Source organism: Panicum virgatum, chromosome 2K, assembly GCF_016808335.1.
Source record: "Panicum virgatum strain AP13 chromosome 2K, P.virgatum_v5, whole genome shotgun sequence".
NCBI lineage: Eukaryota > Viridiplantae > Streptophyta > Magnoliopsida > Poales > Poaceae > Panicum > Panicum virgatum.
The window spans coordinates 42,472,940-42,611,731 of record NC_053137.1 but is presented as its reverse complement, the minus strand read 5'-3'; the positions used below and the strand labels follow the sequence as shown (position 1 = coordinate 42,611,731).

Genomic DNA, 138,792 nt, shown 5'->3' with positions numbered 1-138,792 from the left:
CTCATGGATAAACAGAGGTAAGATAATAACCTAGTAGGAGGTAGTGTGACACACACACAATCTAACCTCTTGGATAAATAAAAGAAAGATAAAAGATGCTCTAGGCCGGGAGTAAGGCAGAAGTCATAGTTCGAGTCAACTGTGCTAGGCTAGCTATATCTATACTTTCTCATTGGTTAGCTCGTCAGAGATTAAACTACACAACAGGGAGATCGCTATCGAAGCAACGGGAGGAGCCCGTACACCACGGCGACTTTATGTACCTCCTACCCCCCATACCGAACGTGGAGGATTACTCGGACTCGGACAAGGCTGACACCACCTGCCGACTACCTCTACAAACCGTGGGTATAGTTGACATCCATCAACTCTTAGCTAATCTAGACACCATGTCTATACTAATAAGGGATACTCTAGTGTCCCGCGCGGAGCCCCCACCCTCCGGATGGACAGACATCACACTAGAGCAATCATACGAATACTGGAGTAGTTGATAGGGTTCTAAGAACAAAAGACTAACCATCTCCAGCACAGGGTGATCATGCAATGCAAGTATTGAATAATAACGCAATCATGACAAGAAGCATATGCCCGATAACTCAGAACATACTTCGAGCAGATATCGGTAACCATAGTCTAATTCTATTACAAACGACTGAATATTATAAGAAAGAGCTAGAGATGAACCCATACCAGACTCTCGAGCAACTCCGGTGACTCGATGACTCTTAGACTTCTCCTAAACTCCACTAAGGCTAAAGACTATGCAAGATGAGCAAGAGAGGAGAGGTGTGAGGTGTGTGTGTGTGTGTCATTCTCTACCCCCCTTGTATTTATAGTAGGGAGCCACGGGTGAGAACCTTCACAACCGACGTAAGGGTCTAATGGGGAGGCGCCACATGCCCTGGTTGAGGTGGTGGGGCCCACAGACCAGGGCGGCCGACCTGTAGGTCGGTCAGCCTGCCCGGGCCACCAACCGCCCCCAACTTCTTCTGGCAGGCTGTCCTGGACCTCCTTGTCTGATCTACGCTGGGGTTGGCCAGTCTTGACTTCATTTGGATTGGTTCTTGGGCTACATTTGGTCCACTTGAGCCTGAATCATCGCTCTGATATTTTCTGTGATTTTATGTCGGACTAAAGTGTGCTTGCAACATGCATATTAGCTCCAAAATACAACTTGCATTTTCTAAAAGGTAAAGTATAATTTAGGGACTTTATTGAATAAGAATGCGTGTAAAAAATGCAAACTCTCATGATTTTCTGATCAAGCCTGGAAATGATCGTTAGTGAGCGTCAACAATCGTACTTCAATTTTGGACAGCGGCACTTCCTTGTCGATTTTTGGCCCTTTGAATTTACTTTGTTCAGATTTGACACTAGGAATATCAACACTCAATTTTCCCTTTCCTTTGTCACTAATAGCTGAAGTCTTTGACACATTAATCGGCTTTTCGTCAATTATATTCAGATCTGAACTTGTATCTTTGCGACCATCTCTTTTCACCACAAAAATTTGCTTGACAACCTTTTTTTCTCATGAACTCTAGACCGATCCTTTGGTTTAAGTCGGTCATTCTTAACACACAGCTGCCTTGCACATGATGTTTCTCTTGGCGCTGCATACTCCACATAATATGGTCTAAAATATGAAGGAGTATGTGCCCATGGATCATCCCACCCCCGTGATGAATAACGATCAAGAATAGTGGGATGTGGAGCTTGTGAAATTGGCATTGATGGTCCCAAAGGAGAATATGATGCTGCTGCATGTAAATTTTTCTTTTGCCAATTCCAACTCCTAGATTTAGGTTTAGGAGACAATCTTGATGATTTAACATCGTTCGACCGATTAGCACGCTTGGCCTCATTCTTTTTAGAAATTTAGCCAGAAATTCATCAAAACTGAGCTTCGGCTTTCTGCCCTTGTGTCTATTGCAGTCTTCACTTCTATTTGTATTAGGACCCTCTGATTTTAATTTTTCTGGGCGTCATTGATCAGAACCGATCTGCCCGGTTGGAGTAACCGGTCTAACCTGTCCAGTACCGATCTGACCGGTTGACCCAACCGGTCTGACCTGTGTCTCCAAGACAGTGGGGGTAACCGGCTGTTGTTCCGATTGGGCAACACTTGCTTGCTCCCCCAGCGTCTCTCGAAGAATTGCTAAGCTCATCGTCTTGCAATTCATGGAAGATGTCTTTCTCATTATTCAATGAGTTAGATTCCTCCTTTTTACCAATATTTTCATTGTTACATGAATTGGCCGATGTTGGCCAATTTTGTAACCTTTTATCACCAAGACCAATTGATTTCAATTGGTCATTCTCTTGTCCATGAGCAAATCTCAATCATCCGGAGTTAATGGCCGATTGTACAATTTGGCGAAACATATTGCAATTTTGGAGTACTATGATCAAATTAATTATGTAATTTGCAATAATCTTGCTCCTTTGCATCAAGAGATGGCATCAAGACTTTGTGATCTAAAGATTTAATAAAATTCTTCTCTTGCAATATATCAAATAACTCATCACACAAAGTTAAATTGAAAGTATATTTTATTTTCTCCAACCGATGCTTTTGTGGAGAAGATTTTAAGTCTGAGCAAACGAACGGTTCAGATTTGCCATCCATCCATTCGGCTATACCTTTCCTTGTACTTCTCATATCCGATGTTTTAGAGCTTTTCACTATATCATCATCGGATTTCACAATGCTTTTCGGTTTTGGTTTCTTGTTTTTAATTCTAGAATGACCACAAGTAAATCATGTAGAGAAAATTTTTGGCAATGATGATGGAGTAAGTTTAAATGCCAAAATATTACTATTATCGACCTTTCTAATTTTTACAATGCATTGGCCAATACTATCTGAAATTATTTTTTTGCTAGCAAGTAAATTACCTTCCTCAATCGATCTTCTAGGATTACTCACAATCATGTCACAAGTAGATGTATCGACTGAAACTATACGATCTGATTTGGAATTGGGTAAATTACTTGCAAAGCGTACCTTGCTGAAAATATATGAGAGGCGAGGAACCTTGATGTGGATAATATCATGCTTCTCCTCTTGATGGCAGCCCACAATCACATTCTTTATGGACTGGTCAGACCGGTTTACAGATCCGGTTAGACCGGTGCTCCCAAAGCCACTGGAAATCACCTTGTGTTGACATGCCAGTGTTCCTTCCACGCCTCCATTGCCATGTTGTTCGACAATTTGACGTTCTCCATTGCTCAAACTTTTCTCAGCCATAACATGTTGTTCAATAGCAAAATAATTACTATTAAAGCGTATAACACCTTCGGCTTTAGAAAAATCAAGTATAGCTATTTTATTAGATTTGCTATAATTTTGTACAGCTGGATTTGTTTCTTGTGATACGATAAATTCGAAACAACCTTTATTTGATTCGTTTCTCAACATAACCGAATTGTTATCCATATCCGAATTATTCTCTTCTTTCTCATTGTCCGATGTGTTGGATTCACAATCAACATGCGTTTTGGACTGATGAGTTTCACAACTTTGTTTGGCCTTCTTAAACATGTACTCTTCGCTCCAAGCTCCAAATAATTGTTCAATGCGTGGACGAAGTTCAGAAAAAAAATATTTACTGCACTAGCATATAAAGGTGCATGTGAGATTGCTGAATTTTCATTAATTCGGCTTGAGTTAGAAATAACACTTGGAGCTGAATTATAAGAATTCAAATCTGCATGTGTTGCTGAAATTGGAGATGCAACCTCCGCTCTAGTAACATGTTGTGCAGCATATGAAGTTTGAAAATAATTGGTCGGATAGCTAAAATCAGCATGGCCAATTTTTTCATTCATCGGCATGCTCTGAGATGGAGACATCTTGCTGAATAGTACTAAAACTATTAGCACATGGTGTCTCATAAATATTGGTCGAACTTGCAATGTTAGTTTGGCCTTGATAATTGTTCATCGGCATGTGAACTTGTTCCACTGCCGATGTATGAGAAGGTGTTTGTTGTATATTGCTAGTAGCATGAAAATTCAAAGTATGCAATCAGTTTAAAGACCAGATGCAATATTGATGGCGAATCAAGATAATAAATCAATGATCACAGGGTTAGGGTAGAAAAATTCGGCTGCTTCAATAACCAGAATTATCGTCCCCAGCGGAGTCGCCAAAAATGTGCTGACACAGATTTCGGTCAACACACGAGAGCACTCGAGCATGCGAGTCGCAAACAGACCGAAGGGCAGCTAGGCCGCGCAGACCGGTCAGACCGCTAGAGCCGATCGGTCGGACCGGTTTCTAGGGTTTCGCTGGAATCGATCGTCTTGAGGGATAACTATCACACTTACGTAGTGAAAGACGACGAAGTTTACAAGCAAACCAGCAAAGAATAACCAATGCGCTTACGTGACGAAGAACGACTAGTTTACGAGCAAACTAGCAAAGGCCGTCGAAGCGCTCGTCCGGGAGGGACCCCGTCGGGGCGTGAACGTCGCCAGACATGCCCTAGGTTGACCAGCAAGCCTTAGGACGCCATCTCTGGTCGTGGAGATCAGTAGACGAACAACAACATGTTGAGGTTGGAAGAGATTTAGGGTTTGGAGAGGTAGAGAGTTGATTTGTTCAACTGGATGTGTCTCAATCGGCTGTAACCCTTTATATTTATAGGATGGGGTGGTCTGTACCCATTAGGAGTCGAAACCCTTACAAATCTCGTGTCAAAATACAACTCATAACTCTAATTGGGCATTTCGGACCGGTCTGACCGGTCTCCGAACCGGTCTGATCACCCCTGGACCGGTCTGACTGGTCAGACCAGGGTGCTGGTCTTCCGGTAGGCATAACTTTTTCATCCGGAGTCCAAATTGGACGTTCTATATTTGCATTTCGATCGTCTCGACGAGATCTACGCAATGGTGAAGCTCAATTTACAATATGACAAACTTGTCTTGACCGGTTTCCACGATAGGTCTGACCGGTCTGCCTAGATTGTCCAGCAAACCTGATGTGTGCCAATTTTAGGTGTCAACAGGTGTCTTCAGGCCTGACTGTATGTATCGATGTAACCATTTGCTCCATCGTCGTCACAGATCATCGCCGCATGCATGCGGCGCATAGGCCGCCTCCAATGGGCAGCTCTAGCTCATGAAGTTTTTTAAGCCATGAACAGGATGCCGTAGCTCTTCTTGAAGAGCTAGCTCACACGCTCGCCGAGGCGGCGCCCTCTCGCAGGCACGCTCACCCAGGCAGTGGCCGGCACTGTGCCGAGCGGGTGGCTCATACCGCTCGAGAAGGCCTTACCCCCGACTGCGGTACTGCCCTCTGCAGTTGAGTCACTGACCTGTGGGTCCGGCTCCACACGTCAGTGAGGGAGCAGTACTATAGAGGAGTTGCTTCCTACCCCCGGCCCCGCTGCTACAAATGCTGTCAAGGCAGCAGGCAAGCCGACGTCTGGCGGTCTGCCTGCCACTGGCAGCGAGCGCCGTCGCCGTCGTCATCGTGACGGCCACACCCACACGGCGGCGACGGCGAGCGGAAGCGTAGTCTTGTGCGGCTCGCCGTATTTCCGGCCGAGCAGAACGCGTCACCAAGCGACCTGGCCTCGCTTGTGTCAGACAAGTAAGTGCGGGAATTGAAGCTCCTCTCCCGGCCGGCCGCTCGCACGGACCGCAGACATATCTGTACGTCGAGCATCATCATCGATCAGCTCACGGCACGCGAGTGGGACTCGGACTCTCACCAGCTTCAGCTTCAATTCATGGCTGGCTGACCGGAGTACTAGAAGTAGAAGAGAATGATGCTGCCTGGGGGCTCAGATCCGCACGGCGTGCAAGGATGTTACTGCTGGATCAGATCGATCGAGCTTACGTACACGGACCACATCCCCGCTGCACGGCGCAAAGCTAGCTAGCGCGGGGGCACGGGATTTGGGGCCAAGGAATATGAGCAGACACTATCATCACCCATCCGCTCTGCCGGCCCCGGTTCGCGTCGCGCGCTCACATGCCCTGCCCGCCGCGACGCCGACGCCGCCCATCATCGACGACGTGCAAGCCCACGCCGCGCATGGAGAGCCGGAGAGGAGGGGCCGAGCCGCCGAGGGGGCCGCTAGATCACCAGATACCGGCCGGGACGCCGGTGCTAATGCGCGCGGGCCGTCTAGCTCTGCCGCCGCCCTCCAACGCATGCAGGCCGCGCAGCAGTAGGCGACCGGACCGGCCGGCGCCGGCCTCTCATCCCGTACGTCCATCCGGTCACAAGTCATCGTCCAGATCAGCACGCCGCCCTCGACTTGCATTGACTCGGCGGTCGATCCAGTCCCAGGCTCTCGCGCGTATTTAATTTAATTTAATTTAATGGCGCGGCCGCCGCGGCGCGCGCCAGCGGCCGCCGGCCGCTGCAGCTGCAGCTTCAGCCGGCAGCGCCGTACGTAGGGGAGCTGGCCGGCGCAGCGCGTCCCGGACCACAGCGACGGCGACGGCGACGGCGCCCGGCGACAATGCCCGCCGGCCGCCATTACCAAGACGACGCGCGTATTATATCATCATCATCGCCGGAAACCAAACAGCCACTGAGTCACTGACTGCATCGTGGCCGTCCCACAAAACCAGGCGGCCCAGCCATGTCGTCGTCACCGCATCAGAGCAACTATTATCAGATGGGTTATAAGCAGACTGAATGATGAGGTGAAAGAAAAAGAAAAGAAGAAATAGAAAGTGGATTGTAAACTTACAGCCACCTTTCACACAAGAATCAAGAATTTTGTGAGATAGACAAATGGACCATGTATTAATGGTGGAGAGTTAAACTACTATACAAATGAGCTGAGAGATGAGCTGCAAAGAGTTTTGCAGCCAGTAATGAGCTAAATTATTAGCCTTGCTCTTAGTGCGATCATATCATGGCTAGTGGGTAGCAGACAGCTCTGACTGGCTGCGATCTTGATCCTGCGTCAGAGCAAGGCTAATGATTTAGCCCGCTGTTGGCTGTAAAAATTTCTGCAGCTTATTTCTCAGTCTACTTGTATATTAGTAGTCATAAAAAATACTTATATATTAGTGGTTTAGCTTTCTTCATCATTAATACATGATCCACTTGTCTCTTTCACAAAATTTTTTTATTCTTGTGTCAGGCTATAAGCTTACAGCCTCCTTTCTTTCTCACTTCTGTTCTCTCTTTCACCTTAACATTTAGGCTCCGTTTAGTTCGCGAAAAATGTTTGGGTTTTGACACTATAGCATTTTCGTTGTTATTTAGTAGTTAATATCCAATTATAGACTAACTAGGCTTAAAAGATTCATCTCATGCTAATTAGTTAGACTTTGTCATTAGTTATTTTTTTCAACTACATTTAATATTCTATATATGTGTATAAAAATTTGATGTGACCGGTAGTGTAGAAATTTTTTTGAACTAAACCGGCTCTGAGATGCTGCCGCAGGTCAAGTCTACATGATTAACGCAACATTGATTGAGGTGATGTGAGCTGCCGCGGTCCCGGGAAAATAGGGGACGGCAGGGTAAAAAGAAATTGCGAGCCAGCTTCTGCAAAATACGTTTGGAAAGGGTCCAATTATGATGTGATGCTTGTAGGGTCAGTTGAGCCGTTGGGGGTTGAATGTCACCATACCTGGGGCCATCAGTACGACAGAAATTCGCTGGAGGATCGACGACAACACGGCAGCGCTTTATTTTTAGTTTCTGTCTCTGTGATTAGATTTCTTGTACAGTTGAGGAAATACTGTCACTAAATATAATTAAAGCTCTTAACTCGTCTATGAGGGGGCATTTTGTGGTAGCGACAAGACAAGCGCATATGACATATTGTCCTCCAAATATAATGGACTGATTGTGTCACCTTCAAGTGCAGTGGTCTCGGGAACGATGGCATCCTGATATGATCAAGGCAAAGATAAAAATGAGCAAGACAAAACCAATTGTCATCGACCGGGCTGCCAAAGTGCAGAAGGACCTGGCTATCCGCCGCGTGATCTTCGACTGCGTGTCGGTTTCTTTTCTAGAAAGTTTTTTCTTCACAAAATTCTATATTAGGGAAGTTATAACTACAAACATGATTTTACACATAAATTTTCTTTCAAAGAAAAAAGATTTTACACGTGACTTTTAAAAGGGCAAATTCTCGCTGGTTTTATGATGCATAGAAATTTTACGTATAACTTTTTTCTAACATCTCTTTAAGGGATAATTTTTTTGGTACAACTTTTAAACACATAAAAATTTAATGTATTATTTTTCCAAAAAATTATAGAGGATACTTTTTTTAGCACAACTTCTATGAAGATGTTACCGGGAAGACTTTCAGGACAACTTTGTATACACAAGTTTATATATCATATAACTTCTAGGCACAATCCTTGATATAACTTTTTAGCATAAATTTTCTAATATGGTTGTCTAGAGGACTTCTCCGTAGAAAATATAGTAGAAGATAAAGGGAAAACCTGAAAAATAAAAAAATGATAAAAGTTGTTATTACGGAACATAAAAGGAAAGAAATAGGAAGAAAAAGATAGAGCAAATTAATACATGGCATGTTACGTCACATGGGGTGGTGGCCTGGTGGCTCAGGCAGCTGTGTTGCCTGTTGTAGCTGCGAGTTGTATTGTCGCGCGCCACGAAGGGCAGCTGCGCGTGATCGTACATCGTAGTATTGGATCCTGAGCGTACGTAGAACCCGCATTATCCACCGCACACCGCGGACCAGGCATGCCAGACCAGACAGCTCGTGGGCTCCCGGGCGCACGGCTCCGATCCGCTGTGCCGACGGTCGAGGCCGCTCTGGGGTGGTGGCGTGGCGCCGCCCCACGCGCGCGCAGCCGGACCGGATCTATCTCACCTGAGCGCGCCGCCGGTCCCACCCCGATGCCCCGGCAGCGGACATCGCACCAGCGCACCGCCCGTCAGTGGCCAACTCGACCAGAGTGCACTGGCGCCGCCGAGCGGGCTCTCCCCGTCGCACCGCGCGCTGCGTCGCTGTGTCCTGGCAGCCCAGCCGCCGTCCCTATCGACAGTTCCGCCCAGCAGCACACGCTGTCCTCGACTCCTGGGACAGAACAGACCACACCTGCCGTGTCCTCGACTACTGGAACGACCTGCTCGATCGTCCAGCTACATAATACACTGTGCTGTGGTCGTCGATCCGTCACTTGCACGGCAGCTCCAAGCCCCGATCGAAATGCATGCATGGTCCCTCTCGCTCCACACCTGTGTTGCTACTTGCTAGCAGCGTCGTACGTTTGGTTGGAGCACTCGAGCAGTGTCGTCCTCCCACCACAAGCAGGATCGGAGCGGCCAAATGAAGAAACACGGAAATCTTGGACTCGTCGCCAAACAGAGGTTCATTGCCGTCATTAACGTGGCCATACCCGGGCCATGATCAGGACGACGAGGTACAGCAGCACGTGTTAACCAAGCAACAACCTCCATTCCAAATTAATTTCCACCACAGAATCAAGCCGCACCCACGGCATCATGGCACGGCATCACCCAATGCTACATCTAACATTCACAATTCGCACCACACGTTCTACGCACGCTAGCTAGCTGCATGCTCGCACCACACGTTCAACACAGCACATATACAGTTGGCTCCACGTACTGGATCGATCGGATCGGACGGCAAGCGACCACAATGATCAGACGCTGGGGCGCCGCCGGCGGAGCTCCCCGGCGTAGGGCGTGTCGACGGAGCCGACCCAGAGCGCGCCGCGGCGCTCGGCCACCTCGCTCACGGACACGAAGCTGAACCCCTCCAGCGCCTCCGTCACGTTGCCCTCGGGGGACACCCGCACGGCGACCGTGGGCGCCGCGCCCGCGCCGCCGCCGCCGGCGCCCTTGCTCAGCGCCACCCAGTACCCGCCGCGGCCGTCGGCGCGCACGTTGTCCGGGTACCCCGGCAGCTCCGTGAAGGTCTCGGACGCGCCCGCCCGGGGCCCGCGGACCCAGTGCCGCCGCAGCTCGCACAGCGCCGTGTGCGCCACCACCACGTGCTCGCCGCCGCCGCCCACCGCCACGCCGTTCGGGTAGGAGAGCCCCGACCGGAGCACCTCCACGCGCCGCGCGCGCCGGCTGTACCGAAGCAGACGCCCCGTCTCGTCGCCCAAGGCCACCACCAGCAGGTAGTCGCTGCATTACATAATTTGCATTAGTGCGATGCACCTTATCATTAACAGTCCTGAACTCCTGATATATATGATAGTGAGATAGGTCCAGCGGATATATATAGTACTATACCGTACTAAGTGGATTGTGGAGCCCCAAACAAAATTCCAAATAGTTTTCAAAAACAAAATTCGGAATTCTTAAAAATAACAAAATACTAAACAAAGTTTTTTGGGGGAATATAAACGATATACATACTTTGGTGGTTTTGGAACAGTGACCCGTTCAAATTTTAGGGAATAATGTTCGTAAAAGGGATCATCAGTTCTAGCGGGGAAACAAAAACATTATTAGGTCTGAATAATGATGTGATGCGATGTCCATACGGTTGGGGGTCACTTTAAGCAGTGTTATCATTAATTAAAACTCGCTGGAGGAGAGAGGAGCTACGGCACAACAGTTCTTTTGCTGTTTCTGTGGTTACTACGTTTATCGCTATCAGTTGGTGAAATACTGACACCAACGTCTCCTAATTCTGAAAAATGTGTGGTCATTTCTGGTAGGAACAAGACTACACTTCACTAACAATTTCAGCGTATATTTTCGCCCATATGAACTGCTGCTTCTGTCTTCGGTGGGACCCATGACACGATCCTCTCAATGCAACCTCGGGGCACATTGATGATGGAAACATCATTCTTTCCTTTGGACAAATATTAGCAAGACAAAACGAAATTAATGATCCAGTGTAATACGATGTGCCGTCCAAAGTTCAAAGTTCTTTTCAGTTTGAATGTTAGCCCACCTGATTTGAAACACAGTGACAACTATAACTAATAACTGGTTTAACACACGGATGTTTCTCTTCGATTGAAAATCGAGTTAAAAACAAACAAATCGAGTAGTATATAGTATGCTCGTACCTCCTCTGGTACGTGGTGCTGCTGTCAGTGAAGTAGACGTCGCCGGTCCGCTGGTCGACGTCCAGCCCGTTGAGGAAGTTGAACGGCTCGCCGCCTGCCTCCGCCGCCACGACCTCCGCCAGCCCGCCGCGCGGCGGCACCCTGAGTAGCCCCAGGTACGCGTCGGCGACGTACAGCTCGCCGGACCGCCGGTGGAACTGCAGCCCCAGCGGGCGCCCGCACACGCTCTCCGGCACCACCAGCTTCTTCTCCGGCGAGCATAGCGCCACGCTCCTACGACGCGCACGCGTGTGCTCCGGTTAGCATCGTGTCAATGCAAACCTGTGTGTTGTTGAAGACGAACGGATCGGAAAGCTCTAACTAGGTTGGCTCGCTTACTTACTTGTGCTTGGAGTTGTAGGCGTACTCGGTCCATCCCCGGAGGCCGCCGTCCCACCGGAGGACGCGGCCGTCGGAGACGCCGGAGTAGGGCCCACCGCCGCGTCCGTCGAAGGCGAGGCTCTCCGGCCCGGACACCGGCTCCGGCAGCGTAATCACGACGAGCCCAGGGTCCATGGACTTGGTCTCGTACGACACCGCCGACGCAGGCAGCACCACGAGAGGCAGCAGGAGAAAGAGGACGGGGAAGGAACGCGATGACGAACGAGCGGCGGCCACCATTTGTCAACTCGCTCGCCGTGCGTGGCCTTCAGCTTAATTCGTCTCTGCTATAATCTCTACGGCGCGAGCTGCCGACAGTACCCCAGCTCGTGCTCGCTGGTTCGAAAAAAAGTGCAGAAGATCATGGACAGTTCCAGCACTGCACGCGGCCAGCCCTCGATCAGGCGTGCATTTTTATAGGCGTTTTCAGGGGGTGTGGGGCACACTGTTGTGCAGGCTGCAGGGTACACAGGATACTGTTGGCAGCTGATGGTATTAAATTGGTAGAAATTAAGTAGCGATCAGAATTAAGTTAGCGATCAATTACACTCTATTAGCTACACTCTATTCGCTGGGCTGGAGCTGGAGCTGGTGGTTGGAGTGCTGTGAGAGAAAAATACTATTGACTGGCTAGTGGCTGGAAGCTGGCCCTAGAGTGTAACATCCCAAAATCCACCGAAATAATTCACGCAATAAAATGGGTTAAAAAGTTTTTCGTCGTTGACCTCGAACCTTTTTCCCGTCCGATCCCCCGATCCCCGAAAGACCCAACCCCGACATCCGAATCCATCACCCTGTTCACCCTTGACCCGCGCACGCACCCGACCGAGCACGCGTGATCGGCGCTGCGCGTGGCCGACCGCGCGCCGCGGATCCGGCGCGAATCTCTCTCCCTCCCTCTTCTTTCTCTCTCTCCCCTCCTTTTCTTTTTTTCTTTTTCCTATTTCTCTTCCTTTTCTTTCTTTTCCTTCCTTCTCTCTCCCTCTGCCGCACGCACCCGGGGCCGACTCCCCTCTCTCCTTCCCCGCGTGCTGAGCAGCTCACCCCGCCGCCCCGTGCCCGCGCCCCCGCTGCACCCGAGCCCTGGCCCACTCCCGCGCATTCCGCCCACGCCGCCCACGCGCGCGCGCACACCCGCCTGCTCAGCCCGCTCGCTCGCGTGCACGCCGCGGCACTCGGCGCGCCACGCCGCGACGACGCTCGGGCCGCCACCGGCCGCCCCCACGCACGCCACCCGACCAGCCCGCGCGCGCGAGCGCACGCGCATGCAGCGCTCGGAGCACCGAGCCGCGACTCGGCCGCCCGCACGCAGCCGTATCGAGCCGACCGCGCGCGCACGCGCACGCCACCGCCGCTCGCCATTGACGCCCGCACAACGCCGCCTGCGCCGAGGCGTCGCGTCACCAGTGCACGCCTTGCCAACCACACCGCCGTCCGCCGTTGACGCCCGCACAGCACCGCGCAGCGCTGCCCGAAACATCCCATCCCGCCTCGCCGCTAGCGCCGCCCCGAGCGCCATTAATGGCCGTCCTCGGAGCTTCCCCGCCGGCCACCTACCCCGGCGTCGCCACCGCCTTCCTCGCCCTATAAAAAGGCCACCCACGCCGCCCCTCCACTCCACAACTGCCTACCGCCACCTCCCGCCCTTCTCTCCCATTCCGCAGCACCGCTGCCGCACACTCTGCAGGCCGCCGCCGCCGCTTCCATCGCCCCGCCTCCTCGCGTCGCCTCGGCCCAAGGTAGGGGTGCGCGGAGTTCCTCCCTTTCCCCTCTTCCTCTACCCCTGCCAACCCGTCCCGAGCCGCCCTGCTCGCGCCGCCCAGGGCCGAAAATATTACTCCGTACTCCATATCTTATGTGTTCCCGATTCGAGCTCAACGGTAGATATTTATTTTCTGTGTATTGATTGGGTGCTTGTTTGTGTACGCTGTAGACCACGGAGTGAACGAAGGAGAGCCCGTCAACGAGCAGTACTGTGAGCAGGTGAACGAGGACCCGTTCCGCGACCCCGAGCCCGAAGGACAGGACATCCCAGAAGGCTTTGAAGACGGCAAGTTCAATCCCGCCCTTTGATGCATGTTTCAGTCCTAGTTTTTATAAACACAACCTATTGGCCTGCTTTATAAAATTGCATATGTTTTGCCTGCATGAAAACATGGTTGGATAGCCACCCCTAGATTTGTTATAACCATTCCTTGACCATCTAGATTAATGTCTGATTTTGCTTGGACGTTAATCAATATTAGAACGCTTAGGACTTTACTCATAATACGATTTATTTTATAAAGAAAATGTGTGCATATGTGGGATGGGATAAATGTGGTGTTTTTGTAAAGAAAGTTTAGATGGGATGGATGGCATTTCTACGGATTTGCCTTTTGGTGTGCTCGTGCCGTTGTGGCAGGGCAAGGAAGGGAGATATCCATCTTGTCACCCCTAAGGACCGAGTTGGTGTTACATCTCACCTAACTCCACTATCGTGCAAACCACTCGACCGTTGAATGGGCAACGGCTTAGCATAAACCCCACTAGTTGATGTGATAGCCATCAGAAGGGCTGAGAGCGACGGGTGACTAAGGAAAAGAGATATGTTCAGTGTGACTTATACCCCGGTCATACCTCAGAGATAGGTTGATGACCCTTTGGTGAATCCCGTGATGGCGAATCAGGTCTAGCTAAGGTGGGTAATGGCTATGTCGGGATCTACACCGACACTTCGGTGCTCGTGTTGTGGTACCCGCTTGTGGGTAAAGTTGCACACCTCTGCAGAGTTAAGAATCTATTCGAATAGTACGTGCCCACGGTATTGGGCGAGTTACGGTGTGGTCTCACTACTAGTGTTTACCTTGGGATGTGCTAGCGTGAGTTGTTTTGAAAATGTGTCCGGCAGTTGTGCCGTGTGCTACGACGGACGGGGAGTCCGGTAGCAGTTTAAAACTTGAACTCCGTATTACTCAATACAAAAATTGGTTTCTGAAATGTTTTTCTGCTAAATAAACCCCTGCATAAAAGTTAGCTTTCTGCAAATTAAACCGTAACCTTACCCTTGATTTACCTATGCATATTATTCTGATATAACCCCCTCCGTGGGTGTGGCTGGACTTGCTGAGTATATTTGTACTCACCTCATTCTTACTTTTTACAGAGGAGGACCCAGACTTCGTACCAGACGACGCCGAGTAGGGTTATCGTTCTACACCCAACCTTGCCTGTGGACCGGCCCTTTTCGAGATGTTTTCACTGACGCAGTACTCTGAGCCCGAGCTAGACCCCATGTGGGTTGCGGTCTGGTGTTATGTCGTAGCTTGGTTACTTATTATTATTATCTGTATCGAGTGTCCTCCTCGGAGGTTTGTACGGTAACGAACTATCTGATGTAATAAATGTGGCATCAGCCTCCTGGGACTGGTGTTTGTATCACATTTAAGTCTTCTCTTATGAGGGAACACTTCAAGTGGTATCAGAGCCGTAGGTTGGCTGTAGGACGTGGCCCTAGGTGCGAAACCCTGTTTTAAGCCCTTTCACATTATGATTATTCCTTCCTTAACCCTTTCTCACACAAACACTCACCACTGGTTCTTGCCCTGTTCCAGATGGCTGACAATGGATGGATCGGCAGAATCTGTCACGCAGAGCCCGGCCTTCCTAAGTTGTTGATACTCAGCCTGGAACGCATCGGTGTTGTGGACCCACCAGAGTTTCTCTATCGGGAGTACGACTCCAAGGGCACTCTTCGGTGCGACCTGATGATCTTCGTGGCAAGGAGCACCCGCTACCCAGATGTGGATCCCTAGTTCATCTCTACCACTGGTTTTCGCTTCCCGGACACTTATCGAAAGGCCGGCCGCAAAGCCCTGCGACATCTACGCACAATCTACAGGCATCACCTTCGGCGGACTCCTATGGGATTTTTCCCGCTGACTGAAGGAAGAGGCCGCACATGGATTGCCCGGATGAGAGGACTTGGAAGAGAAGAAGAAGACCTAGAAGATACAGTCTCTCACCTATCTATCTATCTCACCGGCCTGGATGAGCTCTACCGCGAAAAAGCGACACAACTGAAGCAACAAGTCCACAGAGCAGAAAAGGCAACCCAAGAGCTGGACGAACAACGGACAAGAACCGTACACGCCGAGTATTCCCTAGCCGCTCTTCAAGTACAAATGCAAGAGAAAGAGGCGGAACTGGAAGAACAACAGGCAAGAGTCACACGCGCCGAGAATTCCCTAGCCGCCCTCCAAGCCCGAATGCGAGAGTAGGAGGCTCACAGAGGAATAGGAGGATGGATAGAGGAAGAAGAAGAAGAAGAACCGATGGAAACCCATTGGGATGTAGGTACTCAGACAGAAGAAGAAGAACCCGAAGAAACCCACTGGGATAAAGGTACTCAGACCGAAGATGACGCGATGGATCAGTATCTTCCATTGAAGAAGCGCCCTCTTAGGATCGAGGAAGAGTCTCCATGATAGGAGTAGCACCCAAGCTAGAGCCTTTGCCCTAATAATCGTGTAACCATGAAGTTTTTACCCCACCATGTTGTATTAATAAATATCACCCACTCCCTTTATGTACCCCAAATAATTGTGCAAGATTTTCACCATATCTTTGTTTTCAGATGGCTGAGGAAGGATGGACCCAGGGCGACTGCCAAGCTGCACCTGGCTTCCCCAGCCTCTTGATCAATGCCCTGGAAAGCCTTGGCGTCACGGAACGCCTAAGGTACTACAGCAGAGAGTACGAGCATCATGGCACTCTTCGCTGCAGGGTGATCCTAGTCATCGCCAGAAGTGACCGCTACCCCGACATCCAGTCTTGGCTAGTGACTGCTACAGGGTTTAGGCACCAGGACACCTATCCCTTAGCCATCAGGAAAGCACTCCGTTACCTGTGCCGGATTTTCGAAAGACACCTCGCCCCCACACCAATGATATTCTTTCCGCCAGCCATCAGAACCCCAGTTTGGGAAGCCCGAATGAGAAGCCTAGAACGGCGCCGCCATGAAGAAGGCCTCCTGTACCAAGTGGCTACCTACCTAGCTTCCTTGGATCAGCTCTTTGACGAGCAACCCAACTTGCTAAGGGAACAGACCCATCGAGCTGAGCAAGCAGAGCTCGCGGTAAGACTGCAACAGATCCTAGCAGTCCAAGCCGAGGCAAGAGCCGCAGCCGCGGTCAGCAGTGAAGCAGTTGCTCAGAAGAGCCTCAGGCAAGCCCGGGACCAGCGTATGCAGGAATGGGCTAGAAGTGGAACCCCAGTCCCGGCAATAGGAGAAGACCATGTTCTGCTCGGAACACCCGTCATAGGATGGGGACCACTCTTTGGACACCCACAAGCCCCACCCGAGAACCCTGGGAGGTCTACGGCCGCCGCCGCAAGAGAAGCCACTACGCAACCCCGGGAAAACGGAGATCTAGAGGACGGCGAGCAAGGACCGCTCATTCCCCTAGAAGCCGTGAGTTCCCTTCCAAGGGAAGAACCCATTCAAGCCGATGAGTTTGCCTAAAGTGCTAGCGACCGTCGAGGGATGAAGCCGTGTGGTCCGAAGAAGATTTGTGCCCCCTTTCTTTTGATGTTGTGTACCCAGACATGTAGTACACGTTTGGCCTTGCCCGTGTTGTACCCTCCCTTGCAGTAATAAAGTTGTTTGTGCTTGTTGTTTGCTATGTGTGTGTGCTTGTTGTTTGTGTGCTTATCGGAAGAAGGTAGATGCCGCCTTTTCAAAAATACGATTTAAATAACTTAAACATCACTTAATCCTAAACCTCACAAAAACTCTACCCAATTTACAGATGGCTTCCCGAAGCATTACGAGGGCCTCCCGCATTCGGAACCCTCCAGTCGCTGATATGGGAGTGCAGCCGGATGGACAGAACCCTCCCCAGGATGAGCAAGAAGTGAGCCAGGGCAGAGGAGAAAATGATAATGTGCCACTACCGCCACCACCACCCTTCACGGACCTGGCACAAATAATCCACAATCAGACCCTCATCTTAGAAACACTGGCCAATGCCCTTGTCAATAGGCAGCCATGAGGACAAACCATGAATGACAAGCTGACAGCTTTCCTGAGGACCAAGCCGCCCACCTATGCTGGATCCAGCAACCCTTTGGATGCAGATGACTGGCTGCGTGTGATCCAGAGGAAACTTGAGCCGTTCGAGTGCCAGGATCGAGATAAAGTTCTGCTGGCAGCACATCAACTCACCGGGTCTGCCTTAGCCTGGTGGGAGAATTACTGCGCTGCTGCCAGAGATGCCTCCACCATCACTTGGAATGAATTCGTAAAGGAGTTCCGCCGTTATCACATTCCCTCAGCCACCATGAAGCGCAAGGCAGATGAATTCCGCACACTTCAGCAGGGGAGTATGTCGGTGGAAGAGTATACTCACCAATTTATGGAGCTGGCTCGCTATGCACCAGAAGAAGTGAACGACGATGAGAAGAAGCAGGATATGTTCAAGAAGGGACTAAACCCAGAACTCAAGACCCTGCTCACCCCTCAGATCTATCCTAACTTCAACACCTTGATGAACAAGGCAATCCTCACAGAGAAGGCCAAGATTGATGAAAGAAAGGATAACAAGCACAAGTTCCTGGAGAGCAAGTCACACCAGCAGGATCGTTTCCAGAAGCCCAGAAGTTTCAGCTACAACGCACCAAGGTCCCAAGCCTCAATGCAGTACAGAACTCAGTCTCAAGTGACAGGACCACGGTCCCCTAACACCCAGCCCAGAAGCCAGAACACCATGAGGGCCCCGCAGAGTAATGCAAGCCAGGTCACCACCAACAACAGCAATGTGAGGGCCTGCTTCAACTGCCGAGAGACGGGACATTTCATCGCCGATTGTCCCTATGCCAAGAACAAGCCCGCTACGTCAGCCTTCTCCAACATGGTGAACGGACCAAAGCCAGTCCTGACCGGTGCCAACCGAGTGCCCATCCGCAACAACAGCAACGCCAACAACAACAGTCAACAGATGAGGCAGCCTCAGCAGTCGTTGGGACGAGCCCGCGTCAATCACATCGACGCATAGGAAGCTCAGGGCGTAGTACTCGGTGAGTACCTAGTTAGCTCAACCCTCGCAACAGTACTATTTGATTCTGGAGCATCACACTCGTTCATATCCTCAAGTTTTGTGGAGAAACATAAAATACCTACAGTACTACTAAAAATGCCCCTATTAACCCGAACACCAGGAGGTGACATCAGGTGTCAACTGGGTCGTCTACGGGTAAGGATCAATTTAAGTGGGGCAGAATTTCTAGCAGACCTAGTGGTACTTAAGTCAGAAGGGATAGACGTGATCCTTGGAATAGATTGGTTAAGCCGACATAATGGTCTCATAGGCTGTACTGACAAAGTGGTACACCTAACAAATCCAGAAGGAGTACGAGTGACCTGCCATACCCGGGAAAGTGGATCAAACCCAATGGTATTTAGCATGGAAGCCAAGTCCTTGGAAGAAGTCCCAGTAGTGAACGAGTACCCAGATGTCTTCCCTGAAGAACTTCCTGGTATGCCACCGAATAGGGATGTAGAGTTTGTTATCGACCTTGTCCCTGGAACCGCCCCTATAGACAAGAGACCCTATAGGATGGCAGCGTCGGAGTTAGCTGAATTGAAGAAACAACTGGAAGAACTACAACGAATTGGCTTCATCAGGCCAAGTTCGTCTCCTTGGGGAGCCCTCGTTCTATTTGTCAAGAAGAAGGATGGAAGTATGAGGTTGTGTGTAGATTACCGGGCACTAAACGAGGTCACTATCAAGAACAAGTACCCCCTTCCTAGGATCGATGACCTTTTTGATCAGTTAAAAGGGGCCAAGTACTTCTCCAAGATCGATCTGAGGTCCGGATATTTTCAGCTCAAGATTAGGGAGAGCGATATCCCGAAGACAGCCTTTGTCACCCGATACGGGCAGTTTGAGTTCACAGTAATGTCTTTTGGTCTGACAAATGCACCTGCTTATTTCATGAACCTCATGAACAAGGTGTTCATGGACGAGTTAGATAAGTTTGTCGTAGTCTTCATCGACGACATACTTATTTACTCGAAGAGCATTCAGGAGCACGAGCAGCACCTGAGGGTAGTTTTGGAAAAGCTGAGAGTGCATAGGCTATACGCCAAATTCAGCAAGTGTGAGTTCTAGCTGGAGAAAGCAGCCTTCATTGGTCATATTCTGACCGCAGAAGGAGTAGCAGTGGATCCCGAGAAAGTCGAAGCAGTCTCCAACTGGCAGCAACCGACCAACGTCAGTGAGATCAGAAGTTTTCTTGGGTTAGCTGGGTATTATCGGAGATTCATTGAAGGATTTTCCAAGATAGCCCGACCCATGACAGAGCTACTCAAGAAGGAGAAGAAATTCACCTGGACAGAGTCATGTGAAAGGAGTTTTCAGGAACTGAAGCGAAGATTGACTACCGCTCCAGTACTGACCCTACCAGATATTCATCGGGATTTTGTCATCTACTGTGATGCGTCCCGACAAGGATTGGGTTGTGTGCTGATGCAAGACGGGAATGTTGTTGCATATGCTTCCCGCCAGCTCAGGTCTCATGAGAAAAACTATCCGACCCATGATTTGGAACTTGCAGCCGTAGTGCACGCCCTTAAAATTTGGAGGCATTATCTGATTGGAAATAAGTGTGAGATCTATACCGACCATAAGAGCCTAAAATACATCTTCACCCAGCCAGATTTGAATTTAAGGCAAAGAAGATGGTTGGAGTTGGTTAAGGACTATAATTTGAAAATCCATTACCACCCCGGAAAAGCAAACGTAGTAGCCGATGCCCTAAGCCGAAAATCATATGGACCCAAGGATGACCATCTGCGCGAGGAGATGGCACGATTAAATGTGCACATTGTCCCTCGAGGCTCCAGCCAAATGCTGAATATCCAATCCACACTAGGGGACAGAATCAGAAAGGCACAAAGATCGGACAAGAGGCTGATGGAGATACGGAGGCAGACCGGAGAAAATAAGGCACCAGACTTTAGAGTGGATAATAAGGGGACGTTATGGTATAAAGATAGGATTTGTGTGCCCCAGAAGGGAGACTTCAGACATATAATCATGGACGAAGTCCATAACTCGGCATACTCCATCCACCCAGGATCCACCAAAATGTATATGGACCTAAGACAAAAATATTGGTGGGATGGAATGAAGGCGGACATTGCACGATTTGTCGCCCGTTGTGATACTTGCCAAAGGATCAAAGCTGAACACCAGAAGTCGGCAGGTTTGTTGCAACCCTTACCCATTCCGGTTTGGAAATGGGACGAGATAGGGATGGATTTTGTAGTGGGTTTGCCCAGGACCCAGAAAGGACATGACTCCATATGGGTAATAGTGGACCGACTCACTAAAGCGGCTCACTTCATACCCGTACGAACCAACTACGGCGGAGAGAAGCTGGCCAAGCTCTACGTAGAAAACATAGTGAAATTGCATGGTGTACCCAGTCGAATTGTTTCAGATAGAGGAACCCAGTTCACCTCTAGGTTTTGGAAGAGTTTGCATAAAGCCATGGGCACAAAATTAGATTTCAGCTCCGCTTATCACCCACAGACGGATGGCCAGACAGAAAGAGTGAATCAGATTATGGAGGATATGTTGAGAGCATGTGTTCTCACCTATGGCAAGGACTGGGAACAAAGTTTACCTTATGCAGAATTTTCATATAACAACGGTTACCAAGCAAGTTTAGGCATGTCACCGTTCGAAGCCCTCTATGGAAGGAAATGCAGAACACCGCTGATGTGGTCAGAAGTTGGAGAACGTGCCCTAGTCGGGCCCGCACTCATAAAAGAAGCAGAAGAAAGAGTTGCCGAGATTAGAGAAAAGCTAAAAGCAGCCCAGTCCCGACAAAAGATCTACGCCGACAAGAAAAGACGGGAAATAAATTTCAACCCAGGGGATTTCATGTATCTCAAGGTGTCGCCCATTCGAGGAACCCGAAGATTCCAGGTACAAGGGAAATTGGCCCCCCGGTACATTGGACCGTACCGAGTTCTGAAGAAAGTTGGAGCAGTAGCATACCGCCTAAAGCTACCAGAAGAAATGTCGGATATACACCCGGTGTTCCACATCTCACAATTAAGAAGGTGTTTAAGGGTACCCGAAGCAGAACACGTGCCAGTGGAAACGATAGATCTACAGCTAGACCTGCGATACCAGGAAATACCAGTCAAGATTCTAGACACTGTCACCAGGAGGACCAGAAACTCCGAAGTGCGGATCTGCAGAGTCCAGTGGAGCAGACACGGAGTAGAAGAAGCTACGTGGGAACGCGAAGACGCTCTGAAGAAGGAGTTTCCTCACCTCTTTAGGAACCAGCTGAATCTCGAGGACGAGATTCATTTTAAGTGGGGCAGGTTTGTAACATCCCAAAATCCACCGAAATAATTCACGCGATAAAATGGGTTAAAAAGTTTTTCGTCGTTGAGCTCGAACTTTTTTCCCGCCCGATCCCCCGATCCCCGAAAGACCCGACCCCGACATCCGAATCCATCACCCTGTTCACCCTTGACCCGCGCACGCACCCGACCGAACACGCGTGATCGGCGCTGCGCGTGGCCGACCGCGCGCCGCGAATCCGTCGCGAATCTCTCTCCCTCTCTCTTCTTTCTCTCTCTCTCCCCTCCTTTTCTTTTTTTCTTTTTCCTATATCTCTTCCTTTTCTTTCTTTTCCTTCCTTCTCTCTCTCCCTCTGCCGCGCGCACCCGGGGCCGACTCCCCTCTCTCCTTCCCCGCGTGCTGAGCAGCTCGCCCCGCCGCCCCGTGCCCGCGCCCCCGCTGCACCCGAGCCCTGGCCCGCTCCCGCGCATTCCGCCCACGCCGCCCACGCGCGCGCGCACACCCCGCCTGCCCAGCCCGATCGCTCGCGTGCACGCCGCGGCCCTCGGCGCGCCACGCCGCGACGACGCTCGGGCCGCCACCGGCGGCCCCCACGCATGCCGCCCGACCAGCCCGTGCGCCCGCGCGCGCACGCGCCCGCAGCGCTCGGCGCACCGAGCCGCGACATCGGCCGCCCGCACACAGACGTACCGAGCCGACCACGCGCGCACGCGCACGCCACCGCCGCTCGCCATTGACGCCCGCACAGTGCCGCCTGCGCCGAGGCGTCGCGTCACCAGTGCACGCCTTGCCAACCACACCGCCATCCGCCGTTGACGCCCGCACAGCACCGCGCAGCACAGCCCGAAACATCCCATCCCGCCTCGCCGCTAGCGCCGCCCCGAGCGCCATTAATGGCCGTCCTCGGAGCTTCCCCGCCGCCCACCTACCCCGGCGTCGCCACCGCCTTTCTCGCCCTATAAAAAGGCCACCCACGCCGCCCCTCCACTCCACAACTGCCTACCGCCACCTCCCGCCCTTCTCTCCCATTCTGCAGCACCGCTACCGCACACTCTGCAGGCCGCCGCCGCCGCTTCCGTCGCCCCGCCTCCTCGCGTCGCCTCGGCCCAAAGTAGGGGGCGCGCGGAGTTCCTCCCTTTCCCCTCTTGCTCTACCCCCGCCAACCCGTCCCGAGCCGCCCTGCTCGCGCCGCCCAGGGCCGCAGAGCGCCCGCCGCGGCCATGGCCGCTGCTCCCACCCCTGCAGGCCCCTTCTCCGAAATTGGAAAAGGGAATCGAGCCTCCAGGGCCCAATTACCCTTTCCCCCATGGTCCCGGCCGCCCTCGAGCCCCCGGACCGCCGGCCCAGGGCCGCCGCCGGCGTACCCCCGCCTCCCCTGCTTTCCAGCGCGAGGGGGGGGGGATGAAGACAGGGCGGTTTTGCCCTTAACCCCCTCCATTCCTTTCTATTTATTTAAGAGCCCTCCCACCCTTGGTTTTCTTTCAAATAAAACCCTGTCCTTTATGGTAATCACAAACAAAGCCTCCACTACATAAATTTGATTAGAAATAAGACCCTATCCTTTTCCCAAATAACCCAAACCTTTCCGAAAATTCTAATTAAGCTCTTTCATTAATTACAACTAAGTCCCTGGACCCCTGTTTAACCCTTAACCCTTTATGTAACCCATCATTTCATGCACCAAATGAACTCTGGTCAACCCGAAACTCAACCACGCCTCTAAAACATAGTTTTGACCATGCCATTGGGAAACCGCTCGAAAATATTACTCCGTACTCCATATCTTATGTGTTCCCGATTCGAGCTCAACGGTAGATCTTTATTTTCTGTGTATTGATTGTGTGCTTGTTTGTGTATGCTGTAGACCACGGAGTGAACGAAGGAGAGCCCGTCAACGAGCAGTACTGTGAGCAGGTGAACGAGGACCCGTTCCGCGACCCCGAGCCCGAAGGATAGAACATCCCAGAAGGCTTTGAAGACGGCAAGTTCAATCCCGCCCTTTGATGCATGTTTCAGTCCTAGTTTTTATAAACACAACCTATTGGCCTGCTTTATAAAATTGCATATGTTTTGCCTGCATGAAAACATGGTTGGATAGCCACCCCTAGATTTGTTATAACCATTCCTTGACCACCTAGATTAATGTCTGATTTTGCTTGGACGTTAATCAATATTAGAACGCTTAGGACTTTACTCATAATACGGTTTATTTTATAAAGAAAATGTGTGCGTATGTGGGATGGGATAAATGTGGTGTTTTTGTAAAGAAAGTTTAGACGGGATGGATGGCATTTCTACGGATTTGCCTTTTGGTGTGCTCGTGCCGTTGTGGCAGGGCAAGGAAGGGAGATATCCATCTTGTCACCCCTAAGGACCGAGTTGGTGTTACATCTCACCTAACTCCACTATCGTGCAAACCACTCGACCGTTGAATGGGCAACGGCTTAGCATAAACCCCACTAGTTGATGTGATAGCCATCAGAAGGGCTGAGAGCGACGGGTGACCAAGGAAAAGGGATATGTTCAGTGTGACTTATACCCCGGTCATACCTCAGAGATAGGTTGATGACCCTTTGGTGAATCCCGTGATAGCGAATCAGGTCTAGCTAAGGTGGGTAATGGCTATGTCGGGATCTACACCGACACTTCGGTGCTCGTGTTGTGGTACCCGCTTGTGGGTAAAGTTGCACACCTCTGCAGAGTTAATAATCTATTCGAATAGTCCGTGCCCATGGTATTGGGCGAGTTACGGTGTGGTCTCACTACTAGTGTTTACCTTGGGATGGGCTAGCGTGAGTTGTTTTGAAAATGTGTCCGGCAGTTGTGCCGTGTGCTACGACGGACGGGGAGTCCGGTAGCAGTTTAAAACTTGAACTCCGTATTACTCAATACAAAAATTGGTTTCTGAAATGTTTTTCTGCTAAATAAACCCCTGCATAAAAGTTAGTTTTCTGCAAATTAAACCGTAACCTTACCCTTGATTTACCTATGCATATTATTCTGATATAACCCCCTCCGTGGGTGTGGCTGGACTTGCTGAGTACGTTTGTACTCACCCCATTCTTACTTTTTATAGAGGAGGACCCAGACTTCGTACCAGACGACGCCGAGTAGGGTTATCGTTCTACACCCAACCTTGCCTGTGGACCGGCCCTGTTCGAGATGTTTTCGCTGACGCAGTACTCTGAGCCCGAGCTAGACCCCATGTGGTTTGCGGTCTGGTGTTATGTCGTAGCTTGGTTACTTATTATTATTATCTGTATCGAGTGTCCTCCTCGGAGGTTTGTACGGTAACGAACCATCTGATGTAATAAATGTGGCATCAGCCTCCTGGGACTGGTGTTTGTATCACATTTAAGTCTTCTCTTATGAGGAGACGCTTCATAGAGTTAGGTGAGAGGAAAATACCGTTGGGCTGGAGGCTGCTGGAGCTGCCGAACAGAGTGTTAGTCTGCAACACTTCATAGGAAAACACCCAGATAGATAGAACCTTTCGCGAAGCGGCCCGGGTCTGAATCTGAAGGGATGTATTCTTTGAACACATACCTTTTCATCATATATTAACTTGTGCGGTGATATCACTTTAGTCCAACAAATTGTAAAACACACGAATAGATACATGAACTTGTCAAAAGTGTGCATCTACCGTCACACGTACACCACAAAGCGTATTTAGGTCACAAGCTTTAATGTGGAGAACAGGGAGGGCCCTAATGCAAATATCTCTTGCCTGGCGTTGGTCACTGCCATGTGATGATGCTCGCGCTATCCAGTTCGATCCGTTGATAGCTCGTTACACATGATCATATATCAGTTGTTTGCTTTTGTGGCCACTCTTGATAGTGTGACATCAAAATTTAATGTTCTAAAATCTCGAGGCCTAAAATATTATAAGCCAATGCACAACGAGTTGAAAAAAATAAACAAGAATATTGTGGTCCGAAAAAACTCTAGTGACAGTACTAGAGATTCATGCCTGATTCATAACAATCACATGATTAAAAAAGGAGATTGTTTCAAAAAAATAAAAAAGACTCTCGTAATGGCCTGAGTGCTTGCCTTGAGTTGGCATGTAACATATCCTGTAGCAGAAAAAAATAAAAAAGACTCTCGTAATGGCCTGGGTGCGCTACTGGCATTCACTTTTGCACTATTAAAAATTTGCTCTCCAGTTATTTTACTCGGATCATTTGAAGGCCACCGATTAAAGGGGAACACATATTTGCATTATGGCCCTTCTTCTTCTCCACATTAAAGTTTGTGACCTAAATACGCTATGTCGCTATGTGGTATATGTGTACCATAGATGCATACTTTTGACAAGTTTATGGTGCGTTTTATAATTTGTTGGACTAAAGTGATACAACCACACAAATTGATGTATCATGGGTGCAATTTACTCATATATAATTACATTGTTCATTCAATTAATCAACCAATGAATCATTTTCACTCTTTACTTTCTAGTTTTAATACATTATCAGCACGCTCCCTGAGCGCAAAAGAGAAGAATCGGTGATCCAGCGTCATGTCTTCCGACGACGCGCGCTGCCGGTTGCAATCGTTTTTTGTTTGTTTACATTTCTCTTGCATCTCTAATCAACCAAATGCAGGAACATCCTCGTTATCCAGTTTTGTAGTAGGTTGTAGCAACCTCCAACTGATCCCGATCGATCAGCCTCATCATCATCTTTCATGTCCCAGCTGGCAGCTGAATCAACATTATCAGTTGAGCGTGTTCACTGACGGACACGGGAATATACTTCACTGTAGACTAGTCCATTCACTGGTACTTATACAGGAGTGGTACTCTACAGACGCAAAATGTTTTAGTTATTAGAAGACGATATAAAGTTGTGATTTTAGTTCTGACTTTGTTTCGTCACACATGGTGTTCTAGGGGAGTGATTTTGACGTGTCGGTGACCGGTTTCACAGTGGAACGCTGGAAATAGAACTTCCATGCAGTGCTAGTGGAAATAGAATTGTATCATCTCTAGTATATAAAAAAAATTGTGTCATCTCTAGTATAAAAAAATTGTATCATCTCTGATTAAAAAATTGTATTATCTCTAAAAGTATTTTTGTGGTCACGTTTCCCTTGATCTCCACACCGCTGAATCATTTGAGTCCATTATTTTCATGGCATTTTCTTGATCTGGAAATATTTGGAGTCACACGCATGACTAGCCGTCAAACTATCACTGTAATATTTTTTATATATTATTGCTGGAATAAATGTTCCAGCTTCAGAAAAATTATTCCACGTGCAAAAAGTGTTCCACAAATAATTATACAAATGTTCCACAAAAAGTTGCCCAGTCGGATTTTGATTTGAATATATGGTTTTGAAAAATATAATTGTATTTTATGTTAGACTAAACGTTAAACGGCGAACGATCGACCACCCATCGTTTAGCAAAAAGTCGGTATACATGGCTGTTTGAATGGGCTTTTAAATAGTTGAAACTGTTTTGCATGGCTTTGCACGGCTAATCGGACTACACGGCTACTCATCGAGTAGCATTTACACGTCGTGTAAATGGTGTAAACGACCGTGTAAGCGAACGGTGATTGTATGACATCTTAACTGTCAGTCACACGTGTGACTCCTTATAGGACTCTTGATCCATTACTTCTTCTTTTTAGATACCCCTTTGATTGATCAGTTTTTTTAGATCCCCTTGATTGATCAGTGGATCCATTACCTAAAAAGTCAAAAAGAAAAGAAAAAGAAAAAGAAAAAGAAACTTGTAGGCCGAGGCACTGAAAAGCCCAGCCCATATACCTCCATTTGTTCCCCGGAATAATCCCAACAACAACCACTCCAGATTTCCCCATCTTCACGCTCGTCCCGTCTTCTTCAACACCTCGCCGCCGCCAGACGTCGACGAGACGACGACGACGACAGGCGACGAGGTACCCCTCGCTTTCCACCCGTGCTTCCCAATCTCCTAGCGTGTGTTGGCATTCCGTTTTCTATCTGTCTCAGTGGGTGGGTCTCGACGGACGCGAGCGCTAATCTTGGACCTAATTTGTTCTTGCGGGAGCGGGTTGCCTGCCTCTAGGGAACGGGTTGGTTGATTAGGGTTCTTCCTGGATTGGCTGAGTTTTACTTTATCTTTGCACTTATTAGGTTATGTTAAAGCTAGCGCTCTAGTTTCTTTCTTGCAGCTCTCCGTTAATTGTTGAGCAGGAGGGCATGGGAGGTGATTGTATTTTATTTAGTGCTGTTATTGTCAATTGATTGTAATAAAGATAAATTGATGGAGATGCCGTGTGATCAGGTGTGGTGAATCCTTGGAGAAATCGTTCGCCATGTCGACGGCGCTCAAGGCCTTCCTCAACAGTCCGGTCGGCCCCAAGACCACCCACTTCTGGGGTCCCGTCGCAAACTGGGGTTTCGTGCTTGCGGTATGCATCTTCATTTCATTTCTTTCATACTCTGAACATGCCGTGTTTGTGCATTGTAGCTGCAATTCTGGTGCAACATCATTTTAATTTCTCAGTGTGCATCAGAGTATTGCTTTAGTGTTGCGGCAGATTATCCAAGCTAAGGTTTTATTCACTTAATGAAAATTAATGATAAATGTCAATAGTTTCTTGTTTGGCAGTCAGGTGTCATTGGGATAGCCTGAAACCGCTGATTTTGATACCCTCTGCCTTCTAGAACATGTAGCTTTGATCCCACTGTATTTGTATGAGAATATGATATTGCTGTTAGCCACTTGAGAGTTGGATTTCAAACAGTCTGCCACTTTAAACAATGATGTCCACTAAACGGAGCAATTTTGTCTGATCACAAGATGCACAAGGCCGAATATATTAGGTCTCTGCTAAACTGGTACCTGGATTGAACCACTGAGGCACGAGATCTTCTCTTTTTAACTAGAGCAATATCTGATTTAAAGACATTCTTGTTAATTGTTTAGTTTGTTTCTGATATTGTCCCATGGTTGCTGCCTGCTGGGAACAAAATGGATACAGTCCTTGTATTCAGAGAACATATTATAGTGAAATGACGTGTTCCACTGCAAAAATATCTGGTGCTTACTCCAGTGGGTACTATACTTAATTGCATCTATGCTCTAGTGGCATACTTCTCTAGGGAAGTTCACGTTATGGGGCTATTCACTGATATACTGTTGCTAAGGATTTTTTCAGTCATTGGTAATCATTTTGCACCAATGGTGGTAGAATCATCATGCTGAACTGTACAATGGCTTGTCAGTAATCTGTGTATTATTCAGATACCACTTTGTAGATATGACATGAGCAGTCTAGGACCATAGCACTGTGCGCACTCTAGATGGAGCAGAACTACATGGACATTGGCCAAGATCGATCATTTGTCAGAATGCTCATGAGAGTTTTCTTTACTCAATAAAATACAGTGTTTTCCTGCCCGTTTGCATCCTTGTAGACATAAGTAGTAACAGTACGCACACAATGAATGTGGGGGCCAAACAGATGCTTTAGCTTTCATTTTGCCTGGTGATGATCTGTTAATCCTCTAAGCCTCGAAGGACTCTACTTGCTGAAGTATATAAGGTTATCAAGCAAGTGGACATATGCTCATTTTATTAGGAAAACTTTTTCATGATGTGGCTTGAAGGAAATACACGGATACATAGTTCAAAATTCAAATACATGTTTGGAGTTATCTAAGGACACTACTTGGTGAAGTATATAAGGTTATCAAGCAAGTGGACATATGCTCATTTTGCATGGTGTGGCTTGAAGGAAGTACACGGATACATAGTTCAAATACTTATTGGCAGAAATAAAATGCTGTTTGGAGTTATCTTAATACGAGAAAGAAGTATTGAACACATCTTGGACAAACTGCTGTTGCTTGATCTTTTGTCTTTTAGGCCTAACCAGTAACTGTGTACATAGTGCATATGGGGCGAAATAAATTTCCTTATGTTGTATTTTCAGAAGGAAAATAACGAGGGAGCACTTTAATCGAAGTTATGTAAATTTTTGTTACATGACAGTACTCAGTACTAGATAAATTTGCTTGGAATAATTTTGTGGTATAGAGCTGACAGTGTCTTGCATATCAGCATGTCTTTGAGTTGTACCCCCCATGCCTTTATTTGTTCTGGCATTCACAAGCCTCCTTAAAGTTTCTTGCTGTACGCCTGCACCAATACCTATCTAATGTTTATCTTCAATACCCTGCCTGAGTTCAATGCAGTTTTACCTGTTTTTTTTACACACGGATCACCCAATGCTCTGACAGGCTATATTTGTTGCAGGGTTTGGTTGACATGAACAAACCTCCTGAAATGATATCTGGCAATATGACAGCAGGTAAATGGAATAAAAATACTTGAAACATTTTTAACTGCAGCGATCATCTGTCTATTCGATGGGTACTGATCAAACAGTTCCATTTGGTGCAGCCATGTGCGTCTATTCAGCACTCTTTATGAGGTTCGCATGGATGGTGCAGCCGCGGAACTACTTGCTTCTGGCATGCCATGCATCCAATGAGTCAGTCCAGCTCTACCAGTTGTCTCGGTGGGCTAGGGCCCAGGGGTAAGCTTACAGCAGCGCTGAGTTAATCTTTCTTCTTCAGCCATCCGCATTGCAACATCATGTTCGGTGAAGTTGCCTATATAATGAGGGATCCTTATGCTTCTTGGGCCATACTGGCCGAATAATGCAACTTAAATGGTCAGTTAACGCAAAAGCGCCACTTTCCATTTGACAGGTATCTGGAGAAGAAAGAACCGGAGACTCAGCAGTAAAAGAAGTGTGTAAACCTGCATTTACCTTCCCAAATAAGAGTGACCTGCAGCAGCAGTTTGAAATGCTGAATCTGGTTGACAAATCCCAGAAAACAAATTCTATGCCGTTTATGTAGTGTTACAAGTGTCGTATTTTTGTCTCATTTTGTTTCGGATCTGATCTGATGGCTGTAAAATACACTTGACGTGGTTTGAAAATGATGATCCCAATCCCTTCTTCCTCCATGGCTGTTTGACAATCGCTGTTCGCTGCAGCCCAAAAGGCCAAAACACACATGCATGTGGTCCGCCCCCAGGCACTCCATAGTCTCCACAGGTGATAGGTTTCGCCTACATCTGGTCGACACCTTGCCATATATATTATATAATCACGCATTTCTGGAAAGAAAAGTCACGATGCCAGGCCTCCATTTTGCCCCCAAATTCTGGTGGTGGAGGTGGTGCCCACTGCCCAGCCAAGTTGCGCGCCACTGGCGTTGCTTCTTGGGGTGTCGGCGTTTGGTGCTGGTGGTGGGCTTGGGCTAGCTGGAGATTAGAGGATGCATCACATGGACGTCGTTGTCGCTTGCAAAGTTGCAGCACGAGCTACTGGGAGTTGGGAGGTGACAGTTGGGACGCCGGCATGTTTTTCCTCTGTCCCCAGCTGTTGCTCATCGTACCTGTCAACGTACTACTCCGTAGCTCTTGCGCCAGTGTGCTCGGTTGTTAAGCTGATTTTTTTTGAGGGGTCGTTAAGCTGAATTTGTTTCTTTCTGTTTGTGTGTGTGTGGAAAGGGAGCAACTAATGGGCGTTTCAAATGTTTATTCAGGCCGACCTATAGGATCAGCAGGTCCAGTGACCCATCTGCTCCCAATCTCATCCTACGCTTTGCCACAACACCTGCTGCCCTATGTATGATTGAGAGTTTGAGAAGATTATGGCAAGACGGTAATCTGAATGCAAATGACTGAATTTCCTATCTTAAAAAAGAGTCGCTTGCTTGCATATATATAGTAACATTTCCCCAGTTGAAAAAGGCATTAGTTCTGCTAAAAATGGTGATGGGAGTTTGAGTAACTGTTGTAGAGTAGGCCAGCGAGCGAGCAGCACGGCGCCGGACGGTGACAGCACGCCGAAATACGCGCGGGAATATATCCCCGGTCCCACTCTACGAGGAAAGACACGCGTGGGCCCCGCCCCACCATCGTCCCAGCTCCCTGGTCAGCCGCCGCCCCGGGCGGAGCACGTCGGCATCGCCGCCCCCGATCGCGACGCCGCCCTCCCTACGGCGACGACAGCGGCGCACTGGGCCCCGCCGCGACACGACCCCCCGCGGCCGCCCAAGCGCGCGCGCATATCCCAACCCCCATCGCGTCCGCCCGCCCCGCATCCGACGGCCCCGCCGACGCCTCGCGATTCGTGTCCTCCCCCGCGGCGTCGACACGGCGATGCCCCCCGCGTCGCGCCGTCACCCTCCCCCAACCCCGAAAAAATTGCAATATTAGGCCTATCTCGTCTCCACCGTTTCTTGTTCTCCTCACCCCCCACCCGACCCGACCCCGTCCGAAACAAGCCGACGAACGCGACCGAGGAAGCGGAAGCGGGAGGGAGGGAAAAGGGCGAAATCGCCGCCGCCGTCAGCAACGATTGATCGGTGAGGCCGATGCGCCGCCCCCCGCTCGGCCGGCACCGTATCCCGCCGCGTTAATCTCCGCCGCCCTCGCCGAGGCCCCGAGTCGAGGACCGCCGCTTCGGTTTGGCCGCGGCCGGTAGGTTGGTTGGCTCTCATCTCCTCTTTTCTTTTGTTTTCAAGGACTGGACACCGAGTCGCCTTCACCTACCATGTGCTGCTGGTGAGTTCGTTGGGGGTCCGTGCGGAGGGAGCCGCTCCTCATTTCGCTGGTCCTGGCAGGCTCCGTGGGGGATTCCGGACGCGGGGGGAGGGGGAGTCCTTGTCTCCTTGAGGCCGCATTGCAGCACGGACTTGCATCTAGCGCCGCGGTTTCGGCGGTTCGATTCGTCTGATCCCCCGTTTTGTTGTGCTCAAAGCCTGAAACTGTGCGGCTGTATGATAGGTAGGTACATGATGCTTTTGATTGCTTAATTCCTTATACAGATTGCAACTGCTTCCGTATGAAAAAACAAAATTTTGTTTTGTTATGCTGAAGTGCTGCTATTGTTTCGTGGGTGCCTGAACCAGGGAGCGGTGGCGCTAGCTCGATTGGCCGGGGAATTCAGGGGGCTTGTCTCAGCCTAGCCTGGAATTGATGGAGCAGAAGAGAGCAAGGGCAGCGGAGGAGCCTGCCCGGTTGATGTGTGATGATGCGCTAACGGAGGTCTTCCGCAGGCTGCCTGCCCGTGCGCTCGCCGCTTGCAGGCTGGTGTGCAAGTCCTGGATGACGGTGCTCACGGATCCACACTTCATCCACGAGCACCTTAGCCGCGGCCGGCAGAAGCTGCTGCTCTTTGCGAGCGACCGGGTGAGCGATAGGTCGCTCGCCATGGTGCTTGCGGATGACAACAAGTCCATGTACCAGTTGTCGAGGCCTGCTGCGTCTCGGAGCGTGTTTGTCCACAATTCATGCAATGGGCTGCTGTGCCTGGGTGACAGTACAGGAGCCGTGGAGGTGCTGAACCCGACAACCGGTGAATCTCTAATGTTGCCAACTCCGACGTACACAGCAGGGAGCAGCCAGTTCTCATCCTGTAATTGGCACTGCTTGGGGTTTTGTCCAAAGACGAGGGAGCACAAGGTTGTGCATTTCTATCCTGGAACACATATTGATTCGTTCAAGGTGCGCTGTGAGATATACACACTTGGAGCTGGTGTCTGGAGACAAGTTGGGAGCTTCCGTGGTGCTCCGATAGATAGAGGGGTGCATGTGAATGGAGCAGTGTACTATCTGACAAAGTTTCGCTACATTGCTTCATCTCGAATCAATTGCTTGAATCTTGAGAGCGAAAAAATTGATGCGATGATGCTTCCTCCACGCAAGTCTTATGGAGGGCATTGCTCTTTGACGGAGCTTGAAGGAAGGGTATGCTTGTTAGTTGTGGATGGTGTGCTTGAAGGTCCGCCTCGTACGATGGACATATTGATGCTCAATAGTGATGAGCAGAGCTGGACTCCCAGATACCACTTCTCTTTGCCTTGGTTGATTCCTTCCTGTTATTTTACTCCGAAGCACACACTCTTCCATGACGGGAAAATTTGGGTGCAATTGTTGGCTAGGAATCTCTACTGTTTTGATCCAAGATCAAATTCTGAAGAATTGACAATAGCGTGGCCAGAGCTTGACTTTCCGTTTAGCACACATACTTTCATTGAGAGCATAGTTCCTTTGCGGAAAGACTACTTCATCAAGCACATACAGTGACTGGTGTTCTGCCCCTTGTTTTCCAAGGTGGTTTTCAGTTTACAGCATTACAGTGTCTTAGTTGTTTCTTTTTTCTTTTTCTTTTATGAACCAAGCTGTTAGTCATCTTAAGGTGATGTGCTACTCTGAATTCTAATTAGTGATGACAGATGCAATCTCAATACATTTCTGAGCACTCATGCTCTTCTGGCTTCTAATCGAACTGTTCATTCCTCTTTGTGCTAAGAAGTGGATAAGAGAGAGGAGCTCTCCAGGAGCTCTTATTTTACTCAATATGATGATGAAGATGAAAATTGTTTAGGCATTTGCCTTGGTTTGCCCATCTCTGGGACTCTGTATGGAACTTCTAATTGTAGAGCTACCTGTGCTGTGGACATTCCTGGTTTCTTTAAGCTTGCTTACAAACAGAAATTTCTCACCTCTATAAACAGAGAATATAACCTGTGAATTTGGTTGAAAATGAGTTTACTTAATTTTTCTGCTATTTGCTAATATTAATACTTGATTTCTGGTAAACAGTTTTGAGTCATTTGCTCGGTTGTGGGTATGCAGCAGAAGTTTCTGCTTTCCGAATGCAATCGAAGTGTAAGGATGGCCTGGAAGAACATTTCCTGATGCCCAATGATGAGGAACTGATGTGTTTTTATGTCTCTAGGAGAGATGGGCACTTCAGATAGTTCGTGAAATTTTTGCATATGGTTGAGGGGCACTGCCATCAGTCTATGGCAACAGTTTTAGAGAGATTCGATACGCTTAGACTGTACAGTGTATGTGTGCTTTCTTTTTTTTACCCCCCCTCCTATTTTTAAACGAGTATTAGACGAAAAATCCTCTTAGATAATCTTCTTCCCCCCGTTTATTTCTTTTTTGCAACCACACAGGTGACTTTGACGCCGATGCTGAAATTTTCTTACCCGTCGCCGTCAGCAACGTGTGTGCTTGAACGTAAAGATTTGTCCGGTCAACTTGCATCCCACTTTAATGCGTTTTTTTATTTCTGGCAACATTGACTCTGGATTACTCACCAAATGTTATGCCAAAATACTTCTAGGATTGCGCTTTACCGTTGCTGCATTTACAAGGACTGTATTGCCAAAACAAGGTTAGGTAGTGTGCCTAAGTTTGACTCATTGTGATCGTCTTCTATGTTGTTGCTAGTGCTAGCCGTAAGAGCGAACTCCAACCAAAATTTCGAAAAATTAATGAATCACCTTTAATTTAATTCTGTATAGTTTTTTTAGGCCTTGTTCGATTATATGGGATTATTTGGGATCAAAAATAATATGTACAACAAGAGGATCATGATAAGTATAACAAGAGAGCGGAACTTATTCCGGACCAGAAACTAATTAAAACATAATAGACTCCTAATAGGTGCAATAAGAGATCAGTATTGATTCATACCTCTCATGGATTACAACAAGAGATCGGTATTGATTCATACCTCTCATGGATTGATTCCCGGTCTCTTACCGTACCTATCATGAGTTTATTTTATTATAATGAGTTTCCGTTGGAATAAATTCCAGTCTCTTGTTGTGCGTATCATGAGTTTTTAGTTATACATATCATTTCCGACCCGTAACAAATGATATGTGACCAACAAAGCCTTAAGCGGAATGGTGTCATGGCAATGTCAGCTGGTGACAACGTCTTCAATTGCATCTCTACTCTCTTCATATAGGAAATAGATGACGTTTAGGACAGCAACACGGTCTTTAAAGTATAACTTTGACTGCTCATTTTTATAAAAATATTTGTTGAAAAGTGATATATGTATATTTTTATGAAAGTGTTTTTAAGACAAATCTATTCATATAATTTTCACCTTTTCAAACTCAATAACTTAAAAGTTATTCATGATTTATATTCTCAACGTTTGATTCAAACTTTGTCCAAAAGGACATCTAAATCCTATACGGAGGGAGTATGTTTTGGAAGTAATGAATCATGTACATGCTTAGGCTTGAAGCAATATAATCTCTCGTGATTCGCATAAATGGCCCACTTGCAAGCTTGGACATAGCGTTTTATCCCAAAGATGTTGGGAAGGGAGGGGTTGAAATACATGCTGTTTTAGGACATTAACACGTTGGTAAAAAAATTTAAGCAATAGTTCCTACAAAAGTCGAACATTTTAAAAATATAATTATAAAAATCATTACATTTCAAAGTACATTTTCATAAATAATCTAGTAAAGATATGAGAGTCTGTTTGGATCCAAGAACTAAATTTAGCTGCTAGGGATCCAAATGCCCCAGCTTAAAAGACCGGTTAAAGTTTATCTGTTTCAACATAGCTAGAGCCAGCTAAATTTTAGCTAGGATTGTTAGCTAGAGGATCCAAACACCCTAGCATTGAAATTTGAGCGAAATGGCACTAGAGAATGGTCAAGCAAAGGCACAACGAACTAAATTGCGATGAAGAAGTCCGATCAGCTTGCGACCTCTTTCGTCACCCCTTTCAGCTCGTTTTGCTATGAGGTTTAGTTGGAAGAACTTTTAGCTCGCTAAAGTTTGGCTTTGAAATTTTAGATAGCTAAGTTTTCGTTGTTTGGATCCAAACAGGCCGAATTATGTTGTCAATGTATGTAACTTCCTTTATATCATTAGTGGCCAAATAAAATACGATTATCTATAAGTTCACATAAAAAGATGTGGAGCTTACATCTATGTTTCTTTACTTCAACTAATTTTGAGTTACTTTACGTACTTCAATCGAAAAAAATCTTTTGCCCATCGGGTTTCTTAAAGACAGGTTGCTCCTCCTTGCTCCAGAGTGATTCACGCTACGGCAGATTCCCTTTCCTAGCTCGGGAGCGATTCACGCTACGGCCTCCGAGCGGACCAGCAGGTCGTCTTGCAGCATGCTGAAAAGGCTGGCTTCCGAGCGGACCAGCAGGTCGTGTTGCAGCATGCCGAAAAGGCTGCCTCATCTCGTCAGGTCCTGAATTCTCATCTGCTCAGCTCCTGAATTCACGCTTCCAGTCAGCCATGAGAGCGGTGGAGGGGGAAAAGAGCCTCGTCCACTCTGTATACGCTAGAACGAGCTGCTGGCTGGTGGACCTCACGTTACTATTACCCCACTGTCAGCTGCTATGACTCAAGTAACATATACCAGGCGCTGGGTTTGTAGAAGGGCGGCTGCTATTCCTCGGCGCGCCAGCCTGTATCCTTTTCGCGTCTCGCTGGAGGGTAGGCCCACCATGACCATGGCCCCACAAACAGGGAGAGGATGGTGGTCGCAGATGTGTAACTGAGGAGTAAAAAAGAGCTGCCTCGTTGACCTCTCCGCCTCCTAGCCGGTCGATCTGTCGTCTCCATCCCGTCCGAGCAGACCGCACGGCGTGCGGCGCCGCTCCGCTGCATCAGGCGCGTGCGCTCCCTCCTCTGTGTGGCGACGCCCCGCTCCTGTACAGGCGTGCCCTCCCTCCCTCTCCGTCAGCGCCATGATGTCAAGGCTATCTCATCGGAGCAGTTGGCGGAGCTCGTGCCATCCCGTCGGCGCCTACCGTCCTCATCCCAGTCCTGCGATGGTCGCCGAGATAAGTACCTCCCCTCCCTCCACTTCCTCGTCCATCTCGTCTCAGCCCCAAACCCTAGCAGCAGCTTTGATTTGCTCTCTTCTTCCCTCTGCTTCCTCCGCCTCCCGAGATCAGAACGTGGGGATTTGTGGGTTCCGTATCTTTTTTGTGCTTTCTCCTTTCTCGTACGGTCCTAACCTGTGTTGTTTTTTTCCCAATTTTGCCTTAACCTAATATGCAACTTCTTCGATTCTTGCCTTGGCCTGATCTGCAACTTTTCGATGTAGGCTGAATGTAGGCACCGCGATGGCCTCAGGTCACCTGGGAGGGTAAGGGTTAGATAGCAGCAGCTGGATTGAAGCCTTTTGAGGTGGGTTCATCTCATCTTCTTTGATCCATTTTTTTCCTGTCCGGGTGCTGCAGCCCTTTACTGAGCGTGACTATTGTGTATTTCCCTTTGCTTGCAGGTTCAGCTAGCCGTGCAGAAAAAAGGATGAGCCCTTACTGAATCAGGTTCTTTTTTCCCTTAAATGAGTTCGGGTCAGGTTGATATGCTTGAGTAATTTTTAGTTGCAGCCTGCAAGGCAGTTGTTTATAGTTCATAAATAAATTAAGATTTGGCTACCTTACTTATATTGCCTCATGTTTTAGGATAGCGGTAGATTTGGAAAATTTGCTCTTTAATAAAAAACAAGTTGAGTTTGCCATGAAAGCTCTGCTTGATTTACCATCACACATATGGTATTATAAAGTTATAGTAACCATATTCTTGAAAAAAGGTTTATTTGCATCAAAAGGGACAGTGACCATAATTATATGAAAGATAGCTTGGTTAGCTTGAAAAGGAATGCTGCTTCACATTGACCTGTCTGGAACATGTGTTCTTAGAATTTGGCATGTCTGAAATAAGTCCCTTTGCTTTAACTCGATATGCTTATTTGCTCTAGCTGAACTGCACTTATATATTATCTTTATTCCTGTTGCAAGGTGAAGAGTTTATGTCTGCTGTTGCCTGAATCTTCGTGTTGTTGTTGTCTTGGCATTGCAAAGGTGAATTCTTGCTGCTTAGAATAGAGTGGTGACCAAATATTCTATTTTTTAGTTATTGGCATAAAGAGTAATCATCCAGTCAAACTGTGCAGACTCTTAGAAAAATAATAGTGCCATATGGCTGGCACTTTTTCTATGTTTTACCTATGATTTCTTCAAACATTTCCTTTAATTCTGCACTTAGCATTTGGTTTAAAGTGTCCTTTGTTGAGATAGTAACCATGAAAATTCCTTTCTTGAGATTTTTAAAGTGACAGTTTCAGTTTAGAACTTAGCATTTGGTTTCAGTTTAGTTTCAGAAATCTATTATTGTGAAGTGTCACTTTAAAGTGTCCTAAAAACTCTAATTTCTAAAAATGCTAAAGCTATGGTCACTAAGCAATGTAGGTAGCTCCTGAAAATGCATAACCACTCTGATGGTTTTTTTTCCTCTGAATTTGTCTCTTTGTATTTAAATCTGCTATAGTAGTGTCTGAATATGCTATCCATTATAGTGAATTTCAGTTTAACGGATTTGTGCTTCTAGACCGGTTGATAACTCATCATTCCACAAAATTGATAATTAGACACTTGTTTTGTGTTGCTCAGGTCATTTCCTTCTCAATCAAGAAAAGCACATTGCTGTTAAATTGCTATTGATTTCTGCTGTGGTTTTGCAACAATTTGCAAAGGTTAGTTTACTCTTGATACTTTGATACAATCTTCAGTGCTTAAGTTTAGTGCCTTCCATTTAATGTTTGAAATTGATGTGATGAGCTTAATGTGTTGTTTTTGTATATGCACCAAAAAGGCCCTACATAGAATTTTTTCTTCCCTTATCTTGCTAGGTGCCTCTCTCCTTTTCTATTCTTGTCCTTACTCACATCTGCAAATCTTCTCTAATCTTGCTTTATACTACTCGATGCATGGTGGTGGTATATTCTTTTCTTACACCTAGGCTTACCTTATCTATAAATTATTGTTCTTTTCTATATAATAGTTACCATAAATATTGCCTGTACATTCTGTCTACCTTTATCTAGGACTATCCTTTGTTCCTATTCTGTTATCTGCTATAAGCAGTGAAAGGATCATTGTTTCTTTATTATCCTCCTGCTACATGTCTATTCTTCTCCTTAGTATTCTGATATTAATTGTAGGTAACCTTAGTGTCTTTTCTTAGTAATATCTTCATTAGGGTCTATTGTGCTATATACATATGTTTGTTCAAAAGGTTTTCATCCTGCTTACTTTCCTGTCTATTAGATTTGCCGGAATTATGGTGGTTTTTTTCACATTCTGCTACAACAATTTATATTTATATAGTGGTTGCCAATTATCTTCTAGGTATTGTGTGAGAAGGTCAGTTTAAATGGCTGATAGGTCATGTGAGAGAGTTGCACGGTGTCGTAAAAAAAGAAAAAAATGACATCTTGCAATCGCACAAGGTCTGCCCTACTGCTAACTAAACATTTAACATTCAAAACATATTACAATGGTTAGGTTTCTTCAGACGACCATTTTTCCCTACCACCATTCAGGCCTCATGCATTTCTGACCAGCCAGGCTGTTCTGGACAGCGGTCTGAACAGCCATCCATAGCTAATGAGCCATCATTTGCACGAAAAAGAACAAGTGAGTAAAAAGCAGTGAAAATAAATTTCTGCAGCAAAACCTAAGTAACTTAATACTTACTGATTGATTAAATTTCACAAAAAAATAGGTGGTAAGTCCTTGATGGACTTTCCTGCAGAAGCTGCAACCTCCAACAGACAACATCGACTTGATAGGATACGCTCTAAAAAAACCTGCAGGCACTAACTGGTGCTAACATTGGTGAGGAAGTTTTAGTACCAAGGATTGCGCTTAATACAACAGATGTAAAGTGGCTATTCACACTGCAAAGAAGACAATTTCCAGTACGAATATTGTAACACCTCCGGTGTTTAGCACGGTTTAAACATGCCATTAACGTCAATTGACACAGTTAACCCTAGTTGGGTAATTACTTAAAAGACGAGTTCCGTTTAAATACACCAAAAAGTCAACTCTCGCACCCTTGATCAAATGAACTTTTGCCCAACACGAAAGTTATAGAGTTTGACAAGATAAACAACTTTCGTGTTCAAAGTTTTTCAAGTCACAACATGAAATTTTGAGTTAACCCCGAAAAACGAGCGGGATCATTAAACTTGATTTCAAATTTTAAACTTTCAAACCAACGCTCAAATGAATTTTTGCCAAAAAGGAAAGTTGTAGGAAATTTAATTTTGAACAACTTTCGTGTTCAAAATTTTTCGAGTTTCAATTTAAAATATTAAGTTTGAACCAAGTCAAACTGCTGACTTTTTCTTCCTCTCTCCACTCTCTTTCTCTCTCCCCTCTCTCTCTTCCCCGCTGACTCTCCCCTCTCTGCTCTGCGCGCGCGCAGGCACTTGAGCGCGCGTGCGCTCGCTGCCTCGCTGCGCCGCTGCCGCGGCCTCGCTGCCTCGCTGCCGCGGCGCTGCCTCGCCGCGCCGCTGACGCCCCTCCACTTGAGCGCGCACGCTGTCCTCGCCGCGCCCTGCCGTTGACGCTCACGCCACGACAAGAGCACGGCGACGCGCCGCCTCGCCGCCGTGGCGCCCAAACGGGCCGGTCGTATCCTGCCGAGCCGCGGACCGCGGCCGGACTTCATTACCGTGCGCTACTGACACCACCAAACCGCTCGCTGCGCCCTGACCCGCCTTCAAGGCCGCCGGGCGAGCACGCCACCGCCAGACCGCGCGCACGCCGCCGCTGCCCTTCTTCTACGCCCTCCCCTCCCTGCCGAGCTCTCCCTCCCCTCTTTGCTTCGCCCAAGGGCGTTCCACCCTCGCACTCAGCTCCCCTCCCCTTCCCAAGCCGAGCCAAGCCGCCCCAGTGCCAGAACACGCCGCCGCCCACGCCATTGCCGCCGCCGCTCGAGCTCACCGTGGAGCCCCTACCCCCGGTGCCCCTCGGTCCAAATTGAACCCCGGAACAGGACCTCCTCGACTCCGTGAAGCTCCACGGCCAAGCATCGTCCACCCCCATCGCCGCCGAGCGCCGCCGTCGCGAGCAGTGCCGCCGCCGGCCGCCGGCCGCCGCGGAACTCCTTGCTCCGCCCTTCCCCGACTCCAATCGACCCCCGAGCTAGTTTCCTCATGGCGCCGTGAAGCTCCCCGGCATGCCCTTGCCCCTCCTCCCGCACCGGAGCGCCGCCGCCCGCTGCAGCCGCCGCCCGCTGCAGCCGCCGCCGCCGCTCCCTGGGCGCCGCCGCCACCCCTGCTCCGGCCATCCCCGTCGACCGCATCACCCATACCTAGGTAGAGCTCGGTGAGCTCTCTTCCCTGGGCACCACCCCCACCGCCGGCGAGCCCCTCCTCGCCGGGAAACGGGCCGCCGCCGCCTCCCCTGTCTCCTACCTCCGGCCAGGGACCCCGGCGCAAATTGTTTTAGGTTTCCAGGGGGTTAAGTGAAAGATCCAGGGGCCCCTTTGCAATCTGGGTTTTTGTATTTTCTAGATTTTCCAGTGAACTTGTAAATTCATTTAAAAATCGTAGACAAATCAGAAAAATGCAAACTCAACTGTTCTGGACTCCTTGAAAATAGATCTACAACTTTTGTTACATACACTTTTTATTTTGCTCAATAGTTTTTACTTCATTTAAAATGCAAAGGAAATGTGCTTTATATTAGATCTCAAGTTACAAGCATGTGTTGTTAGCCATTTTTGGTCAGTGGGTTACATGTTAGATGTATAAGCTTGTGTAAAAATTTCGTGGACAGTTTACATGCCTAGCTATCATTTTATTTAACTCTTGTTGTATGCCTAGGAGGGATAGTTTTATTTACCCAAGTTGTTATGATATGTTTCATGGTTTCAAACTTTTAAAGTACTTGTATTTTAGTTCCAAGAGTCAACAGAAAAAGTTTGAGAATTTTTAGTTAAGTCAATCTGGACCAAATGATTTTTGGTGAGGATAGCTACATTAAATCATTAAAAATAGTTTCTGTGCATGAAAAATTCTAATAATTATTCTAGGAGTTAACCTTGAGTATATAGCCGTGCTGGTAAAAGATTAGGCTCTGTAACTTGCTAGAATATTCTGTAGAAATTAGTTTTTATCCATGCAGCTATACTTTGCTCTATTTTTCGTGCCCTGTAAAATGCTGGTTTAATTGTGAAAAATTTATGGCAGGCTCATATTTAGGTAGACAAACCTCAGTTAAAATTTCATTACCAGTACTTGTATAGTTTGACCTGTAAAATTCATTTTTGTTTCTAGCAGTAGCTGTTTGATTTATTTTTCATGGTTAATAGGCTGCATGAAATGGGCTGAAAATTTCACAGTAGGCCAGTTATTTAGATATGTATCATACATAAAAATTTCAAACCCAGAATCTCTGTGTAACTTTATTTATGATAAGGACATGCTTGACCTAGCAAGAAATAAGAAAAATCTTTCTTTTGCTGCATAGGGATAAAAGAGAAAACCCATCCTAGTTACTTTGTGAAGTCAGAATAATAATTATTACTCTATAAATGGTTGCCCAAATAATGTAACAGAATATTTTATAAATCATCTTGAGTTGCGTTGAATTACGACTCTTTAGTGAAGAATTGATTAAATCGTATCAATAAAATAACTCACGCAGATGCATTTCATATAGATTCGACTACTCTCCCTGACGGTACGTACGAGTTGGTACCGGAGTCCGAGAGTGAGCAGCGTGAAGCTCAAGTGAATCTAACTGAAGCTACTGAAGACCCGAACCCAGTTTCGGAAGAGCCCACAGCTAGTTACGCTCAGGAAGGCAAGCCCCGGAGCATGTTCTACCTATTTGAAATTATGCAACTATGTATATTCCTGTTTATCTGTGCATTTAAGTTGCAGGAATTGTTTGGAACCTTAGTTGCATGATCCTAGGTACCTATGCTTGAACACTAGTATGTGTAGGTCGCTAGTTGGCTATGCTAATAGTTCGGTAGAAGTCGAGTAATTGCCTGTCACTCGCGAGCTCATAGGAGTTGAATGCTTACTACACACTGCAATATAAGGTTTACGGGCGGGGTTGTTGTACTTGCGATACCCCGTCTGTTTAGTCAAAATGGATAAGGCCGCGGTGTGTGGTAGTGGTGGTTAAGCGTTTGAACGTACTAACCACATGCCGAGAATATGGTAATCGGTAAGCTTAAGTACCTGATGGAACCGGCCGTGGAACATACTCCCCACTGTCTGGTCTATGGTCACGCACGGGTGCAGGGCACCCTAGGACGGTGGGCCTGTTTCATGCCCGGGGAAAAAGGGGAAAAGTCGCGTGGGTGACTGCATTCCCCATGCGTGTGTTTAGGTCTGCCTGGCCAGGTTAATAAATTCGATTCGAATCGTCCGTCTCTCACGGATATTGAGACTGCTTAACCCTTTTGCCACATAGAGTAAGAAGTGGAACAATGATGATGAGAGATTTGGTTGATTGATGAAAAATAATTGCTTTCCACCATGTATGCTTTAGGATAGATGCTAATGTAGAATGGTTAATCATAATAGAACTTGAAAGCAAAAATCGGAAAATAAGGACTCACTGCTTTTCGGCAAAGACAAACCCCTCAAGCCAAAAGCCTTGCATGTCTAGTTAGAGGGTTAGTTATATCCTAGTCGGGTAAGCCTTGCGGAGTATTAGTATACTCAGCCTTGCTTGTGGCTCAATTTTTGTTTCAGGTAATACTTTTGAGGACATGATTGCTAGTTTGACTTGGCCGTGTACTCTGCCTCCTGGTTGGTCGGTGGAGTGGGATACGACTCCGGCCAGCGATGGCAATGCCGAGTGATGTCATGTACGGGCTTCATCATGACATCATGTATCGTCGTTTAGAACTCGTTTTATTTTCGCTGCATTAAACTCTGATCTACTTTCAATTTGAACTTCAAAGTACCTTTCGGAGATTTCGAACTTGGTTTGTAATAATTAAGTTAAGACTCTGTAATGTAATATAACTGTGAAATGTTGTACTCTCTGGGCTCACCTTCGTGTGGGTTTCATGTAAGCTTTGGGTTCAATCGATGCTAAGGTGGATTCTTCGGGACTTTACCCGACAGCGCTGCCAAATTACTCCGTTTGAAGTGCGTGTTAGCCGGGATTATCCTTAAGATGATGGTTAGCGCACTTGAGCCGGATTAATTAGGGTGGTACTGCCACAAATATGTTATGCAATGACAATAAATAAAAGTCAGGGACAGACCTTATCAAAGGTTGGCCTTTACCTAAAAGAGCCTGTGTTTACCCATGGCCAACTTTATGTTGCTGTTTCAAGGTGTACATCTAGAAGTGGCCTTAAAGTCCTAATCGAAAATGATGATGGCACATGTGGCTCAGAAACTCGAAACGTGGTCTATAAAGAAGTCCTTATGCTGCTAATGCAGCATCAGCTTAGGACTTATGGATGATATCTTTTGAAATGTACATAATTTTGTTCTACTCGTACATATGCAAGTTATTAGTTATTCAATTTCATCAATTTCTCGGGGCTATATCTATTGATCAGTCTTGCTGCTTATGATGTCTTTTGGCCTAAGGTGTTCCTTTTCTTAGTCTAATCAACTTTACAAGCGATGATATATTTTTAGCTTCTTTTTGAAAATTGAGTTAAAATTGTAGCCTTTTACTTTACTTGCAGATGGGAGATGTGCTGATTCCAAGTCTCATGACTGGTGATTGCAATGATACCATATGCGTACGTGCTTCTAGGTTTTGGGAATTTTATGATCTGAATGATGAGACAAAGCTGTTGCATGCTGATCTTGTGCTCCTTGATGAGGAGGTGTCGATCATATTTTCTTTATCTGCACTCCTTCAATAGTGTATAATTTGCCTTATCTAATGTGGTTGAAAACTTTTTATTATAGGGTAACAGCATACATGCGCAGATCTACCCCAACGCATTTCAGCGGTTCAAGACATTGATAAAAGAGGGCAATGTCTACAATCTTGCTTGCTTTTGGGTCAAGAAATCAAATGACAAGTACAAACCAGTAACTAATGAAAACATGATCAGCTTATCAACATGGACTACAATAGAAGTGGTGGTTGAAATTCCACATGCTTTTCCTATGTTCACCTACTCCCTGACTCCAATAGAGCAACTTCCATCTCGTGTGGACTACACAGAATACTTCACGGGTAATGTTGTACACTCTCACTATTTAAAGTTTAGATGACCCAGATCATGAGCTAATATATTTTTTAACCTTCAAATCAGATGTCATTGGAATAGTCACAGCAATCTCAAATGTCATAACACTAAGAGCAAGAGGAAGACAAAATGATAGTTTGAAGAGGGTTGTCACCATATGCAGTGAAAGGTTAGTTTGTAGATTATGCTGATTTCTTTTATAACACAACAGTGTGATTCTCCTGTGCATATTCTGGTATGCTAATTACTTATATAATACAACAGCAATGCTTCAATGGATGTCGTGCTATGGGGTGAGCGTGCCTCTTCCTTCCCAGCTGAACAAATGCAAAAAGAAGGAGAAGCATTCCCACAAGTTATCATATTTGTTGGTACCCTTGTCAAAAAATACGCATGTATGTTTCTAAATGCAGGGCATTCCAATCTATGAAATTAATACTATTCGAAATACATCCTGAGGCATCCAGATTTTTGTGCATCCATATTTCTTTTTCCCTTGCTGTGTTTGTAGTTCTCTTAATTCGCATTCTTAAGTATATAGTTTGTGCTAATCTTATATGTTCTCTCAAATATCAGCAACTTGACATACATGAGATGCATGTTCTTTATCTAACCTGTATAACTGCTTCTATATAACTTATCAGCATCTGGAGCAGTCACCTTAGCCGGCAATTCACCATGCAAGTGGTACATAAATCTAGATGTTCCTGAGGCGAGAGCTCTTCTATCCAGGTAATATATTTTTCTAATTTGCCTAATTGCATATTCTCGCCTCCTAAATTTATTGTAAACACATTCTTTTTATGTTTTTATTCAGCATTGGAAACACAAATCAGCCAATTAGGTGGGATCAGCAAATGACACCAACTAAAGCTACACCTGCTGTTGAACACAAAAATATTTCTGAAATCAAAGATCTTAATCCCTTCAAATACAAGGTAATACTTGTCTTAATATTTCTGCTGATACATTTCATCAATCCTACCCAACTATAGTATTCTCTATTACTAAATTTTCCTATTTGACTATTTCTCTTGCAGAAAATGGACTTCTTGGTTACTATGACAATAAGAAATATTGATAGTTCCTGGTGGTACAACTCTTGCTACAAGTGCGTGAAAACCGCTAAACCTTACGGTGACTTATACAAGTGCACTGACAGTGAATGTAATTATATTGGCAAACCAGTCCAGAGGTAAAATCATATACATGCCCCTTGCCAACTTAATTCTTTCCACGTGATCCTCTACTATTATACTACCTCACATAATCTGCCACTGCCACAGGAACAAGCTAAGCATGATTGCTGGAGATGAGACGGGTGACACAGATTTTATTATGTTTGGAAGGTGGGTTCAGCGCTTGACAAAGAAAACTGCTGATACACTTATCGCTGAGAATCCACAGGGTTTCATTCCAAATGAGATCACAAGGCTCTTAGAAAAAAAATCGAATTCAATGTCAGCTTCACAGAAAACACAACAAGCTCCAACAAAGTTTGCTTCCAGGTCCATGCAGTAGTTGGAGAAGTAAACGACACCAATGCTCTCCCACCAACAGGATCTCAGTCATCATCACTTCTGATATCACAGAGTGCTAGCGGTGCTATCCAGCGCACCCCACAGAAAAGCGCTGCCTTCACTTTAACCTCACAATCTTCAGGGGCCAGCCATGCTTCAAGCACCACACCAACAAAAATAGCTACCGACATCAATGAGTCATAGCTTACTCCACAGAGTCATGGATACAATGATGGGAGTCAGGTCAAAAACTTCCCTTCATTATGCAAATAAGCTACAACAAAGTTCCTAATATTCTAAAATTTTGTAATCTTGTCTAACTAATATCTACATCTGCAGATCACTCCAACCAAGGAATCAAATATTGTTATAGTACCAACAGAGGAGCAACATACAAAGTCTGTCAATGCTCCAGCTATCCATATTCAAAGTGCAGTTGTAGCACCAACAAATACACAACACAAGAATGATGACACCATTTTGGCTAAGGTAAACTATAATCGCTTAATCTGATTTCTCTCCTTCACTTATCACACTGCAAAGAGTATTGACCTGATAAAATAACAGTACTTCCCATTTTCAATAAAGCAATTTAATCATGTCCAACTATATTCCATCTATGTGATATTTTGCATCATCTTTCTGCTCCATCCTACAGTCTACTGCTAATCCAAAAGAGTCTAAGGATGCAGTTGGTAATTCTACAACTAAGACAAGAAAAAGGTCTGTATTGTCAACATAGATTTGTTTTTTAATATCATGTCAAATAATAATCTCATATCTAACATGTCTAATTTTTAGGTCCCGCCCCTCACCTAGGCAAAAAATTGCTAAAAAACTGCTGCTTGATGAACACGCTGAAAATGAAGATGATGACTGTGGCCCATAGTCACATAGTTCCCGGGTCGACCGGGTCGTGGGTCGGGGTCGAGGGTCGAGGGTCGAAGGTGTATAAAAATGCGGGTCGAAGGTAGTAGTTTGGAACGAATGACCCCGATTAATCCAGGTCGACCCTCCGGGTCGATGACACAGGTCACGTAGATCTCATATGTCATACAGTTAGAGATGTGAGGTAATATGCATATACAATACAAAAGAAATGAAAGCAAAATTCAAAAAGAAAGAAAGAAAATATCAACTGGGCTCCGGAATGCTGGCCTGGCAAAGATATAAAAGCAAAATGGAGAGAAAAGAATACTTGGGCTGCCCATGTTGGCCCAAATAGCCCATCACTCATCTAACATAACCCTATCTTTGAGTCACTGGCCGCTGCAGTCGCATGCTGCAGCCACAGCCGTCATATCTTTCCTCCCCGTTCTCCCTCTGCTCTGTGCCGCCGGCACCAATATGGTAGCTGTCTGCAGCACCTGGCCGTGTGCGCTGCAGCACCTGGCCGTGTGCACTGCAGCACCTGGCCGTGTGCGCTCTGGTGATGAATCGGGACGTGAACCTGCTGGAATTGGGTCGACGACCCTGGTCGTCCCCGACCCTCAATTCGGGACGGCATTCCCGGGTCGAGGAACGTGAGGTCGACCTTGAATCTGGTGACTATGCTGTGGCCATGACACAGCCAAGCCTAGGTATGCTCTTGCTACAAACTTCAAATGAGACATAGATCAGCTGCAGATAGCTATACTTGATCAAAAAGTAATATCTTTATTAGTCTTCACCAATTTATGCGTTTGCTACATCACAATATTTATTAAGTTAAATCTGAATATAAATTTTCTTATTAATCAAAGAATCTTTCTGTGCTTGACCTTGCAAAAACATTTTTGGTTTAGGTACTTCTGCCATGTCTACAATATTGAATTGTTGTTTCATGTTATCTTCAACTATTTTATAACTAACAACTGTTCTTGATAACTATATTTGCAGTTCCAGCACCGATGATTAGAATGAAGATGCAGATCAGCTCATTTTGTGTTTTCCCAGCTGCAGCCATGTCTAGAACTACATCTAATGAAGTGCTATTACGTGCAATGTTCTGTCTTTTGGATACTTTTATGGCTGCAAACTGTGCTATTTCTAAGTCCTCTCTAGTTTATTAGTACTCACTTTTATTTGGATTAGTATTCTCAGCTACCTACAAAAATGTTTGGTAGCTACTAATGCTGATCCTCAATTGTAATATATGGCTTGACATAACCCATCGGCTGCTCATGCCATTCAATCAGTAATACTACTGCTGGTGTTAGGATTTATATTTGGCTGAGCAATTGCTATTACTTTGTTTGTCGATCAAAGCATTGTTGTACTATACTCCTAATATCTGAATAGCTAGATCTTATTATCAATTATGCAAAGCTACTATGTACAGTTCCAATATTTTTATTTTTCCATTTGTTGATTTATGCTATGTTTATTCGTATACATAGATGTGTTATATTTCTATTGAAGAAACTGGTGCTAGAGCGCGCAAATGCGCGCATTATGTTCTAGTTTTTGAAAGAACTGAGGGGCACGCTCCATCTGTCATCAAGTAACATAGGCAGCCGGAACCTTAAGTGTGAAGTCGCTGTCCGCGTGGACGCGGCTGACCTGCAAAACCACCGGACCAAGCGGCAACCGCATCAGGAGTTAAGGGGACGCGCGGCGTTGGAGTTCGCCGGCGGCGAGGAGCTGAGGAGAAGGCCGGATCCGTCCGGAGGATGGGCTGCTCCATCTCCGGGCTCAACGCCCTCTACGAGACCGCCACGGGCGGCGGCGACGTCTGGATCAACGAGCGTCGCTTCCGCGTCCTCCGCCAGATCGGCGAGGGCGGCTTCGCCTTCGTCTACCTCGTCAGGGAGCTGCAGCCCGCCTCCGACGCGGAGCCCGCAAGGCGCCACGCCGCCCACGTCTCAGGTCCCCCCGCGAGTCCATAATTTCGTCTCAGAGAGCGTCCTAGGTGTGCTGGATCAGTTCGGCCCAAAATGAATAGTACTAGGATTCGTGCTTGGTTTTAGTTTGTGATCTTCTCCAGTTTAATTTCACTAACGTGTCTTGGTTCTTCTCCCACTGCGATTACGAGATGCTGTGATCAAACGAGTGGAGGTTGTTCAATTCCACTTGTTGCAGTACACAAACACAGCTAATTTTTTTTGCTTCGTGTATCAATCTCAGAGGATGGAACATATGCCATGAAGAAGGTGCTGATACAGAGCAAGGAGCAGTTGGATCTGGTGAGGGAGGAGATCCGTGTGTCGTCATTGTTCAATCACCCCAACCTGTTGCCGCTTCTTGATCATGCTATAATAGCCGTCAAGGTAATCTGTTTTTATTTGTATGTGACTAGTGATGGAGAGAATAATGGCTTGTATTCCTCCAAACCCTAGAAGAGTGGGTATATATATTTCATATACATGGGCCTCTAGATGGGCTTCTATACACGGGCTCACATATACACCAACACCCCCCGCAGTCTGAACTACCGGCGTAGCGGTATTAGAGACTGGACAATAAGAAAGCCGTCCCGCAGTCTGAACAACCAGCGCAGCGGTGTTCAAGACTGGACAAGAAGAGAGTACAAAGAGATGACAAAGGGCAAATACCCCCCGCAGCCACAACTAGCCACCTGCTACGTTGAGACTGGAGCGAAACTCCGAGAAGGTCGAGGAGGGTAGTCCCTTGGTGAAGATGTCGGCAAACTGGTAGGTAGTCGGGACATGGAGTATCCGAACATCGCCGATGGCGACCCTGTCGCGCACGAAGTGTAGGTCGATCTCCACATGCTTCGTCCGCTGATGCTGGACGGGGTTGGTGGAGAGATACATGGCGCTGACATTGTCGCAGTAGACGAGCGTGCTCTTGGCGAGCGGGCTGTAGAGCTCCGCCAAGAGCTGTCGGAGCCAGGACGCCTCCGCCACGCCGTTAGCAATAGCCCGGTACTCCGCCTCAGCACTGGAGCGGGAGACAACCGGCTGCTGCTTGGACGACCAGGAGACATGGTTGCCACCCAGAAAGACGGCGTAGCCGGAAGTGGAGCGTCGAGTGTCCGGGCAGCCAGCCCAGTCAGCGTCGGTGTAGACCACCAGCTCAGCAGAGGACGAGCGGTGAAACACCAGGCCGAGATCCACAGTGCCACGGACGTAGCGGAGGAGAGGCTTTAGCGCATCAAAGTGTGACTCCAGGGGATCATGCATATGTAGACAGATCTGTTGAACAGCATAGGTGAGGTCCGGCCTGGTGAAGGTGAGGTACTGCAACGCGCCAGCCAGACTCCGGTAGGCAGTAGGATAAGCCACCGGATCACCCAGATCAGCAGACAGCTTCGCTTGAGTGTCGACTGGAGTGGAGCAGGACTTGCAATCAGTCATCCCAGCCCGCTCCAGAATATCAAGTGCGTACTGCCGCTGGTGAAGGAGAAAACTAGACGGGCGAGGCTCAACAGTGACGCCCAAGAAGTGGTGGAGCTGACCCAGATCCTTCATAGCAAACTCCTGCTACAAAGAGGAGATGACACTCTGAAGCAACTGCTGACTGGAGGCTGTGAGCACAATGTCATCGACATAGAGCAGCAGATATGCAATCTCATCCCCACGACGGTAGATGAAGAGAGACGTGTCAGACTTCGCCTCGGTGAACCCCAATGTCAGCAAGAACGTGGCGAACCGAGAGTACCAAGCCCGAGGAGCCTGCTTCAGACCATAGAGAGACTTGTTGAGCCGGCAGACCATATTCGGACGACTCGAGTCCACAAATCCCGCTGGCTGAGAGCAGTAGACAGTCTCTGACAGAGTGCCGTGAAGAAAAGCATTCTTCACATTCAGCTGGTGCACAGACCAAGAGCGCGAGAGCGCAAGTGAGAGGACCGTGCGCACAGTAGTAGGTTTCACCACTGGATTGAAGGTCTCATCATAGTCCACACCAGACCGCTGAGTGAAACCCCGGAGAACCCAGCGAGCCTTGTAGCACTCCAGTGTGCCATCAGCCCGACGCTTATGCGTCCAGATCCACTTGCCAGTCACCACATTGCAACCAGACGGACGTGGCACGAGGTCCCACGTCTGGTTGGCAAGAAGAGCCGCGTACTCCTCTTCCATCGCGCGACGCCAGTGAGGATCCGCCAAGGCGTCGCGGACAGAGGAGGGTACCGGAGAGACCTGCGGCTCTCCCTCGGTGGCGGAGAGAGTCGCGGCCTGAGACGCCATCCGCCGAGTCACCATGGGATGAGTATGCCGAGGATCCCGATGGATGACTGGCGGGTGGTACACCTCCGGCTCGGCTCGAGAGCAAGTCGGCGGCGGCGACGGCTCCGGTGTTGGCGCCGCAGGAGCCTCCGGAGCCGGTGTCAGCGCCGAATGACGCCGGTACACCTGCATCGGCTGAGCGTACCGCGCAGATGCAGGGGAAGGCACCGGGGCCGCGCGTGGCGCAGCGGGAGACACCGGGTCCGCGCGCGGCACGACCGGAGGTCCGGGGGCCGCGCGTGGCGCCACCGCGGGTACCGGGGCCACGATCGGCGCAGCAGGGATCACCGGAAGAGGTGCCGGTGCGCAAGGAAAACCTGCAGGGAAAGGACAGACAAGTAACGGTGGCTGAACCACCGGGTCAGTCGGAAACAGAGACTCCAGCTCGGGGTCAGGAGAAGGAGTGGAGGAGGTGGAGTAGGGGAAATCCGACTCGTCAAAGACGTCGTGTCGGGAGATCAGGACACGGCGAGAGGTGAGGTCAAAGCATCGATACCCCTTGTGGTCAGGGGAGTAACCGAGGAACACACAACGAGTCGAGCAGGGCACCAGCTTGTGAGAAGCGGTGGCGGAGGTGTTAGGGTAACACGCACACCCGAAGACCCGAAGGTGGTCGTAGCGAGGAGGGGTTCCGAAGAGAGCGTGGTGTGGAGTGGGAGCAGGAGAAGCAGTGGACGGAAGACGGTTGAGCAGGTAGGTGGCGGTGTGGAGGCTCTCAGCCCAGAAGCGCGGGGGCAGGGAGGCCTGGATCATAAGGGTGCGCACGTCGTCGTTCGTCATGCGAATCATCCGCTCAGCCTTGCCGTTCTGAGGAGAGGTATACGGACAAGACATACGCAGCTGAATAACCCGAGAGAGAAAGAAGGAACGGGAGGTGGAGTTATCGAACTCCCGCCCGTTGTCGCACTGGATGGCCTTAACGGTGAGGCCGAACTGAGTGGACACCCAGGCAAAGAAGTGGAGGAGGGTGGGAAAAGTCTCAGACTTGGCACGCAAAGGGAAAGTCCAAGAGTAATGAGAGAAATTATCCACCACGACCAGATAATATTTATAAGCCAGACATGCTGAGTACAGGAGATGTCCACAGATCACAGTGAATAAGATCAAAAACATGCTGAGTACTACGCCAGAGCGGCTTGGTCCCACCCCTCAGGCCAGGTCGACTGCTGGCTGGGCTGAACGGGCGGGGTCCAGTACGGCGCGGAGAGGGGAGCAGCACCGGTGAACATGGCCGCCGGCTGAAACTGAGGACGAGGCCCCCTCCCGGACCCTGGAACGGCCACATCGAGATGCGTCCTGACCATGGGTTGCTTAAGGATGGCCAGGGCGTACCTCCAGGGGCAGGGGCAAAAGCGGGAGTCGGAGCCGGAGCCGGCGGAGTCGGCGCGCCCCGATGTCCCCACCGGTACCGGTACCCCCAGAAGCAGGGCCACCAGTGCCACCACCACCACCACGTCCCCCCCCCCCCCCCCCCCGCCGACGACGTCCACGGCCTCCCCCACCTCCGGTTTGCCCGGCGGGAGCAGCACCAAGGAGAGAGGTGGCAGGGGCGGCGGAGGAAGCCGGTGGAGCAGCGACGAGCGCGGTGGAAGTGGGCGAGGACGATCCGGGCGCGAGACCCCTGGTGATCTCGAGGGCGAGGTCGTCCTGGACCTGCAGGAAGGAGGGGAAGGGCCTCTGGCGGGCGATCCAGCTCTTCAGGTGGTCATAGGTGATGCTCAGGCCCCGCAGGACATTGAGCACCAAGACCCGATCGGACACCGGATCCCCGAGGTCGTGAAGAGCATCGACCGTGCCCTTCATCCACCGGCAGTACTCACCGACGGAGAGGTCCCCTGCACGAAGGTGCGGAAGGTGGCGTCGAGCTGGAGGGTGCGGTACTCGGCGTTGCCGAGGAACTGCCCCTCAAGCGCCACCTAGGCCTGGCGCGCAGTGCCTCCGTGGGTCCTGACGAGGTCCTGAAGATCTAGGGAGATGGTCCCGAAGATCCAGGACAGGGCGACGCTGTCGAGGCACAGCAACGCCACGTCCCGCGTCTCGATCGGCGAGTCGACGAGGACGTGGTCGTCGAGGGCATAGCGGCGGAGGGCGAGCAGGACCTGGTCCCGCCAGCGTCCTTAGGAGGAGGACGTCGGGTCGAGGAGGACGGTGACCAGGGCCCTAATGTTCTGGACGCCGGCTGCCTGGAGGTGGAGCTGGGCGACCGTGGGGTCGGTCGGGTCGTACCGGGCTCCAGATCCAGCGGGCGGGGCCTGGTGGGAGGAAGAAGCGCCGGGCTCGGGGACGACGGGCTGGTCGGAGGAGACGCGAAGGGAGCGCTCCGCCTCGGCGACCCGGAGGGCGTCGGCCGCGACGCGCTCGCGCTCCCAGGCGAGTGCAGCCACGCGGACCCGCTCCTGGGCCGCCGAAGCCTCCGACTTGGTGGCGAGGAGGGCCGTGGCGAGAGTGGCGTCGGCCTGCGGCCCGCGCCCGCGGCGCCCGCAACGGCGGCGGCGGGATCCTGCAGCGGCGGGCCCTGCACGAGCCCCGCTCCGGCGTCCAGCGCAGGCTCGAAGGCGGCCAGCGCGGCGGCCGGGGCGCGCCAGGCCAGAGGAGGCCAGGCGGCGGTGCCAGCAGGGGAGGCGGCCGGGGCGCGCCAGGCCAGAGGAGGCCAGGCGGCGGCGCCAGCAGGGGAGGCGGCCGGAGCAGAGGAGGTAGACATGGGAGGGAGAGAGGAAGGGGAGAGAGGAGGGGGCGCCTGCGGCCGGCGGCTGGCCATGGCTGCCGGCGGCTGGGAGGTGAGGGAGAAAATAATGGCTTGTATTCCTCCAAACTCTAGAAGGGTGGGTATATATAGTTCCTATACATGGGCCTCTAGATGTGCCTCTATACACGGGCTCACATATACACCAACACCTAGGGATGCCATAATCAACTGGACATGGAGATGACAAACTATGTGCAAGATTTAGGGAAACATGTTGAGTATGACTAATTTCACCGTGATTGGTAGGCATTATAAAAGCACACCTTTTTTAAAGAAAATTCTGAGCCTTTTCTTTTCTCATCTGATATATATATATGTGGGAGATGTATAAAAAGATGGATTACAAATATGTGTATAGTCTTCTGTACTGATGTGCTGTCAATTAAAAATGTTTTGTTGGTTAGGGGACTTAATGTTTTACTGAACTATTTTTTCCCCAAAAAGTTACCTCATTTTGAGAAGGATTGTGGTCTTGATATTTTAGAGTACACAGGGAGATTGGAGCCATGAAGCGTACCTGCTCTTTCCAGTCCATCTGGATGGTACTTTATTTGACAACGCTAACCTCATGCTGTCCAGAAAGGAATTCTATTCAACAGCTGACGTTCTGCAAATATTCCATCAGGTCAGTCCATTGATGAGATTATATCACTATATTCAATTTTTTTGATGTTGGTGTTACTACCTTTAACATTGTTTTCATGCAATTATAATCACAATTGGTTGAGAGTCGAGACCAATGTTCAATATGAAATAAGTTATCATGTAAGTCCATAATCTTGCTGAAATAAAAGGACTGCTGGCATTACTCTTCTTCTTTTTTTTGTTAGCTTGCATGGTTTGTTTTTACTCGAGTAGAATTATAGCTCATTGGTAACAAACATGCTTTCTACTTCATGTACCATGTATGCCTCATGTCATGTTAAATTGGGAAAACTCTGGAAGAGGAAGTTGTAGATTGTGTATAAAGTAACTCTAATCCTATTGGTTTCTTATAGTCTTCTTATGTTGCTGCATCAAAATTACCTTCCTGTATTGCCAGAATGGGATATCATAACTTGCATGCGAAATGGTTACCCTTGTTCTTGTTCATCCTGTATTTACTTCTGTATAGTGTATGCTGATAGAAGGTTACTGACAGATGTGTGACGGACTGAAGCACATGCACAGCTTTGATCCTCCATATGCTCATAATGATGTGAAGCCTGGTAACGTTCTTATTACCGGTCGTAAAGGTCAAGCACCTGTTGCAACTTTGATGGATTTTGGAAGTGCAAGACCTGCAAGAAAGCAAATCCGTTCTCGTTCTGAGGCGTTACAGTTGCAGGTTTGTCAGCATTAGCTTCTGGAGTTTTTGTCACATAAGATAACTCCTGGTAAACTGTGTTTTCATTTTCATATAATCTTAAATATTTTTCTCCATAATCTAGATATCCAATTTTGTTTGCTACTCAAATGTACAAATGTGTCAGTGACCACACAAACCAAAAAATAAGAAGGAAATGCTGGCTGTAAGTTCTGTTCTTTCCATAAGTTAGTGAAATTGAAAGGCTGTGTAATCTTGTAGACAGTTGATCTTACTTTTAATATTCAGGTCCTAGCTCGAAGAATTTGAAATCTCAGTACATTGAAAGCTATCACTGTCTAAGTATTACTGACCCATATCTTGTGCTGTGTAGGAGTGGGCTGCTGAGCATTGCTCTGCACCTTATCGTGCCCCTGAATTATGGGACTGCCCAAGCCATGCTGATATTGATGAGAGGACAGACATATGGTCTTTAGGATGCACCCTTTACGCAATCATGTAAGTCTACGCGTGGTTTGTATGAGCAAATCTGATAACTCCAGATTCAGTTCCTTTATTGATTTAAGTGTCAGTCTAATTCTTAACTAATTTGTCTGAACTTCTTAGGCACATAGTTAAAATTATATATTTGACCTTTATGATGATCCTATCAGGTTCCTAGCATCCCATTTGGTATATTTTCATTTTTGTTCCCCAACAATAGTGATATCTGTTCAATTTAGTACTGGAAGAATGACTATCCCATCAAAACTGAATTTGAACAACAATCAGTCGTGTGCCTCTGCGACACCCTTTGTGTGGTTGTCTGGTTGAAGTTTCCAGGATAAGTTTCAAGTCTAATTATGTTCCTGGTGCAACTCTAGCATTTTGCAGTAGATTGTGTGCTGAAGTTAAAGTGACAAATTTCCTGAACTTATTATGCAGTCAACAGAATCAGATAATTAATGTATCATGTCCATAATGAAATTGAGTAGTGCTCGATAAATGGTTGACATCACATTGACTCTTTGTAGGTTTAATGTTTCACCATTTGAGTATGCTCTTGGTGAATCTGGAGGAAGTTTGCAACTTGCTATTGTCAATGGGCAGTTGAAGTGGCCAGCAGGACCCAACCCTCCTTATCCTGATGAGCTTCGTCAGTTTGTTATCTGGATGCTTCAGCCTCAACCTGCGATGCGCCCTCACATTGGTGATGTATTTCTTCATGTTAACAAGCTCATCGCAAAATACTTGTCCTAAACCAGCTCTTGCCATTCTGTCTCATTTCTTTGTTACACAAAGTGAACAGTGTAAAATGGGTTCATGATTGACATCATTCAAGCGTTAGATAAGTGCAATATTGATTCTTTGTAGAACTTTCTGATTGTTATTGACATCCATCTAATGTTTTACTCAGTTATCATGTACAAATATGTCAAGTGAACATCAGAAGTTGCTATAGAATATATGTAATAGCATCAAAACTCTCTGATTGTGGCCAAATATGTCAAGTTCTCCCCTGTGAATAGAATGGCAGTCACGCTTCCCTGTGAAAATTTCTAGAAACGTACATGAAAGTATAGGATAGAACAATCAGAACAATAATTGCTACATGGTGAGACATTGAAACTCCAAAATCTGAACGTTTTGTTTCCCAGAACGGAAGAGTGACAATTGAATATGTGTAAAATCCAGCAGCATATACATGTAGAAAGAGGGAGGGAAGTCCTGTTTCTTCTTACTTTTGATCAGCCAGATCTGATCACCAGGCCTCACCCAGAAGTACCTGGTGTTCTTAAACCATGGCTCGTTGAATGTTATAGATAATGAAAGAAGCCCTCTACAAAGAAAATAAACAAACTTCCACGCTGATTCCTTAAATTTATTGATTTTCTTTCAACTACCATCTGTTTCAGCAAGCTTGTCATGTTCTTCGTGCTCATACCTGCGAATATTATTAGTGTTTCCTTGTAGGCTAATCGTGTTGCATTGGCTATGTAGTCAACATCAAGAGGCAGTGGCGGAGCCAGCCCTAGCACCAAGGGGGCTTCTTCCTCTTCCTCCCTCTTCTTCTTCCTCTCTTCTTCTTCCTCTTTTCCCCTCCTCCTCCTCCTTCCTCTTTGCCTCCAATGGAGTTCCTGGGGGTAGGGGGCTCCCCCTGCCCCCACATTGGCTCCGCCCCTGTCAAGAGGCTACAACATATCATTAGTGCCTTAGTACTACCTATCATTAGTGATCAAGGGAGATTTTCACATGTTTTTATTGTAAAAGCACAAGAGTTTCTCATTAGTGCCTTAGGCCTTCTTGGTCGCACCCACATCCTAGGTGGCAATGTGAGGAACCGAGGCATGCAACAACTGGAGCAAGCAAGCGTACCTTCGAGGAGAGAGAGAGAGCGAAGCCCATTTTTGGCTCGATCCCTCATGACTAAAAAAATCAAACAAGTCCACTTGTTGCACACCTGTGAGACGAGAAGGAATCATGGTGTGAGAGAAAAGGGAGAAGGTGCGGTTGGGCCTGACACCATTGGAGGAGCCGGTTGCATTGCAGCGCACCCACCACTGGAGAAGGCCTTCGTACTCCCTATATTGTTTTGTTTTCCCTTGAGTAAATTAGTTTAGCCAAGACAGTATGGAGATGCATGCCTGTCATCTACACCTCTGCTATTTTGACTGCAGATCAAAAGGTATCTCAAAAATATTACAGTATCCCGATAAAACTTAAGGGAGAAACATTACTACAACCGCAGTAGGCACATCCTCATGCATCTGTTACATAATGAGCTGTCATAGGAATCCTCAACTGTCGTAGGACTGAGCGACAGCTCAGTTTGTAGGCACTCCCGTTGAGGAGGTTGCCCATCCGGGCTCGAACACGGCGTGCCGCACACTAAAATCCCACTCACCGGCAAAAGCCAGGATTCGAGGGTTTTGCGCGGCCGTTTGGCGCAAGACTTCCTCTTAATGAAAATAGTGGGGCCGTCATACCCCCCCCCCCCCCCCTCCGTTTTTTTTTTAGGAATCCTCATGACCATTTCTTGTTGAATTTTTCCCATAGCCACTTTGGAATTTCAATTGGGCACTGAAGCTCTATTAGCGATGTTGACATCATGCATCTTTGCTACCATAGTCCTCGAGGACCACTGTTTTCCACAGTGGGTGAGACCGTAGAGAAAGAAGAAATAATTTGCAAACACTTTAACCAGATTATATTTAAAAAAAGCAACCAAGGACAATGACTGACCATTATATACAGCTTTTGCAAGCAGGGGAAACATTTGAGTTAGTCAACAAACGAGTCCAGATTAGGAACTCTGGAGTAAGAACCAAAATCTTCAGTGGGCATTGAGGTTTTTAATCTGATAATGATTGTTTCCTGTGTAAAAATGAAGATTTGACATTCAATACTTTGCACATTCAAGAATCAGAAGCTACTCTTACTTGAAAAAGACTGACTTTCAAGTTCAAGTTTGGAAAGGCATACGACAGCAAGCTTAATATTGTCAACGAGGTTGATCTTATAGGCTTTGGCAATATTTGGCTGATTGCAAATACTCAACATGAGTTAGCCAAATCTTAAGAAAACCGTGCACAACTGATTCGGTAATCTCCATTGTGCACAAATGTTCAAAAGCTATCACTTCTTGACAAAGCAAACAAGGGAAAGCTTCATGTCCTGTAATTTGTGACATTTGACCACGGGAGGCTACAAAGGGAACCTAAAGCCACGAGCCAAAACTAAGCTTTCAACACCGCCTTGTGGATCATGGTCTCCTTGTGTATCTGGTGGCAGCTCTTCTCAACAAGGTCAAGAAGCTTCTCGAGGTTTGTGGCCCATGAGTTGAGTACTCCGTTGCTGTCTTGAGCTGTACGGAATCTCACTACACCCATTGGCCTGTCGATCTTTGCAATCAGAGATTTTGAGTTTACCATGTCTGAAAGATGTTTCTCTGCCTCCTGAAAGAGTAACGCATAGTGCCAATTAGACTACAGTTATAAAATGCCTCACAAAATAGGTAACTGTCATGCATTGGATTATTGGAACATTAATAAAGACAAGATGCCACACTTGGTACCACGACCAAATACTATATCGCACAAAGGTGACGAAATACAAACCTGCAAACTCAGGCAGAGAAGGTCCGCAATCCTCTTGAGGGTAATCCTTGAATAGTACTTGGAGACAACCAAGATATTCTGAAGAGAGCAAGAATTGAGATTCAATAGACAAGCATAAAGCAAAATGATTAAGCAAACATTGACCAAACCCAGCAATACATGTTCTATAATCCTCAGCTTCAAATCTTCTTCAGTTTTGGCACCCAAAGCTCCTCCAAGAAGCTTCTCATTCTCATATTCATTCCTGTAGAATTCCCACAAACTTGTCCATTGAATGACCTCCATAGTAACCAGCTGCTTCAGCAATAATCTATTTTTTTCATTGCAACAGGACAAAATGATTATTAAGATATAAGCCTGCCAGGAGTTACGAGATTGCAATTGTGAAAACATACAACTGCACCTGAAATTTGGGATCTCAGAAAGGTTTTTATCCTCTAGAGTAGCATTGAGAAGGCTCGATTGCATAGGATCATGAGGTGCCAGCACTAAGTACCAACAAATCTTCCTAAGAATCTGCAAAGGAAATCAGTCAGATAACTAAGGGGGAGTGTGTGCACGCGTGTGTGTAGACAGAAAGAGAGTACCGGTATCCACTTTGCTGGATCCTCTTTTATAGCTGGAATATCATAAATTGCCTTGTAGCAGCGGCAGATCTCCAGGTAATCATTGTTGTGCGAGTAATATCTGGGAAGAGACAATCAAGAATTATGATAGGCTCCATAGAAAGCTTAATTGTGAACCATAACATTAAACAGAACAACGAAACTGGGCAGGTAATTGGGGGAGAAGAGGAAATGAAAAGTAATTTCCACAGGTTACAGCTAACAATACCAAATTGAATAACAGGACAGTGGTGCATCAATCTGATTGAGCAGATGCATCACATACCGAATCATCAGTTCATAGTAGATGCGTTTCAATTCTAGGAGGGAAGGTATTTCTGCAGGAGCATCCTGAACAATACTGTCACCTTCTTTCGGTTTCTTTTTTTCCTTTGATGGATCTGCATCAAATACTCTAGTACTGATTCTCCTGGATAAAATCTGTGCCCGGACAAAATCTTGACGATCCAGACATAGGCGGACCTGTGACAACAATAGCAGTAAGTTTCGCATGAACCAGCATTTGGTAACAATACAAAGTTCTATCTTAGTGGATTGGCATAGTACCTGCTCGAGAATGAAAGCAATTTTTTCTGTCTTTGCCATAGAACCAAATGTTTCGACCTGATAAACAGCTCGTTAGTCATAGATGGTGAGAACTGAGAAAAAATCTAAAGAGTAATGAAACATGGCCACAGAAGACAATAGTACATATCCTCAATCTTAGCCTCTTAGGGCAGTGCAAACTTACAGCAACTTCTTGCATCAAATCAGCAGCCTCATCAATCTTTCCCTGCTCCTCTTTGATTTTCGCAAGTCTTTTGATCAATCTTGCTCGCTCTATCTCGACATATATCTACAATATATGCACAATTGTGAGATTACACACACGAAGACGATGGATTTGAAAGAAATAAAAAATCATCAAGATGGAAAAGTTCTCACTTTGCCAGCAGAGACGCTGCTCAATGTTTTGATTAGCTCAATGCGTGTGTCCATGTCTGGTGTCAAATCAATGTACTCCATTGCTTTCTGAACCATGGCGGTAATGGCCTGCGATAAATAACAGAGACAGTGAGATATGTGTATACTAAACAAAAATAAAATACATAGATTGGCTTGCTTTACAGACATTAATCGATTTTCAAGAAAACAAATAAACAATGATGGCACATGAATCCGAAAAAAAAGATAGTAGAGTGAAGCAAGTCGTACGGCGTTGGAACAGTATACGCCATAAGCAGACTTTTATTCTTTTTTAGTCAACCAAAGGAAGTAAAGAACTACGTACTTGTAATGATCTAATAAAGCATTCTGGTCATGGGAAAAACATTATCCAGAGGTGATTGCCAGTTACATGTCCAAGCATCTAAAGAATCCACTGAATTTGGACACAAAGAAAGATTTGAAAACTGCTTGCAGATGAAAATAGCATTGTGGTTGTTCAACAATGATTAGGGCCAATACAGATACTCCAATAAGTGTAATTCTTCATTAGTCTTAGGAAAATAATTACCCTGACAAACAATCAAATGAAAATAGTTCAATAGAATCACATCAGCATACATCTAAACATCACTGTGGAAATGGACGAAAGCTTTCAGGCTAAAGAGTGCAACCCTAAGAAAAGTACTGCAAATATTATACTATGACGAGCCAGGCGTGTGCATGCTTGATGTGTTGTGTACAACAGGAAAACCCAGTATTGTTAGGTTTGAAAAGCATCAGAAGACAATAGTATGCTGTAAAATGGTTGCTGCAAGGAGTAACAATGTTATAAAGTATGATATAATGTGTTCCTATTGCTTGTAATCCTTACAGATGCAGCAAATGCTATTAGATGAATAAACCATACTCCCTTTAATTATTAAACAGGCGACTTTGATTCAGAAATCTTTCTCGATTTCAGCTTATTTTAACAGATAATTAGTTCAACATCGGGTCAATACCTGAACTAATAGCTACAGTGCGAAGAGCATGGCAACAAATTTACAGTAGTAACATACTTCTTTAGTCACTTCAATGTCATGTATTTTTTGAAGTTTAAACACGAATCGACCTTGCAGAAGTAAACGAATTGCTAAGCCACATCTGAAAGGTCTAGCATACATATGATACTCCCTCCGGTCATCAATAGATGACGTTCCGACAAGATTTTTTAGTTCATTTTAGTTCAAAGTTCTGGTCTGAAACGACATGCATTTGAGTATGGAGGGAGTACAATAGAAGACGTGAGAGAAGGGAGGTGAATTCTCGCTAAGCCCCAACCTGCTTGACCTGGCCTCTCCTCTTCGAGAGGAGAACGATCTGGTCATTCAGTGTCTTCCACGCACCGGCCTTGTAGCAAAGCTCGACGATGTCGATGACGGCCTTCCGCGTGCCGGCGACATCGCCGGCCAGTCTCATCTGCTTCTCGACATTCAGGAGTGACTCTATCGCCGCATCGAGGTTGCTACTGTCGCCCGCCTGCACCCATCCATCAACAGCAGAGTTAGACTGCGAGATCGCAGGCAATCAACGGGATCCAAACCCTAGGGAAGGGGGCGCCGCATGCCGGCTGGCCCAGAGAGAGCAGGAAAAGGAACGGAGCGTCGAGAGATGATGTGGGGATGGGAAAGCAAGGTGAGGGATGAGACCGACGGGGCGCTCACCATGGTCGGAATCGTGGGGATGCCGGGATGCGGCGGCAGCCGGCGGAGGACGGGGGCGAGGCGGTGGGATTCGTTAGGGGCTTTCCTTGCGAGTTGCGACAGGGGAAGAAGAGGCGGATTCTATTCCTCGCGCGCGGCGTCGTGTCGCTGAACGGGCCCATTAGTTTCTCCAGAACGGGCCCATTGGTTTCTCCAGAACGGGCCCATATTCAACACACGTCTTCCTCTTTTCTATTCTTCTGTCTCCAGAACTTGGCGATTTTTTTTTTTTTTTTGCGAGGGAGCAGAACATGGCGATTGGCAATTCGTTGCTTAGGATTTCCGCACAGAAAGAGGTTTCCCGTTTTGTTGTTGTTCTTCGATTAGGTTATACAAATTGCAAGGTATGATTCATTTACGCATTTATTACTCTCATCTGCTTCCTCTTCTTTATTCAAGTAGACAAGACAAGTTCCATTATCAAGTAGAGTATGGAAAGCATTGAATACGTTCTTTTATATTCTACTAGTCTAGTTATAATATTCGTTCTGGATAACCTACAAGATAAAAGACTGCAGTTGCTAACCCAACATGAGAACAAACCTTTCGTGGTGTCCCGAATGTCTTGGGTGCGGAATCAGGTTGTATCTAATCACACTGATTTCTGTACCTCTTATTTGATAATTTAGCAGATGCTGGAAACTGCATCTCATTCTCATAGCAACAGCTTGTGGCTATGTACATCCAAAAGATTTCACAATATCTGGGGCTTGCAAACGACCATACGAGGAAACAATGAAGCATTAGCGTATGGACGTTATTTTGCTGGAGGGATGTACAGCGCAAAAGTCTATTTATCACGCGTGCTACTGGTGCGATGCTATCGATATCGCAAAAGGCTCTGTTCATTTTCTTCCCCGAGCCAGTGGAGGGGGGAGTCGCCGCCAGTGAGCTAGGGAGAAGAAGGGGGTGAAGGGGATGCAGGGGAGACTGGGAGTGGTACAGTGGAAGGTTGGGGGAGTGGTGGGAGGTGGGGGTGGGGGGAACGGGCATCGGCAAGGTCGCCGGCGGACAGAGTGGTGGGACAAGGCGGCAGAGCTTTAGGGTTCGAGGTTACCAAGGTGGGGAGTGGGGGACAGGCGGATGGCGGCGGGGCAACAAGAGTGGTTAGCGGAGGCGCCACCAGAGCTGTGGGAGGCGGGGGATGGATAGTGCTTGGGGACAAGTGTAGAATACCGAGTAGCATATAAGCAGGCCAAATAAAAGTGGCCGGTGCGGCGGGTCGCATAAAAGCGGTGCCGCCGCGATGGCCCTCTACTTTTCTAAACGAGAATTGTCTCTGACGTAAAATTATGAGATGAAAACCTAGTCAAGTTATAGATAATCTTCTTTCCCCGTTCATTTTGTTACCTAAGCTTACCGTTGCGTGCTTGAATGATAAGATTAGTATGATAATCTGCTGACAATCCACTTTAGTTTCTTTGTTACTCCTTTTTTATCAGCAAATTGCTCGAGATCAACTTATTTCCGGTGATAGTTGGAATTTGTGTTTCATCGATCTTTATTTGCGTGACGAAATGCGAATTCGCTAATCAATTGCAAGGAGCTCAGGGTTATCTCTATCAAGTCTTCGTAAATCTTTGCAAAAAAAAACAAAGAAGTCTTTGTACATGGCTGCCTAATGAGTGTTGAGTAGTAGTGGCCATTAGCCAGGAAGCCTAGGACAGGTTTGACTCGCATCTACTCCCACCGTTCCAAGGCGGTGCAGATATTGCAATAAGGCACAAACACATTACTGGTGGCTTCAGTTGCAAGGCCACTGCTCACATGCCTTGAGCACCCTCTGCACGAACCATCCACTTTCTCACCTTGAATCTTTACGGCAGCTCATCGACTGTCGAATGATTTTTTTTCTCTCCTATCAGCATTGACTCAGATTACTTACCAAAAATGAAGCCAAAATGCTTCTAAGTAAGATTGGGCTCAATGGTTGCAGCATTATCTACACGAACTGTACTGCCAATTTGCCATCTTGGCTTTTGGGTAGATCGATCGATGTGCATCGTGCCAAGGCGAAACTGCAGCACACTCGCACAGGTCAACAAGCTATCAATCAATTCGGTTCCTTTTGATTGAATTTGCATCTATAGGTTTTTCAACTAACGAATCACGTACTACATGCTTAGACTTGAAGCAAAAAAACGTCTCTAGATTCGCGTAAATGACCTGCTTGCAAGCTTGGACATTAAGCAAATTAGCAAAGCGTCTCGTTTCGAGAATATTTACACTGTTGGAGAAACGCTTATCGGTACCAGCAGTTTAGTGCCGGTCACGCAGGAGTCGGCACTAACGTGCATGTACAGTACACGATGGTCACGTTAGTGCCGGCTAGCATACCCAGCCGGCACTAAAGTGTCACCCCCAACGGTCAGCAGCCCGCCCCTAACGGTCAGCAGCCAATTTAGTGCTGGCTGGACTTCCCAGCTGGCACTAACTTGGCACGGTGCAGGTTAGTGCCGGCTTAAGATTCCAGCCGGCACTAACCGTCGACAGTTTGTGCCGGCTCAAATTACTGGCCGGCACTAAGTTGCCCCGTATATACTGGCTCCCCTCTTCTTCCCCAGCCCGACCCATCCATTTGGCCGAGCTTCTCCTCTCTCCCATGGCGTGTTAGAAGGGAGGTGCTGCCCATTTTTTTCAAAATTTGTGAGGATTTCACCCATCTAAGTGCACCAAAGGTTAGTAGCTTCTTCCACTCTTCTTTCACGGTGTTTATTCTTTCGTTTCATGCTTTCTAGGTAAAGAAAATAGTGATTTTAAGGTTGAGGAACAATGAGCATAATTTTTCAATTTGTTCATTAATTTGAGCAAAATAGAATTAATTTGTTGTGTTTTAGAGAAGGATTACTAGATAGTTTGATTATGACACATTTAGATTAATTTTTTTGAATTATTTCACGGGGACATATCTATATGTTATTATGCAAAATTATAAGGATTTTAAGGATGAGGAAAAATGAACATGATTTATCAATTTGTTCATTAATTTGAGCAAGGTAGAATTATTTGTTGTTTTTTAGAGAAGGTTTACTATATAGTTTGACTATCACACATTTAGAATGATTTTTTCGAATTATTTCATGGTGACATGTGTATATATTATTGTGCCAATTTATTTTGCTATTTACTTTAGGTTTACTAGATAGGTGGCCTATGACACATTTACATTTTTTTTCGAATTACTTCATAGTAACTTGTTTTGAGATATGTAGAATTGATTTTTTTTATACGGTAATTAATTATAGATGGATCGGCAATGGATGCACGGCAGCCGGAGCACCTCGGCGTGGATTCAGGGTTTAGATTCTTTTCTCAAGGCGGCAATGGCAAATAGATCGGCAAAGGGTTTAATGTGTTGTCCATGCAGTGTTTGCGAAAATAAAAAGGAATTCCGAAAAAGAGATACTCTATGGAATCACCTGACCTTGAATGGTTTCATGAGTAACTATAGCCTTTGGACTAAGCACGGCGAAGTTGGAGTTATGATGGAAGATAATGAAGAAGATGACGATGGTGATAACAATCTTCCAGATTAGGCATGGGTTCATGAAGCAGGTGGCTTTCAAGATGAACAAATGGACGAGGGTGAAGCAAATGTTGCACAAGAGGAGCCACCTAACGAGCTAGGTCAGGCGTTGCTTGATGCACAGAAAGACAGTGAAACTGTGAAGGAGGCATTAAAGTTCGAGAAGATGTTGGAGGATCACAAAAGGCCATCGTTCCCTAGTTGCAAACCGGAGCAGAAGAAGTTGGGTACCACGCTAGAGATGCTGAAATGGAAGGCAACTAATGGTGTCACCGATAAGGGATTTGGTGAGCTATTAAAGATTGTAAAGAACATTCTTCCTGAGGGTAATGAACTGCCGTCAACAACATACGAAGCTAAAAAGATGGTTTGCCCTCTTGGATTAGACGTGCAGAAGATTCACGCATGTCCTAACGACTGCATCCTGTATCGCGGTGAATACGAGAACTTGGAAGCTTGTCCTGTTTGTAGCGCATTGCGGTATAAGATCAGGCGAGATGATCCAGGTGATGTTGATGGGCAGCCGGTAAAGAAGAGAGTTCCCGCAAAGTTGGTGTGGTACTTCCCTATAATACCACGTCTGAAGCACTTTTTCAAAAACAAGAATAACGCTAAGTTGATACGGTGGCACAAAGAAGACCGTAAGGAGGATCACATGATCAGACACCCAGTAGATGGGTCCTAGTGGAGAAACCTTAACCGAGAGTATCCTCAATTTGACAACGACCCAAGGAATATAAGATTTTCTCTAAGTGCGGATGGAATGAATCCGTACGGTGAGTTTGACAGCGCTCATAGTACATGGCCCGTGACCCTATGTATGTTCAACCTTCCTCCTTGGTTGTGCCTGAAGCGTAAGTTTATCATAATGCCGGTGCTTATAGAAGGGCCAAAAGAACCTGGCAACGATATTGATGTGTTCCTGCAACCCTTGATGGATGATCTCTTACTGCTCTGGAAAGAAGAAGGTGTACATGTGTGGGATGAGTATAAACAGGAGTCTTTCAACCTCCGAGCTTTGCTTTTTGTATGCATCAATGATTGGCCTGCACTTGCAAAACTTTCGGTATAGTCGAACATGGGATACATGGCCCGCACCCACTGTTATGATGAAATCGATAGCATTTATTTGAAACACTGTAAGAAGTGCGTATACATGGGCCATCGCCGATTCCTTCCTACCGATCACCCCCTAAGAACCGAAGGGAAGCATTTCAAAGGAGAGCTCGAAACTCGTCCTAAGCCTCTGTTCCGTAATGGAAAGCGTGTGTTCTCAATGATCAAGGATGTGAAGGTAGTATTTGGAAAGGGTCCCGGTAGCCAACCTGTTCCGAAGGATGACCAGGGACATGTTCCAATGTGGAAGAAGAAGTCTATATTGTGGAACCTACCTTATTGGCAAGTCTTACAGGTTCGCAATGCAATTGATGTGATGCATCTGTCGAAGAATCTTTGCGTCAACCTACTAGGCTTTCTGGGAGTGTATGGTAAGTCAAAAGACACATTGGAAGCAAGACGCGACATGTGGATGCTAGCTGGACGACAAGGCTTGCAACCCGAGAAGAGAGACAAAGGACGTCACTATTTAAAACCTGCCAGCTATAATCTGAGCAAAGAGGAGAAGGAAAGTATGTTCGATTGCTTGAACAATATCAAGGTCCCGTTTGGTTACTCCTCAAATATACAGGGCATAATAAATGTGAAATAGAAGAAAATCCAAAACTTGAAGTCCCATGACTACCACGTTCTGATGACACAATTACTTCCGGTTATACTGAGGGGTGTTCTACCGGAAAATGTGAGATTGGCAGTTGTAAAGCTTTGTGCGTTCATGCATGAAATTTCACAGAAAGCAATTAATCCAAATAATCTAATAAAGCTGTAGAAAGATATTGTCGAATGTCTTGTCAGCTTCGAGATGGTCTTCCCACCTTCCTTCTTCAATATTATGACACACCTTCTAGTTCATATTGTGACAGAAATAACTATCCTGGATCCTATTTTTCTACACAATATGTTCCCTTTCGAGAGATTCATGGCAGTATTGAAGAAGTACGTGCGTAAACGTTCTCGCCAAGAAGGATGCATTGCTAAGGGCTATGGAACAGAGGAGGTCATTGAGTTTTGCGTTGACTATCTTCCTGATCTCAATCCGATTGGGCTCCCCGTGTTACACCATGAGGGGCGACTAAAGGGAAAAGGCACACTAGAAAATAAATGTAATGTGAACATCCCTTGTAGTGAATTCAGCCAAGCAAACTTCACGGTTCTTCAGAATTCATCCAAGGTGGCTCCATATATTGATGAGCACATGAATATTATACAGTCTGAAAATCCACAGAAGAATCTTGCTTGGATTACACGCCAACATATAAAAACTTTTGACAGCTGGTTCAGACGAAAATTATTGGGCAACAACACAGTTGATCAAGAACTTCAATGGCTGGCTAGGGGACCATCAATCACTATCCAGCAATACCAAGGGTACGAAATCAATGGGTATAAATTTTATACGAGAGCTCAAGACAAAAAAAAGCACCAACCAAAATAGTGGTGTTCGTATGTGTATAGTAAACACTAATGGAGAAAAGAACAACTACTATGGTGTCATAGAGGAGATATGAGAACTTGAATATGGACCCATAGTTGTCCCTTTATTTCGTTGCGAATGGGTGGCTGGAGGAGGCATAATGAAGGACCGGTATGGGATGACCATAGTTGACTTTAAAAAGATTGGATATAAAGATGAACCATTCGTTCTAGCCAAGGATGTGACACAAGTGTTCTATGTGAAGGACATGTCGAGCAAACCGAAGAAGAAGTCGGATAAGACGCCTGAAGCAGACAAGACTGGAAATGAGCCGAAACGGCACATAGTTCTTCCAGGAAAAAGAAAAGTTGTTGGAGTTGATGATATTTTGGACAATTCGGAAGATTATGACCAGATTGATGACCTTCCTCCATTCTCAGTTGACATTGACCCTAGCATCCTCTTATCCAAAGAGGACACACCTTACTTACGCCGTGATCACGCTCAAGGCACTTTCGTCAAAAGAAAGATTATTAATGTTCCAGTACATAATGATAATGAGTAGTAGTTTTATATAAGTTATATATTGTATTTTCTCATTCAGTGATGTAATATAACGCACCGCATCGTATTTATCTCAATTCTCGATACTATTTGTCCAATTAGGACACAATATCATCTTCAGATAATATTATATTTTTGCATGGTATAAATATTATTTACGTTCACTAATTTTGCATTACTAGAAGCATTGAAACATTAAATTACAAACAAAGAATCAACTAATTTGCGAACTGATTACATCATTGTATAGGCTACTATTGAAAAGTTTTTTGAATATTTTTGCATGAATGAAAATGAAATGTTTTCGATTTTTTACGAATAACATAAACATATACACTTATAAACTCTATAAGCTACACATAAGCATATTTATTAATTTACTTTGATTACTACTGTTAGGGTGTAGATATAATTAATAATATGCTAAAAAAATTTAAGATATCAATTTTTGTTATATTATTCTAATTATTAAGCCTATTACAAATAATTTTGTGTTATATTATTGTAAATATTAAAAGTTTAGGGTAAAATAGAATTGGCTTGTTTCCCGCCAAATGGTGCAGATTAGTGCCGGCTGGTTTTGCGAGCCGGCACTAACTTGAGCACGTTAGTGCCGGCTAGAAGAACCAGCCGGCACTAACCGGTCCATCCTGACATCACGGGGACACGTTAGTGCCGGCTGATAATGCTAGCCGGCACTAACCTCGCCACTCTGCCCCCAAATACAGAGATCCGGCTTCTTCCCTCACTTCGCCCTTCTTCAGATCGACGTTCATCACTCGCGCCGCCGCCGCCCTCATCTCATCCTCTGTCGCGCCGGCGCCGCCGCCGTCCCCGGCCGCGGCCTCCTCGTTGCCCCGACGCCGCCCCTACCCTACACCGCCCTGCCCCGACGCGGACCTCGTCGTCTCGCCCGCGCCACCGCCGCCGTCCCTGGCCGCGCGTGCGTCCCCGGCCCGTCCGGACCTCCCCGTCCCCGGCCGCGCGTGCATCACCGACCGGCCTCGTCTCGTCCTCTGCCGCCCTCGAGGTTAGACAATGTTGATTATACTGATTTATACATGTTTGCAAGTTCCTTTTTCCGTGTGGGCGGCGGCCACTTGCGTGAGATCCACGGCGCTCGCGTTCACTGATGACCCGCGGCGCGATCTTGTTGCAGGAACAAGGGGCTCATCTGATTCTGATCTGCTTCTTCCCCAATGGAGGTGTGACGGTCGGTATTTAGTGAGTGTGTGGATCGATAGTGTTTCTCTGTTTTGGCTTACCGAGAATCAATCTGCAACTGCTCCTTGAGACTGGGCATCGTCAGAAACATACCATTACTAGCTGATTTCCTGATTAGTTAGCTCTTCTTGTATCTCAGAGTGCTTGCTTGTTTGACTGATTCGATACACTTATAAATGATGAAGAGGTTACTTTTTGGGTTTTCAGTGCACCATGACTACTTACAACCAGTATTCAAACTAATTTCGATTTGAGAAACAAGTCATTTGCCCTCTTTGATGCTGCCTGGTTGGATTGTTACGACAACTGAGTGGAATTCTTCTTTATGTTTGTATAGTTAGTACTATATTAGTAGTTCGGCAAAGAACAAGATTGTTGTGCAATTTGTACATTTGCATCGTCAGCCATCAGCGCATGATGTTGTGGGTGCAAACTAAATTGTATCTATACTTGTTGCCTGGTAGTGTGTGGTGGTTCTTGCATCGGCAGATTGAACAGCAGAATGGAGTTGCATTCTAGCACAGATACTACCCTTCTGTTTGTTACCATTTTCACTTCCAGACTTCCAGTAGCTCATACATAGGACACGCCCTTGTGTCTGTCGACAAAGGAAAAGTGATGATTCTAGCCATTTCTTTACAGAACGTATGAAGTTTATGTCACCACATCAAAGGAACTTTCTTCTTTATGGTAGACAACCTAGTGACATTTCCTTAAGCTCTGTCACCCATGCGGTGTTCTGATGGTGCTTCCTCTGTCATTCAAATCTTCTGATATTTGAATGACAGAAAGCATGAAAACATCAGATTTATTTCAAAGGCTGCCGGAACCTGAAATGTTGGAAGGAAATCTCCAAAGTATTTTTTGACATGGAAAAACAAAATTACCTTCTGTTGACAAATTAATTAGCTAGTTGCATGTGGCCGCCGCCCACTCATTATTTGGTTAATTAGCTAGTTGCATGTGCCTCTAGTGCTTGCTTGACTACTTGTGCGTGACTCTGCTCTGCCATTTAAAATCATCTCATACCATCATATGTTAGTTGCTTTGTGATTTGTGCCCCTGTTTTTTTTACTAATTGAGCCATGTGATGTTTGCTTTGTGCTATGGGCTAGCTAATGTAGACTTTATGTTACTGTCAATCGGTTGTGTTGAAAATGCAATCTGTTGTCCCTTATTTGCTTAGAGCTTCAAGTATATATAGTTAACTAAATTTAATTAACTTCCAAAGGGTGACAGATAATGGGAGATTATCCATGGCAGTTGACAACTGGGCTTATGCATTCTCTTTGTTTTTTATTGTTTCAGGTAGTGGAAATGGATCCTACGGACAACCAAGACGAGTTAATGCACGAGCTCATTCGTGGTAGTACTGGGCACATAGCTCCAGAGTTTGATGAGGACGAGAAAGATGGCAGCCAATTTTTAAACTTGCATTATCATGGCGACGAGGAGCAAGATATTAGTGGGGAGGAAGAAGAAAATGTCGAGGAAGCCGAGATATAAAAGTTTAGTGATTCTTTCAGGCATCAGGATAAACGTTTTGTCAATATATATGTTAGGAGCAAGATATTGTTTGTGACACACGCGGCCCAGCTGCGAACTATTTGTGTTATGTTGCTAGCTTTGTTGATGATTTCAGTCCTTGTGTAAGCAGTCGTGCTCCAGCTAAAAATTCTTATGAATGTTTCAGTCAATAAGTTACCTAATATCATGATAATTTTCGATCTGGAACCCTTGCTTGCGGGTTATGAAGGTTACGCATACCTGCCGCGACGTCCACTAGTTGCTAGCAACCCGCTTGATAAATTTGCGATTCTTCCAGGCATCAGGATCGACGAAGCCTAAACGGAAATGTGGCTCCAAGAGGAAGATGGCATGATGTACGACCATCACGGAGATCAACGAAGCAACCGGCGAGCCACTAGCCCCTGGTCAAATTAAGACGACATTTGTAAATCAATTGGGATATCTTATTAGGGAAAGCGTCCCCATAAAGTACAAGCTTTGGAAGAAAAATAAAGTCTCTGATCGACCTGAAGATATCGTGCCAGATTCAGAGAAAGATTTGTTATGGAAAGAGGTATGGAAAGAGGTGTCGTTACACTTCAACTTTCCCCTAGGCAAAGCTAACAAAGTAAAGGGATGGGCATTTAAGAAGATGGCAATTCAGTTTGCCTCGTTCAAGAAAAAATTGGTGGCAAACTTTGTCAACAAGGGTCTCACACCAGATTTTGATAAAGTCTGGAAGAAGCAACGAGAGTGGTGGAATGAATTCGTGAATTACAAGCACAGTGCTGACAGCATGGCAGCCTCGATTCAAGGCAAAATGAATGCTAGCAAAAATACAAACTTCCATAGACATGGGCCTGGAGGTTATAAAGTTGCTGTTCCGAAATGGGAAAAGATGGAAAATAATTTAATTGTAAAAGGAATCGTACCGCAGACCTTGAGTTGGCCCGAACGAGCAAGGTATTACTTCTATGCTCATGGAGGCACACTAGACCCCGACACCGGAATGTTTGTGACTAGTGACGTACTAAGAGAGGCTGCCCAAAGACTCGACGACGCAATGAGGCGTACGGAAGAAGGAACCTTCCAGCCCAACAGAGAGAATGACGAGCTGACTTACGCTCTTGGGAATGCGGAACACATTGGACGGACCCGAGGCGTGGGCGTAGTTCCATGTAAATATGGCTTTTCCGGAGATCTCGAAACCTACCGAAACCGATGCAGAAGCAAGGCAGTAGTGACAGAGAAGATCCGTAGTCTAGAAAACCGGATAATGTCACTTGAGGCAACAGTTGGGCAATGCTCGGACCAACCAGCTGCCAATGTGGAGGTCAGCCCCCCTTCTCAGCGTCGTAGCAGTGTTGCTTCCACAGAGCACCCTAATTTGGGTGCTGACAGGCCGAGGGACCCCATTGACGACATCACCGTTAGGACCCAATGTGAGCTTCAGGTTCTTTATGGAAAAAAGCTCAAAGTTTGTGCTGAGGGTTATGTGGAACTCCAAGAAGAAGGTGGGACAATACATTGCCAGCCGATTCCTGAAGGATTCGCCAGAGTCTTTGTTGACCAAATTATTGAAGAACGCTGGGAAGACATGGACCTCCCGATCCCTATAGGTCCTGAAGAAACAGAACTACAACATGCCGTACACACATGGATCGCGTGACCAAAGCGCGACATAAGATTGGTGCAAGCAGCCACAGATTCCGCTCGGTGCAAGCAGCCACAGATTCCGCTCGATGCTCAAGGCAAAGATCACCAACGCTAGCTGACAGGAATCCTAGTGTTGGCCCACCTTCTCCACCGCCTGCACGGGACCCAGCATGGATCCGCCATCACCAGCCGCACAGGATCCGCCATCACCAGCCGCACAAAGCGAGCCAATTCCGGCATCATCACCAGCCGCACAACAGAATCAGAGTCGGCGACAGAAGGCATACACGGTACCTTCGGTCCAGCCATCTCATAAGCAGCAAAGAAAGAAGAAAGTGAAGGCTCCAGAAGAGGAAGAGGCAGAAGAATCGTTTCAAACCTTCTTGCTGAAACGCAAACTACTGAGGGAGGCTGCGAACAAGAAGCCAGAAATAGATCTGGTTGCAAAGGCACACTTCATTAAACACTTCATTAAAGATCCCACCAAGGAGAAAGAAAGGGAGTCGGATTATGATCGGCAGATCAGAAAGTGCTACAGCAACCCCAAGAATCGGCGGATTAATGCAAAGACCGTTCCCCAGCTCGGAGAGCAGTCCAAACAATCGATCCCTCCGTTGATAGTGCCGCGTGAAGAATGTCCCGATGAATCAAGAGATCCGTTGACCATGGCTGGGATGATATTGCAAACTGATCTAACAAGGGCTCAATTGCTTGGGGAGGCCCTACAGAATGCACGCGGCAAGAAAAAGTTTGTACTTGGTGAACCTTTGATATGGCCAGAGTTGCTACCATTCCTACCAACGAGAATGACTGAGTTACATAAATGGTATGCCGTGCAATCTAAAACTAATGAATTAGAGATGTTCCCAGCTCGGATTAAAGATGAGTATTTCTGGCGGGGGGCAGATGATGTATATATCGAGTTTGCAGCACTTTATGATTTATACCATCAAGATGTCCTTCACAAGACCCTCGTGAGTGTATGGTGCATGTAAGTATTGTCTCTCGTTTCATTATTTTAGCCTTGTGTGTTGACTGATCCCCGTTTTTCTTGTGTCCCGTAGGTCAAAAATTCAAATTTGCCGGAAGAAGAACTTTCATAACGTCGGGTTCTTCGACCCCGATATTATACACGAGAAATCGGTAGCGCAAAAGCCTGAAGAAATAGTCAATGTTATATATAGGGGGTTGCGTAAGAATAGCATGTGTCCCTTCATTCTCTTGTCATACAACTATCAGTGAGTCGTTCTTTGTTAGCCTCTTTTTTTCAATCCCTTCGTATTAATAATACTATTTAATAACTATTATAATCAACATTAATTGGTTATGCGTATGTATATGCACAGCTTTCATTGGATATTGCTTTGTATTCGGATTGAGGAGCACAAGGTCTTGGTGTACGACTCGTTAAGGCAAGATAAATCAAAGTACCAAGATCTCATCGAAGTGGTAAATACTGCATGGAGTCGCTACCTCCGCAAACACATAGGCTTGCCCATAGGTGAAATCGAGCCTCTTCGTTGGGTGAATGATTTTCTGGTATGAATATACTATCGCTACTAATGTCATTTGCAATAAACATCAGAAAAATTATATATCGTAAGCCACATTTGTCCATAGTATTGGAGACAGGAACAAGAAAACAACTTATGTGGATACTACGTATGCGAGTGGATCAACTCTTTTGCAAGTGAAAAAGGGCAAATGACAGTGGAGGCATTCAATGTATGTGAGCACAATCACATCTGCTCATTATTTTAATTCATTATTTTTTATTCTTATTTTTTTATCGAAAAATGTGACAGCGTTGGTGGATGAAAGAAGAACTTATTGAAATGGCTCGGATCAGGGCAATTCAAGAAGCTATATACGGATTCCTGCTCGATGAAGTCATAAATCCTAAGGGCGAATTTCATGACGATCTCCGTACAAGCATCGCCAAAGAAGATCCGACGACGGGGAAGCTGATAAATTACTATAGTTGATGTGCTTAATAATTTGTAATATCTCAATTACTTTTGAACTCCTAAGTATTCCATACATAATGAATATATATATATGTATATAATATTAGTGTAATATGCTGTCCTAATATTACTGTGCAATGCAAAGAGTACGACTATGTAGTCACATACGGTAGAAATACGCATAGCCATATGTATAAAAACGAAAAAGAAAAAAAACATAAAGAAGAAAAAACATTTAGTGCCGGCCAGTTATACCAGCCGGCACTAACCTTACTGCTAGGAGGCAGGCGGGGTCGGGCACGTTAGTGCCGGCTGGTATTTCGGACCGGCACTAACATGCACACGTTAGTGCCGGTCAGAGTAGCCGGCACTAACGACTGTCACGTTAGTGCCGGCCACAGGGATCGGCACTAAGCCGTCCTGTGACCGGCACTGATGTGCCTTTCTCCAGCAGTGTATTACATTTCAAAGTATTTTTTATGTTGCTTCTTTTATTTGACCAATTTAATTTAATCGCAAAAAAAAAAGAATTTAGTTCATTTTTTTTAAATAAAGAACGAAAAAGGCATGCTCTCTCTGTCCGTCGCATAGGATTAAGATTATTATATAAGAAGCAGGATCCTGAAGTCACTGTCCGCGTGGACGTGGCTGAGGCTGACCTGCCAAACCACCGGGCCAACCGCATCACGGGACGCGCGGCGTGGGAGATCGCCGGCGCCGAGGAGGAGGCCAGATCCAGAGGATGGGCTGCTCCTTCTCTGGGCTCAACACCATCTACGGCGCCGCGACGGGCGGCGCCGACGTCTGGATCAACGAGCGCCGCTTCCGCGTCATCCGCCAGATCGGGGAGGGCGGCCTCGCCTTCGTCTACCTCGTCAAGGAGCAGCAGCCCGCCTCCGACGCCGCGCCCGCCAAGCGCCACGACGCCCATGTCTCAGGTCCCCCGCAGTCCGCCCCCTCGGCCCCCCTTTGGGAGCTCGTGATTCCGTCTCAGCGTGCTGGATCAGTTCGTGAAATTGGGACAAAATGAATATATATTGCTAGGATTCGTGCGTGGTTCTAGCTTGTGATTTCTCCATTCTTGATTGCTCTAACGTATCTCGGTCCTTCTCCCTCTTCGGTTCCGAGATGATGTGATCAAATGAGCGGACGTTCCTCAATTCCGCGTCTTACAGTGCACAAACACAGCTAAATATGTTTTGCTTTGCGTGCCAATCTCAGAGGATGGAACGTATGCCATGAAGAAGGTGCTCATACAGAGCAAGGAGCAGCTGGATCTGGTGAAGGAGGAGATCCGCGTGTCGTCATTGTTCAATCACCCCAACCTGTTCCCGCTTCTTGATCATGCCATAATAACCGTCAAGGTAATCTATTTTGCCTTATTTTTTTTCTTTGCATGTGCATAGCGATGCTATAAGAAACTGGACATTGAGATGTCAAACTATGTGCAAGATTTATTAATATGTTGAGTTCGACTAATTTCATCGTCATTTGTAGACATTATATAGGTGCATTTTTTTTCAAAAATATGTTCTAAAACATTATTTCTCATATGTTATATGCTCTTCTTTTCAAATTTTAGATCATTTTGGCAAATCTAGATACATAGATTTTGCTATGCACTTAGATATACACTATGTCTAGATACATAGTATGTATCTGGATTTGCCAAAACGAACTAAAATTTGGAACAGAGGGAGTGTGTGTGAGAGATGTAGCAAAAAAGGGGGATTACAAATGTGTATATAGTCTGCTGTAGTGATGTACTGTCAAATAAAAATGTTTTGTTGGTTAGGGGACTTGATGTTTTACTGAACTATTTTTTTCTCTCAAAAAGTTTTAACTTATGTTGAGAAGGCTTGTTGCCTTGCTATGTTTAGAGTCCACAGGGAGATTTGAGCCATGAAGCCTACCTGCTCTTTCCTGTCCATTTGGACGGTACTTTATTGGACAATGCTAACATCATGCTGTCCAGAAAGGAATTCTATTCAACAGCTGACGTTCTGCAAATATTCCATCAGGTCAGTCCATTGATTAGATTAGATCACTATATTCAAATAAATGATGTTGCCATTACTACTTTTGATATTGTTTTCATGGAATTATAATCACAATTGGTTGCGACCAATGTTCAATATGAAATAAGTTATCATGTAAGTCCTTCATAATTTTTCTGAAATAAAAGAATGCTGGCATTACTTTGTTTGTTAGCTTGCATTGTTTATTTGTTTTTTTATTTGAGTACAAATATAGCTCATTTGTAACAACATGCTTTCTGTTTCATGTGTATCATGTATGCCTCATGCAATAATAAATTGGGAAAGCTCTGGAAGAGGAAGCTGTAAGATTTGTAGAACTCTAATCTTATTGGTTTGTTATAGGCTTCTAAAATTTACTGCATCAAAGTTATCTTCCTGTATTGGTAGAATGGGATATCATAACTTGCGTGGGAAATGGTTACCGTTGTTCTTTTTCATGCTGATAGAATGCTACTAACAGTTGTGTGAAGGACTGAAGCACATGCACAGTTTTGATCCTCCATATGCCCATAACGATGTGAAGCCTGGTAATGTTCTTATAACCCGTCGTAAAGGACAAGCACCTGTTGCAACTTTAATGGATTTTGGAAGTGCAAGGCCTGCAAGAAAACAAATCCGCTCGCACTCTGAGGCGTTACAGTTGCAGGTTTGTCAGCATTAGCTTCTAGTATTTCTTTTCACATAAGACAACTCTTTAAAAACTGTGTTCTCATTTTTCATATAATCTCAAATATGTGTCTCCATAGTCTAGGAATCCATTTTTTTGTACTCAAATGTAAAAACAAGTTTATGTGATTCTGCACAAACCAAAAATAAGAAGGAAAAGCTTACTACAAGTTTATTCTTTCCATAAGTTAGTGAAATTGCAAGGCTGGGTAATCTTTAGACAGTTGATCTTATTCCAGAGTTTAGAATCTTCCTGTTCTAGCTAGAAGAATTTGAAATCTTGGTGCATTGAAAGCTATCACTGTCTAAGGATTGCTGACCCGTATCTTGTTTTGTGTAGGAATGGGCTGCTGAGCATTGCTCTGCACCTTATCGTGCCCCTGAATTATGGGACTGCCCAAGCCATGCTGATATTGATGAGAGGACGGACATCTGGTCTCTAGGATGCACCCTTTATGCAATCATGTAAGCCTACCTGTTGTTTGCATGAGCTAATATGCCAACCCCAGATTCAGTTCCCTTATTGGTTTAAGTGTTAGTCTATTTTTTTGACAAATTTGTCTAAAACTTCTTGGGCACATAACTATAATTTTATAACTATATATTTGACTTTTTGCGATGATCCTATCGGGTTCCTTGCATTCCATTTGGCTTTCAAATTTTTTCAGGAACACTGATAAACATGTTCAATTTTGTACTGAAAGAATGATTATCCGATCATAAATTCAAAATGAACACTTCTCGACAACAATTTATCATGTGCCTTTTGCGATACCCTTGGGGTGGTTGTCTGGTTGAAGTTTTACAGGATAAGTTTTTTAACTCTAATTATGTTTCTGTGCACAGCTCTAGCATTTTGCAGTAGATTCTCTGCTTAAGTTAAAGTGACCATTTTGCTGAACTTGTTATGCAGTCAACAGACTCAGATAATTCATGTATCATGTCCACAAATGAAATAGAACTTTAAGTGCTTGATAAATGGCTGATATCACATTGATTCCTTGTAGGTATAATGTTTCACCATTTGTGGATGCTCTTGGTGAATCTGAAGGAAGTCTGCAACTTGCCATTGTCAATGGGCAGCTGAAGTGGCCAGCAGGACCTAACCCTCCTTATCCTGATGAACTTCGCCAGTTTGTTATCTGGATGCTTCAGCCTCAACCTGCAATGCGCCCTCACATTGGTGATGTAGTTCTTCATGTTGACAAGCTCATCGCAAAATACTTGTCCTAAACCAGCTTGTAGTCTCCATTTGTCTTATTTCTTTGTTACACGAAATGAATATGGTGTAAAATGGGTTCATGCTTGACATCATTCAATTCTTGGATATGAGCAATATTGATTCCTTGTAGAACTTTCAGGTTGTTATCGACATCGATCTAATGTTTTACTCAGTTATCATGTAATGTCAAGTGAACATCAAAAAAGTTGCTATATAATATATGTAATAGCATCAAAAGCCTACGATTGTGGACAAATGTGTCAGGTTCTCTAGTTTTTTTCTTTAAAACAATTAATCACTCTGTTCCAATGTGTCATTTTTGCTTTGTCCAAAATCAAAATGACCTAGTTAATAAAAACTATTGATTTTTACAATACCAAATAAATGCACCATGTAAAAATATATTTTGTTGTTGGTTTTAATGAAACTAATTCGTTGTTGTAGATGTTATTGCATTTTTATAAATTTGGTGTAATGTAAATTAAATAAGAAAAGTGTGGAACGAGGAATAATAATATATCTGTGTGGACAATTGTGGCAGCAAAACAGACTCGTGCAGAAATAAGAGTGAATAGCGTTACATTCTTCTTGGCAAGTTCTTCCCAGTACTTCCATCATAATGGATGAAACACAACTACACAAGATATCACTGAGTTGATGTACCAAATTACATGATTTGAAATCAAAATCAACTGTATAGCTACAAAAATGAATGAACAGGAGATTATTCTGTATCTTTTACAAATGCTAATTGACTGAAAAACACAAAGCACTTTTCTTTCATACAAGGACATGAGTGCGCAGGTGGTTTCAGTGGAAAGTCACAGATGAGGGTTGCCATCTTTGATGCTGAAAGAATGATACGGTTTAATGAGATCTCATATCTGCATGTCTTCTGTAAAAGGGGGGAAAACGGTTTCAGATGGTATGCCTTGCTGTAGGGAACACCAGACTATGTTCTTCAGTTAAGCATTCAACCTAAAATGTTAATCTTCATGCTCATCTTTGCCTTAAGAATCTGTGCAAGATTAGGTTCTTTTTTGTAAATCGATAAGAAGAGGCTGCCGAAGAGAGATCTAACACCGTGAAGGAAAAAGAGAGAGATCACTGACTAGATCGAACATCATCTCATTGCCAATGCGTCCTTTTGATTGAATTTGTTTAACTAGCATCCACCATATCGGTATCACTTCGGCTGTTCTGGTGGTTCAGCTTGCTGTCCTTGTCCCACCGGGTTATATTCATGATAAAGAAATGGTGAACAGCACTAAGTGACCATCCCATTGATCATATGATATAATGTTGATGTCATCCTTGATAAAAGCAATACATTATATGGATCATATGATTGAGCGACATGCCCAGATGTTACGTACTTATACTAAACACGCTGAGATTCTCTTCTGGCCTTCTGGGGGTATGCTGTCACATTTTTGAACTACCTCAGGCAATTACTTCGATTTTGAACTTAATTTGCTTAAGAATCAATTACCGTAGATATGTTTCATATCACAAGCATTGCGTTTTATTCAATTTTGGTTTGCCAAACAGATCCATAATGCCTAATTAGGAATAAGTATTAGATGGGAATTTACCATGTGGATATTAATAGAGCTGTTAGCCTGTTATGCTGACAGCAGCTTACCATGTAGGGAAACAATTAGAGATCCTATAACCTGCAAGATGATCTTATTAATAGCAGATAATCATGCATCAGGTGTCCACATGCATATTAGCTCTGCCATCATTTTGTGTCATTTTGGTTTCCTGTACCCTAGTCCAATTACTTTGTGGAGAAAATGCAGAGTGTGCCAGTCTAGTCAGCTGCAGCAAACAGAATATGAAATGTCTGAGAAATGTGAACGTGACTGCAGAGTTCATGTTAGCTGGAATTATTGTTTTGATTTCCTGACAATATAGCCTGTTGCTAGTTTTTTCGTGACTAATGTTTGGGTTCACTCTCAGTTGTTTTTATCATGTTGAACACTCATGAAATGATGTCACTGGCAATTTAAGGATCTGAGTGCAACTTTACTTGACAGGTGATGCCTCATTTTTTGGGGGAGCAAATTATTTTAAGTATGTGCCTTTTGTCTTATAGGGCATGTATGCACGTGCAAGGTTAACCATAAACCCTGACAAGGTTTATTGGATGGCTATGACAAAGCCCAATACATCTGCTGCAAATCCTTGAAGTCACGGGTGCAACCTTAACTGGCACTGATGTCTGAGCATATGTTATGTCTGGAGGAGGCCCTAAATTGAAGGACTTCAAATTTAAGCTGGGCGGAAAACGGTGTTTCCTCATATTCCCCATCAAATGATCAGAAAGAAAGGGTCTTCTAAGTGTCCAGGTCAAGAAGAAAAATGTGCTAGATTGAATATCTGATGCTTATGTATGCACAATTATGGTGAGATCTCAGGCCTTTATTGAATAAACAGAAGTTTGAAAAAATGGTACAGAAGCAGAGTTAAATGCCCCTTTTGTGCTTCTTCCTCAATGATATACAAGTCAGGCAAAGTTATTTTTCTTCAAATTCACTGGCACTATTTTGCACATGGAGTTAGTGATCTTTAAACTCTACTTCTAGTACTATTTGAAGAAATCTTATGTATGATCCCAACTTGCTTAAGACAGTGAGCAGATGAGTGCATTGCTCAATGACGGCTTCTTTTCTTGTCTTAATCCCTTTTCAGTAGACATGAAGCTGCTAGCTAGTGACCTACCAATGGAATCAGGGCCTGACCAACGGCTATTCCTTGTTGGTGACGAACAAGAGAACAAGGTGTGCGGAGGCTTGATATCTGAGCTGCGAGACACCATCTTAGAAGCTATGACAACAAGAGTACATGAAGCAGAGGATGAACGCAGGGAGCGTGAGGAGGCGGAGAATCTGGAGAAAAAACTTCTTACATCAACTGTAACAAAGCCAGTGACGGACGAACAACATGGACCTACTAGTCCCAGCAGCTGAAATTACTGGATACAGCTTCTATACAAATAGAAGTTAGTTTGTCAATCATTCAGGATTTGTGCATAAATTACTGCTCCATTCAAGCACTAAATGTTTGAACCCAAACAAGTCAGCCGAAAACTAGGTTCCTTGGACATCCATCCGGGCGGCCAAAATCTGAGTTTTCCTGCCAGAACGGCACGAATAGGAGGGTGGAACAATTGATGAATCCACATGCTAATCGATTCGACAATCCCCAACATTAACACCACAAATCTCATGCAGGCAAACTTCACCAGCTACAATGAATTTCAGACAGGTAAACTTCATGACAGCAATTCAGATGCGCAAGAGGACAGCAAATGCGTACCAGGTATCAAACAGTACAAGGACACCAAAACAATCCACTGGTCTCTACTTTCAGGAACAAAACAAAACCTAGAACAAGCCCTTGGCTGTAGCATCAACTAGAAGATACTATATCCGATGGTCACTTTACTTCTTCTCTTCCTTCTCAGCCTCAGCGGCCTTCTTCTGGCGGGCACCAAGGTGCTTCTTGTTCATCCTCTCAAGGCGGATCTTGCCATACGCTGCGAACGACTTCATCTCATCGCTGACCTTCACAACCTCAACCGAGCGCTTCTCACCACGAGTAAAAGGCATGTAGTCACCCTGGACCTGGGTGGCGCTGGCAAGCTCCTCAGGAGTAGAGTCACCAGCCTGCAATGGATGTAGATGATCAGGGATCATGACATAACTCATAAGGTGTGAGGACAATGTCTTCAAGATACATTCAGGAAACAGATTCTAGCCATACCTTGACCTTGCGAGCACGCCTTGGGAAGATAACCAGCTTGGCCTTGTACGTCTTCAGCCTCTGGACATTAGCCTGGAGTCCCTCAAGTGATTTGTTCTTGCGGCGGTGATCCACAGAAATGCCAATGGTTGGAGCAAGCTTCTTCGGAATGCCCGCAGCCTGCAATCACAACATAATAACTTTAAGCAACAAAGGAGAGTAAAGAGTGGCCCATCAGCAATCAACTAGATAATGGAGAGGATAATAACTGAGGAAACTAGCCTGTACCACCATAGCTGAAACAAAACTGACATGGAAGGAAATAATTCCAAGCTAAACATTAATAGACCTGCCATGATGCAAAAGAACACATCTACCTTACAGAGCAAGCATGAAAACCTGAAGTTGACACAAAAATAACGCATGCTACGCATGAGGTATACAAACAGCAGCAAATTATTTGAAAGTAGAACCATTAAAACAAACAAGGAGATTCAAGGAAAAAATGGCTCAACAGCAACTCAGATGGAGGGAAGCGCAATGAACAAATGTATCACCTTCAGCTCCTCGAGAGTGAAGCCTCTCCCAGCCCTTGACTTCATGTTGTACTTGAGAGTTTGGCATTGGACAATGGGGCGAAGAGGTCCAGCAGTTGGGCGTGGGAATATCTTCGCAGCCTTCTTTTGACGAGCTGTGTACACAACATAGCAGGGTTGAATTAGAAAGCTGTCAGTTAGTATGAGAAATATAAACAAAAAATTAATACATAACAACAAGCTGCCGGTAAGGAGGCATCACGGGTGCAATTATCTAGTAAAACAAGGGATTTTTATTTGATTCGTTAATTGGTAGCATAATCACGTAATCACATAATCATGATTGGCGTACTACAAATCACATAATCACATACACACAAAGCTTAACCTCTTAAAATCTCAAAGCATCATGATTGGCGCTAGATATATGCCTGAACTAACAAACTAATTAGTTAACATAATAGACATAACATGGAAACAAATAAGTAGCTATGATGCTCCTTGCTGCGAAGTGCAGGTGTTAATGTGTTATGCAGGGGCAAGGAACAGCTAACTGGATGCTACTATTTTCAGGATGACAAACTACACAATCAAGGATTTCTAGTGCGTCAATATGCCTACCAAACTGTATCTTTTTAACTGCACCTTTACCAACCAACACAAGACCAAACGTAACAAATTGCAAGCAGCTAAAGGTGGCGCAGATTGTCTATCAATTACAATTAGACAATTGCACTGTACAGAACAAGACGGACTATTTATTGCTAGGCCTCTACTTCTGAACTGCATCTAAAGCCTATTTTATCATCAGCTGATCGCACAGATTGCACACATAACACGGGACCCTGATAAGACTTCGATTCAGTTCTCACAACAGCAAAAAAAAAAAACAGAGAGAGAGAGAGAGAGAGAGAGCGAGAGAGAGATTGCACACTCAAATCGTGACAAAGTGGAGGTTAAAACGGAGGGGAGAAGTGATGAGCTCACCGATGCGGCGCCGCTGCTTGCGGGCGGGCTGGTTGAACCATGTCTTGACATAGTTCTGCCAGTGCTTCTTGAAGTGCCCGTTGGGGATAACGTTGTTGTGCTTCACCATTTCGCCCTCTTCCTCTCCTACCTACCTGCACATCAACGCAACAACAGATCGACTAAGAACAAGTAGCCGCCGGCGCAGCAAGATCCGGCGCGCGCGCAGTGATTCGCAGCACGGAACGCAGGGGTAGGAGGAGGGCGGCGGCGGCGAGCGAGCGCACCTAGCGAGGAGACGCGATGACGGCGGAAGAGTCTGCGGTGGAGGGAAGGATTTTGGGCTAGGGTTGGGTACTTATGGTCGGGCGGGGGGAGCCGCGAGCCCTAGGTTGGACGGCTGAGATCTCACCACTACTTGCACAGGAATGATGAGCCACAGTGGGCCTAACGGGCCTCCTTGGACACGTGAAAATATTAGGAAGGCCCATATACGGTTGGACGATGAAGACGCCCTTATGGGCCCATTCAGTTCTGGGCCTCTTCTCCTCCCCGCGCCACTTGCTCAGACACCTCGCGTGCGTGGCGGCCTCGAGCTCCTCCCGCTCTCCCGCGCCGTGGCCGGCCGAGGCGGCGGACCAGCTGCTGCTGTCGTCGGCCGCGGGCTCCCTCGTCATCGCGATCTCCTCCTCGGCGACGTGCGTCACCAACCGTGAGGTAGGCCGTAGGCCTGAACTCCTGAATACTGATGCCAACCGCAGGCAGGACGCTCGAGGTGCCGCAGGGGGCCGGGTCGGGGTTTGTGTCTGGGGATAAGAACGGCCACATCGTCACCAATTTCCCACCCAGTGCGTTGTTAATTTTCTGCTTTCCTTTCCATTCGCTCCAGAATGTAGCAATCAGACAGCAAAGAGAATATTGCATCTTAGTTCCCGGTAGGCGATTCACCGTCGCCATTCACAGAGTGGTCAAGAAACTAGTAGTTTTTGCTGCTCGACAGCGGATTACTACAGGGTGCACTGTAACTTAGAGGTTAGCCTTGTTTGCTGCACTTCTGGTGACCTGGGGATTGAGATGGGCCAGATGGCCTAAGCTAGTTTGCCTGCTTCTTGGCAGGTTGGTGTTCTGCTTAAGCGATTAACTTCTAAGAAGTGTCCATGCTGATTGCTGAATGCCTGCAAAGATTTCACTTTCCTGAAATTTTTTGTAGTCTGCTACAACAACCATTATCAGAAACACAAAAATTATGGGTAATAGAGAGTATATGTTTTAGGTATGGAGTATGAGTAATTTGTTGATGCTCCACAGAAAGAACAGATACAGCATTTTAGGCGCAGAATACGCAAACCTGGCCGGGAGACACAGGGCCCTACAGACACTGGGAAACTACCAGGAAGCACCATGAGTTCAAGACCAAAAAGCTATCAGAGCTAAACAGAGGAAACACCACAGCAAGTCTAACAACGAGATAAGCAGTAGATCACAGACTCCTCGCGCGGGCTTTACTCAGTTATCATGTAATGTCAAGTGAACATCAAAAGTTGCTATACAATATATGTAACAGCATCAAAAGCCTACGATTGTGGACAAATATGTCAGGTTCTCTAGTTTTTTTTAATTTTATCAGGTTCTCGAATTTTTTTTAAAAAAATAATCTTTCCGTTCGTTCCCATACGTGTGCCATTTTCGCTTTATCCTAAATCAAAATGACCTAGTATATAAAAAATATTGACTTTTACAATACCAAATAAATGCACCATATAAAAATATATTTTATTGTTGGTTTTAATGAAACTAATTTGTTGCTGTAGATGTTAGTGCATTTTTATAAACTTGGTCTAAATAAGAAAAGTGTGGAAAGAGGAATAGTATTATATCTGTGTGGACACTTGTGGCAGCAAAACAGACTCGTGCAGAAATAAGAGTGAACAGCGTTACATTCTTCTTGGCATGTTCTTCCCAGTACTTCCATCATAATGGATTATACACAAGATACCACTGAGTTGCTGTAGCAGATTACATGATTTGAAATCAAAATCAACTGTATAGTTACAAAAATGAATGAACAGGAGATTATTCTGTATCTTTTACAAATGATGATCGACTGAAAAACATAAAGCACTTTTCTTTAATATAAGGACATGATTGTGCAGGTGGTTTCAGAGGAAATTCACAGATGATGGTTGCCATCTTTGATGCTGAAAGAATGATACGGTCTAATGAGATCTAATATCTGCATGTCTTCTCTAAAGGGGGGGGGGGGGGACGGTTTCAGATGGTATGCCTTGCTGTAGGGAACACCAGACATAGTTCTTGAGTTAAGCATTCAACCTAAAAAGTTAATCTTCATGCTCATCTTCACCTTCAGAATCTGTGCAAGATTAAGTTCTTTTTAGTAAATCGACAAGAAGATGCTACCGAAGAGAGAGCTAACACCGTGAAGGAAAAAAGAGAGAAAGATGACTAACCGGATTGAAAGGACCTTAATCGCGTGATATCGCCTAGAGGGGGGGTGAATAGGTGTTTAAAATTAATCCTGCAGATTAAAGCACTTAACACAATTATCAGCAACCACCCGGTCAGACCGGTCTGGCAGACCGGTCATACCGGTACTAGGCTTAGAAACAGGATTCAAACAGTCAGACCGGTTGAGCAGACCGGTCAGACCGGTCCTACGCAGAACCTGCACAAAAGTGTTAATCCTCCCCTTTACGAGCTCTAGCACAAATGCAACTTGGTGTGGTGCTTCTTTCGGTGCTTACAAAGTATTTCTTAACCCTACACACACAGAAACAACAAAACCAAGTAGATCGAAGCGGAAGCACAAATAAAACTAGAGTACAAAGTGTGAGGCAAACTAAATAAAGATAATGCAAGGAGACACAAAGATTTGTTTCACCGAAGTTCGGATTCACCACGTTCACCACGTGTGAATCCTAGTCTCCATTGAGAAAGCTTATCACGACCACAAGGTCAAGCTATCTCCTCCTTTCCACTATTTGACCATGTGCCCTTGTGGCACACCTTTGCTGCTGCAACAAACTTGCCGCTGCTCACCACAAGCTTGGGAGCTAGCCGGCGACGCCTAGCCGTCTAGGAGGCTTCTCCTCCAAGAGTAATAGATGCTTCAATCAAGTTGGCAACGCAACCGCAAGTGCTCAAGCTAGGGCTTATGCTCTCACTGCTCAAATGCTCTCTTAGCAAAAGTTTCACTCAACCCAACTCAAAGGATTCAACTCTAATCACTCAAATCTCACAAAGAGAGGTTGGGGAGGACTTCTCAAGTGCTCTCACGTCTCAGAGATGGCTCTGGAATGTAATGGCATCAGCACCCACGAATGGGTGAGGGTGTGGGGTATAAATACCCCTCTTTCAAAATCTAGCCGTTGCTCTGTCAGACTCAGACCGGTCAGACCGGTCCCCCATACCGGTCAGACCGGTCAGTTCAAATTAACTAGCCGTTGGACCCCGACCGGTCAGACCGGTCGGCTGGACTGGTTAGACCGATCCAAGTAGGTTTTTTGCTCCCAAGTGTTTCTCTCTGATTTTTCTCACATGAGATAGCTATGAGCACTTTTGGTAATGTCAAACCACTAATGTTGCATCCCTCTTGATAGTACGGCATCTTATACTCAAGTTCACATAAAATGACATACACAACACTTGAGCTTTGTCTTGATCAAACCGAACTTCTTCAATCAATATCTTGAGGTTGTCAGCATCCTTAATTTCAGTGAGCATGCCTGCTTGAGCTAGTGACTTTGAATCTTCCTTCATACAAGAATGGAATCCATCTTTGATTCACAAGTCACTCCCATTTTTCAAATAATGACACTCTTCAACATAGAGCTCTTTATGACTCTAGGATCTCCGGTATTTTGACCCGTATCGGTTTCCTTGCTCCCCCCAAGCCGTCGCTTGCGTAGCCTCTTGAAACACGCCTCTCGGTCCTCTACCTTTATCCTAGCCGTCCATCTTGAACTCATATTGATTTGTGTCATGCATGAAATCTTCGTTGTCAATTTGAATTCTCAATTCATTCTTTTATTCAAGCCTTCTAATTTGAGATAACATATACACATCAAGTCATGTCTCATTCACTTTTCTCTTGCTTGCTTCCCTTGTACAATAATATTCATCTCATACGACAAGTCTTTCCAATTTGAGACTATGCAACAACATATTGTGTCTCATTCTCATAACCTTTACTTGTCATACGAATTCTATCATAAGTCGAATAAGCCTTTAATAGATATTTGAGCCTTCATGTCAATCATGAACACTTGCTCACATTTTCCTTTTTCTTGTTTTGCTTGTCATATACATCCGAAACAAGCCTTCGCATATTAGAGCCTTTATATCAACCATGAATACCTTGCTCTATTTTCTTTTACAACTTTTGCATGCCACTTTGAGTCCCACATAAACTAACAAGCTTCAGCACAATATTAGAGCCTTCATACTACACATGAATACCTTGCTCTTCCATTTTTCTTTCTCATTCTAGCTTGTCACATATAATGATTGTCAATGGGACATCCACATTTGCTTGTAATACATGAGCTATATCATTCCACAAATTAAATACCTGCTCATAATCTCATGCAAACAAGTTAGTCCTTTAATCGTATTGTCAATCAATACACCAAAACCCACTAAGGGCCTAGATGCTCTTTCAATCTCCCCCTTTTTGGTGATTGATGACAAACCGATTAAAGCTTACAAAAAGATATTCAATAACTCTTTTGAATTCTCAGATTTAATTCGAGCTCCCCCTTAATTTGTGCAAAAGAATAAAACTCAACAAATTTGGCCTCACATGCCAATGTTGCACAAATCAAAGAAAGATGGAACTCCCCCTAAATCTCAGCATCCATGGGGTGAAAAAATGTATGTATGCCTACACAAAAATTCTACACGTGATGCATATGACAGGATAACTCAGTTCATCAAATTGAAAAGAAAGTGACTTTGTCCGGTGCCGACCGGTCAAACCGGTCTCACAGACCGGTCAGACCGGTCTGCCCCAGACAGCCAGCCAAAAACATTACATCAAACAATTTGCATCACACTATCACAATATCACTTAGATAGAATGATTAAGTCTATTACACTCATTAACACACAATACAAATGTCCTCAAGTCCACAAACTAGATAAAGTACGAGATTATTACAAATTTCAGAGCTCCAAAGCACAGACCGGTCCATTATACCGGTCAGACCGGTCTGTCTGAAACAGAAAACAAAAAACTCTGAATTTTCTCTCTTCTTCAAGCTTTAGTCCTTGTTCTTCTCCCCTTTGTATTCTGCTTCAGGGTTCTCTTCCTAAGCTTTAATCTTGTTCTTCTCCCCCTTTGTCATCCATCACCATAAAAGGGGCTGGAAGAAGAAACCAGGCTGCCCATCACTGTCCATTTCCTCCATTTCCACCTAAAGAGGAATGATCATCCCAGTGGTGGCCAAACACAGCATCGGATAATCGAGTGGCAAACTGATCTGCTGCAGAAGGTCGAGATGACTCATGTGAAGGTCCTTCTCCTTCACAGAAATGCCCTGGGAATGTGCCAAACACTCCTTCTCCTGGAGGTGGTGGAGGTGCCTGAGAGGGACCACTGACATCCGGGTAGAAGATATTACCATACTGCTCAAAGTATCCGGAGTCCACATATCCTTGAACTCGGTCCTCAACAGATGGGATTACAGCCTCAGGAGGTGAAGGAGAAACGGGTGAGCGAGGCGGTTGTAGATTCATTGCATTATGCATCATCTTAACTGAATCTCTTTATTTCTTGCTAGCCCTCCACTGCCTCTGCTGCTCAACTTCTATATCTCTCTGGCTCTTACATATCCCCACAAACAAATTAATTAGCTTCTTAATGGGAGAGGTGGAGCCGTGCCTGTGTTTGTGCTGCTCATGCCGAGACCGGTCAGACCGGTTTTGGGCACCGGTCAGACCGGTCCCAGTCAGTCCACCAGGAGATGGCTGCTGCTGCTGAGCGTGCTGTCCTCCCTCTTCTTCTTCTACAACTATATCATCCTCAGGCTCTGAGTATCTGTGAGGTGATGGCTCCCTTCTATGCTTGGGCATCTTAGGACGAAAAGACTCATGTTTTACATCGGTTTGATATGTAGTCTTTGTCGCCTTTTCAATTAATTCCATCAAATATGGCGCATATGCACAGATCTTCAATGGGTTTTCTGAGATGTATTTAATTTCCTCCCATATATAATCAGCCACACTGAATTCTTCTCCATTTGTCCCAAAGCATGCCAGCAAATTCCTTGCATGAAGAGATATGTCTGATGGATTTCCACCTCTCTGAGATATGGTGTTTTTGAGCAACCGGTTTAGAATGGAGTAATAGGTGTAGAGTCCGGTTGCTTTCCCTGTATTTCCTGTCTCACTCCTAGGATACATAAATTTCATTTCCTCATTTGGGAGAGCCACCTGGTTATGAATTTTGGGCCTGTTTGCATCATGCCTGTCAAGTCCAAGCACACGAACAAACTGAGCAAAAGTAACTCTATAGTAGTTTCCTTCAGTCATCCAGAACATGGCCCTATCGTCTTTCAGATATCCAAAATGCACAGTGGCATAAAACTGGGCAATAAGCTCCTTGTTCCAATCCTTCTGAAATCCCATGAGATCCTTGACATGTTTGCTCTCACATGCATCTATAATATGTTGGAACAAAGGATCATTAGTCTTTTCCACGCTCCTCCAGTCAACACACTGTACCTCAATGGCAATCTTTCTGTCCCTCAGAATAACTGACTCATAAAAGTCCTGCTGGAACAAGGTGTGAAATCTAGGATCAACTGCGTTCTTTGGCTCGGGATAAGGATCAATGCTTCTCCACCTTTTCACCTCCCTTGTCATTCCCTTTCCATAATAATCAACACATTTTCTGGAGCCAAGTCTGATAGGCCTTTGTATAATAGGATAGATGAGATTCTCCTCCCTGTCTTTTTCCTTTTCTAATTCATCATCTCCAGCAGTTTCTTCTTCTTCCTCACTGCTGCTTTCTTCTGCTGGAGCCTTCCCACTTCTTTGCTCAACCCTATAAGGAGAGTCCTCCACATTATCCTCATCACTAGAGGTGTGCTCACTTTCCTCCACTATGTCATCAATAGATGTTGTTGCTGATCTCTTTCTCTCCCTAGGCCTCAACTCTCTTCCGCTGATCACCTTGGTGCCACTAGAACCGCTCTCATCTTGATTTGTACCGCCACTATCAAATCTGCGCTTTGTTCTCCTCTCACGCCCCCCTGCCATTTTGTTGCAGATCCTGGGTCCAAAAATATGAATTAGAAAGATATGAGACCACAGGAATAGATAGGCATTGTATTGTGTAAAGTTTAGGAACCAAAATTGCAGCTATTGGGTCTGTTCTGGTCCTACCGGTCAGACCGGTCTCAAAAACCGGTCAGACCGGTATCGCTCAGAGCAGAGCCAATGGCTCCAAAACTAGTTCCTAAGCAAGGATTTGATCATGAATATTTTTATGGAGATCTAGATCCATTCTTGCAAAGATGTGTTGAACACATTGTCCAGAATCACGACCTAGGGTTTCACTGGTAAGACCGGTCAGACCGGTCGGATCGACCGGTCAGACCGGTCGGGCCAGTCTAACCTTAGGTTGTGATATCTTCCAAAATATCCAACAAAACTGAAAGATCTTCTAGGGGCAGGTTCTAGGATGTTGCAGGAGTTGTTCTACCAGAGGTATTTCAAATCTATGGCTTAGATAGATAGATCGATGAAAAACAAGCCATTGGGTACCTTTAGCGCCGAAAATTTGAGAGGAAAACGAAGGACCGCCTTGGGAGAGCGGTCAGGCCGGTGATGTGCACCAAATCCCCAAGAGAAAACTCTTCTTCCTTAGTTAGAACTCCAAATCGCCAATGGGGGCCCTTTGAGCGCGTGAGAAGATAAGGCACGGTGAAGAAGAGGGTGGAAGTGTCGGTGGAGGGGTAAAAATGAAAAGATTTCACTATTTAACCCGTGAGGAGGGTAAAAAGGGGTGACTGCCAGGCTAGACCGGTCAGACCGGTTTGACGTACCGGTCAGACCGATCGCACTTAAAGTGCGAGGAAAGAAAAAAAAATCCCATCCAGACTATCCAGGTGAATTTCCAGAGTATCCGGGTGTAGCCCAGAGTATCCGGGAAAATATCCAGAGAATCCGGGACTTTGATCACAAAAAAGTTTTTTTTAGAATAATTGCTCCTTGATCAAATGGTTAAGCACTTTCAAAAATTCATATTTTCTGACCTTATGTGCAAACCATGAATTGGATAGGTGGATGACTAAGAAAGGAGTATTTTGATGAATACATAATTCCGAATCAAGAGCTCCTTGTCACTTCCAAGGAAGAGATGATTTTCCAAATATAACCGGTCCTTGGATGAGAGAAGTGTTTAGGATAAAGATCTATGGACTTGAGAAGGTCTCACTACTTGTGACTAGCCATCAAACAATCAATGAGAACTATAGTCACAAGTAGATTGATATGGTCACAAAGACCAAGATCCAAATATTTTCAAATTTGACACACAACCTATCATGCTAGTTGAGCTTTCGAAGGAACATCTATCCTATAACACTCATAACATGCTACAAGACAAGCTATCACCACACTAGAGAGCTTAGCACAAATCTTACTCAATTTTACACAAGATTGACACTTAGTCACAATTAGGAAGGTTTTAGCTAAGTATCTAGGTGACAAGATTTCTTGAGCTTGATGCATACAAATGCACACACTAGCATTAATACGTGGCCTAGATGCTCAAAGGTAAAGCATAATGAGTAGAAAACATACCTTTGCCTCTTAGCCACTTAAACTTGTGCTTAAACTTTTAGAAACACTCACTAGTTCTTATAGATGAGAAAGAGTGTACAATGTAGCACAAGTACTTCATGATTATGCTTTGTCAATCAATATTTAATCCAATTGATGAATAAACTCATATTAACTTATATTGAATCCATAAAGAGCATAATCAACACTATAAGAGACTACACATTCACTCGAAGAAAATGTTAGTCCCAAAGACACAAATTGTAAAGTGATCTCCCCCTAAATAAGTGCATAAGAGTTTTGAATTTCTTTTATATGCACTTCATCCATATTAAGAGATTAGGAGAGACTACTTTAACAAGTTGGTCATAAAGTACATAGAAGGATATTTAATTGAAATTGTGCTAGATTCTCTTACTGCCTGAAATACATGACCCCAAGAGATGCCTATAAAGCATATGCACTGAGAAGGACTCTTTCTCACATAGCTTCTTTCTCGTTTCTTCAGTTTGCTGCAGTTTTCTGGTCTAGACCGGTCAAACCGGCCCTATGGACCGGTCAGACCGGCCACACCAGTTAAACTGCAGTAACCTTCAATTGGTTCATGTCTTGCATCAATGAATTCCTATTAGATATATTTGCTTACCTGCACTATTCAAGACATTGCTCTACACAAGAGCCATTAAACGCATCTCACGGCAAAATGGGGAGTAACTCAAAGAAAAATGCTTTAGTCACTTACTTAGAATGTCCCAAGCTCAACACAAGTGACACACTAGTACTCTCCAAGAGTTAAGAGACTAATGCAATTTGAAATTAAAAACAAGTTACCGAGATAGCATTGGATGAAGATATGCAAGATTATTTCTTGAACTTGGTCAATGACATGAATACACAATAAACTTCAAAGAACCAAGCTCTCCAATGCATCTCCATGTACCTGAAACTCTTTCAAGCATTCTTTGGTGTCCAACTCTTGTTGGACCCTACCACATTAGTTACAATCGACTTGGGAACCCAAATAGCTCTTATGCTAGCATTCGGTGATTGAATTATTTTAGTAGCATAAGTACTTATTTTGTCCCTTCCAAGTCTAGCAAAGTTATATTGAACAAGTTTAGAGTTGAGTACTTTACCATTTGGACAATCCTTACTCATATGCCCTCTTGCTCGACATGTATAGCAAATTCGATGTTTGAGCTTGACAAAGGTGCTATTTACTTGTATTTTGAACTTCTGGGCATCAGTAGTCCTTTTGGGTGCAAGGGTGCTTCTTGTGGGCTTCTTGAGAGGTCCAGCAGCTGCACTGGCCTGGACCGGTCTGACCGGTCTGGTCAGGCCTGCACTGCTGTCCATGGCACATTCTATTTTCTATAAGCCCTTTTTGATTTCTTGATAATTGAGCTTCCTCATCAGACTTAATTTGACAATTTCTTGCATAGTGCCCTTTCTCTAGACACTTGAAACATTTGATGTGTTCTAGAGTTTTCTTTCTTGGAATCTTGTGCTTGATGCTCTTTTGACCTAGTTGATGAGCTGAGCTAGTGAAGTTTGAGCCCATCTCAAGCTTCTTCACCACGGGATCGCGGTTATCTTGAGATGGTCTCACTTGCCCCTTGCCCTTCAACTTGGTCATTTCTTCTTTGAGTCTTTTTACTTCACACATAAGATCTTCATTTTCTTCTGCTACGAAGTTATCACAAGATTCTACAAACACTTGCTTAATACTAGATTGGCTTGCTTGAGAACAACATGGTTTAGTGCAAGTCAACTCAATTTGAACTTGTGAGCATGTGCAAGTGTGTGTGAGAGGTTCATAGAATTTTACCGTGTTAATCACAACCTCATGAGCCATTTCAATCATCACATGTGATTCCACAAGCTTCTCATAGGATTTTTCAAGTTCCATATGAGTTCCTTGTAGAGTCACATGATCACTAGAGAGCTTCTCCAATTTAGCCTTGAGCATTTGATTTTCCTTCTGCAATGAATCTATACGATGTGAAGAAGTTGCAGAGGAAGCTTCTGATTTACTTACCAAGAAGTCATAGTTGAGCTTGAGACATTCAAGCTCCTTTCTTATAGCTTTTATTGGCTCAACTTCTTGGACATGTCCTTTGTTCCCATTGGCCATCAAGCATTGGTGATCAACATCACTTGAGGATGCTGATACAACTGAAACTTGTCTTGATCGCCTACGGGAGCATTTCTTGCTTTCTTTGTGCTGCACCCTGATAGGACCGGTCTGACCGGTTCCAATAGGGAACCAGCAGACTTCTTTGATCTTGCTCCTTGATCATCGTGAGAAGTCACAAGAGGATGAGTATTTATTGTTTCAATAGAATACACCTCTAGTGACTCCTCTTCGTCTTCTTGATCTTTATTTTCACTCTCATCTTCATATATCCTCTCTAAGAACTTCCAAAGAAGATGAGCTTCACTTCGTGTCTTTCTCAATAACTTCTCCTCTTGTATGGAATCTGAAAGTTCTTTGTCCATATACTCAAACAAGAGGTTAGTGACACGGTGGTTGCAAGCCAACCATTCCTTTTCCTCGGTTGACAATTTGGACAAATCATCAACGTCCTTGGGAAGGACACTTGCCTTGACAACACGCTTAAAGAAAGGACCCATGGTCCTTAGAATATTAAGTACATGAGCAGACCAAGAAGGATAGTTTGAGCCATCACAACGAAGTAGCTCAAGCGGTACCTAACGTGGTGTCGACTTCGCGATTCTCTAAGCGGTTAAGCTTCAATCCGGAGACCGTAGCTCTGATACCAATTGAAAGGACCTTAATCGCGTGATATCGCCTAGAGGGGGGGTGAATAGGTGTTTAAAATTAATCCTGCAAATTAAAGCACTTAACACAATTATCAGCAACCACCCGGTCAGACCGGTCTGGCAGATCGGTCACACCGGTACTAGGCTTAGAAACAGGATTCAAACACTCAGACCGGTCAGACCAGTTGAGCAGACCGGTCAGACCGGTCCTACACAGAACCTGCACAAAAGTGTTAATCCTCCCCTTTACGAGCTCTAGCACAAATGCAACTTGGTGTGGTGCTTCTTTCGGTGCTTACAAAGTATTTCTTAACCCTGCACACACAGAAACAACAAAACCAAGTAGATCGAAGCGGAAGCACAAATAAAACTAGAGTACAAAGTGTGAGGCAAACTAAATAAAGATAATGCAAGGAGACACAGAGATTTGTTTCACCGAAGTTCGGATTCACCACGTTCACCACGTGTGAATCCTAATCTCTGTTGATGAAGCTTATCACGACCACAAGGTCAAGCTATCTCCTCCTTTCCACTATTTGACCATGTGCCCTTGTGGCACACCTTTGCTGCTGCAACAAACTTGCCGCTGCTCACCACAAGCTTGGGAGCTAGCCGGCGACGCCTAGCCGTCTAGGAGGCTTCTCCTCCAAGAGTAATAGATGCTTCAATCAAGTTGGCAACACAACCGCAAGTGCTCAAGCTAGGGCTTATGCTCTTACTGCTCAAATGCTCTCTTAGCAAAAGTTTCACTCAACCCAACTCAAAGGATTCAACTCTAATCACTCAAATCTCACAAAGAGAGGTTGGGGAGGACTTCTCAAGTGCTCTCACGTCTCAGAGATGGCTCTGGAATGTAATGGCATCAGCACCCACGAATGGGTGAGGGTGTGGAGTATAAATACCCCTCTTTCAAAATCTAGCCGTTGCTCTGTCAGACTCAGACTGGTCAGACCGGTCCCCCATACCGGTCAGACCGGTCAGTTCAAATTAACTAGCCGTTGGACCCCGACCGGTCAGACCGGTCGGCTGGACCGGTTAGACCGATCCAAGTAGGTTTTCTGCTCCCAAGTGTTTCTCTCTGATTTTTCTCACATGGGATAGCTATGAGCACTTTTGGTAATGTCAAACCACTGATGTTGCATCCCTCTTGATAGTACGACATCCTATACTCAAGTTCACATAAAATGACATACACAACACTTGAGCTTTGTCTTGATCAAACCGAACTTCTTCAATCAATATCTTGAGGATGTCAGCATCCTTAATTTCAGTGAGCATGCCTGCTTGAGCTAGTGACTTTGAATCTTCCTTCATACAAGAATGGAATCCATCTTTGATTCACAAGTCACTCCCATTTTCCAAATAATGACACTCTTCAACATAGAGCTCTTTATGACTCTAGGATCTCCGGTATTTTGACCCGTATCGGTTTCCTTGCTCCCCCCAAGCCGTCGCTTGCGTAGCCTCTTGAAACACGCCTCTCGGTCCTCTACCTTTATCCTAGCCGTCCATCTTGAACTCATATTGATTTGTGTCATGCATGAAATCTTCGTTGTCAATTTGAATTCTCAATTCAATCTTTTATACAAGCCTTATAATTTGAGATAACATATACACATCAAGTCATGTCTCATTCACTTTTCTCTTGCTTGCTTCCCTTGTACAATAATATTCATCTCATACGACAAGTCTTTCCAATTTGAGACTATGCAACAACATATTGTGTCTCATTCTCATAACCTTTACTTGTCATACGAATTCTATCATAAGTCGAATAAGCCTTTAATAGATATTTGAGCCTTCATGTCAATCATGAACACTTGCTCACATTTTCCTTTTTCTTGTTTTGCTTGTCATATACATCCGAAACAAGCCTTCGCATATTAGAGCCTTTATATCAACCATGAATACCTTGCTCTATTTTCTTTTACAACTTTTGCATGCCACTTTGAGTCCCACATAAACTAACAAGCTTCAGCACAATATTAGAGCCTTCATACTACACATGAATACATTGCTCTTCCATTTTTCTTTCTCATTCTAGCTTGTCACATATAATAATTGTCAATGGGACATCCACATTTGCTTGTAATACATGAGCTATATCATTCCACAAATTAAATATCTGCTCATAATCTCATGCAAACAAGTTAGTCCTTTAATCGTATTGTCAATCAATACACCAAAACCCACTAAGGGCCTAGATGCTCTTTCACGGATCGAACATCATCGCCAATGCGTCCTTTCGATTGAATTTGTTTAACTAGCATCCGCCATATCAGTATCCACCAATATATGTGAAGAATTAGGAGTGAGAACAGAAGACAATTGAAAACATAGTAGTATATGGGACCGTAAAATCGATGCTTATCTTGTCCAGGGTCAGCAGGACTTCATAGCTGGGAAAAAAGATATGAGATCAGACCATTAATCAACAAAATATGCTACAGCGATTTTTGTGGATTAATGCTTCTTTAAAGTACAGTGATGAATGGCAGATGTAGCACTATATGCCAGAGAACCTACAAGCTGAGTTGTTGTTTACCTTGTGCTTCTTAGAATCCAAAAAGGGAAAATAATGAGGCGAAGAATTATCCACGACGCAACAAAATGAAGAAATGCCACAACAGCCAGCCACTCACAGCTACTGTACTTGGCCATCTTCCCAATCTCTAGGAATATATCGCTTGCATCATGAAGGGCTAAAACAACAGAGCCGACACGAGCAAATCTGTTTAATAGGCACAATAACAACAAATAGAGGTCATGATGCTGGCGTCAGTATGTAATAGAATGGCAGTCACACACCCCTATAAAAAGTTTCTAGAAACATACCTGAAAATATAGGATAGAACAATCAGAACAACAGTTGCTACATGGTGAGACATTGAAACTCCAAAATCTGAACGTCTTGTTTCCCAGAACAGAAGAGCAAAGATTGAATATGTGTAAAATCCAGCAGCGTACATGTAGACAGCTTTGAGCTTCAGTCTGGAAGAAGGAAAATTCAATGTCGAAGCATGGATCTTGTTGGGGGAAAACAAAAATTGGAAAGAGGAAGAGAAGGCCTGTTTTCTACTTACTTTATCTTTTGATCAGGCCAGATCTGATGACCAGGCCCTACCCAAAAGTATCTGGTGTTCTTAAACCATGGCTCATTGTATGTTACAGATAACGAAAGCACCTCTCCAGAAAGAAAATAAACAAACTTCCACGCTGATTCCTTAAATTTATTGATTTTCTTTCTACTATCATCTGTTTCGGCAAGCTTGCCATTCGTTGTTGTAGATGTTATTGCGTTTTTATAAATTTGGTGTAATGTAAATTAAATAAGAAAAGTGTGGAACGAGGAATAATAATATATCTGTGTGGACAATTGTGGCAGCAAAACAGACTCGTGCAGAAATAAGAGTGAATAGCGTTACATTCTTCTTGGCAAGTTCTTCCCAGTACTTCCATCATAATGGATGAAACACAACTACACAAGATATCACTGAGTTGCTGTACCAAATTACATGATTTGAAATCAAAATCAACTGTATAGCTACAAAAATGAATGAACAGGAGATTATTCTGTATCTTTTACAAATGCTAATTGACTGAAAAACACAAAGCACTTTTCTTTCATACAAGGACATGAGTGCGCAGGTGGTTTCAGTGGAAAGTCACAGATGAGGGTTGCCATCTTTGATGCTGAAAGAATGATACGGTTTAATGAGATCTCATATCTGCATGTCTTCTGTAAAAGGGGGGGAAACGGTTTCAGATGGTATGCCTTGCTGTAGGGAACACCAGACTATGTTCTTCAGTTAAGCATTCAACCTAAAATGTTAATCTTCATGCTCATCTTTGCCTTAAGAATCTGTGCAAGATTAGGTTCTTTTTTGTAAATCGATAAGAAGAGGCTGCCGAAGAGAGATCTAACACCGTGAAGGAAAAAGAGAGAGATCACTGACTAGATCGAACATCATCTCATTGCCAATGCGTCCTTTTGATTGAATTTGTTTAACTAGCATCCGCCATATCGGTATCACTTCGGCTGTTCTGGTGGTTCAGCTTGCTGTCCTTGTCCCACCGGGTTATATTCATGATAAAGAAATGGTGAACAGCACTAAGTGACCATCCCATTGATCATATGATATAATGTTGATGTCATCCTTGATAAAAGCAATACATTATATGGATCATATGATTGAGCGACATGCCCAGATGTTACCTACTTATACTAAACACGCTGAGATTCTCTTCTGGCCTTCTGGGGGTATGCTGTCACATTTTTGAACTACCTCAGGCAATTACTTCGATTTTGAACTTAATTTGCTTAAGAATCAATTACCGTAGATATGTTTCATATCACAAGCATTGCGTTTTATTCAATTTTGGTTTGCCAAACAGATCCATAATGCCTAATTAGGAATAAGTATTAGATGGGAATTTACCATGTGGGTATTAATAGAGCTGTTAGCCTGTTATGCTGACAGCAGCTTACCATGTAGGGAAACAATTAGAGATCCTATAACCTGCAAGATGATCTTATTAATAGCAGATAATCATGCATCAGGTGTCCACATGCATATTAGCTCTGCCATCATTTTGTTTCATTTTGGTTTCCTGTACCCTAGTCCAATTACTTTGTGGAGAAAATGCAGAGTGTGCCAGTCTAGTCAGCTGCAGCAAACAGAATATGAAATGTCTGAGAAATGTGAACGTGACTGCAGAGTTCATGTTAGCTGGAATTATTGTTTTGATTTCCTGACAATATAGCCTGTTGCTAGTTTTTTCGTGACTAATGTTTGGGTTCACTCTCAGTTGTTTTTATCATGTTGAACACTCATGAAATGATGTCATTGGCAATTTAAGGATCTGAGTGCAACTTTACTTGACAGGTGATGCCTCATTTTTTGGGGGAGCAAATTATTTTAAGTATGTGCCTTTTGTCTTATAGGGCATGTATGCACGTGCAAGGTTAACCATAAACCCTGACAAGGTTTATTGGATGGCTATGACAAAGCCCAATACATCTGCTGCAAATCCTTGAAGTCACGGGTGCAACCTTAACTGGCACTGATGTCTGAGCATATGTTATGTCTGGAGGAGGCCCTGTTAGATAATTACCCTTGCTCTTGCTTGTCGTCAATGCTAGTACAGTAGAGGGAGCTACTGCTCCTGTTGTGCCATGTCTGGTCCTTGACTTGGGCGGCAGATGACTGTAGCAAATAGTAGTAGGTGCAGTTGGCAGCATGGTTGCAGTAGCTAGTAGTGGTAGGGACTGCAGAACACTATAGCACCTTACCTTATAAATTCTCATCTTGACCGGTGTGTCTATATGGAGGAGAGCAGCTGCAGCTCAGAGTTTTTTAAGCAGCTCCATTTCGCGTGCTCTTCCTGAGTCCTTCTTCTTCCTCTCATCTTCTTCCTCCACCTGCAAGCAAGAGGGTGTTGTGTGTGTGTGAGGGAGTGCCAACAAGTGGTATTCAGAGCTTGAGTGTTCGAGCTTGGAGGCCATGGCTTCCCTGGATCGTGAGCATGGGCGCGGGCGTTCTCAGGAGCGTGGCCGTGGGCGCCAGACGACGTACGTCGTGAAGAAGACGGTGCGGGACGTCGGCGGCGCGCAGTACCCCATGCTCACTCGCACGAACTACGCCGAGTGGGTGGTGCTGATGAAGGTGATGCTCAAGGCGAGGCGCCTGTGGGCGGCGGTGACCGTGAGCACCGCTGACGAAGAAGACGACCAGTCGGCCATGGAGGCCATTCTCAAGTCGGTGCCGACCGAGTACGTCGTCCTGCTCGGCGCCAAGGACTCCGCCAAGGAGGCGTGGGAGAGCCTGGAGATGATGCGGCTCGCCGGTGACCGCGTGCGCAAGGCGAAGGCGCAGCAGCTCCGGCGGGAGTACGAGGCTATCGCGTTCCGCGATGGCGAGGCCATCGAGGACTTCGCGCTGCGGCTCACATCTCTGGTGAGCCAGCTAGCGCAGGTCGGCGTCGACATCGGCGAAGAGGAAGCGGTGGCGAAGTATCTCCGCATCGTGCCGCCGCGATTCGCGCAGATTGCGCTCTCAATCGAGACACTGCTCGACATGAGCACGCTCTCGATAGAGGAAGTAACCGGGCGGCTTAAGGCAGTCGAGGACCGCGCGGAGGCCCCCGCCCGCACGACCGCCAGCGGCCAGCTACTGCTCACGGAGGAGCAGTGGGCAGCGCGCCTGCGCGAGAGGAAGCAGGGGGAGGGCTCCTCTATTTCGCGCAGCAGCGGCGGAGGTGGCAGGTGGCGCGGCAAGCCACGGCGGAAGGCTGAGGGCGCCGGCAAGGACGGCGGAGATCGTGCCGCCGACAAGGATCGTTGCCGCAATTGCGGCAAGATTGGGCACTGGGCCCGCGACTGCAAGGAGCCGCGGCGCCAGGAGCGGGCGCACCTCGCTCAGGATGACGAGGAAGAGCCTGTGCTGCTCATGGCGCAGGTCTGCGCCATCAACACCGAGGTAGAGGACCGCGGCGGGCGCGTCGAGCTCGACGAGCAGCGCACGCGGGTCAACCTCGGGCGAGCAGAGGAGGAGGCAGAGGAGCAGTGGTACCTCGACACCGGCGCGAGCAACCACATGACCGGAAACCGCACGGCCTTCTCCGAGCTCGACACCGGAGTCGTCGGCACCGTGAAGTTCGGGGACAACTCCGACGTCGACATCCAGGGGCGCGGCACGGTCGTGTTCCAGTGCAAGAATGGCGAGCACAAGGTGCTAACGGATGTGTACTACATCCCCAGGCTCCGGAGCTACATCGTCAGCATTGGCCAGCTCGACGAGCGAGGCTGCTAGGTGTTGATCGACGGCGGCATGCTCCGGATCAGGGACCGCGAGTGGAAGCTGCTCACCAAGGTCGAGCGCGGCAGGAATCGCCTCTACACCTTGGCACTGCGCATTGCGAGCCTGGTGTGCTTGGCGGCAAGGTGCAACAATGCGGCGTGGCACTGGCACGCGCGCTTCGGCCATTTGAGCTTCGATGCTTTGGCCAGGATGGCGTGGCAAGGCATGGTGTGAGGGTTGCCACTGATCGAGCATGCCGGCGAGCTGTGCGACAGCTGCATTGCTGAGAAGCAGAGGAGGCTGCCGTTCCCCAAGAAGGTGAGCTACTGCGACGGCGACACCCTCGAGCTCGTCCACGGCGACCTCTGCGGGTCAATCACGGCGGCAACGCACGGCGGGCGGTGCTACTTCCTGCTCCTGGTGGACGATTGCAGCCGCTTCATGTGGCTGCACCTCCTGTCGATCAAGGATGAGGCGCCGGCGGCGATCAAGGAGTTCCAGACGCAGGTGGAGACGGAGACGGGGAAGAAGCTATGCGTGCTGCGGACGGATCGCGGCGGCGAGTTCACCTCGGTCGAGTTCGGCCTCTACTGCGCGGGACAGGGCGTTGAAAGCCACCTCATGGTGCCGTACTCGCCGCAGCAGAACGGCGTCATGGAGAGGAGGAATCAGACGGTGGTCGGCATGGCTAGGAGCATGCTGAAGGCCAAGAAGATGTCGGCGGCGTTCTGGGGCGAGGCGGTGAGCACGGCGGTGTTCATCCTGAACCGCGCGCCCACCAAGAGCCTGAAGGGCACGACGCCATTCGAGGCTTGGCATGGGAGGAAGCCGGACGTGTCCTTCCTCAGGACATTTGAAGAAGACGATGCCCAACCTCGCCAAGCTGGAAGACAGGAGCACTCCCATGGTGTTCCTAGGGTACGAGCGCGGGAACAAGGCTTATCGGCTCTACGACCCGGCCAACAGCAAGGTGGTCGTATCCCGCGACGTCGTCTTCGACGAGGCGGCGTGCTGGGAATGGGAGTCCGACGATGGGGAAGCGACGCCAGGCGGACTGAGCAGCTCTTTCACCGTTGAGTACATGGTGTACTCCGGTGCGGGGGAGCTGGCTCACGACGAGGGGGAAGCAACAGCCTCGAGCGAGTCGCAGGGGGCACCCTCGAGAGAGGCACAGGTGACACCCTCGAGCGAGTCGCAGGGGGCACCCTCGAGAGAGGCACAGGTGACACCCTCGAGCGAGGCGGAAGGGGCACCCTCGAGCGAGGCGCGGGGGACACCCTCGACCGCGGGGCAGGGGACTCCGATCTCCGCTGCAACGAGCACCGTTTCGTCGATTCGCTTCGTCACGCCTCCGCCGAGCGCCTCCCCGAACATCGACGCCGATTACTCCAGCGAGCCACTCCGATTCCGGCTGGTGGATGACATCGTTGGCATAGGGAGTCCACCCGGGCAGGCGGCCCATGTGCTGGACGACCTCGAGCTGCATCTAGGCAGCGCAGAGGAGCCACCAAACTTCGCCGCAGCAGAACAGGAGGCATGCTGGCAGGCGGCGATGCTGGAGGAGATCGCGGCGGTGGAGGAGAACCGCACGTGGGAGCTGGTGGATCCGCCGGCCGGTTGCCGGCCAATTGGGCTCAAGTGGGTGTTCAAGGTGAAGCGGAACGAGCGCGGCGAGGTGGTGCGGCACAAGGCGCGGCTCGTCGCCAAGGGATTCGTGCAGCACGAGGGCACTGACTTCGAGGAAGTCTTTGCGCCGGTGGCGCGCATGGAGTCCGCGCGCTTGCTGTTGGCGCTGGCGGCAGTGAGGTGCTGGAAGGTCCATCACCTGGACGTGAAATCGGCATTCCTCAACGGAGAGCTCGCCGAGGAGGTGTACGTGCAGCAGCCGCCGGGATTTGTCATCGCCGGCGAGGAGCACAGGGTGCTCCGCCTCCGCAAGGCCCTGTACGGGCTGCGTTAGGCACCGCCGCCTGGAACCTCAAGCTCGACACCAGCCTCGCGTCGCTCGGCTTCACCAAGTGCACCACCGAGCACGCCCTCTACACACGGTGGTCGAAGGGAGGCCTGGTGATCGTCGGCGTGTACGTCGATGACCTCATCGTCACCGGAGCTGAGCAGCGAGACATCGACGCGTTCAAGGAGAAGATGAAGTCGATGTTCCGCATGTCAGACCTCGGTCTGCTCACCTACTACCTCGGCATTGAGGTGGAGCAGACCGGGAATGCCATCACGCTCCGCCAGAGCGCCTACGCGAGGAAGCTACTGGAGCGGAGCGGATTGTGCGAGTGCAAGGCGTGCCAGACGCCCATGGAGGAGAAGGTGAAGCTGTCAAAGGACAGCACTGCCCCCTTGGTGGACGCCACGAGCTACCGGAGCATCGTCGGCGCACTGCGTTACCTCACGCACACACGGCCGGACATTGGGTTCGCCGTGGGGTACGTGAGCCGGTTCATGGAGGAGCCGCGGGAGGATCACCTCGCCGCGGTCAAGCATCTGCTCCGCTATGTGGCAGGGACGTGCGACTACGGGCTCGTCTACCCAAAGAGGAGCAGAGGAGAGCTAGAGCTAATTGGGTTCAGCGACAGCGACATGGCGGGCGACGTTGATGGACGAAGGAGCACGACTGGTGTGCTCTTCTTCCTTGGAGCGTGCCCGATCTCCTGGCAATCGATGAAATAAAAAGTCATTGCACTGAGTACTTGCGAGGCAGAGTACATTGCGGTGGCGACGGCATGTTGCCAGGGAGTTTGGCTGGGGCGGCTGCTGGCAGAGCTCACCGGAGAAGAAGCTCGGGCACCCGTCCTGATGGTGGACAACCAGTCCGCCATCGCCTTAGCAAAGAACCCCGTCTACCACGACCGAAGCAAGCACATCGACACCAAGTATCACTTCATCCGTGATTGCGTCGATGGTGGACAGATTAAGCTCGAATATGTCAAGACAGCTCGACAGCTCGGGGACATCCTCACCAAGCCACTTGGGCGTGTTCGACTCACAGAGTTGAGGACCAAGATTGGAGTTGAGTAAATCAAGCAAGAGCAGTGCAATTAGGGGAAGGATTGTTAGATAATTACCCTTGCTCTTGCTTGTCATCAATGCTTGTATAGTAGAGGGAGCTCCTGCTCCTGTTGTGCCATGCCTAGTCCTTGACTTGGGCGGCAGATGGCTGTAGCAAATAGTAGTAGGTGCAGTTGGCAGCATGGCTGCAGTAGCTAGTAGTGGTAGGGACTGCAGAACACTATAGCACCTTACCTTGTAAATTCTCATCTTGACCGGTGTGTCTATAAAGAGGAGAGCAGCTGCAGCTCAGAGTTTTTTAAGTAGCTCCATTTCGCGTGCTCTTCCTGAGTCCTTCTTCCTCTCATCTTCTTCCTCCACCTGCAAGCAAGAGGGTGTTGTGTGTGTGTGTGTGAGGGAGTGCCAACAGGCCCTAAATTGAAGGACTTCAAATTTAAGCTGGGCGGAAAACAGTGTTTCCTCATATTCCCCATCAAATGATCAGAAAGAAAGGGTCTTCTAAGTGTCCAGGTCAAGAAGAAAAATGTGCTAGATTGAATATCTGATGCTTATGTATGCCATGGTTCGTAAGGCGTCGCCTAGGCGTCGCCTAGGCGACGACTAGGCGTCCAGGCGCCCTCGGGGTGCAAGGCGTCCCCATCGCCTTGCCAGGATGCGTATGGCGTCCGCCTTAGAGGCAAGGCGTCCGCTTGGGCGTCCTAAGGCATCCTCTGGACGCCATGGAGGATGAGGCGGGCGCCATCCTTGTGCCGGGCGGGAAATCGAGCGGGCGGGCGGGAAACCGAGTGGGAAACAAAGGGAGGGCGGAAATTGGGCGCGAAATCGAGTGGTGAAAGTCCTGCGCAGGCTTAATCGAGCGAGGGAAAGAAAGAAGAGAGGGAAACGACACAGAGGAGAGGCGGGAGAACTCACGGAGGTCGGAGCGGATCTCGGCGAGGCGGCCACGGCGACCTCGTAGCGTCGCGCATCTTCCCGTCCGCGAGGAACGGCGTGGCCCTGCGCATCTCTGCTCGTCCGCGAGGACCCGCCGCGCGGCTCTGCACATCTCCGCCGTCCGTACGGCCCCGCACATCTCCGCCTCCGCTAGGCCCCGCCTCCTCTGAGCCTCCGCGCGGCGGCTTATCTGCTGGTCGAAGTCGATAGCCCCGTGCGGCCGCGGCTCTGTGAACCTCCTCTGTTTCTCTGCGGCCTCGTGCGAACTGCAATGGCCAGGTAATTCCATCTCCAATCTTTCTTCCCTCTGCTTTGCTGGTATGCTGCTCTGCTTTATGCCTCTACTGGTAGCTTTAGTAGTGCGTGGCTCTGTAATTTGTGCCTCTTTTCTTTACTAATTGAGCCATGCGATGTTGCTGTGTGCTATGGACTAGCTGATCTATACTTTATTACTGTCAATTGATTAGTATAATGTTTGCTAGATAATACTATATTGCTCTCTCGGTTGTGCTGTGCAAGTGCTTGATAGTTTAATAATTCTCTTGTTCTTTATACACAGCCAACAGGGCAACACCAGCACCAGCAACACAGCAGCAAGTCCAGCTTCTGTGGCAGCCGAGTACGATCCGAAGACTGATCCAAAGAGAAGACCAGCCAACTCAAAAGATCCAGGATGGGAGTTTGGCTACTGGGAAAATCCTAATGATCGAGATAAAGTGACATGCAAGATGTGCAGCAAGAAGATTCCAGGAGGAATTAAAAGGTTTAAGCAACATCTAGCTGGTGGTTATGGAGATGTGATCCTATGTCCAGGGTCTAGCACTGAGTTAAGGAAAAGGATGAAAGCATACTTGGATGGCAACAAAAGGAGGAGGCCACTGTACTTGGATGATCAAGAGAATGCCGAGAACGATAAAGAAAATGAGGAAGATGAAGATGTGGTGGAGGTGGTACAAGAAGAGGCTTCAAGGGCTGCCACTGCAAATTCCCAGGTCACCACCAAGGTGCCAAGTTCAGGAACAGCAGCTAAAAGAAGACAATCAACCCTCCAATTCAAGCCTGCAGCAGCTAGCAAGGGCAAGGAAAAACCAAATGAGAATAAGAAGTCAGTTGCTGCTATGTTTAGAAGAACTCCTGAAGAGATTGTTGATGAAAGGCATTCAGGGAGGTTCCAAAAGACCATCCAAAATAGCATGAGGACTAAGGATGAGAAGCATTATGTGGATCTGCAATGGGCTCTATTTTTCTACGAGGCAGGCATATCAATCCATGCTGCTGCTGCAAGACAGTTTGAGGTTACTTGAGGCCACAACACAATATGGTTCTGGATATGTGCCTCCTTCTGAATACATGCTTAGGGAGCCATTGCTTTGGGAGTGTGTCAAGTTGACAAGTAACATGAGAGTTGACCATGAATGAACATGGAAGCACTATGGTTGCACACTTATGTCAGATGGTTGGACTGATAGGAGAGGGCGTCATTTGATCAACTTTCTTGTGAATAGCCCAGAGGGGACTTATTTTTTGGAGTCAATTGATGCATCAGGTGAAGTACATGATGCCTATTTGCTAGCTGATCTGTTGGAGGAGAGAATTAATCAGATTGGAAAAGACAAAGTGGTTCAAGTTGTCACTGATAATGGTTCTAACTACAAGGCAGCAGGCAAGCTTCTAATGGAGAGGATTCCTACACTGTTTTGGAGTCCTTGTGCTACACATTGCCTGGATCTTATGCTAGAGGACATAGGGAATTTGAAGGAATTTAAGAAGACTATTACACGTGGTAAGCGGGTCGCCAATTTCATTTATAGGCATGGGAGAATTCTTAGTGCAATGAGGGAGAAGACAAATGGTAAAGAAATTGTGAGACCTGGTGCCACTCGATTTGCAACTTCATATCTTTCTTTGAAGAGCTTGTATACACTCAAGGATCCATTGAAGGCCTTGTTTGTTTGCGACATATAGACTACCAGCAAGTTGGCAAAAACTAATGCTGGGACAAAAGCACATGACACTGTGCTCTCTACTGAATTCTGGAACTCAGTTGAAGATTGTCTTAGAGCTTCAGCCCCACTGCTGATTGTGCTAAGGGCTGCTGATGGTGATGAGAAGCCGGCAATGCCGGAGATTGCTGCACTAATGGCTGAAGCAAAGGAAAAGATAAAGCTAAGCTTTGCCACTCAAAACAAGTCAGGGCTGCTCAAAAAAATCATGGGAATTATTGAGAAACGTTGGTTGAACCAAATGGATCATCCATTGTATGGGGCTGCGTTGTATTTGAATCCAGGAAAATTGTTTCCCCTCATAAAAGCTGATGATGATGAAATTGTTGGGCAGCTAAGGGCTTGCTTCCTTAAAGTGCTTCGAAGAATGGTACCGGAGAGGGAAATTCGGAACAAGATCAATGATCAAGCCATGGACTATGAGTGTCAAAGAGGAGATGCATTTTCAGATGAAATGGCTATAGAAAACATTGAATCAAAGAGCCCTCGTAAGTGCTGTTAATTTCTGCAATTTATTACAGCTTGCTAAGTTGATTTCATTACTCTTAATGTGTGCTATGCTTGAATTTGCCATTCTAGTTGATTGGTGGCGTTCCTATGGTGGCTTGGCCATTGACTTGCAAAGGTTTGCTAGGCGTGTTGTTGGTCTATGTGCTTCCTCAGCTGGCTGCGAGCGAAATTGGAGTACCTTTGAACAAGTGAGTTACTGTACTATGTAGTTTGCTTGCTATTTTTCAGCAAAATATATAATTACTAATCCATGATCTTTCCAGATCCATACAAAGAAAAGGAACCGGCTCCTACATAAGAGATTGAATGCCATTGTCTTCATTTCATACAACCGCAAGATGAAAACTAGATTTCAAATGTTGCGTCAGAAGAAGAAAAACATTGATCCTTTGGTCATTTCACATTTTGATTGGGACAATGAATGGGTTGATTCGTTGCATGTACCTCCTCAAGGTCATCGTGGCTGTGAGTTAGATGATGGTCTCACATGGAACCTTGTTGATGAAGTTGTTGGAGCATCAGAAGCACTTCGTGGTCGCAATCTTCCTAGGACAGCTCATAGAAACAACCATGGTGAGCCAATCACTTACAGGAAACGTGCAAGAAGTTCTGCTACAATTGTTGAAGATGAACACATGGGTTCAGAGAATGAAGAAGAGGAAGAGCTTCAAGATCCATATGATGATGTAGATGTCACCGATGATGAGGATTCTCCCTCCAACGATGCTGAAGAAAACAGAGATGCTGCTAACTCCAATGAATTTGATGATGGATATTGAGAGCTGAGAGATGGGAGTTGAGAGATTTAGACTAATGCATGCTGCTTTTGCCTTGTGCCCTATTTATTATCTTTTATTCTGTAATGTGGTCCAAAACTGTGGACGGGGACCTATTAATCATGCCCACTAGATTCTAAGCTTGTGGACTGAAGTACTGAACTAATGATATTAGTTATATTTGTCATTCCCATGCATTTATGTTGCTAATGCCCAGCTTTCACTTAATTAGGTTTGTTGTTGGTCTTGCTGATTGATTTCTTGCTCATTCTTTATGTAGCTTGCTGCTTGGGAGAAGAGAAAGGATGGCAGGAGCAACTGGGAAGGCAAGAATCTATGGTACAACAGCTCAACAAAGGTATGTATATGCTACTAAATTTTTTGATGTCATAGTATATTTAGGATACCTGGATACGTCTATGGCGTCGCCTCGCCGCGCGCCTTATACGCCTAGGCGTTGTGAGGGGGGTAGGTCGCCACGAGTCGCCGCAGCGCCTTAAGAACATTGATGTATGCACAATTATGGTGAGATCTCAGACCTTTATTGAATAAACAGAAGTTTGAAAAAATGGTATAGAAGCAGAGTTAAATGCCCCTTTTGTGCTTCTTCCTCAATGATATACAAGTCAGGCAAAGTTATTTTTCTTCAAATTCACTGGCACTATTTTGCACATGGAGTTAGTGATCTTTAAACTCTACTTCTAGTACTATTTGAAGAAATCTTATGTATGATCCCAACTTGCTTAAGACAGTGAGCAGATGAGTGCATTGCTCAATGACGGCTTCTTTTCTTACCTTGTCTTAATCCCTTTTCAGTAGACATGAAGCTGCTAGCTAGTGACCTACCAATGGAATCAGGGCCTGACCAACGGCTATTCCTTGTTGGTGACGAACAAGAGTACAAGGTGTGCGGAGGCTTGATATCTGAGCTGCGAGACACCATCTTAGAAGCTATGACAACAAGAGTACATGAAGCAGAGGATGAACACAGGGAGCGTGAGGAGGCGGAGAATCTGGAGAAAAAACTTCTTACATCAACTGTAACAAAGCCAGTGACGGACGAACATGGACCTACTAGTCCCAGCAGCTGAAATTACTGGCTACAGCTTCTATACAAATAGAAGTTAGTTTGTCAATCATTCAGGATTTGTGCATAAATTACTGCTCCATTCAAGCACTAAATGTTTGAACCCAAACAAGTCAGCCGAAAACTAGGTTCCTTGGACATCCATCCGGGCGGCCAAAATCTGAGTTTTCCTGCCAGAACGGCATGAATAGGAGGGTGGAACAATTGATGAATCCACATGCTAATCGATTCGACAATCCCCAACATTAACACCACAAATCTCATGCAGGCAAACTTCACCAGCTACAATGAATTTCAGACAGGTAAACTTCATGACAGCAATTCAGATGCGCAAGAGGACAGCAAATGCGTACCAGGTATCAAACAGTACAAGGACACCAAAACAATCCACTGGTCTCTACTTTCAGGAACAAAACAAAACCTAGAACAAGCCCTTGGCTGTAGCATCAACTAGAAGATACTATATCCGATGGTCACTTTACTTCTTCTCTTCCTTCTCAGCCTCAGCGGCCTTCTTCTGGCGGGCACCAAGGTGCTTCTTGTTCATCCTCTCAAGGCGGATCTTGCCATACGCTGCGAACGACTTCATCTCATCGCTGACCTTCACAACCTCAACCGAGCGCTTCTCACCACGAGTAAAAGGCATGTAGTCACCCTGGACCTGGGTGGCGCTGGCAAGCTCCTCAGGAGTAGAGTCACCAGCCTGCAATGGATGTAGATGATCAGGGATCATGACATAACTCATAAGGTGTGAGGACAATGTCTTCAAGATACATTCAGGAAACAGATTCTAGCCATACCTTGACCTTGCGAGCACGCCTTGGGAAGATAACCAGCTTGGCCTTGTACGTCTTCAGCCTCTGGACATTAGCCTGGAGTCCCTCAAGTGATTTGTTCTTGCGGCGGTGATCCACAGAAATGCCAATGGTTGGAGCAAGCTTCTTCGGAATGCCCGCAGCCTGCAATCACAACATAATAACTTTAAGCAACAAAGGAGAGTAAAGAGTGGCCCATCAGCAATCAACTAGATAATGGAGAGGATAATAACTGAGGAAACTAGCCTGTACCACCATAGCTGAAACAAAACTGACATGGAAGGAAATAATTCCAAGCTAAACATTAATAGACCTGCCATGATGCAAAAGAACACATCTACCTTACAGAGCAAGCATGAAAACCTGAAGTTGACACAAAAATAACGCATGCTACGCATGAGGTATACAAACAGCAGCAAATTATTTGAAAGTAGAACCATTAAAACAAACAAGGAGATTCAAGGAAAAAATGGCTCAACAGCAACTCAGATGGAGGGAAGCGCAATGAACAAATGTATCACCTTCAGCTCCTCGAGAGTGAAGCCTCTCCCAGCCCTTGACTTCATATTGTACTTGAGAGTTTGGCATTGGACAATGGGGCGAAGAGGTCCAGCAGTTGGGCGTGGGAATATCTTCGCAGCCTTCTTTTGACGAGCTGTGTACACAACATAGCAGGGTTGAATTAGAAAGCTGTCAGTTAGTATGAGAAATATAAACAAAAAATTAATACATAACAACAAGCTGCCGGTAAGGAGGCATCACGGGTGCAATTATCTAGTAAAACAAGGGATTTTTATTTGATTCGTTAATTGGTAGCATAATCACGTAATCACATAATCATGATTGGCGTACTACAAATCACATAATCACATACACACAAAGCTTAACCTCTTAAAATCTCAAAGCATCATGATTGGCGCTAGATATATGCCTGAACTAACAAACTAATTAGTTAACATAATAGACATAACATGGAAACAAATAAGTAGCTATGATGCTCCTTGCTGCGAAGTGCAGGTGTTAATGTGTTATGCAGGGGCAAGGAACAGCTAACTGGATGCTACTATTTTCAGGATGACAAACTACACAATCAAGGATTTCTAGTGCGTCAATATGCCTACCAAACTGTATCTTTTTAACTGCACCTTTACCAACCAACACAAGACCAAACGTAACAAATTGCAAGCAGCTAAAGGTGGCGCAGATTGTCTATCAATTACAATTAGACAATTGCACTGTACAGAACAAGACGGACTATTTATTGCTAGGCCTCTACTTCTGAACTGCATCTAAAGCCTATTTTATCATCAGCTGATCGCACAGATTGCACACATAACACGGGACCCTGATAAGACTTCGATTCAGTTCTCACAACAGCAAAAAAAAAAAAAAACAGAGAGAGAGAGAGAGAGCGAGAGAGAGATTGCACACTCAAATCGTGACAAAGTGGAGGTTAAAACGGAGGGGAGAAGTGATGAGCTCACCGATGCGGCGCCGCTGCTTGCGGGCGGGCTGGTTGAACCATGTCTTGACATAGTTCTGCCAGTGCTTCTTGAAGTGCCCGTTGGGGATAACGTTGTTGTGCTTCACCATTTCGCCCTCTTCCTCTCCTACCTACCTGCACATCAACGCAACAACAGATCGACTAAGAACAAGTAGCCGCCGGCGCAGCAAGATCCGGCGCGCGCGCAGTGATTCGCAGCACGGAACGCAGGGGTAGGAGGAGGGCGGCGGCGGCGAGCGAGCGCACCTAGCGAGGAGACGCGATGACGGCGGAAGAGTCTGCGGTGGAGGGAAGGATTTTGGGCTAGGGTTGGGTACTTATGGTCGGGCGGGGGGAGCCGCGAGCCCTAGGTTGGACGGCTGAGATCTCACCACTACTTGCACAGGAATGATGAGCCACAGTGGGCCTAACGGGCCTCCTTGGACACGTGAAAATATTAGGAAGGCCCATATACGGTTGGACGATGAAGACGCCCTTATGGGCCCATTCAGTTCTGGGCCTCTTCTCCTCCCCGCGCCACTTGCTCAGACACCTCGCGTGCGTGGCGGCCTCGAGCTCCTCCCGCTCTCCCGCGCCGTGGCCGGCCGAGGCGGCGGACCAGCTGCTGCTGTCGTCGGCCGCGGGCTCCCTCGTCATCGCGATCTCCTCCTCGGCGACGTGCGTCACCAACCGTGAGGTAGGCCGTAGGCCTGAACTCCTGAATACTGATGCCAACCGCAGGCAGGACGCTCGAGGTGCCGCAGGGGGCCGGGTCGGGGTTTGTGTCTGGGGATAAGAACGGCCACATCGTCACCAATTTCCCACCCAGTGCGTTGTTAATTTTCTGCTTTCCTTTCCATTCGCTCCAGAATGTAGCAATCAGACAGCAAAGAGAATATTGCATCTTAGTTCCCGGTAGGCGATTCACCGTCGCCATTCACAGAGTGGTCAAGAAACTAGTAGTTTTTGCTGCTCGACAGCGGATTACTACAGGGTGCACTGTAACTTAGAGGTTAGCCTTGTTTGCTGCACTTCTGGTGACCTGGGGATTGAGATGGGCCAGATGGCCTAAGCTAGTTTGCCTGCTTCTTGGCAGGTTGGTGTTCTGCTTAAGCGATTAACTTCTAAGAAGTGTCCATGCTGATTGCTGAATGCCTGCAAAGATTTCACTTTCCTGAAATTTTTTGTAGTCTGCTACAACAACCATTATCAGAAACACAAAAATTATGGGTAATAGAGAGTATATGTTTTAGGTATGGAGTATGAGTAATTTGTTGATGCTCCACAGAAAGAACAGATACAGCATTTTAGGCGCAGGATACGCAAACCTGGCCGGGAGACACAGGGCCCTACAGACACTGGGAAACTACCAGGAAGCACCATGAGTTCAAGACCAAAAAGCTATCAGAGCTAAACAGAGGAAACACCACAGCAAGTCTAACAACGAGATAAGCAGTAGATCACAGACTCCTCGCGCGGGCTTTACTCAGTTATCATGTAATGTCAAGTGAACATCAAAAGTTGCTATACAATATATGTAATAGCATCAAAAGCCTACGATTGTGGACAAATGTGTCAGGTTCTCTAGTTTTTTTTTTAATTTTATCAGGTTCTCGAATTTTTTTAAAAAAATAATCTTTCCGTTCGTTCCGATACGTGTGCCATTTTCGCTTTATCCTAAATCAAAATGACCTAGTATATAAAAAATATTGACTTTTACAATACCAAATAAATGCACCATATAAAAATATATTTTATTGTTGGTTTTAATGAAACTAATTTGTTGCTGTAGATGTTAGTGCATTTTTATAAACTTGGTCTAAATAAGAAAAGTGTGTAAAGAGGAATAGTATTATATCTGTGTGGACACTTGTGGCAGCAAAACAGATTCGTGCAGAAATAAGAGTGAACAGCGTTACATTCTTCTTGGCAAGTTCTTCCCAGTACTTCCATCATAATGGATTATACACAAGATACCACTGAGTTGCTGTAGCAGATTACATGATTTGAAATCAAAATCAACTGTATAGTTACAAAAATGAATGAACAGGAGATTATTCTGTATCTTTTACAAATGCTGATCGACTGAAAAACATAAAGCACTTTTCTTTAATATAAGGACATGATTGTGCAGGTGGTTTCAGAGGAAATTCACAGATGATGGTTGCCATCTTTGATGCTGAAAGAATGATACGGTCTAATGAGATCTAATATCTGCATGTCTTCTCTATAAAAAAGGGGGGGGGGGGGGGGCGGGGGGGGGGGGGGGGGGGACGGTTTCAGATGGTATGCCTTGCTGTAGGGAACACCAGACATAGTTCTTCAGTTAAGCATTCAACCTAAAAAGTTAATCTTCATGCTCATCTTCGCCTTCAGAATCTGTGCAAGATTAAGTTCTTTTTAGTAAATCGACAAGAAGATGCTACCGAAGAGAGAGCTAACACCGTGAAGGAAAAAAGAGAGAAAGATCACTAACCGGATCGAACATCATCGCCAACGCGTCCTTTCGATTGAATTTGTTTAACTAGCATCCGCCATATCAGTATCCACCAATATATGTGAAGAACTAGGAGTGAGAACAGAAGACAATTGAAAACATAGTAGTATATGGGACCGTAAAATCGATGCTTATTCTTGTCCAGGGTCAGCAGGACTTCATAGCTGGGAAAAAAGATATGAGATCAGACCATTAATCAACAAAATATGCTACAGCGATTTTTGTGGATTAATGCTTCTTTAAAGTACAGTGATGAATGGCAGATGTAGCACTATATGCCAGAGAACCTACAAGCTGAGTTGTTGTTTACCTTGTGCTTCTTAGAATCCAAAAAGGGAAAATAATGAGGCGAAGAATTATCCACGACGCAACAAAATGAAGAAATGCCACAACAGCCAGCCACTCACAGCTACTGTACTTGGCCATCTTCCCAATCTCTAGGAATATATCGCTTGCATCATGAAGGGCTAAAACAACAGAGCCGACACGAGCAAATCTGTTTAATAGGCACAATAACAACAAATAGAGGTCATGATGCTGGCATCAGTATGTAATAGAATGGCAGTCACACACCCCTATAAAAAGTTTCTAGAAACATACCTGAAAATATAGGATAGAACAATCAGAACAACAGTTGCTACATGGTGAGACATTGAAACTCCAAAATCTGAACGTCTTGTTTCCCAGAACAGAAGAGCAAAGATTGAATATGTGTAAAATCCAGCAGCGTACATGTAGACAGCTTTGAGCTTCAGTCTGGAAGAAGGAAAATTCAATGTCGAAGCATGGATCTTGTTGGGGGAAAACAAAAATTGGAAAGAGGAAGAGAAGGCCTGTTTTCTACTTACTTTATCTTTTGATCAGGCCAGATCTGATCACCAGGCCCTACCCAAAAGTATCTGGTGTTCTTAAACCATGGCTCATTGTATGTTACAGATAACGAAAGCACCTCTCCAGAAAGAAAATAAACAAACTTCCACGCTGATTCCTTAAATTTATTGATTTTCTTTCTACTATCATCTGTTTCAGCAAGCTTGTCATATCCCTTTCCAAATATAAGTCTTCGTGCTAATATCTGCAAATATTATGAGAAGGACTTATTACTTAGAGATCTTCATGCAAGGAAATACTGCATAACACAGGTATTGCACAGCCACCATTGTAGTCATGATTGCATCTACCTAATTTGAAATCATTTTGCTCAGATTGTATGGTTGCAATCTGATATCACAATAAATGTGACACATGTATGACAACAAACAAAATAGATCCACTGCCATTTGCTCTCCACCTCATTTCCCAACTATCTTCTCCTTATATGGTAACTATCCTTCTAATAAGTCAAAGATTGTTCTCCTGTTCCTTTCTGTTTTTTCTTCTTTTTTTTTTGTGTGTGTAAATCACATTGGATACTAACATTTAACACCAGATAATAGATCCACTGCCACTTGCAAGGCAAATACTTTAGTCACCCCACATTTGGTTAGCTATAACCAGTAACCAAAAAGTTTCCAAAAAAGTACAAACATGACGTGTAGACTTCTAGACTAACAGAATAAAGATGCTTAGACGTTTTTCTCTGAAGTGCTTGGACGTGTAACCTTAACGAAAAGAAGATGTAAATGTCATCTAAAATCGGGCTTCGTAACAACCAACCAAATAAAGGCAAGTAGAATAGAACTTTTTGACACACAATCGGCGCCCCAAAGGAAGCGAATTTGCACGAAAGCAGAATATAACATTGTACGCACACCTTTCCCAAACACACTCTGGCACCATCTGCATCAAAAGATGGACCATGATGTAGTTTACAGTTTCTACGGCGTAATTCATTCATCGAGAATTTGTATGATGGTTGTTGCATGTCAAGACCTACACGATTGCAGAAAATGAATGCAAAACGAAACTTCTTTTATGGTCTGGTTCAATCTGACTGAACAATGACCAGCTCCAGAATCGCCAGCCTACCAAGTTAATCGAAACGAAATCGAACGCCGTCACATGATGTAACTTACATCCCATCCGTTACAGACCACGACCCGAGGCGTAACTTGGCACGGGCATTTCGGATCCAAGGAACCTCCAGCGAGCAGCTGATTACCTCGAAGACGAGTCGGTCGAGCAGGAACCGGACGGCGGGGAAAAAGGCGACGAGCAAGGGGAGCACGGCGAAGTCCCCGTAGGTCGGGTAGGCCTCCGCCTCCCAGTCCACCGTCGCCGACGTGGAGCCCAGGAACAGCTCCACGAGCGCTGCCATTGAGGGGAGGAGATCCGAGAACTGGAGGCCAGTCCTCGGATCCAAACCACTCCGGCGGCAACCAACAGGACCGCGAAATGGGCGCGAGATTCGGCGCCGGCACGGCCCGCCGGCGTCCCTGAGCCGATCCAAGCAGCCACTGGTTGGAGGTCCAGGCGAGCCAACGCGAGCGACTATGAGCTGGATGGAGGTGAGATTTGGGAGTGGAGGAAAGGGAGGTCGTCGACCTCACGGTGGTGACAAGGAACGGAAGCGGACGAACTGGCGCCTTTTTCTGGGGGTGGCAAACAACGCAAGAAATGGCGAAAAATGAACGGTATAAGTTGCAACTGTGAGTGATCTTATTATGTCCCTCTGTCCAAACATCAATCTTCGAATCTTCTATATCAAGCCATCCTATAAGAGTTGTATTTTAATTTTTTTACACTGTATAGCTAGCCTGCACCCTTTAGTGATTGATTGGACGTAAAGAAGCTTCGATCCGTGTGCACCTCCAAAAAGCTGTACTCGGCTGACACCTCACTACCGCTATACTATGCCTCTTCCCGTACAGATATTTTGCCTCACTGCTAACTAAAGGTGGGCTACTAGTACAAATTGTACACTCATGTTCCTAGCCGGTGAACCCACATACTTCTCATATGTGCTAAGGTACACGTTGTTTTCCTATTTGCAAATGCACTACACGCGCCGCTCGGTTGAAAAGTACGAGTACAACAAATATAATTCATATACATGGCACATACAACACCCAAAATTTTATGTCAGAATGTAGCATATTAACATAAATAAAAATCACAACTATAAATTCTCCTCTGTACATAAAATTCAGCATCCGCGGTGTACCACGATGCACTCAACAATATACACAAATCTCATTCACATTGGACATAACAATTTTTTGAGTGATCACAAATTGCTCAAAAATCACTCTAAATTACATTGTACTGCTTGAGAATATTATGCGAAATAATTCCAACAGAAAGCAAAACAAAGGGCAGAACAATTCCCACGAAAATTATCTTGCCGTTTCCAAATTCCAACAAACAGCGACAAGCACAATAATTCCGCCCATACACTCGGCGAGAACACGAGTTCATCAGAGTTGGGGATTTAAAGTTTTCGAAAGAGCACAGTTCCATGGGCGAAAAGATTCTTCCTAGATTTCATCCAGTAGAGTTCATGGTGGGTGTTGACGAAATCTCGACGGCAAGGCAAACACGGCGCAGCAAATCTGAAGAACCAGGCCACATTGCCGCGGAGAAAAGTACTACCCAAGCCACCTGCGGCGTTGGAGGCGGACGTGGCGGCGTCGGCGAGCTGACGCAGGGAGTCCTCCCTGCTCGCACGATATACATCATTGACGCCGACGATCCCTGCGATCTTCCACGCCGCCCTGTCCCCGTCCACACCGAATGACACCACGCCGTCCTGAGTGCGGCCTCCACGGCAGCGCTGTGGGTGGCGTCGAGCGTCGCGCACCGCGTAGGCCAGCGGCAGGGTGCCCCGGGCGGCAGGCAGAACGGGTTGGCGCGGAGCTTGTCGAGGATCACGCCGCCGAATGCCAGTCGGAGCTCCAGGCACGACGAGGACGCGACGGAATGCGCCTTGGCGTTGCGAGCCTCGACGAGCTGCACGTCGTCCGGCGCACCCAGCTAATCGTACACCAGCGCGTCGAGGCTCGCCGTCCGGACGGCGAGGTACGACGACCGTGGCTGGAGCAGCAGCACCACCACCAGCACGGTCACCGCCGCCAACAGCACCACAATTTCTAGCACCGTGAACACCACCGCCGCCGTCCACTACATCACGCCCGACCGGTGCCCCCAGAAGTCGTTGTACCGCGGCTACCGGTCCGTGCCCGCCGGTCGCCGTAGATGTCACCGCCGTAGCCCTCGCGCTGCGGCTGTCGGTTGCCGTAGACGACGTCGCCAGCGTAGCACTCGCGCTGCTGATGCCGGTCTCCATAAACGCCGTGGCCGCCGTCTTGTTGGTGGTACTGCTCGGAACGGCAAGCGACAACGGCAACGGTACCGGCACCGTAACCGCGAGCTCGCCGCCGCGGTCACCCTCGTCGAGCTCCGCCGGCTGCGGACATGCCTTGCCGCCGTGCGCAGCCCCGCCAGCCCCGCGCGCCCCCTGCTCGGCCTCAAGCACCGCCCTCCGCGCGGCCGTGCCTTGCCGATGCTCGACCGCCCGTGCCGCCGTGGCTCGCCGCTGTATGCCCGCCTGCCCGCCCACGGCGGCCCAGGCATGGTGGCCGGAGGCCAGCGCGTGCACCGACGCGGCCCCACCACGCCGTTGTTTCGCGCACCCGTGCCGCATGCGGCTCGCTGCCCTCCGCTCGTCACCCACCTGCGCGGCCGCTCCTCGCCCGTCCGCACGGGGCATCTTTTTTAGGATGAGATGAATTGTTTAAACCTATTTAATCTATGTCTTGACATTAATTATGAAATACCAACGAAATGAGCTATGATATTCAAACCCATATTGTACTCCCGTGCACCGAGGATGCTAACCCAACGTAACTTTCACACGCTCTGTAGCAGAACCGGCCAAATTATACCGGCTTAAGTGCGTTGACTATCATCCTAATAAATAATCAAGCTGCCACACGCTTAAAACAGTGTAAGCCAACAGGCTGTCGTGTATTTTCCGATTAAACGACTGTACTCTAGGCTCACTTTTTGTACTAGAAGTCTCGCAGGAAGACGAACACAGGTGATACAAAGCATACATAGATTCTCAAATTAATTTATAACATTGAGTTTTACAGATAAGTTTGATATGTCAAATACAGAGTTTCAAACGCACAACAGAAGTTTAAAACACAGTTTAACCTACAATACGGTTGCTACGAACGACGATATAAGGTGCGCTCCTCATCCTGCGCACCGATGTGATCCCAAACAGCCCGAGGAAGACGGGACCCACCCGTCAGTCCACCAAGGAGGAAGCGGTTGTCCTATCCAGGACTCTCAGACTTCCCCGGACTCCCGCTGAGTCCAGGGAAGTCTAAGCGTCCTGGATAGGAGAACCACTTCCTCCTTGGTGGACTGTCGGGTGGGTCCCGCCTTTCTAGGGCCCGTAGAATTTAACAGTTAATATTCAGTTTAGACCTTCTGGAAGAAACTGAACCGACTCAAACCCCATATGAGAAGCGCTCTGATCCTATCAACAAGGTCACAGAATCAATCCAGTCGTAAGTATCCTCCTAATCAATCTGTCCTATCTTTTATATTTAAGGTACCGCAGGTACTCCTCTCTTGTACTAGATGGTACCATGTTGATAATATTCATCAAATCAGAGTACCACGGGGTACTCAACTGTACCGGTGCTCTTTTAGTGTTGTACCAAACAGTCTAAATATACACTTAACCCTATTTTAAATAATCTTTTGTAATTTTTATTGTAATATACATCATGGTACCACACAACATCCATAGGTACCGAATAGTTTCACATCAGTTGAAATTCACTCATGTACAACAGATATAATTCACCATGCCACATAAACCAACATCTCATATGTGCCATGATGTATAATATATTAATATCAATAAAAACACATATACGAATTCTCCTTGTACATTACAAATTACTAAAAGATCACAATAGTTTACATTTTTATGCTTGAGAATATATGCACAAAATAGTCCCCCACAAAAAAATAACAAGAGTTAAGAACAGAACTGAAGCATCCCCTCATAAGAGAAGAGTTAAATGTGATACCAACATCAGTCCCAGGAGGCTGATGACACATTTATTACATCAGATGGTTCATCACCGTACAACTCTACGCGGTAATGGGCAGTGAAGCGCCACTATCGCGAGGATTACAACTAAAACCCACACAACTACATTAACTACGAAGAGGGGGTCATCAGAGTCTTGCGCCATATGGAACTTCCTGCGGGTGACCCTATCAACAGGCAAGGCTGGGTGCAGGACGGTACCCTACTCGACGTCTTCGGGAACATAGTCTGGATCTTCCTCTGAAAAAATTAAGAATGGGGTGAGTACAAATGTACTCAGCAAGTCCAACCACACCCACGGAGGGGGTATAAACAGAATATAATGCACAGGGTAAATCAAGGATAAGGCTAGGGTTTAATTTGCGGAAAGCAATATTTTATGCAGGGGTTCATTTGAAAGAAAGGATTTTTCAAAGCAAGTTTTTCTTGCACCGAGTAACATGTAGTGTTGACCAACACAGGATCCAAGTTTTAAGCTGCTACCGGACTCCTCATCCGCCGTAGCACACGGCACAACTGCCGGACACTTTTCCGAAAACAACTCATGCCAACCCATCCCTTCCCAGAATAAACACTAGTTGCGTGACCACACCGTAACTCGCCCAGTACCGTGGGCACGGCTATTCGAATAGATTTTAACTCTGCAGAGGTGTGCAACTTTACCCACAAGCGGGGTACCACAGCTCGAACACCGTAGTGTCGGTGTAGATCCCAACAAAGCCATTACCCACCTTAGTTAGACCTGACTAGCTATCACGGGATCCACCAAGGGGTCATTGACCTATCACAGAGGTTTTAACCGGGGCATAAGTCACACAGAGCTAATCCCTTCTCCTTGATCACCCGTTGCTCTCAGCTCTCCTGATGGCTATCAGACTAACTAGTGGGGTTTATGCTAAGCCGTTGCCCATTCAACGGTCGAGTGGTTTGCACGATAGTGGAGTTAGGTGAGACGACACACCAACTCAGTCCTTAATTGTGACAAGATGGATATCTCCCTTCCTTGCTCTGCCACACAGGCACTAGCACACCCATCGGTAAATCACACAGAAATGCCATCCATCCCGTCTAAATTCATCTTTCGAAATTCCACTTTTCTCCCTTCCCACACACGCACACCTTTTCTTTATAAAATAAGTTGTATTGTGTATAACGTCCTAAGCGTTCTAACAGCGATTAACGTCCAAACAAAACACATTCAGACATTAATCTAGGTGGTCAAGGAATGATTATAACAAATCAAGGGGTGGCTATCCAACCATATTTTCAGTAGGCAAAATACATGCAATTTTATAAAACAGGCCAATGGGTTGTGTTTATAAAACTAGGACAAAACATGCATCAAAGGGTGGGATTGAACTTGCCGTCCTCAAATCCTTCCGGGGGTTCCTGATCGAAGTGCTGTCCTTCGGGCTCGGGGTTGCAGAACTAGTCCTCATTCGCTTGCTCGCAGTACTGCTCGTTGATGGGCTCTCCTTCGTTCACACCGTGATCTATGACGTATACAAACAAGCACACAATCAAGAAAAAGAAATGAAAGCTTTATCGTTGAGCTCAATTCGGAAACAAATAAGGTATAGAGATAGAAGTAATATTTTTGGGCGATTTCCTAATTACATGGCCAAAACTATGCTAGAAATGGCGTGGTAAAGTTTAGGATCGATCGGAGGTTGTTTGTCACATAAAATGATAGGTTATATAAGGGTTTAGGGGTTAAATAAGGAGTCAGGGACCTATTTGTAATTATTTCTGAGAGTGGAAGGGCCTGATCATAATTTCTGGAAATATCCTGGACATACTAAAAAGGTGTAGGGGTTTATTTAAAATTAAGTATATGTGGTGGGAGGGTTTGTTTGCAAAAAGGAAAACAGGAATGGCCTTTTTGGGAAAAAGGGTTACAAGGGTGGGGGTTCTTTAGTAAATAGAGGGAAGGGGAGGGGGTTTTTGGCAAGGATGCTATCTTCTTTCTCCTCCCTCCACGGGAAACAGAGGAATGGAGGGGGCGGGCATCGGCGGCCCTTGGCCGGCGACCCTGGGCCACGATAGCGGACGGGAGGAGGGGGAAAAGGAGTAGGGAGGTCCGGGGGGCCGATCCCCGGCCGCAGCTCGGCCAGAGGCGGTCCGGGGTGGCCTGGCCACGGCGGGCGGCGGAGAGCGTGTGAGTGGCACTGCAAAGCTCGTTGGCGGCCTGGACCTGGGGGAAAAGGGGAAGGGAACCTCGGGGGCTCTATTGCCTACCTTGGTTTGGGCTAGGGTGCAGCGGGGAGGGGAGCTCCGTGGTGGCCGACATCCTGGGGTGGCGGCAATGGTGGGCGGAGGCGTTGGGAGCTCGAGAGGAGGCTTGGAGCGGCGGTGGAGGTCGTGGAGGTGAAGGGCGACGCGAGGGCCCCTTTTATAGGCGAAATAAGGCGGCGGGGAGAGCCGTGGGGCGGTGGCCGTGGTGCGGTCGGCCGGCGAGCTCCACGGGCGCCATTAATGGCGATTGGCGCCGCGGCAGCTCGATCCGTGGCGGCACAGGGGTGACAAGACCACTCGGGCAGCAGCGAGCGGTGCGCCGAGCACTATGGCACATGGGGGGGAAGGAGGGGGCGGACGCTGTGCTTGTCGCCGAGCGGCGTGAGCGGCGAGGCGGCGGTCCTGTACTCTGCGGCGGCGCGAGCGGCGAGGTGGCACAGGAGGGCGGTGGTGGTCCGGCGATGCTCGGGGGCGCATGGAACGCGTGCTGCGCGCGTGCGCGGCACGTGGGCAGGCGAGCAGGCGGCCGTCAGTGGTGGGCAGCGCGGCGAGCGGCGCGGGCACACGGTGCGCGCGCGAATGCACGGGCAGGGCGTGCGTTGAGGCGGTGAGGAGCTTGGCGTGCAGGGGCGCGCACACGCGCGCGTGCACGGGAGCGGGGGTGCGCGCTGCGGTGCATGGGGCATGGGCAACGGTTTCCCAAACGGCGCTCGTGGCGTGCAGCACGGGAGAGGAAGGAGAGAGAGGGAAGGAAGGAAGGAGGAGAAGGAAAAAAAAGGGAAAATGGAAAAAGAGCAAAAGAAAAAGAAAAAGAGAAGGAGAGAAAGGGAGAGAAAGCAAGTGCACACCGGCGGAGTTCGCGGCGGCCACTGCGGCCTGGTCGGCCACGCGCGTCGCGACGTCCGGTCGGACGACGCACGCGGAGTGAGGAGAAAAAAAGGGACGGGACAGCGGTCGGAATCGGGTGTCGGGTCAGGGAAAGATTTTTTGGAAGGATTGAGCTCAACGACGAAAAGAATTTTGAAAAATTATTTTTTTAGCGTGTGATTTAATTGGTAAATTTTCGGGATGTTACAAACCTACCCCACTTAAAATGAATCTCGTCCTCAAGATTCTGCTGGCTACTAAACAGATGGGTGTTGGGGACACCACCTTCGGTCCGGTAGCCGAAGGTGCACGAAGACAAGACACCAAGAGCGCTGAAGCCGACGCCAGGAGCAAGCGTGGAGGTCTTCGCTGGTCTTTGGGACGGAACGCGAAGACAGGCGAAGACCGGGCGATGCCAGCGTCACGAGTGGTCCGTAGACCCCGTGGTCTTCGTCGGTCTGGGTGAAGAGGACCGCCTGGGGTTGTGGGCCCTGCTGAGCTGTACCGCACCCACACTGTAATAGGAAGATCACATGCATGTCCGGGAATATTAAGGGAATATGACCGTTGTAAGGGGGTAAAAGAGTAATCATACATGGGAGATATAACGCCACCTATAAATACCCCCTGTAATGTGCATTGATGGGACATCTGGAATAGAGAGAGAACCTTTCCTCCTTGTCTTGCGTGTGCATTTATTACTGTTGTAGTGTTCCTCCATTCCGGAGACGCTCTCCGCCAACAGTTTGGCGCCCACCCGTCGATTCGATACACCACATGGCGGCAACGAAGAAGAGAGGAACCACCGGAGCCACTTCAGAGGACACGACGACGACGACGACGACAACACCCTCGCATGCCGAAGCGGCAGCAACACAGGCGAACGGGGCTAGCAGCGACGGCGTTTCCGTTGACGCCCTTGTTGATGGCCAGCTTGAAGTCAACCTCCTAGACCTCGGTGTCTCAGCCGAAGACATTGCGGCGATGCGTCGCATCGACGCTCGCATCGAAGAGGCGCGAAGGGTTCAGCAGCAGGCTTTGGAAGCAGAACCTTCGGGGCCACAGATGACGACAAGAGCGAAGGGGAAGCAGACCATGCTCACCGAAGCAGAACGTCAAGAGCAGTACAACAAGTTGAGGGAGGAGGAGCTTCGCTGCAAGGCGAAACTGGAGAAGCTCCGTGCCCAACGGCTGCAGCTCGAGAAATTGCAGGCACCTCCACCACCACCACCACCGCAGAAAGAGATGATCGGGGTCAACCCGCGGCAACAAGAACCACCAAGGTTCTGCCCAAAGCTCGTGCCGGTCGAAGAGATCTCTGACCACTCAGAGTCAGATGCCGAAGAGCATTACCGAAGAAGGCATCAAAGAATATCACCATTGTCCGAAGAGCTAGAGCAGGTGCAGTGGCCCCATCGCCTCAACCCAATGATATTGCCGAAGCTTGATGGGGAGTCAGACCCCGAAGAGTTCCTCCTCAAATATGAAGCCACCATAGAAGCATCAGGAGGAGGCACCGCGTGTAAAGCGAAGGCGCTCGTCCTCGCTTTGAAGGGCTTGGCGCAGCGATGGTATGCAAACATCCCACCAGGAACCATTCTGTCTTGGAAGCAGCTTCGCCTCGAGCTATGTGCAAGTTTCCGCGCGGTGAGGCCCGACGAAGTCACATCCTGTGATTTTCACGATCTGAGGCAAGGAAGTATGACCTTGCAAGAATATCTTCAGAGCGTCATGAAGCTTCGCGCAAGAGCACCAAATGTCGCCGACCAGAGCATCATCGACTCTATGGTGAAGGGAATCAACTTAGGACCATGCGGAGAATACATATCTCGGCGCAAGCCGAAAATAGTGACAAAGTTGTTCGAGATAATGCAAGAATATTGCATATCCGACCGAGCGAAGAGGAGAAGGCTCGAGGAGAAGAACGAGCAGAAGTCGCGAAACAGTGAGAGGTCCCATTCAAAACCATGGCATGCTGGCGAACCAAAGCAGAAAAGAACAGTGAACAACGTGTCCGAAGAAGAACCCCCCCGAGAGCAGAGACACCATCACAGGGGCAAAGGCGAGAGGGACCGCCACGAAGAAAGATCCAACCGCGATGATCGTCACCATCGCGAAGAATGACACAACAAAGGCCGAAGAGACAACGGCGGTCGAAGAGAGAAAATTCCATTCTGTTTCTTCCACGGGAAGGACAAAGGCTATTGGACAAATGAATGCCCATTCGCCATTGAAAGAAAAGAAGAGTTTGACCGGCAGAATTCCTAGCCAGCGAAGCCAGTCAATCATACCTCGCAGTTGCCACCTCAGTCTTCGGCAACGGCAACCACTTGGGCTCCTACGCCAACGGCAACCACTTGGGCTCCTACGCCAAATTGGCCGGTGTCATACCCGGTTTTCAATTACAACCCATTACCATATGCACCACCTCCGCAACAATCGACACCAATGCTACCACATCCGCAGTACAGTCAAACATGGTCTAGAAGCTCAACACCATTGTCTTGCGACACAACTCTACCTCTACCTCCGAAACTAGAGCCGGGGCAGATTCCAGAGCGAGCAATCGATGCACCTTCGGGCAGCAGGGTGAACATCATCAACGCCATCTCCGGAGGGTCTAATGAACCAGTGCTTGAGACAAAGAGGCAGTGCAAGGAGTACTTCAGAACAGTTTCTCATGTCAGCGAGGGCAAATGCTTCCGAACAACTTGGTCGCATGTCCCGATATCCTTCACACAGGCAGACCTTCGGCTGCAACACTACCCACATAATGACCCTCTCGTTATCAGGGCCAACATCGGCAAGAATTCAGTGCACTTCGCAGGGAACGATGTAGGGAGAATACTGGTGGACAATGGGAGCTCCGCATACATCCTCGTATGGCAGTGCTTTGTAAAAATGGGTTTCACAGAAACAACCCTGCATAAGTCACCGTATCCGCTCATTAGCTTCGGAGGCAAGAGAATAGAAGCTCTTGGCAAGATAGAGCTCAATGTCACATTCGGCGAAGGAGCAGCACAAAGAACCGAAGCAATAACCTTCGATATAGTTGACATCAACTACCCATATAATGCCATCTTCGGGCGCAACACCTTGGTCAAATTTGCAGCAGTGATTTATCAATCCTATTTATGCATGAGGTTACCTTCGGCCGGGGGAATTATCACAGTCTTCGGCAACTAGGAAGACGCAAGAAGATGCGAAGACAATGCATCAATTGGCAACAAGAACGTCCATATCATTGAAACACCAAATGAGGACAATGAGGCTGCAAACAGCGAAGAGCCGGAGAAGTCAGGAGGGGTATCCCCGGCGGAACACACGAAGAAGGTGCTATTGTGCGAAGATGTGCCCGACCGAATGGTGATCATCGGAAAAGGGTTCGAAGAGGCTGAAGAAGCCAGGCTTATACAGTTTCTCCGCAATAATCAAGACGTGTTTGCTTGGTCCTCTTCGGACCTGTGAGGGATCAGTCGAGAGGTCATCGAGCATGAGCTCAGGGTGAACCCGAAGGCAAAACCAGTAAAGCAGGGACAAAGGTCAATGTCCGAAGAAAGGCAAAAGGCGGCTCAGGCCGAGGTGCAAAAATTGCTGGACGCGGGCGTCATCCGCGAGGTCCAGTACCCGGAGTGGCTAGCAAAGGTTGTCATGGTACCGAAGAAGAACGGGAAGTGGCGATTGTGCATTGACTTCACAATCTTGAACAAGGCGTGCCCAAAGGATGAATACCTACTACCACGAATCGACACCCTGGTCGATGCAGCAGCTTGCTCGGAGATGCTCAGTATGTTGGACTGTTTCTCGGGTTATCACCAGATATTCATGAACAAGGCAGACGAGGAGAAGACCAGTTTCACCACCCCCTTCGGGACATACTGCTACGTGAGAATGCCCGAGGGCCTACGCAATGCCGGATGCACTTTCAACAGAATGATCAAAAAAGTATTGGGGGATCAATTGGGGAGAAACATCTCCGTGTACGTTGATGATGTGGTTGTGAGAAGCAGAAAGAAGGAGGATCATATCCAAGATCTTCGCGAAACGTTTGCGAATCTTCGTCGCCATGGGCTCAAGCTGAACCCGGAGAAATGTGTCTTCGGCATGCGAAGAGGCAAACTATTGGGTTGCATGATCACCAAAAGGGGAATCGAGGCAAACCCGGAGAAGATCGAAGCCATTAGGCGGATGAAGCCGCCTACCACAAGAAAGGGGGTGCAGAAGCTAACAGGCAGGTTGGCTTAGCTGAACAGATTCATCTCGAAGTCAGCAGAGAAGTGCCTCCCATTCTTCAAGGTGCTGAAAGGCTATGGCAACTTAGAATGGGGCGAAGAGCAGGCGAAGGCCTTCGAAGACCTCAAGCAGTACATTGAGAAATTGTTAGTCGTGTCCAGCCCCTCGAAGAAGGAGTTGCTGTTATACATCTCCACATCAGGTGCAGCCGTAAGTGCTGCTCTCGTCGAAGAGCGCATGATCGAAGGGGCATTGACATAGGTGCCTATATACTTCGTTTCCGAAGCCCTAAACGGGTCAAAATTGCTATACTCAGAAATGGAGAAGATGGCATATGCGGTAGTCATGGCAGCACGCAAGCTTCGATACTACTTCCAGAGCCACAAAATCAAGGTTCCAACCTCTTTCCCACTTCGAGACATGTTTGAAAATAGAGAAGCCTCCGGAAGGATAGGCAAATGGGCCACGCAATTAGCTGAGCACACCATTGACTTCGTCTCCAGATCAGCAATCAAGTCACAGGTCTTGGCAGACTTCATCGCAGACTGGACACCAGTCGCACCTTCGCAAGAGCAGCCGAAGATAGAGGCAATATGGCAACTTGAGTGCGATGGGGCTTACCAGAGAGACGGAGCAGGAGCTTCAGCAGTCCTGACAGCACCTTCGGGTACCCAACTGAAGTACGCAGTCAGACTTGACTTCAATGGGTGCACCAACAATGTCGCTGAATACGAAGGCCTCCTCTTGGGTCTTCACAAAGCAAGAGCGCTGGGCGCACGAAGATTAATGATCAGGTCTGACTCAGAATTGATCACAGGCCAAATAAACAAATCGAACAGGGCTCTCAAGCCAGAATTGGCGAAGTACCTGGCAGCAGTGCGCAGTATGGAGAAATACTTCCTCGGGTTTAGTGTCCGCAATTTCTCCAGAATGAAGAATAAGCAAGCTGATCAACTGGCGAAGGCAGCAGCGCAGTTTGATCCATTACCGCCAGATGTCTTCTTCGAGACATTAAAGCAGGCCTCCGTCAATTGTGCCGAAGAACCAGCTAAATTCGTCAACGCCATAACCAGCGAAGACTGGAGGGCCGCCATAATGGCTTATCTCCGCGGACACTTCGTCCCGGAGGATGAGAAGGAAGAGAAGTGAATGGCACTTCGGGCCAGGAATTACAGAATCATAGGCGAAGAGTTATACCGAGGGGGAGTCTGCGCACCACTCCTAAAGTGCATCTCACACGAAGAGGGAAAACAACTACTTGAAGAGATTCATGCAGGGATGTGTTCTTCGCACATCGCAATGAGGGCCCTGGTCAGCAAAGCTTTCCGCGAAGGATTTTATTGGCCATCGGCTGTGGCGGACGCTCACGATGTGGTTCGCACATGCCCAAATTGCCAAAGGCATGCCCCATACAACAAATTCCCACCTGACGAGGTGCAGCTACTGCCTCCGGTATGGCCCCTCGCGCGATGGGGCATTGATATTATTGGACCATTGCCTACAGCTCCAGAAAACTACAAGTACGCCGCTGTGGCAGTAGAGTACCTCTCCAAATGGGTCGAGGCCAAAGCGCTCAGGGACATCACAGCAGGAGCCCTGCAAAAAATTTCAGGGAGCTTTGGGGTTCCGAAGGAGGTTACAGTGGACAATGGCAAGCAGTTCGATTGTGCAACTTTCAGGGAGTTCACCACTCTACTTGGCACCAACTTATGCTTTGCCTCGGTTTACCACCCGCAGTCAAACGGCGCGGTGGAAAGGGCCAACAGCATCATCTTCGCAGGCATCAAGAAAAACATCACTGAGCTGCCGAAGGGGAAATGGGTGGATGAGCTGCCGAGGGTTGTATGGTCTCATAACACAACAGAGTCCAGGACACCCGAGGAAATCAAGCTGAAATCCTGGAGAACAGCCGAAGGAGCAGAAAACATCGAAGAAGACATCAAGCCCTCAATTGACACAATCGAAGCTGGCAAGATACAAGCACCAATCAACTTAGGAAAATATCAAGAGGAAACACAAAGGTGGAAAAACAAGAAAGTGAAGCCTAGAAACATCAAAGAGGGCGACTTGGTGCTTCGAAGAATACCGAAGGCCAAGCAAATGGGCAAGATGCATAGCAAGTGGGAAGGCCCATATATCGTCGCATCTATGGCAAGGCCAGAGGCCTGCAGGCTCCGCACGCTAGAAGGCACCGAAAACCCCTATTCATGGAACAAGGACATGTTACAAAAGTACTACGTGTAGGAAATGTGTAAGAGCCACCGGAGGAAAATAACCGAAGGGGCTTGTAGGGCAAATTCTTTTTCTTTTTTGTGTCTTTCCTTTTTCTCATGTGTAAATCCGCACAATGTACCGAAGGGCCCGTACTCTTTTCCTCACAGGGGAAGCTTTCGAGTGTCCACTCGGGCGCCAAAGGTGTGAGTTTTTTAACGAGGCGGGACCCTATGTAACCCCTTGTGAAATATAAACAAGGCCCCCACAAAAAAGTCTCGAAGGAACAAGCACGCTGCAAAGGCGCCGAAGCGTCTATCCCTCTTCGTCGAAGCGAAGAGGGGAGTCATCGGTGCGAAGTACAAGCCATAACGCTTGAAAGAAGTAAGCACGAGGCGCAACCCCGATTAAGGGCTTCGCTCCTCTTAGCTTCACTTCCGGAGAAATTAACAAAACCCCGTCGCATGAAAGCGAAGGGTGGAAAGTCCTGTCGCGCGAAAGCCGAAGGCTAGGCGCGAACCTCTCCGGCTAAAGAGTCGAAGGTCCCCTAACAAAATCCTGTCGCATGAAAGCGAAGGGTGGAAAGTCCTGTCGCGCGAAAGCCGAAGGCTAGGCGCGAACCACTCCGGCTAAAGAGCCGAAGGTCCCCTAACAAAATCCCGTCGCATGAAAGCGAAGGGTGGAAAGTCCTGTTGCGCGAAAGCCGAAGGCTAGGCGCGAACCTCTCTAGCTAAAGAGCCGAAGGTCCCCTAACAAAATCCCGTCGCACGAAAGCCGAAGGCTTGGCGTGAACTTCCCCGGCAAGAGAGCCGAAGAACCCTGTGCAAGTCCTCACGATCAAACCCGAAGGTAAAGGCGTGCAGAATTAAAACGAGGCCCGAGGGGCTACAACACGTTTCACAGTCATCATCCCCGCCAATCGAGCGAATGGGGGGGGGTGTCGCTTCGCAAAACAAGAAACACGCACGACGCCGGTGAAGATGAACAAACAAAAAGGCATTTGTAACGTCGCCTGCGCAAAGGGGGGGTGGCGCTTCGCAGAATATATTTGTGCTTAGTCGAAGGGTAAATGCCAAAAAATTACATAATTTATTACGCACAAAGTACAGGTTTATCACACCGCGAAGATACAAGTTATTTCACTGTGAAGATACACTTCGCGCGAAGGCACGAAGAAATAAGTTACATAGTTACATCCGAGTTTATCACACCGCGAAGATACAAGTTATTACACTGTGAAGATACACTTCGTGCGAAGGCACGAAGAAATAAGCTACATAGTTACATCCGAGGCCTCTTCCTCGAAGACTAGGCGGTCCACCTCAGATATGATTTCCCGGACCGCCACATCTATTACTTCTTCGGCTGTCCGTCGAAGAAATGCTTCGAAGTCGTCCCCTGAAACCGAGGGCAACGCAAATTAACTAGAGCTCTCGTCGAAGATGCCTTTGAGTCGGTACATAAATTCATGAGGCGACAGGAGCTCTTCGTCCACCGGCTCCGGCTTCGGCTCACGGAGACCGGCGGGAGCATTATACGGCCTATCGGTATCGAGAATCCGTTTTATTTCGCGACGAAGCGCGCGGTCAGAAAGGATTTTCGCATGTTTTTTGGGATCACGCTGAAATTCGGCAAAAAAATGCTTCGTGTCGGCGTTTCGAAGATCGTAAACACGCTCCCTATCTGCCCAAAATTCTTCAAATGAAACCAAAGGGTAACGAACATGGAACTTCGCCCAGGACGCACCAGCAACATAGAAATTCCCTCGCTTTAGCTGTCGAGACAGCACGCCTTCGGTCACCTGCGCAGGGGCCAACGCAGGGTCCTGCGCAGGCACCGAAGGTGTTAGTTTTTTTAAAAAAAAATCATAATTACAACAAGTGGACTGTCACACGACCACGACCCTCACACCTCGCCAGCTGCACGGTGAGAAGAGCCCCCCGTGGCTTGGTCTTCGGCCGCCGGGGCTCGGTCGGTATTTCCTCACTCGCCGGCCACTCCCTCGTCGCCATCATCGCTAGAAGGCGGCGTAGCACCTCCGCCGGCGTGGTCGCCACCACCTTCGGCATCAGCAGCCGCAGCTTCAGCAAGGATGGGCTCCGCAACAGCGTCGGCTTTGGCTTGGAGCTAAAAAATATAAATTCCCAGAGATATAAAGATGCATTTCAGGGCGAAGAAAAGGCGCATAAAAAAGAAGATGAAAGTACCTGGGCCTTCATTCGATCCACTTCGCGACGCACGATTGCGCGGCCTTCGCCCTTGAAGAAGTGGTCCATGAAATTTTTGGCAATGTTCGTCGCAAGAGCGGGCAGCGCCTCCGGGTGAACAGTAGCTTCTCCAGGCCAGGAGAAACCTTCATCGCGGAGGCAACGAAGCTGGGCTTTCATCACAGTGCTGGCGCTGGCAGCTTTAGAAGGGAATAAGTTGTACACCGCAGCACTTAGCGTGCGAATGGCAACAACAACGCTAATATCTTCATTGAAATGAGCATCAGCGTCCAGCATAGCAATACAGGCTCGGAGCCACTTGAAGAAGTCGTCCACCCCGACGGTGTCCCCCGAGGATACATCAGGAGCATCAAGCCCGTACTTCTTCAAGATATCCGGAAGTTCTTTCTGAAGCATAGTCGCCCCCGCTCTCACCGACTCCTTGAAGGAATGGAAACGTTTGTGCCTAAGAGCCTGCCGCCTTTCGGTATCGTCTTCGAGCAACTTCGCGGCTTTCGCCGCATCCTCCGCCCTCACTGCCCGGTCAGCTGCCGCCAGCAACTCCGTGGTGAGGGTCGCCTTTTCTTCGGAGGATTTGTCGAGGCGCCATTGCAGTGCTTCTTTTTCTTGCTCCAGTGCAGTCACCTTCGCCTTCAGATCGGCGACGGCAGCCTTTGAGCTCTCTTCGGCCGCCAACTGTCGAGCGGCACAGCGCGCAGCCACGAAGGCCTTCAGCGACAAATCTTGCGCACTCTCCAGCATGTTCGTCAATCCACTTGCCATCAGGTCTTTTTCCATTAGAGGGAAGCAAAATGAGCCACCCGCCTCCGCCAGTAGTTCACGCTCACGGTCCCGGCTCTCAAAACGAAGAGACTTGACGATTTTGCCGCCAAGACGCACGGCCGTGGGCTTCACTCCGAGCTCCGTGGCAGTGGCTTCGGGCTCAGCATTGTGCATGAAGAAGCTGCTGTTGTCCGACGTGTTGCTTGACTCTTCGCCAGCACTCCTTTTCGTCCCAGAGCTGGACGCAGTGTTGTGCTCCGGCAACTTCCCGGCATCCTTGCCGGAGGCAGAGACTTCACGCAGCGCAGGCGAGCGACGGGGGGAGTCGACGACGATGTTCACCTCCTCGTCGTCTTCCTCATCATTGCTCTCCGGTGCGGTGCTGAACTCAAGGTCCAGGTTCGGAGGAACCGCCGTCAAGGGTGCCGCCTCGTTAGGAGCAGAGAAGGGTGGCGCCTCGGCAGCCGCGGGGTTGCGGTCTTCGCTCCCGTCGTCTTTGGAGTCCCCCTTGCTTTGCAGGGGAGACTGTTGCAAGATGGCGTCGAGGAGCCGGCCTTTTTTCTTCGGCACTGCGTACGAAGACGCCAGTTTTCGTTTTGCTTTTTCCAAAACCTTCGCCTTCTCCGGGCCGCCCTGGCCCTCAGCAAGCTTCAACTTGGCCGCCCGCTGAGGAGCGGCGAGGCCCAAGGCGTGGTACACCCGGTTCCGTGGAGCCCCGCCGAGATGCCCGACAAGGGCTTTGTACTCATCCTTCGAGACCGACCCGACCATTTCGTCGGCCCGGCTCTCGATAACAACAGGGTCCACCCCTGCATCGCCGAATAGGCACAAGGTGTAAGCAAAAGAGCGAAGAATAGAGATCCATAAGAAAAGCTTAAGCACGAAAACTCACGGTCGGTCCGAAGGCTGAAGACAGTCACAAAATCGGGCACCGGAATGCCTTTGACCCAGCGGTCCTCAGCCAACCAGCTGGAGATGTCCCAGCCGTCGCTGACAGAAAAGCAGCCGCATGCGACGAACTCTTCGATGATGTCGCGCGTGTTGAAGGTCTTCGATAGTTTCCGCAGCAGGGCGAGAAGAGCCTCATCTTCGGCTCGGACATGACAGGTGGCTTTCGGCACATCGCCAAGACCAGTAATGCGGTCAACGACGTGGGGATGGGTCTACGTGACGGGGTCCAATGTCACATTGTGATAGAACCAGTACAATGACCAATCGTTGGCCCACTTGTTCTTGCTCACGGTGACTGGACTCGGAAGGTTCTTGTGAAAGGCGAAGGTGTAACAGCCATATTGGGGAATGGCCGATATCTCCGCACCTCCAGTTGATTGCACAGAAATTTTCTTCGGTTGATAATGCACCCTGAAGGCACGAGCGAAGCCTTCGGCACTGGGGGAAAGGCGGCAGGTGTTCGCCAGCCACATGTACAAGTTCAGCCGCACAATCGAGGTAGGTGTCATCTGATGCAAGTACACCTTGAACAGACGAAAGATATCCACTACCACGGGATCTAAGGGCATCCGAAGGCCGGCGGTGAAAAGATCGCAGAACACAATCACTTCGTCTGTGCGAGGATGAGCGACGGTCTCACCCGTCGGTGGAGCCCTGACACCGTCTGCAGAGACGAAGCCCCGACGAACCAGATCATCGAGGAGGGACGGGGTCATCTTCGACAAGCCGAGCACAGTTGTCGCCGGAACTTTTGATTGATCCCTCTTTGGAGCCATCTCCGAAGATGCAGAACGTTCTGAGGTCGCCACCCTTGAAGTCCAGCACCATAACACTTCGAAGAAAAATGAGCTCAGAAAGAACCTTCGCCAAAGGAAAAGCGAGGCGGTAGGGAAGCAAGGGCAGTGAAAAGTAAAAGTAAAGGTAAAAGTCGTGTCGCCTGTATTTATAGGTGGGGGGGGGAGACCGAGCGAATGAAAAGACAAAAGAACCCCGCGCTGCACGCGTAACACTGTCTTTTCAAATTTACGAATCAACGCAATGTTTCCCGCCAAAAGTTTAAATCCGATAATTTGGGCGCGAGCTAACAGTGAGAACATGAAATTTTTTGCTTCCTCCACCAGACTACAACTTTTTTGCAGATGAACATGGACTGTGCTTCGCTGGTCACCATCGTGGCACCTAGCCCGAAGGGTATCGCTTCGTTACGCCCACAGCGCCCAGAGAGTCGATGCCCTGCCCTCCCAGAGATCGGACCGAGGCTCCGAGGGGCTACTGTTGGGGACACTACCTTCGGTCCGGTCGCCGAAGGTGCGCGAAGACAAGACACCAAGAGCGCTGAAGCCGACGCTAGGAGCAAGCGCGGAGGTCTTCACTGGTCTTCGGGACGAAACGCGAAGACAGGCGAAGACCGGGCGACGCCAGCGTCACGAGTGGTCCGTAGACCCCGTGGTCTTCGTCGGTCTGGGTGAAGAGGACCTCCTGGGGTTGTGAGCCTTGCTGAGCTGTACCGCACCCACACTGTAATAGGAAGATCATGTGTGTGTCCGGGAATATTCAGGGAATATGACCGTTGTAAGGGGATAAAAGAGTAATAATACATGGGAGATATAACGCCACTTATAAATACCCCCTGTAATGTGCATTGATGGGACATCTGGAATAGAGAGAGAGAACCTTTCCTCCTTGTTTTGCGTGTGCATTTATTACTGTTGTAGTGTTCCTCCATTCCGGAGACGCTCTCCACCAACAATGGGGAAATTCCTTCTTCAAAGTATCTTCGCGTTCCCATGTAGCTTCTTCTACTCCATGT

General features: G+C 47.0%; 11 protein-coding genes, 1 long non-coding RNA gene and 2 pseudogenes across 34 annotated transcripts; 8 read left to right on the top strand and 6 right to left on the bottom strand.

The window, feature by feature from the left end:
• Positions 1-9,333: 9,333 nt before the first annotated feature.
• Positions 9,334-11,853, bottom strand: LOC120678209 (protein STRICTOSIDINE SYNTHASE-LIKE 10-like). The gene is made up of 3 exons (XM_039959362.1): positions 11,417-11,853; positions 11,035-11,307; positions 9,334-10,135 (listed from the first exon to the last, which is right to left on the bottom strand). The coding sequence occupies exons 1-3, from the start codon at positions 11,692-11,694 to the stop codon at positions 9,646-9,648; spliced, it is 1,041 nt and encodes a 346-aa protein (XP_039815296.1). The 5' UTR covers positions 11,695-11,853; the 3' UTR covers positions 9,334-9,645.
• Positions 11,854-27,578: 15,725 nt separating this feature from the next.
• LOC120678177 (mitochondrial pyruvate carrier 1-like) lies at positions 27,579-30,801 on the top strand. 5 transcript variants are annotated; one of them, XM_039959351.1, is made up of 6 exons: positions 27,821-27,892; positions 27,978-28,026; positions 28,105-28,231; positions 30,082-30,136; positions 30,229-30,364; positions 30,540-30,801. In XM_039959351.1, exons 3-6 carry the CDS (start codon positions 28,136-28,138, stop codon positions 30,574-30,576), a joined length of 324 nt encoding a protein of 107 aa, XP_039815285.1. In that variant the 5' UTR covers positions 27,821-27,892; positions 27,978-28,026; positions 28,105-28,135; the 3' UTR covers positions 30,577-30,801. The 5 variants fall into 5 exon arrangements, with proteins under 5 accessions (XP_039815265.1, XP_039815281.1, XP_039815285.1 ...); XM_039959342.1 differs by having other exon boundaries at positions 27,876-27,892; positions 27,992-28,026; XM_039959331.1 differs by lacking the exons at positions 27,821-27,892; positions 27,978-28,026 and adding an exon at positions 27,579-27,736.
• A 1,285-nt stretch (positions 30,802-32,086) lies between these two features.
• LOC120678156 (putative F-box protein At1g47790) lies at positions 32,087-34,206 on the top strand. Of its 3 annotated transcripts, none has more exons than XM_039959323.1 (3): positions 32,087-32,210; positions 32,370-32,631; positions 32,757-34,206. In XM_039959323.1, exon 3 carries the CDS (start codon positions 32,824-32,826, stop codon positions 33,931-33,933), a length of 1,110 nt encoding a protein of 369 aa, XP_039815257.1. In that variant the 5' UTR covers positions 32,087-32,210; positions 32,370-32,631; positions 32,757-32,823; the 3' UTR covers positions 33,934-34,206. The 3 variants fall into 3 exon arrangements, with proteins under 3 accessions (XP_039815257.1, XP_039815250.1, XP_039815246.1); XM_039959316.1 differs by having other exon boundaries at positions 32,097-32,325; positions 32,469-32,631; XM_039959312.1 differs by having other exon boundaries at positions 32,097-32,329; positions 32,469-32,631.
• Positions 34,207-37,231: 3,025 nt separating this feature from the next.
• On the top strand, positions 37,232-49,507 carry LOC120678063. 14 transcript variants are annotated; one of them, XM_039959248.1, is made up of 16 exons: positions 37,232-37,827; positions 37,925-37,970; positions 38,445-38,507; positions 39,096-39,178; positions 45,166-45,309; positions 45,395-45,668; positions 45,748-45,850; positions 45,946-46,076; positions 46,326-46,413; positions 46,499-46,619; positions 46,722-46,876; positions 46,968-47,444; positions 47,541-47,690; positions 47,860-47,924; positions 48,003-48,781; positions 49,080-49,501. In XM_039959248.1, exons 5-12 carry the CDS (start codon positions 45,166-45,168, stop codon positions 47,200-47,202), a joined length of 1,251 nt encoding a protein of 416 aa, XP_039815182.1. In that variant the 5' UTR covers positions 37,232-37,827; positions 37,925-37,970; positions 38,445-38,507; positions 39,096-39,178; the 3' UTR covers positions 47,203-47,444; positions 47,541-47,690; positions 47,860-47,924; positions 48,003-48,781; positions 49,080-49,501. The 14 variants fall into 14 exon arrangements, with proteins under 14 accessions (XP_039815182.1, XP_039815208.1, XP_039815205.1 ...); XM_039959263.1 differs by having other exon boundaries at positions 37,247-37,827; positions 38,451-38,507; XM_039959283.1 differs by having other exon boundaries at positions 37,247-37,827; positions 45,166-45,222.
• LOC120678141 (probable serine/threonine-protein kinase DDB_G0291350) lies at positions 49,074-57,906 on the top strand. 2 transcript variants are annotated; one of them, XM_039959304.1, is made up of 7 exons: positions 49,074-49,178; positions 49,644-50,048; positions 50,307-50,449; positions 55,612-55,743; positions 56,260-56,445; positions 56,798-56,922; positions 57,438-57,906. In XM_039959304.1, the coding sequence occupies exons 2-7, from the start codon at positions 49,853-49,855 to the stop codon at positions 57,661-57,663; spliced, it is 1,008 nt and encodes a 335-aa protein (XP_039815238.1). In that variant the 5' UTR covers positions 49,074-49,178; positions 49,644-49,852; the 3' UTR covers positions 57,664-57,906. The 2 variants fall into 2 exon arrangements, with proteins under 2 accessions (XP_039815238.1, XP_039815231.1); XM_039959297.1 differs by having other exon boundaries at positions 55,603-55,743.
• A 1,918-nt stretch (positions 57,907-59,824) lies between these two features.
• Positions 59,825-63,920, bottom strand: LOC120678053 (26S proteasome non-ATPase regulatory subunit 12 homolog A-like). Its single transcript, XM_039959217.1, has 11 exons — positions 63,778-63,920; positions 63,395-63,592; positions 62,072-62,179; positions 61,878-61,982; positions 61,694-61,750; positions 61,413-61,609; positions 61,109-61,208; positions 60,925-61,037; positions 60,681-60,831; positions 60,522-60,599; positions 59,825-60,359 (listed from the first exon to the last, which is right to left on the bottom strand). Exons 1-11 carry the CDS (start codon positions 63,778-63,780, stop codon positions 60,141-60,143), a joined length of 1,329 nt encoding a protein of 442 aa, XP_039815151.1. The 5' UTR covers positions 63,781-63,920; the 3' UTR covers positions 59,825-60,140.
• A 7,201-nt stretch (positions 63,921-71,121) lies between these two features.
• Positions 71,122-73,167, top strand: LOC120695325. The gene is made up of 3 exons (XM_039978604.1): positions 71,122-71,466; positions 71,596-71,649; positions 72,969-73,167. The coding sequence occupies exons 1-3, from the start codon at positions 71,122-71,124 to the stop codon at positions 73,164-73,166; spliced, it is 597 nt and encodes a 198-aa protein (XP_039834538.1). The 3' UTR covers position 73,167.
• Positions 73,168-77,417: 4,250 nt separating this feature from the next.
• On the top strand, positions 77,418-80,961 carry LOC120678042 (probable serine/threonine-protein kinase DDB_G0291350). The gene is made up of 6 exons (XM_039959206.1): positions 77,418-77,730; positions 78,014-78,156; positions 78,673-78,813; positions 79,292-79,477; positions 79,838-79,962; positions 80,505-80,961. The coding sequence occupies exons 1-6, from the start codon at positions 77,535-77,537 to the stop codon at positions 80,728-80,730; spliced, it is 1,017 nt and encodes a 338-aa protein (XP_039815140.1). The 5' UTR covers positions 77,418-77,534; the 3' UTR covers positions 80,731-80,961.
• A 123-nt stretch (positions 80,962-81,084) lies between these two features.
• Positions 81,085-83,696, top strand: LOC120695324 (annotated as a pseudogene).
• Positions 83,697-83,935: 239 nt separating this feature from the next.
• LOC120678048 (60S ribosomal protein L13-2-like) lies at positions 83,936-86,378 on the bottom strand. Its single transcript, XM_039959210.1, has 5 exons — positions 86,259-86,378; positions 85,993-86,126; positions 85,027-85,160; positions 84,491-84,649; positions 83,936-84,393 (listed from the first exon to the last, which is right to left on the bottom strand). The coding sequence occupies exons 2-5, from the start codon at positions 86,099-86,101 to the stop codon at positions 84,169-84,171; spliced, it is 627 nt and encodes a 208-aa protein (XP_039815144.1). The 5' UTR covers positions 86,102-86,126; positions 86,259-86,378; the 3' UTR covers positions 83,936-84,168.
• Positions 86,379-99,752: 13,374 nt separating this feature from the next.
• On the bottom strand, positions 99,753-100,637 carry LOC120695323 (annotated as a pseudogene).
• Positions 100,638-101,085: 448 nt separating this feature from the next.
• On the bottom strand, positions 101,086-120,049 carry LOC120678013 (ASC1-like protein 1). 2 transcript variants are annotated; one of them, XM_039959184.1, is made up of 7 exons: positions 119,584-120,049; positions 118,331-118,557; positions 118,083-118,238; positions 117,793-117,978; positions 117,462-117,646; positions 117,278-117,364; positions 101,086-101,335 (listed from the first exon to the last, which is right to left on the bottom strand). In XM_039959184.1, exons 1-6 carry the CDS (start codon positions 119,737-119,739, stop codon positions 117,333-117,335), a joined length of 942 nt encoding a protein of 313 aa, XP_039815118.1. In that variant the 5' UTR covers positions 119,740-120,049; the 3' UTR covers positions 101,086-101,335; positions 117,278-117,332. The 2 variants fall into 2 exon arrangements, with proteins under 2 accessions (XP_039815118.1, XP_039815113.1); XM_039959179.1 differs by lacking the exon at positions 101,086-101,335 and adding an exon at positions 116,909-117,218 and having other exon boundaries at positions 117,250-117,364.
• Positions 110,645-111,113, top strand: LOC120678037. Its single transcript, XR_005676467.1, has 3 exons — positions 110,645-110,802; positions 110,894-111,012; positions 111,088-111,113. It is a non-coding gene; the product is annotated as an uncharacterized LOC120678037 (long non-coding RNA).
• Positions 112,929-128,505, bottom strand: LOC120678024 (60S ribosomal protein L13-2-like). Of its 2 annotated transcripts, none has more exons than XM_039959196.1 (5): positions 128,491-128,505; positions 114,987-115,120; positions 114,024-114,157; positions 113,488-113,646; positions 112,929-113,390 (listed from the first exon to the last, which is right to left on the bottom strand). In XM_039959196.1, the coding sequence occupies exons 2-5, from the start codon at positions 115,093-115,095 to the stop codon at positions 113,166-113,168; spliced, it is 627 nt and encodes a 208-aa protein (XP_039815130.1). In that variant the 5' UTR covers positions 115,096-115,120; positions 128,491-128,505; the 3' UTR covers positions 112,929-113,165. The 2 variants fall into 2 exon arrangements, with proteins under 2 accessions (XP_039815130.1, XP_039815126.1); XM_039959192.1 differs by lacking the exon at positions 128,491-128,505 and adding an exon at positions 115,253-115,372.
• Between the last annotated feature and the right edge of the window lie 10,287 nt (positions 128,506-138,792).

Bases quoted from the DNA above. Each gene is read 5' to 3' on its own strand.
- LOC120678209 (XM_039959362.1), bottom strand. From the start codon at position 11,694: ATGGTGGCCGCCGCTCGTTCGTCATCGCGTTCCTTCCCCGTCCTCTTT. The intron at 11,308-11,416 runs GTAAGTAAGCGA...TGCGCGTCGTAG, and splicing joins GCCTACAACTCCAAGCACAA to GAGCGTGGCGCTATGCTCGC. The intron at 10,136-11,034 runs GTACGAGCATAC...TATGTAATGCAG, and splicing joins AGCACCACGTACCAGAGGAG to CGACTACCTGCTGGTGGTGG.
- LOC120678177 (XM_039959331.1), top strand. From the start codon at position 28,136: ATGTCGACGGCGCTCAAGGCCTTCCTCAACAGTCCGGTCGGCCCCAAG. The intron at 28,232-30,081 runs GTATGCATCTTC...TATTTGTTGCAG, and splicing joins ACTGGGGTTTCGTGCTTGCG to GGTTTGGTTGACATGAACAA. The intron at 30,365-30,539 runs GTAAGCTTACAG...TCCATTTGACAG, and splicing joins CGGTGGGCTAGGGCCCAGGG to GTATCTGGAGAAGAAAGAAC.
- LOC120678156 (XM_039959323.1), top strand. From the start codon at position 32,824: ATGGAGCAGAAGAGAGCAAGGGCAGCGGAGGAGCCTGCCCGGTTGATG.
- LOC120678063 (XM_039959234.1), top strand. The intron at 45,669-45,747 runs GTAATGTTGTAC...CCTTCAAATCAG, and splicing joins CTACACAGAATACTTCACGG to ATGTCATTGGAATAGTCACA. The intron at 45,851-45,945 runs GTTAGTTTGTAG...ATAATACAACAG, and splicing joins GTCACCATATGCAGTGAAAG to CAATGCTTCAATGGATGTCG.
- LOC120678141 (XM_039959297.1), top strand. From the start codon at position 49,853: ATGGGCTGCTCCATCTCCGGGCTCAACGCCCTCTACGAGACCGCCACG. The intron at 50,049-50,306 runs GTCCCCCCGCGA...TATCAATCTCAG, and splicing joins CCACGCCGCCCACGTCTCAG to AGGATGGAACATATGCCATG. The intron at 55,744-56,259 runs GTCAGTCCATTG...GGTTACTGACAG, and splicing joins TTCTGCAAATATTCCATCAG to ATGTGTGACGGACTGAAGCA.
- LOC120678053 (XM_039959217.1), bottom strand. The intron at 61,983-62,071 runs GTGAGAACTTTT...CATATATTGTAG, and splicing joins GCAGCGTCTCTGCTGGCAAA to ATATATGTCGAGATAGAGCG. The intron at 61,209-61,412 runs GTATGTGATGCA...GTCTCTTCCCAG, and splicing joins TACTATGAACTGATGATTCG to ATATTACTCGCACAACAATG.
- LOC120695325 (XM_039978604.1), top strand. From the start codon at position 71,122: ATGCTAGCCGGCACTAACCTCGCCACTCTGCCCCCAAATACAGAGATC. The intron at 71,467-71,595 runs GTTAGACAATGT...ATCTTGTTGCAG, and splicing joins CGTCCTCTGCCGCCCTCGAG to GAACAAGGGGCTCATCTGAT. The intron at 71,650-72,968 runs GTCGGTATTTAG...TTATTGTTTCAG, and splicing joins TCCCCAATGGAGGTGTGACG to GTAGTGGAAATGGATCCTAC.
- LOC120678042 (XM_039959206.1), top strand. From the start codon at position 77,535: ATGGGCTGCTCCTTCTCTGGGCTCAACACCATCTACGGCGCCGCGACG. The intron at 79,478-79,837 runs GTTTGTCAGCAT...TGTTTTGTGTAG, and splicing joins CTGAGGCGTTACAGTTGCAG to GAATGGGCTGCTGAGCATTG. The intron at 79,963-80,504 runs GTAAGCCTACCT...GATTCCTTGTAG, and splicing joins TGCACCCTTTATGCAATCAT to GTATAATGTTTCACCATTTG.
- LOC120678048 (XM_039959210.1), bottom strand. From the start codon at position 86,101: ATGGTGAAGCACAACAACGTTATCCCCAACGGGCACTTCAAGAAGCAC. The intron at 85,161-85,992 runs GTGAGCTCATCA...TTGTGTACACAG, and splicing joins CAAGCAGCGGCGCCGCATCG to CTCGTCAAAAGAAGGCTGCG. The intron at 84,394-84,490 runs GTATGGCTAGAA...CATCCATTGCAG, and splicing joins GGCGTGCTCGCAAGGTCAAG to GCTGGTGACTCTACTCCTGA.
- LOC120678024 (XM_039959196.1), bottom strand. From the start codon at position 115,095: ATGGTGAAGCACAACAACGTTATCCCCAACGGGCACTTCAAGAAGCAC. The intron at 114,158-114,986 runs GTGAGCTCATCA...TTGTGTACACAG, and splicing joins CAAGCAGCGGCGCCGCATCG to CTCGTCAAAAGAAGGCTGCG. The intron at 113,391-113,487 runs GTATGGCTAGAA...CATCCATTGCAG, and splicing joins GGCGTGCTCGCAAGGTCAAG to GCTGGTGACTCTACTCCTGA.
- LOC120678013 (XM_039959184.1), bottom strand. From the start codon at position 119,739: ATGGCAGCGCTCGTGGAGCTGTTCCTGGGCTCCACGTCGGCGACGGTG. The intron at 117,979-118,082 runs GTATGTTTCTAG...CCTATTAAACAG, and splicing joins GTTCTATCCTATATTTTCAG to ATTTGCTCGTGTCGGCTCTG. The intron at 117,647-117,792 runs GTAAACAACAAC...CTTTTTTCCCAG, and splicing joins TGGATTCTAAGAAGCACAAG to CTATGAAGTCCTGCTGACCC.